This window comes from Coturnix japonica, chromosome 21 (assembly GCF_001577835.2).
Source record: "Coturnix japonica isolate 7356 chromosome 21, Coturnix japonica 2.1, whole genome shotgun sequence".
Taxonomy (NCBI): Eukaryota; Metazoa; Chordata; class Aves; order Galliformes; family Phasianidae; genus Coturnix; species Coturnix japonica.
In genome coordinates this window covers 2,254,924-2,393,872 of record NC_029536.1, presented here as the reverse complement: position 1 = coordinate 2,393,872, position 138,949 = coordinate 2,254,924, and the positions used below count along the sequence as shown (strand labels likewise).

General features: G+C 52.6%; 4 protein-coding genes and 1 long non-coding RNA gene across 15 annotated transcripts; 2 read left to right on the top strand and 3 right to left on the bottom strand.

Annotated features, from left to right (window-relative positions):
• Positions 1-11,508: 11,508 nt before the first annotated feature.
• Positions 11,509-13,695, bottom strand: HES4 (hes family bHLH transcription factor 4). 2 transcript variants are annotated; one of them, XM_015882822.2, is made up of 4 exons: positions 13,364-13,695; positions 13,195-13,290; positions 13,023-13,110; positions 11,509-12,526 (listed from the first exon to the last, which is right to left on the bottom strand). In XM_015882822.2, the coding sequence occupies exons 1-4, from the start codon at positions 13,514-13,516 to the stop codon at positions 11,949-11,951; spliced, it is 915 nt and encodes a 304-aa protein (XP_015738308.1). In that variant the 5' UTR covers positions 13,517-13,695; the 3' UTR covers positions 11,509-11,948. The 2 variants fall into 2 exon arrangements, with proteins under 2 accessions (XP_015738308.1, XP_015738309.1); XM_015882823.2 differs by having other exon boundaries at positions 13,406-13,695.
• Positions 13,696-16,703: 3,008 nt separating this feature from the next.
• LOC107323299 lies at positions 16,704-25,829 on the bottom strand. The gene is made up of 3 exons (XR_001559202.2): positions 25,163-25,829; positions 20,617-20,731; positions 16,704-17,056 (listed from the first exon to the last, which is right to left on the bottom strand). It is a non-coding gene; the product is annotated as an uncharacterized LOC107323299 (long non-coding RNA).
• Positions 25,830-40,981: 15,152 nt separating this feature from the next.
• On the top strand, positions 40,982-101,019 carry AGRN (agrin). Of its 8 annotated transcripts, XM_032448728.1 has the most exons (40): positions 40,982-41,454; positions 45,498-45,759; positions 60,804-60,824; positions 67,149-67,196; positions 73,475-73,690; positions 74,582-74,806; positions 75,825-76,049; positions 76,134-76,340; positions 79,780-80,001; positions 80,720-80,914; positions 81,401-81,601; positions 82,861-83,006; positions 83,135-83,240; positions 83,444-83,557; positions 84,536-84,700; positions 84,851-84,994; positions 85,161-85,285; positions 85,558-85,663; positions 85,785-86,168; positions 86,289-86,423; positions 87,161-87,288; positions 88,773-88,887; positions 89,115-89,234; positions 89,418-89,780; positions 90,519-90,711; positions 91,108-91,323; positions 91,439-91,668; positions 92,098-92,232; positions 92,355-92,451; positions 92,730-92,894; positions 93,110-93,221; positions 93,527-93,538; positions 93,997-94,113; positions 94,265-94,454; positions 94,783-94,870; positions 95,181-95,204; positions 96,353-96,385; positions 97,202-97,426; positions 97,807-97,910; positions 98,446-101,019. In XM_032448728.1, the coding sequence occupies exons 1-40, from the start codon at positions 41,269-41,271 to the stop codon at positions 98,601-98,603; spliced, it is 6,258 nt and encodes a 2,085-aa protein (XP_032304619.1). In that variant the 5' UTR covers positions 40,982-41,268; the 3' UTR covers positions 98,604-101,019. The 8 variants fall into 8 exon arrangements, with proteins under 8 accessions (XP_032304619.1, XP_032304621.1, XP_032304620.1 ...); XM_032448730.1 differs by lacking the exon at positions 60,804-60,824 and having other exon boundaries at positions 40,983-41,454; XM_032448729.1 differs by lacking the exon at positions 93,527-93,538 and having other exon boundaries at positions 40,983-41,454.
• A 2,355-nt stretch (positions 101,020-103,374) lies between these two features.
• LOC107323557 (tyrosine-protein phosphatase non-receptor type 11-like) lies at positions 103,375-128,211 on the top strand. 2 transcript variants are annotated; one of them, XM_015882798.1, is made up of 16 exons: positions 103,375-103,478; positions 116,813-116,935; positions 120,759-120,953; positions 121,926-122,118; positions 122,211-122,330; positions 122,476-122,589; positions 122,988-123,084; positions 123,622-123,701; positions 124,110-124,265; positions 124,734-124,865; positions 125,140-125,294; positions 125,458-125,525; positions 125,700-125,851; positions 126,066-126,166; positions 126,512-126,621; positions 126,888-128,211. In XM_015882798.1, the coding sequence occupies exons 1-15, from the start codon at positions 103,465-103,467 to the stop codon at positions 126,594-126,596; spliced, it is 1,785 nt and encodes a 594-aa protein (XP_015738284.1). In that variant the 5' UTR covers positions 103,375-103,464; the 3' UTR covers positions 126,597-126,621; positions 126,888-128,211. The 2 variants fall into 2 exon arrangements, with proteins under 2 accessions (XP_015738284.1, XP_032304646.1); XM_032448755.1 differs by lacking the exon at positions 103,375-103,478 and adding an exon at positions 109,728-109,959.
• RNF223 (ring finger protein 223) lies at positions 127,541-133,141 on the bottom strand. 2 transcript variants are annotated; one of them, XM_032448757.1, is made up of 3 exons: positions 132,991-133,141; positions 131,103-131,222; positions 127,541-130,793 (listed from the first exon to the last, which is right to left on the bottom strand). In XM_032448757.1, the coding sequence occupies exons 2-3, from the start codon at positions 131,152-131,154 to the stop codon at positions 129,946-129,948; spliced, it is 900 nt and encodes a 299-aa protein (XP_032304648.1). In that variant the 5' UTR covers positions 131,155-131,222; positions 132,991-133,141; the 3' UTR covers positions 127,541-129,945. The 2 variants fall into 2 exon arrangements, with proteins under 2 accessions (XP_032304648.1, XP_015738286.1); XM_015882800.2 differs by lacking the exon at positions 131,103-131,222.
• Between the last annotated feature and the right edge of the window lie 5,808 nt (positions 133,142-138,949).

Sequence of the window (138,949 nt, the reverse complement as noted above, 5' to 3'; positions counted from 1 at the left end):
TAAGAACGTGCATTCCAACCACCTGCCCATTGAACTGTGTCCCTCAGTGCCACATCTCCACTGTTCGGGAGCACCTCTATGGATCCCTCAACCTCCCATCATCACAGATCCATATACAAATAAACTGAGAACAGCAACTCTGAACCCATCTCCTCCTTCAGGTGCAGTTCCATGGCATAGATAACTTCCAGAAGAACCCCAAAGCCAGACCTGCAGAGGACATTGCAGACACATGGACCCCTCTGCTCCATCCATGCAGGGAAGGGACCAGGCAATGCTGTGCTATGGGAGCACATAAGACCGAGCAAACAGGAGATAGCAACATGGGGGGAGGAATGCTTTCAAAACAATGAATCTTCAGAAGAAAATCTTCCCCAGGCAGGGAAAAGGGAAAAAAATCTGTTCAGCCACTCGCTGCGACGCGGCTGCCAAGCTGTGCGTAATGCTCACACTTATAACGTGCTCACTGTTTGTTTCTGGAGAAGGGAATTCTATTTCCAAAGGCGACAACGAGACAGGATGCTGCCTGTGATATTAAAAGAGCCTCGCTGCTTTCTGTCCTTTGCCTTTTTCTGCTGTCAGAGACATCCAGAGTTGCAGCGGGACGCATCCATCCCAAAGAGAGCTGTCCCAGAGCCCACTTTGCTGGGCTGTAGGAAAAATCTAGCACTTATCCTTAGCAGATCTTGCCAAAAACTCTTCATTCACAATCTCTATTAGCCCATTCTGGTTTGGCTTCATTTTTTCACCTCTCTTTCTAAAGGACTTTTCTCTCAACCTGTGATCAACGGAGGCCGGGCCGCCAGCAATATATCTGCAATGAGAGCACCTCTCTTCGCATGCCACGGGCTGGCCATTTGCTTGGGAGTGATTTCCCTGCCAAGTTTATTGCCGCTCCTTGCATTTGAAAGAAAATTGCTGTCATTTAGCTGGGAGAGTGACAGAAAGCACAGAGGGATGGCTGGAGTCTGGCACAAGGCGTTCACCTGCAGGATCAGCTGCGGTGCAGTGGCTTTGTGCTCACCAACCCGAGGAGCTTCATCTCTTGAACACTGCGGAATGATTTAATTGTGGGCTGAGGAGCAAAGGAAGGCTGTAAGGTGAGACTGAAAGAGAGGAAGTGACGCCAATCCCACCTCACATCCTGACCTTTAGCACGCTGCTCCGCTTCAAAGTTCAGGAATGAATCCTTCTCTCTTGCTAGCTAATTACCCCGGCTATTTCCAACATCCCTTCTGCTCATCAAGAAGAGCGCGGCTATAAATGCAGAGGGAGGAAATGGCTCGCATGCAACGCGTGGGAATGGCACGGTTTGGTTCTTTCTTTAGCCCCAGGAATTGCTGCCTGAGAGCAGATGCAGCTCTGGGCACGTGTGCTAAGGGGGGGGTATAGAGGAGGGGGGGTGTTCCAATGGTAAAGGGATGGGAATCTGTGCAGTGGGGAAACCGTCATAGGAAAGGAAACTCCTTCCTGATTTGCAAAGCCTGTGCTGAAGGCTGAGCCAGTTCGTGGGTAAGCACTCAGCAGAATGAAGTTACAATCAAAGGCACTGGAACAAACCCCAAAATCCCCCTTTATGGCATCCATTTGGTCCTTAATGGATTAATGTTCTCCACGTTTCTTGCAGCCTTTAACATCTGTGCCCGTCGTAAACTGACTTTTTCTCTCTCCCACTCTTCCTCACCCTCCAAATGGCTGCTCTCAGCCTCCCAGCCCATCCACAACCCCAAATCCCCACACATTACAGCTGTGCAGGGGAGATCCATGAGGGTCTGGAGGCACCTTAGAGCCACAGAACCATAGAATCATAGGATCATAGAATCATTGGATCAGAGGAACAGAGAATAGAATCATAGAGTCATCAAGGTTGGAAAAGACTGCTTAAGGTCATCTAGTCCAACCACTGGCCCATCAAATAAAGCCAACCAATCAATCCATAGGATCATAGAACCATAGGAGTGTGGAACCAGAGAATCATAATGGAACCATAGAATCATAGAACCATTGAGCCATCAACTCATAGAACCATAGAGCTACAGTCATGGAATTTTAGAACTGCAGAACCACAGAGTCAGAACTGTAGGATCATAGAACCCCAGAATAACACAGAATGGCTTCAGATGGAAAGGAACTTAAAGATCATCCAGTTCCAATCCCATGGTTACACCTTGGTAGTCCCCTGCTTGAAGTGCTGCACACAGGACTCTCTGCTTGGCCATGCTGGGATGCTGCAGTGTCTCAGCATGGCTCTGCCTTGCATTGCTCCTTCCTCTCTTGGGAGTGCAAAGGGAATGGAGCCAGGCTCTGCCCAGCAGTGCCAGGGGCAATGGGCACAAAGTGAAGCATAGTGGATGCTCCCCCTGTGCACAGGGAAACCAATGCAGGTGACCAAGCACCAAGAGAGGTCTGGAGAGCATTTCCAGCCCCCAGCTGGAGCGACAGGGTTCATTGCTAAGGAGTGGGCTATAAAAGTAGATTCAAGCTTTTATGGTCATCAGGGCTGGTAACTGTGCTGGCAAAGAGCTTAGAATGAGCCAGGAAGTGGCCTCGGCCCCAACGGATGGACACACAGGAGAAGCAAGGGCTATTCAGCAAGAGGACAGATTTCTCCAAAGCAAACAGCATGCACCTCCCCTTGCCAGCCCTGTTTTATGGCTTGGTGCTGCTGGGGAAGACTTGCAAGTGAGAAAACAGCTGGGCTGGAGGCAGGGGAGCTCCAAGGGTCGGGGATGTGTCCTTGTCCTGCTCCCAGCTCACTGCGGGTGGAGGTTTCTGCTTGCTGGGAGCACAAACTGCAAAGAGGAGGTGGAAATAAACCCACTGAAAATAGCATCTTGCTTTCTCTGGGGCGTGAGTGCTCCAAACAGAGCGTCTGTAAATAAATCTCTGCAGACTCTGGGACTCATCCTCCTCCAGTGTATGTCTGCAACACAACATAACTGAAATCAGAGGAGGTGAGTAGGGCTGTGCTTCTTGCACTGGGGCAGCCCATAGGGTGTGAGCAGCTCCAGGGCTTGCTGCATGTTGGGAATTAGGAAGGGTTTCTTCATGGTCATGCATTGCAATGGGCTGCCCAGGGCACTGCTGGAGTCCTAAGCCCTGCAAGTATGTAAGTGACACAAGGATATGGCTCTAAGGGACACAACTGGGAATGAGACTGTGAAGTCCAAGCTGCTGGATGGACTTGGTGGTCTTGAAGGATGTTACCAGCTTAGATGTCCTTACAGTTCTATGATTCTCCAAGCTTGCAGAGCTCATTTTGCCAATCCTGTGGCCACACCTGAGCACCAGCTGGGCGAGACGGGCCAGTCCCTGCTGCCCTGCACCAACACCTCTGAGTCAGCAGCTGGGAGGGAACTGGCACTGTGCAATGGGCTCCAAGAGCTGCTGCACCTGCACTGCGCAGAGAAGCTCAGGGATATCACTGAGGTTCCCCTCTCCCCCCATATTTCTGGTGTATTTTCAGATCTCCTGTGCTTTCCTCACTCAGTCCTTGCAATGCCATGCAGGAGGATAGGGGATGGAGTGGGATGCAGGTGAGCGTGAGGTCCTTCCCATCAATGGGAATGCCCTTCTGGTGCTAGGAGAACAGCACAGCATCTCTTCAATAAGATAAACTCATCCTTCCCATTCTGTCACCCTTCAAACGAGCCCCAGAGCTGCTCTGGACGTTCTGTCTCAATGGCTAACAGAGAGCGGAGAGGAAAACAAACGTGGCAACAGAGTGACAAGAGGGAAATCAAACTGGGAGGGGAACGGAGACAACTCAAGGGCAGGCAGCGATGGGCAGGAGGACTGCTGCCACTTCCAGGCATGTCACAGCAGAGCAAAGCCGTGCAGACACGGTGTTAGCGTCCTTAAAGCACGCGGGATAGGGAGGGGTTCTCTGCAAATGGTTGTGATTTTTTAGGAGAGAGGGAAAGAATAAAGAGAATTGCACGTTGGGAGGGGCATGAGCATGGGTTGAACCCCAGCCCCTCACTCATGGGCTGCCCTAGAGAAGGGATGGGGCTGCAGAGTAGAGGGTCCGGAGCAATGGGGCTGCCTGGGAGCTGCCTCTGCTATCACATGCAAACCATTTTGCTCCAGTTTTATTGCTTGCTGAGTGCTTTTCCAAATGGGACCTGCAGCTTTCACACACACTCCTCTGTCTCTCCTGCATTCTCTTATTCCTCGGAGGCACGGGGATTTCTATCTTCATCCAGCATTAAAAAAAAAAAATCCATAAAACCAGCTGCCTTAAAAAATAAAGCCCCTTTCCTACCCTATGCTAATAATTTACTGTTATCCCAAGTTTTATTGCAAGCTCTTTCAAGGGCTGCCCAGAGCCCCATCCGTAAATAGCACATAACTCAGGCCATGAGGATTTCCTCCCCGGTGGGACCCTTAATGTCTAAACCAGAGGTGTCAAACCAGCAGCTCAAAGCCCAGTTGTGACCCTGGGGAGCTCCACATCTGGACTATATCTCAGTGCTTAACACATTAGCTTTTGCCCCGAGCAGCTCCGGATTTCCCTCGTCGGTTTGCACTGAGCCTGACTTAGGTTTGATTTAAGAGGTTCAAAGGGAAAGGAAAGGTACCTGCAAAAGTGCTGTGGGGTTTGGGATGCGGTGTGGGTCAGGGGAGGAAAGCAAACAGATGAGGATGGGAAGCAACAGCCTTGTGCCACGGTATGAGCCCTCCCTGCTATGGGATGAAGCCTCGTGACCCAGAGGGAGATTTGGGAGCTGCCGCCTCCATCACCTCCGTGGGTGGCATGAAGCCATTTCCTCCTCTGCTCCGGGCTGAGTCTTTGGGGTAAAGCAGTGTGACCGGGTGCCTCTCGCATGCAGAGAGGTGGAGGCTGTGCTGCATCCCTCCCCCTCCTGCAGGGACGTCTGTCTGCAATAAAACAGCGGTTTCAACATCTCAGGGCTAATTCCTTCTGGCTTGGTCGGAGCAGCGTGCTGGGTGCAGCCCCAACGTGGGAGCCAAGCATGGGTGCAGGGCATTGCAGCTCACCAAGCAGGGAGAAGGTTGGGGGTTACACACATAGCACTCAGTAAGATCAAAGGACCTTAGGATGATGGAATCCCAGGATCACAGCAATATGAGGGTGAGGCAGGTTGGTTGCTGGTTCTCCCTCTCCCCACAGCAGGTTGATAGGTGAAACCAGCAGCTCCTGGAAGTGCCGTCATGCCACGAAGCAGCCGCCAGCAGCAAGTTTCCAGCGCCTCCGCCTCCAGCGTGCAATCTTGGCAGGCTGACACGTTCCCATGCCTTCTGCCCTCTGTCAGAAGGGAGGTGGGCCACTCCCAGCCCGACAGCTCCGGCAGGATACCTCCGCGCTGAGTGCAATCCCTGACCTAGCAATGGGAAAAGCAGGCCAAGAAAACCCAAGGGTGAATGACGAGATGAATAACTTCCCCAAAGCCGCGGCCCTGAGCATGCCTTGGCCTGCCGCTGGTTCACCAGCTGACTTCCCCCTCCTTCCCTACGCCCTGGAGACAGACCTGTCTGGATTCTTTCAGCCTAAAATAGCTGAGAGGGTTCAGGGAGGGAGCGGGGAGGACAAGCAGGGCAAAGCTGAGAGATGCCCTCCCTTTATGAAGGAGCATTTGCTGCAGCAAAGCGTGCCGGGGTTGCAGCACGTTGCCTGTAGCAGCATCAAGTCGGTTGCCTTTGGAGCACTGCTCCCCATTGGGATGCTGGATGCTCAGCGCTCCCAGCAGGCAATCAAAGCACGGCATGGAGGTGCTTCCCAACTCTTTGCTTATTTGCCCAGGGTTTTAAAATGCACCACGGCTCTGTCCAGTTGGAGGCGAGTCCCGTTCCAATTCGCATTCCATATTCTGCAATTCGTAGAGGCGTCAATCAAACCTGTTGTTAGCCATAGCTGTCACGTCAAGTCCACGTCTAACAGAGCGGGTGATTGACAGCCAAGTTTGTTATCTGTGAATGTGTCATCCCATCCAGCACCCAGCGCTGCAGCGTTGCCTGACAGGTCATCAGTGGGAGCCTTCCATCATCCATATATTATGAGATGGGTCGAACAAATCATTCCCCAGCTCGGCGCAGCACACGCGCTCGCCTGCATCGCTGTTAAGTGGAGCTGTAGGGTTTGACGGGGGAAGAGGTCGGGTGAAACCTGAAGGGTCAGCAGATAAGGAGGGGCTGTGTGCTTTTCTGTCCCTGATCTGCTCCAGGAATTGGAGGCAGCAAAGAGAAAGCAGAGGATGGGGAAAGAAGCAGAGAGCTGATGGGTTTTTGTTAGGAAGCCTCAAGCTTTAGCTAATTTTACACCGCAAGCCTCCTCGTTTACCTCCTTGCTCTCTGCTTTTCCCTTTGCAAAGAGCTGCAACAACGAGCGATGCACACATCTGGGCTTCTTTGTGGCCCCAGGAATGGGACGGATGCACGGAGCCCCATGTGTGTTATCATGCTTTATCAAAGAGATATGAAAAGCAAATCACAGGAATTCCTCCATCCCACGCAACTCTGGTGCTTTGATTTTCCCAGTGAGGAGACCCAAAGGTTTGTTTGGACTGCAACCAGCAGGCTTTGCACTTTCAGTTCCATCCTAACAACTCCATTTGCTCAGGAGAAGCTTAAAGCAGCGAATGCAGAGTGAAATCCACCATCACCATCAGGATTCTGCTCTCCTGCGCTTAAAAACAACTTTGTTCTGTTGCACGTTGAAAGCCACCAGATCTGGCTGTGCATCAGTACAGACACAGGGTACATAAACGCTGGGGGTGGATTTGGGGCTGCTCTCTGCATCGCATCCCTTGATGAAAGCTCTCTGTGCAGCACAAGCTGATGCAAAATCCCTCTGCTCTGCTCGTGCCGCGTGTGCAGGCTCAGCCTGCGGGGGGGCTTTGCTTTTAAGTTACTAGAGGCTCTGCAGGAGCACAGAGGCAGGCGCCTGCGAATCCACAGCCACCCAGCCTGGCAGACGTCCCTTGTCACCTCTCTCTGAAGCCATTTGCATGCACTCTCAGACACCTCCGGCGATGCACGCGTCATCCTGGGCTCAGCTCATTGCTTCCAGCCCCCACCTGCAAAGCCTTCCGCTTTCTCTATGGGAATGATGGAAGCAAACATTTGCACTCGTGCCCATGGCTTGCAAGATGTGAGCAGAGCCCATAGCCGTGGCATGGAGCAGGCTGCATCACCTCTCCTTGCATTAACACCTGCTTGAGTGCAATGCAAAGAGCAAGATGAGAAAGCTGGGGGTCATCCTTCCCATCTCCCCCATTTCCTTTGGCTGGAGGCTGAGGTTGTTAAACACATCACGGTGGGTCAGGGGCAGAGAAGGTGGAAATGGGGGTTCTGAGCTCCTCCTCACATGGGGTTGAGGTTCAAAATGCACTTCTACCCATTCCAAGAGCAAATGGAAGTTGCTCAGCCCAGGATCCAGCCCATCCCAAAGGGTTGGTTGGGGCTCTGAGCTCTGGTCCCTCACCAAGGGCTGATGTTTTCTGCCCTGCTGCATCAAGAGAGAACATCACCCTGCTTGCATGGGCTGGGGGAAGGGAGAAAGGAGCTGATGGGACACGCCGAGCACTGGCTCCTGCCCTCAGTGCTGTGTGTGGGATCCATCTCTTGCATAAGAGCCATTTGGGACTGAAGCAGCAGTGATTTATCTCTGCCTAATATGACGGGCTCTTGAATTGCAAAGGAAAAACAACAACAACAACAAAAACCCCTTTATTTAACAATAGTTCGGCCTAACCTTGTAATAACCTCCCCACCTTCCCCAGAGAGATGCTTTGCTCAGACACAGGAATTTGTTATCTGTTATATTGGCCCCCTCTCTCCAAAAGGGCCGATGAGAGGGACAGGACAGTCACCCTTTCCTCACCATTGCTTTTGGAAGTGACAGCAACTTAGGTTGAGTGATTTGGCTATTTTCACCTCCTGGCTCTCAAGCAGGACCTGCAGGTTCAGGGCTTATATGTGTTGGCTGGAAGACAGCAGGGTGGGATTCAGAGCTGAGCTCTTGGCTTTGGGAGGGAGAGCAGCTTAGAGCCATGACCCCGAGCCTAGAGAGAGGAGCAGAACTTCATTTCAATTCATCAAGCCAACAGATGAGAGTCAACCCAACCGCAGCCGCCGGGGGGAGGTGCGGGGTGCACCGGGCTGGGATGCGGGGCAGGTGCGGGGTGGGAACGTGCGGGTCTGGTTGAGCCTATTGCCGGGCTCATTGCCGGTCTATTGCCGGGCCCATTGCCCGACCCATTGCCGGTCCTATTGCCGGTCCTATTGCCGTTCCTATTGCCGGGCTCATTGCCGGTCCTATTGCCGTTCCGCTGGCGGAGCGCCCGGGGGAACGCGCCCTTCCCACGCCCCGACGGCACCGCGCCTGCTGCCGGCCGCGCCTGGCCGCGGGGCGGGGTGCGCCGTTCTGTTGCATGGCTTTTCTTTTCTTTTCCTTTTTCTTTTCTTTGCTTCTTTCTTCCCGTCGTTTTCTTCTTCTTCCCCCGTCTCGGTTTATTTTCTTATTTCTTTTCATGTCACTTCCTTTTGGCAAAAGTAGAAAGGTGAGGTTGGGGATGGTGGTGGGGAGGGGGCCCGAGCTCTGCACAACCTTAGGTTGTCTTATTCTTTTATTATATCATTTTATCCCCTGTTGACCATTTATATTTATTATTTTACTGATTACTACTTCGACTGACTCACCGATTTATGTATTCATTCATTTATGCAAGCCCCCCTTCTCCTCCCCTCCCTTCCCCCCCTCCAAGGAAGGCAAGTGGGGCTGTATGGGGGTGGGCTGCTCTCAGCCTTTGGGCTCTGTCCTCCCCTCACCCCACATCAGCGCTGCCCCGAACAGCCGGGCGGGGTGCGGAAAGGAGCTGCGGGGCGGGGAGGAAACAGCTGCGGGGTTATGGGGAGGAGGGGGGGGGGAGACAGCAGCGAATTTCCTCCCTGGGAAGCGTGAGGCAGGAGGTGGAAAGGGCGGAAGGCTTCAGGCAGAGCTCGGGTGCCTTTCCCAGCCTGAGCTTTGCTGCTCGCTTGGGGCTTGGCTGCAGACTTTCCTCGCTCTGAGCAGCACTTCCTACGTGAAGTTCCTATGGGGCCGCAGTGCTGCAGGCAGCTGAACCAGCAAAGTGCATTGTGCAGCTGGAGCCCGACTCCCTGCTACGACATTCAGCTTGCTGCAAGCTGCAGGCATGCCTACAGCTCTCCCTCTTCTCCTTCCCTTTGCAACAGGAACTACAGTTTGCAAGTGTTGAGGTGGAGTCCTGTCCCATTGCAACCAGATTGCAGGCATTGCACTGGTGTGTTTTGCTGCTGCTTTGCTGCTCTGTACCCAGCCCACGCTCTCCTGCTACCCCGGCATTATTGCCACGTCCACCCCTGTGGACTTTCACCTTCCAGCAGCAGCAGCAGCACTTTGCTCTTTTATTGCACCTTGAAAAGGATAAGGGCAGATTGAGCACTCAGCTCACAATGTGAATAAAGGGTTGGATAGACAGCACAGCAGCCCCTTGGTTTGGAAGGGGGAGAGCAGGGCAGGTTGGTGCAAAAGTGCCCAACCCAAAGGCTGCAAACCTGCATGCTCTGGAGCTGAGGGCATCCATATGGTTTGGCTGCAGCTCTTGAGCTCCTGCCATGCACGTTGCTCGGTGTCATTCACCTCCCAGAGCTGGGCAGCAGCTCTGTGACTCACCCAAGGCCAAAAGCAGAGCGTGTGGCTTTGCTGGCTCTTAACAGCAGGGCTGTGACCGCAGGGTCCCCACTCCCTGCTGCAGCACCGAGCACCGTGCCAGCTGTCCCCTGCTGGGTTTGCTTTTCAGGGCATCTCTTTGGCAGAGACTCATGCATAAGAACAAGCAATTTTCTTCCATTGCAAGCACTCAGGGTGCCCGTCGGCCATAAGAGAAAGGCTCTGCGTGTGGGGTGGCTGCAGGGGTTGCACGCAGGGTGTAACCCTGGGGACGGATTGGGTTGCAAGCAGGAGACAGGCTGCTCTGATCCGAGCTGCCCGGGCGGCTGCAGACAGCAGAGGAGGGGTTGGCAGTGACTGCGGGGGATGGAGAATGGCTGTAACGTGATTTTCTGCCTGCGATTGCATAACAAAACCTCTTGGGAACCTCTGGATTCAAATGGATCTTTCCTTGAGCCTGGAGGCACCCGGTGCTGATCCATGATGGGGTTGGGTTCCCAGGGCTGACCCAGGTGCAAAAAGGGCCTCATGGAGCAATACTTTGCTCTGTACCCATTCACTGCTGTGTTCTGATTGCTGGGAGCTCAAAACATGACGTTGCATTGCCAGTGTTAAAATAAGTTAAAAACAGAAAGCAAAACAAAGCACAGGGATGTGGAGTTATGGGATGTTCACCATCATTGCAGCCAGGAGATCCCTGGGGGTTGGGGAGGGGGATGAGGAGCATCACATGTCCCAGGGACTAAGGGATGGATGAGAAACGAGGTTACAGTGCATTGTAGCCCATGGTGTGGCAATGGTAATAGACAGGGCACCCATTGGACATGGCACTGGCACACACATGGCATCCATTGGATATGAGGGGATGGCACATATGTGGCATCCATTGGACATGAGGATGGGATGGCACAATGAATGGCATCCATTGAACATGAGGATGAACATACACATGGCATCAACTGGATGATGTGGCTACAGCTCACACATGGCAACCCCCTGCATGGACTCCCAATAGCCTGACCTCACAAAGGCAAGGCAAAGCACACAATAAGCTTTCCCTCCCTCCCATAACCACACACCCAACCCTCTATGGTCTTTCTCCACACCGTGGCCTTATTAATTGGTGACAATTGGAAGCGGTTTAATTCCATGTGGGTGAGGCTGCCATCGCTTCCACTTGGCCAGGATTCAAGTGCTGGGGGTGAGGCAGAATGGGTGGCAAAACTGTCTTTTCCTCAGCTCCGATACTTACAGCAAGAAACTAAAATAAAAGCCACAACCCCGAGTGATTCTCTTTTATGAGGTCGGCATTGTGAAGCCGGGCAATTGAATTTACAACAAGCATTGAGTATCGGAGTCTATCTGGCCCTGTCAATGAGAGCAGAGAGAAGGAGGAGGAGGAGGGAGGGGGGTAAAAGAAAAAGACACACATTAACCCTCAGCTCCGAGTTCCCAGGCGTTTCAATAGGGCTCCCAACTTCCCAAAGAGCCCGCTGCATACTCGATGAGACCCTTTATACCTTCTAATTACCCTCCTCACAATAGGGACAGACTCTCTTGCCTCTTTTGTGGCCGGGATAGTAACTTTTTGCACGCACCATCCCCCCCCCCCAAGGCAAAGGTAACGCAGAACCGTAATGCAGAGCAAGAAAAGCTTCAAGTTGGATTATCTCACGCAGCAAACACGCATTTCCCAGCATCCAGGAGCACGTATTTAGGAAGCAGAGCTCACACAGCCCCATCACAACCATCCCTATCAGCCACACTTCCAGGCCATAAAGTCGGCCCCTTATTGCCATCCTGCAGGGTCTCTTTTGTCTCCGGCCGTTGGAATGAGAGGAGAAAGTAGAAGAAAGTTCTATTTCAAAGGAGTTTATTTCATCACCACCTGCGTTATTAGCTCTGGTCTTTTTTTTTACCCCTCTCCAACACAGGCACACACACAACACACATACAGGATACAAACAACTTTGGCGTTCGAGTTCATCTGATACAAAACTATTCCTCATTTATTTCTCCTTATTAACAATATAAAACAACAACAACCAAAAAAAAAAGCATCTCAAATAAAGGCATTTCAAAAAGGAGTAAAAATACAAATCGAGATCCCAACCTTTGAGAATAATAAATAGCACGTTCCTAGCAAGGTCCATTTGCTCCTTTTCCCCCCCCTTCCCACCCCCCCCCCCATGTTGAAATCTGCTTAGGAAAAATACAACCACCACAATAGGACTCCATACAACGGAGCCAAGGTAGAGTTCTTATATGGGGGAGGGAGGGGGGGGGTCTGGGATGGTCACCACGGCCTCCAGACGGACTCCCTGCGCTCAGCAATAGGGCTGCCTGCTTGGGATGCGGGCACCACGCTGTGACTGAATGATGTCAAGCCCTGTACGGGGGATGCTGATGGGGTGGTAGATGCATTCCCAGAGCTTCCACTTGTGGATACTGGGACGTTGGCGTTGGCATAGAGTGGGATAACCGGTCCAGAGCCAGGTGGGAACGATGGGTTGGGGATGAGGAAGGCGAATTGACCATCGGTGGCTGGGACAAGCTGGAAACCCCCATAGACTTTAGGGGATAGAGCTTCGGTTGGTTCTATCTTGCATGGCACCGGCACAGCTCCAGTGGTGGTGGGAGGCAGTTGGACGTGCAGAGGTTGAGCCAGATGTGCAGGTTGACCAGCAGGAGGGGGGGGCAGGTAGTTCATGGCCACAATCTGCCCCAGGCAAGCAGAGAGGTGACCCAACAGGCGGGCACGGACGTCAGCATTCACCCCCTCGCAGGTAGACAGGAACCTCGTCACCTCATTCATGCACTCATTGAAACCAGCACGGTATTTGCCCAGCACGCTTGGGTCAGCACTGAGAGCTGCTGCAATGGAAAAGGAAGAGCAAATGCTTGGCAGGGAGGTCTCAACAAGCTTCCTTGAAGTCTATATGGGAGTCCATTGGAAGTCCTTTGAAGTACTTTGGGTTCCAATGGGTGTTGGCAGGTTGCTTCTTTTGGAAGAGGGCCTAAGAGCTTATATCCTCTTATTGGGGTCCCACAGAGTTTAGGGAAGCTCGCATGGATTCGGGGGCATCCCTAAATGCTTATCCCTAAGTCTTTTTAGAGAGATTTGCATGGACTTCATGGGCTCTGCAGGAGTTTCTAGGGCTCCCTATAAGTTCTGAAGGGTTCACATGGGTTTATTGGGGCTTCCCCCTCCCCCAAATGAGCTGATGAGGTTTGCATGGGTTTTAGGGCTCCCTAGTGGTTACTTTGGGGCTCCTACTGAGCCTCAAAGTAACCTTAGTGGGTTGGGGGAGGGAATGACCACCGGGGGCTCCAGCCCCCGGGGTCAGGGGGTGGGATGGGGGTGACTTACCAGCCATCTGTGCCCGCTGGAGGTTCCTCAGGTGCTTCACTGTCATCTCCAATATATCTGCCTTCTCCAGCTTCGAATGCCGGGAGCTCTATATGAACAACACCAGCACTCAGTGCCCCCTCCCCACATCACACCCCCCCCATTACAACCCCCCCATCCCTTCCATACTCACGTCTTTTTTCAACGCATCCAAGATGAGCATCTTCAGCTGCCCCAGGCTCTCATTGATCCTCGCCCTCCTTCTCTTCTCCATGATAGGTTTGGATGACTGCGGGCACATCGCACACCGTCACCTCCCGCTGTTCATCCCCAACCCCGACCCCCTGACCCCGCACACCGACCTCGGCCCGGCCGCGGGCTCTCCGCCATCCGCTGCCATTTACCTTCCGATGTTCGCTGGCGCTCCGAGGTTTATCCGGCGTATGACTCGAACTGGCCGGTGCACCAGCGATAGGCGAAGCGGTAGGTTTTTCCATGCCCGTGTCGGCGGGCATGGCGAGGTAAAAAGATAAACGGAAATAACCGAAAGGGATCGAGTTAAAACCGAAAGAACGGAGGAAAAATAATAATATTAAAAGGGGTAAAAAAACAACAAGCGCGGAAATGACGGAGGCGACAACAGGCGGATGCGGCGCTGGCGGCGGCGGGGCCGGCAATGCCCGCGAGCGGCGCCCCCCCGCCTTTTATACCCGCCGCCGGCTCCCCATTCGTGTGAACCCACCGCCGCGGCCGTTCCCACACTCCCAACAACCAATCAGAAAGCGTGTCTGCCTGACTCCTCCACCCCATTGGCCAACCACCTCGCTCCCGTCCATCACTCCCTTCCTTACCCAACCAATAAGCCGCAAGCAAACCTCATCTCTCCCTTCCTATTGGCTGGCGGGCTGCTCGCTGTCAGTCAACGGCGGCGCTCGTGTGTCCCGCACCCCGCCCCGCGCCCCGCACGCTCCCCCCGCACGAAGCACGTGCCGCCGCGCGGCCGGCAACGCGCGTGGGAAAAAACCCGCATGGGAAAACCCCGCCCCGCAACGGGGGGGGGGGATGGGGAGCACGGCGCGTGCGTGCGGGCGGCCTGTCGGAATTCCTCCTATTCTTTTTTTCTCTTCTTCTTTTTAACTCCTTTTCTTTTCCTTCCGAGTCGGTTTTTTCTCTTTTCTCTTCCCCTTCATTTTTGACCTTTTTCCTCTCCTTCTTCTCCTTTTCCTCCGCGGGAGGTGTGTCGGAATTCCTCCTATTCTTTTTTTCTCTTCTTCTTTTTAACCCCTTTTCCATTCCTTTCAGGTCTGTTTCTTCTCTTCTCTCTTCCCCTTCATTCCTGCCCTTTTTCCTCTCCTTCTTCTCTTTCCTCTCCGTTCTTTTCGCCACCCCCATTGCAATTCCTAACCCTCCTTTCCCACCCACTCCCCCCCACTTTACTTTGCACTGCTTTGCAACCTCCCTTCATAACCAAACACAGCCCCAAACAAACAAACTCAGCCCCATGCTTTGCTTTCAGCCCTCTGCAACAAAAACACCCCCACTTTGCACCCCCACCCCCCAGCCCCATCACTGCATGCTCACAACTCTCCTTGCACCACATTGCAATGCTGCTGTTGCAACCAGCTTTGCATGCACCACATTGCAATGCTGGTGTTGTAACCATCTTTTCATGCACCACATTGCAATGCTGCTGTTGCAACCAGCTTTTCATGCACCACATGCAATGCATGCTGTTGCATGCTGAGCAGCCCCCCTCCCACCCCCCCAGCCCCCACCACCACCGCATCCCATGTGCACCATTGGGTTGCAGCCCTTGCACCATTGTATCCCATGTGCACCATTGGGATGCACACCTTGCACCATTGCATCCCATGTGCACCATTGGGTTGCATCCCTTGCACCATTGTATCCCATGTGCACCATTGGGATGCACACCTTGCACCATTGCATCCATGTGCACCATTGGGATGCACACCTTGCACCGTTGCACCACTGCATCCTTTTCACCATTGCACCACTGCAATCCCACATGCACCGTTGGGGTGCTCAGAGCATCTCTTCCTCCAAGCAAGCGCTGGGGCTCCTTCAGCTGCAAGCAAAGGTATTGCTAAGCAAACTGCTATCTGCACCAATAGACTGTTATCCCTTGTGCCTGTGCTGCTGAGGACATAGCACAGAATAGCACAGAATAGCACAGAATATAGCACAGAATAACACAGAATAGCACAGAATAGAGCACAGAATAGCATAGAATAGCACAGAATAACACAGAATAGCACAGAATAGCACAGAATATAGCACAGAATAGCACAGAATAGCACAGAATAGCGCAGAATAACACAGAATAGCATGGAATAGCACGGAATAGCGCAGAATAACACAGAATAGCACAGAATAACACAGAATAGCACAGAATAACACAGAATAACACAGAATAGCAGAGAATAGCACAGAATAGTACAGAATAGTACAGAATAACACAGAATAGCACAGAATAACACAGAATAGCACAGAATAGCACAGAATAACACAGAATAGCACAGAATAGCACAGAATAACACAGAATAGCGCAGCTGATTGGGACAGATGTTCCCTTCTATCCCCATCGTTTTGCCCCAGCTCAGCTCTGCTGACTTATCCAGCACCGCAAACATCTTGTAAAGGCGGCTGAGATGAAAAAGGGAAGGAAAGCGGAGCCTTGTGTCCGCATTGAACACAGCCCGGTGCTCCATTCTCTTGCTCCTGGCCCTGGCTGGAGAGCTCCTTTCAACAGATCCTGTTCATTTGTTGGCGGATAATAGAACAATCCATGTGCAGGAAGCAGAAAATAGAGTCAATTACATCTGTATTAGGTGGCCTTGGGGAGCAAATCTCCTTCCATGCCTTCCACTGATACTGTTCTTAATGATATTAACTAAGGAGCCGCCTATGGGAAATCCAAGCATGGCCCTGGCTCCTCTAATACAGAGCAGTGCTGGGGATGTCACTTCCCAACGGGATGTTTAATTAGGGTTTTTCTTTTGCTCACAATGATGCTGCCTGGCTCTGTGCAGCCTCTTTGGGATGCAGAGGGGGCCAAAGCCTCGTTCAGGTGTTTGGTTGGATGCTGGAGTGCTTAGCAAGGTCAGAACTGCAGGATCGATGTGATGAAGCCTAAGCAAAAGGGGAAGGAGAGTGGAGCTGGTAGGAAGCGTTTCCTTGGCTGCACCATGCAAGTGCATCATAGAAATGCATTGTGGAGGTGCATCATACAAATGCATTGTGGTTGTGCATCATACAAATGCACTGTGGTTGTGATGCCCATTCCCAAGGGGCAGAGGAGGAGCAATGCTTGGTGTGAGGGTTCCCATCTCTCCATGCTGTACATAGACAAGGTGAACTCCATCAACCCGTCCCACCCGAGCATCCAGGGCACGTATCTGCAGTGCTTCCCATCCCCATTCACTTTGGTATCCATTAATCTCACTAAATACCTGAGAAGAAGTAAAGAAAGATAGAACAAAAAGCATCAAAGATATTTGCTTTGCCTTTGCAAAGCTGTGTCCTTTTGCCATCTGTAGGCTCTGCCACAATGGGTTTGGTTTGACTTCCATGCTATAAAGGTCCCTGGTTTCTCTCCATCCTCCCCAACCCGTGTCCCCCCCCTTTGCTCTCCTTTCATCGGGGCTGTTGATGAGCTCGGCCTAATGAGATTAACTCAGCCCAGACACAGCAGTGGCAGTTTATTCTCTTTTCAAAGGACTCCGTGGTTTCCTACAAACTTTTTGTAAACTCTTCATCTCCGGCTCAAACTCCTTTGTAAGCTGCGTCCAATGGACTCTGACAGACCCACAGTGTCGGTCAATGAGGAGCAGTTAGAATGGGTCACTAATCCAAAAGAGTGGAGCGATGCCTTTAAAGCTTTAAAGCACTGGGAGACACGCCTGGAAAGAGTGAATCCAATTCTCCAAGAGCTGGAACATTCAGTTTGATACCTAAAATAAAGAGAATGAACAAGTCCGCCTTGTTTACATGGGACGATGTGGCGTTCAGTGATGGTTTCTACCCCTTCAGACCTGCATGGAGAAGATTAATGTTGATTAATTAATGTCTCCATCCCCCTGTCACTCAAGACTTGGAGTCATTTCGCTCCTTCCATAGGACCTGCCCCAGTTAAAAAGAAGCAGATGAGTCACACAACGATGAGCAAAGCGCCCTGTTTCTCCCTTCGAAAAGATCACCATCTTTCTTTCACGGTGTTGATTTTATAGCAAGTAAAAAGAGTCATTTTAGTTGGCTGGAAGGGCATCCAATAAGGCACACTGTGATGTCGGGGCAGTCATGGTGGCTCATTGTGCTTACAGTCATAGAATCATTAAGGTTGGAAACACCTTTGGGATCACCATATCCAACCCAACCCATGTCCCCACTGATCATGTCCTTCAGTGCCATATTAACATGGTTCTGGAACACCTTTAGGGTTGGGGACTCTGTATCTCATGGGATCATGGTTACTAGGTTGGAAAGACCTTCATTGAGCCCCCCTAAGCCTTGCAAAGGGAATCTCACATCTCCTATAGCTTTTTCTCTCCATGCCTCACACCAGGCAGACCATGAGCTCTTCCAGCTTCCTCTGGTTGTTCTTACTGAAGAAGAAAGAGCCAAGAGCAGCTGTCAGGCCTGTTAAATCTGCTCATCCTTCATCACCCCACATTAATTTATAAGTTAATTAACTTAAATTAACTTAAAAATAAGTTGCTTAATGGCAACTACAAGCAAGCCATGAAAGGGAAACTGCTCAGGGCCTTCCAACACTGTGGGATCAGGACGGACCCCAATGTGGGGGTTTGAACTTCATCATCTTTAAAGGTCCCTCCAACCCAACCATTCAATCATTCTTTGGATCTGTGATTCTATCATACAATGATTCTGTGGCTCTACCACTCTATGATTCTACAATGCTATGACCCTATGCATGGGTTCCCTCCTTCACCCTTCTGCTCCATCCCTTCCTCCACTCACCCGAGCTGCCTCTTGCCCCTCAGTTTTGCTTAGAAAGTGAGGGGACAAAATTAAACACATCAATAAATAAATAGGAGGGCTGGTGCCGATCGGGCTTGGGAGAAGGGTGGTTTTGTGCCACCCTTATTATCTGCTAATTGGGATTTTAACAAAGACTGTCCCGTCACATGCAGGTGGCCAGTGACAACGTGCTTGTGACTGAAGAGCAATTCTTGACATAAGGAGAGTCGAGGAGCTTGCTGGGAGCCAGCAATCCCCGTCTGATCTCCTGCACGCCCGTCTGGCGCGGTGTGAATAATTAATAGATTAATGATACACCTCTCTGCTGCACACAGAGCGCAGCGGCAGCTCAGGCTGCAAGCTGCTGCCTTGCACAAACCTCCCCATGTGCTGGGGTGCACCCTGCTTGTAGCAGCTTGGGATGTGAGCACCTCCCCTCTGAGGACAGGCTGAGGGAGTTGGGTTTGTTCAGCCTGGAGAAGAGAAGGTTGCGGGGTGACCTCATTGCAGCCTTTCAATACCTGAAGGGAACCTATATCCAGAAGGGGAGTAAACTCTTGGAAAGGGCTGACAATAGCAGGACACGGGGAAATGGTTTTAAGTTAAAAGAGGGAAGATTTAGGTTGGATGTTAGGGGGAAGTTCTTCACTAGGAGAGTGGTTAGGAACTGGAACAGGCTGCACAGGGAGGTTGTGGATGCCCCATCCTTGGAGGTGTTCAAGGCCAGGTTGGATGAGGCCATGGGCAACCTGATCTATGGGGTCTCTATGGGGATCTATGGGGTCTCCTGGGCAACCTGATCTAGTAAAGGTGTATGTTTGGTTGCCCTGCTAGGCAGGGGGTTGGAACTACATGATCCTTGAGGTCCCTTCCAACCCGGGTCATTCTGTGTTGATGGGAAGGGGTGATGTAGCAGCAGTGCTTGCAGCCAGCAGGAGCTGTAAAGGAGCACCAGAGGGGAAGAAGGCAGCAGATCTCCTGCAGGCTGCTTCATCCCCTCACAGCTCCTCCAGGCATTTGCCTTCCTTGCAAAAGTCACAGAGAATTTCAGCTTGAAAGCTGACAGAGCTGCAAGCAGCCAGCCCTGCTGACAGCGTGCTTCCAGCAAGCCCTGCAGCAGGCAGCACCGTGAGAGCCCACCCAGAGCTAAGGGAGCTCGGGGCGAGCTCCTGCTCCAGCACAGGGATGTGCATTGGGGCGTCTTTGCCCAAGCAACGCTCTCCTCCCCTCCTGACGTGCTAAGCATGCAAACATGCCATTCCCCGGGTCTTCGTGCATCACAGGGGGAAGAGGTTTAATGAAAAATTTAAAGGCCGGAGTCTTAAAATAAATTCCAATCCCAGCTGAGATTTCACGGCGGCTGCTAAATGTCGCTCGCTTTAGGACTTGCGTGCGGGGAAGCGAAACCATCGCTCCCTTCCATAGGGAAGCATTGGGCCCCGTTCCTTTGCAGGGCTGTGAGGAGGCACCATCCCCAGGCTGGGAGGTGATGGATGTAATTAAAAGCCCGTTTTGGGGGGGGAGGGAGGGAGAGAGAAAAGGAAGAACAATAAATGGAGGCGGCTTATCTTGCGGCTGAAAGCTGATCTTCATGGACATGTAACATATGGTATTTTCAATAGTGGATAAACAGTTTAAAGGGGACCTGCAAATGTTGTCTTTTAATGAGCTAACAGCGGGGTTGGGCGCTGAATATCCCCATGCTCACCTTTTATCTGGGTGCCCCCACATCGCCCTGCAGCCCCGGCATGCACTGTGCCATGTCACAGCTGCCACCAAGCCGCCCTGCGGGGCTGTGGGGCTGAATGTAATTACACGAGCTGGAGTCCAGCCTGAACAACCCTCCCCATTGCAAAAACCACTGTGGGGTCTTTAATTACCAGCACGGGTCAGGACCCTTGGCTTTCCCATCACCTCTCCTCCCAGGACAGTCTCATTGGCCATTGCGCCATCCCCAGTGCTGATTTGGAGCAAAGAGTTGGGCCCATTGTGGGTTGTACCCATCATCCAGGTGCTGCCTCCAGCAAATGGATGGGAACAGCAAAAATGTTATCTCCTGGATAAGAAATCTATGCTATCCCATAACTTTGAGGCTGGGGGCTAGGTGTGGGTGCCCATGTTTGGCATGGGAAAAAGCTTCTCATGGAGATTAAACCCCAAAGGGTTAAAGTTTTATGGATTAGCCATCCGCAGGCACAAATCTGTGCAGATCCTCCAAGCTTTGGTGCTTTGCATCAGCTCAGGCTCCGCATCCCTGCGCCCTTTTCATGCCATGATCTCTGCACGTTGGAATTATCTTCCTCATCCTTTGGCATCCCTCAGTGCCCATCGGCAGCCCTAAGCCTCACAGTTGTGTTGGCTTCTGGCTGAGCTGAGAAGGGCTGAAGCCTTTAATATCCCTCAACCCCATTTCCCACGCAGCAGCCCTAAATCCCCATCTTATTGGCACGCTCCACGTTCAGACCCTTCCCAGTCTCCCAACCAAAACCACGGGAGTTTGGGTCATTTTGAGTTAACTGAAAATATACACGTGTTTTAGGAGGCATCTCCTTTTGTACCAGCTCATTAGGGGAAATAAATGGTCCCTGACCATCTGTCATCTTTGTGCAGGTACCTGGCAGAGAGGGGTGGGAAAAGGCACGGAGGATCCTTAATCCGCTCAGGGTTCGGCGAAGTGAGCTCTGCTTCCCACAGCATAATTACAGCGGCCCCGCTGCAAAGTGACAGACCTAGTGAGTGGAAATAGATGAATGTAATTAAAATCCCAGGGAGAGGGCGATGGAGACGGGGACGAGGTGGAGGGAATGAGTGTGGCAGAGAGAGAGGAACCACGAGCAGGAGGCGGCTGGTCTTCAGGATGGGGACCATATGCTGGTTTCATTAACGAAGAAAAAGGGTAAAAGTTGATTTACTGATTAATTCCTCTCTTCTAATTGTGGGTTTTTTGTTTTAATTCCATGGGTTTAAGGCTCGAAGGATGAGTAAAATCCTGTGCTCTGACCTGCTGCGTGCATCCAACACAGTAGGCTCTGCATCCATCCATACCACTCCCTCTGGCTCCACATCCTATTGGTACCCCACATCCCCACGCTGCTCCCTTGGCCATTATCCCCTTTGAGAAGCCAAAATCACCTTCATCAGCCCAAGGATGCTAAGGGAGGGGACGCTGCTGGGGTCCTGCTCCCGGGGATGGGTCCTTAGGGTGTCCCATGGGTGAGTGGCTCTGTGCTTTCAAGCACTGCAATTGTATCGATCAGCAATGGTTGTTTCCCCTCTTCTTCCCTCTTGAAAATGCCTTTTTTCTTCCTGCCCTCTCTTTGATGTCTTTTAATTACCTCTCCCCTCCTCCACACCCCCCTGTTAAAGAACCCCGAAGAGGTGGGCGAGGTTTATTTATTTATTGGCTTTGCTATGGATGAGGCTGGGAGTCGATTGAGATCCTGGGTTGTCTCTGCGGGAACGTTGGGGGCTGAGCAGCCCCGCATTGCTCTGAGCATCCCTTGGGCCATCTGTGCCCCCAACACCCACATCCCTGTGTAACCCACAGAAGGATGCTTCACTGGATAAACCCACAGGGCACAACCCCCACCATGGAACCAACCACACCATTAATCAACCCAGCTTCATTTCACTCCATTGGGATGGGGAGGGAGGTGAATGCTTTGATGGAGGACTTCTCCAGGCTGGCACAGCTCTGGTCCATCAGGGTTGGCATCTCCCTGCTCCCAGAGCTTTGTCACTGTGCCGAGTGCCACTGTGTCCCCATCCCCCTTTCCCCACCCTCCCCTCACCCTGGGATGGATGGGAAATTTGAGGAATGTTCAGATTTTACTCATTAGCCCAACCTCCCGCTGGCCCTAGTTTAAAACAACCTGCAGGGGCTTCCCTTGATCGGTGATGTATGAGTGGCAGCGATGGGGTAAGCCAGACATCGAGCCTGGCTGGAGTCGGACTGCCTTGCATTTCACTGTTAACTTGTCTTCTGTGACTGGACATAATTTAGTCTAATTGTCTTCATGTGGGTTTCTTTCATCATGGCCACAATCCGGTTTAGCCAGCGGCTAACGAGGACATTTCAATGGCTTTCCTTCTGGCCCATCCCCTCGTCTCTCTGCTTTCATTTCCCAGGCTGGGCTGGCAGGGGGGTGTGGGGCTGTGTGCTGATCCCATCATTGCTCCCTCTCCATTTTGGGATGGAAAACTGACCTCATGCCTGGCCAAGAGGGGTTAAACCCCAAGGATGAGAAAGTGCCATCGGTGCCAATAGGCAAAGACTTCCTATGGCACAGCTGGTACAGACAGGGATGGAACTGGGTGATGCTCTGAGCATCCCTGTGTTCCTGTATCACAACAACAGTGCCCACATCCCATGGCCTTGGAGTAGTATGGGAAAACATGCCTAGATTGCCCACCTCCCTCCCCACAGCCCTGTGGGCTCACACAACCATCCCCATCTCCCCCTTTTGTGCACTGTGTTTGGGTTTAGGGATTGTTGTCGTGAAGGATGGTCGCGTTGGGTTTCTTGGAAGCAAGTCCCTGGGTTTGTTTTTTTGACGGGAAGAAGCTGGCGTTTCATGAAAAGCCTCTCCCTCGTTATTTAATGCTAAAGCTCTTCAATTAGTTTCATTTGATTTACTTTGATGCTTTTGTTCCCAGAGGTTTCCAGTGTGTGGGGCTGCCCCACCTCACCGGGTCTGCCCCCCTTTGATCTCAGCAGCGCTGCCATGGGCCCCCAAGGCATCCCCCGGCCCCGCGCCCGCAGCCCCCATCTCACCCCCATCTGCTCCAAAACCAATATTGACTCGGGAATGGGGCAGCCCCCCGCCAGGCAGCTTTAATCAAAGCTTTCCCCAGCAAATGAAGTTTTTACAAGGAGGTCTCCAGGTGCTCTGTCCAGGGGAGGGGGACACAATGGCCATCCTGGCGGGGGCTCGCTGCTATGGCAAAGAGGGGAACGGAGGGGCCGGAGCCCCGGCGCTCCCCTAGGGTTAGGTTGTATCTGCAGGAGCCAGACAGGGGTCTGGATGCTGAGCCAAAACATTTAACATTTGCAGAGCAATTAAGCAGGGGGGAGAGGAGGGGAGGTGGAGGTGGCTGGGCACGGGAATTGGTTCTCATGGGAATGCTGTGGCACGGGGCAGGGACCCTGGGCTGAGCCCACAGCATCACCACAACCCCTTCCCAATGGGGAATAACCATGAATCCTTCCCAACTAGAAACAGCCACGAACCTTTCCCAATGGGAAATAACCACAGACCATTCCCTTTCTTGGCTTCTTTTTGCCAGCATCCCCTAAAGGGCATCCCATATAGGTCTGAGTTCTTTAGGGACTTCCATAGCGCATTGCAGAAGGGAAATGAAGGTGCCTTTGGGACTTGCTCACAGTGCTTTGCATCCCATTGCCACCTCCTCCAGAGCACCAGGGACATCCATCCTCCCTCCTGCAGCCCCTGGGGCTGTCACATCCCACACACCCTCAGCCCCACAGGGCAGAGGTGGGGTTGGATGGGGTTCACCTTACAACAGCTTGGTGCCTTTTGGGGGCTCTTATAGAGAAAGAAAAGCCAAACTCCCCCAGAAATGCCAGCAATCAGTTGGCAATGCAGCTCTTTGAAACAAATAAACACATTGGAACAATGGGAGCGGGGCTGGCTGGGGAGAAGCAGGCAGAGCTGGGGATGAAGGATGACGTGTTGAAAGGCAGCGGTTAAGGATGAAGCCAAATCCTTTCTGCCACATTTCAACTGCTCCCAGTGCTTCTGCTGCCACCGAGGTCGTTGCCTGAAGGCAACGTTGGGTTGGGGCTGCAGTGGGTGGCAACCATAAAAAGCTCCCAGGCTGCCCAGTAAACCCAGCGCATTTATTTCCCTGTTTTAAAGGGAAGGCAATTAGCTGCTGACCCACGGGGACCTGGGGAAGAGCCCCACAGCTGGAGCACAGCTGTCCCCCCATTGCATCGCTGTGATGCTTCCCATTGGTGTGATAGTCCTGCACCACTCACTTCTTGGGGATGCAAAGATGCAAAGACAGCAGTGGGTTCCCAGCCCTACTGCCTTCCCTGCATCCCATAGGGCAACACTGAGCCTGCAGGGAACCCAGAGCTGTGGTGATGGGAGGGGGTAGGAACTCCCTGATGCTCAGTGGGATTATTTGCTCAGTGGGATTATTTCCCCATGGATAGGGTTCAGTGGGGCTGAAAGAGCCGCACGCCCTCTGATAATTTGCAGCTTGTGGATGCTGGGCTGACATTGAACTGAACCCGGAGCAGCAGCAGGCAGTGAGGAGCGGGGCAGCTCGGCCTTATTGTGGTGGCTGGGCCACTTGGGGTTTGGCTAATAGGGGACATTCCTTCCTCCCAGGGCTCCCTCATGCATTCAGGGCCAGCCTTGGCTATTTAGCCTCGTTAATGGCAACGTTTGGGTGACCGTCTTCCCCATTTCCCCTCGCGTGAATATTATCCCTGGGTTGTTCTGCATTGTTCATAACCAGGAGGGGACAATTAATCAGAGCAGAAAGGACTTTATTCAGACGGGATTCCTTCCGTGGCTGCACCACTGGGAGCAAATTAGCAACTCACACTTTGCCATTGGCCCTTTCCTTCAGTGCTTTGGGCTGCAGTCACCCCTCTACCCTGGGCACAGAAATGCAAACCTGCTCCTATTTTAGCACTGCTATCCTCACCACCTTTTCCTAATTGCTTTTGTTATTTTTGCATGTCCGGGCAGTGAGGTGGTAAATAGGCTCTAATCCCCATCCTAACACCTGCTTATCTGCAGGGCTGCTGCTGCTTCAGGAGCAGGTCTGGGCATGGGAGAGAAGGGAGAAACTCCTGCAGCCCAGCAATTACACCTGGGACACGATGCTCCCAGCAACACCCACACCACTGTGAATGGCCCAGCACGTGTTCCTCACCTTGCAATAAAGCTGCTTCCATGTACTCAGCACTGACAAGAGGGTAAGGGCAACCAGCCCATCAACCCCCTCCCCCTTTCTCTTTCCCTGTTCATTCCAAAGCATTTTGCTCACCAGAACTGCTCTGCAGACAGACAGTCCCCAGCTGTTGTCCCAACATCTGTCTCGCACTCTTTGCTAATGACGCCTGCCCTGCAATGCCAGATGCACAAATAACCCCTTTCCCAGATCTGCTTTGCATTTCCCACCTTTTACCCATCACGGATGCTGTGGGGTAGCTCCAGGCTTCCATCTCCTTGCAGCCGTGGCTATCTGAGCCCCTGGCAGGTGGGCTGTCCCTATGGGGATGCTTTGCTCCATCCCTGCTTCTGTAGCACCAGCAATAGACAGAGCTGTCTGTTGGCTCCAGTATGACCCGCCTGCAGCAGGGCTCAGCCCCACAGTCGGCCCCACAGCCTGTCTGTGGCTTTTACTGCTCTGGATGAGGCTGATGTCTCAATAGGGCACTAACTAAATGAGCTGCTCGCGTTCATGAGTCAGAGTGGGAGCTGAGCTCTGCCCTTTGCCTCTGTCTGAACCCAGCTATCACATCTATGTCTGGCTGTCATCAGGTCCACGGGGACAGCCACCATGTAGCAACGTGGCTGAGGGATGGCCAGCAGCAGGTTTGCATCCACAAGGACAAGCACAGGGTGCTCAGATGTGATGGGTTCAGATGCCTGGAGCGTGCAGGATGTGGGGCAGCAAGGCTGGGAGCCCAGAGCAGAGCCACGGGGACCCTGCTGGGATGCTGTTAGGACATTTCTCTCCACCAGAAACTCATTAAGAAGGAACTGAGCCTGGCTCACAGCCGTGCCTCAGATCGATGCAATGAAATTTGATAAGGAAATGGCAGGAGCGTGCTCAGCACATGCAAGAAAAAAACACCAACCCAACCAAACCACGTCTTCAGATCTTTCCCTGTGGGATGGAGGGGGGGGGGTTGTGAGCATCAGCCTTCCTGGAAAGCCCTCCTTGCTGACGCCTGCCCTCAGCATCCCAGAGGATGCATCTCAGGAGCCAGAGAGGCAGGCAGATGGGCAGCAAAAGCTGCAAGGAAAGGCCAAGCCTGGAGAGAGGCATTACCCTTTGAAAAACCCCATTCCCCATCCAACCTGGCACTGCAATGACTCAGCCCTGTGCCGTCCCTGCTGCAGCGCTTCCAGGCTTCTCGGTTCACCCCAGCGGGTTCCCAGCAGCCGCTCGGTGACAAATGTCACCCGGGGACGCACGCAGCATCCCCGCCTCCTCCGCATCATTGGCAGCAGGGAGGTGGCTGCTGGGTCCCCCCGGCGCCCGCACTGCGGTTTAAAAGATGGGATCGTGTCAGCAGGCGGTTGCAAAACAGCTCCGTCAGACGGGCACGCTCCTTTGGCAGCAATCTGATTTCCTCATTGTGCCCAAACGGGGGCGGCTCGCTCCGAATCGCACCCGTGGAAGCGTGTCCTCCTCCCGACACGCCCCGTGAGTCACAGCGGCTCCGCAGGGATCGAGATCTGGAAAGCACCCAAGGCAACCATCAACCCCATGGCGGCTGATAACGCGGCGTTATCAGGCTCCATCCAGCTGCTGAGTCAGCCCAGCACACCCTGCCTGCCTGGCAGGAGACCAGGGATGAGGCTGCTGCTGGTGAGATATGGAGACAGAGCCCTTTGCAGCATCCCAGACATCACAGCATCCCTGGCACTACAGCATCCCCAACATCACAGCATCCCCAGCACCACAGCATCCCAAGCATCACAACATCCCCAGCACCACAGCATCCCAAACATCACAGCATCCCTGGCACCACAGCATCCCAAACATCACAGCATCCCNGCACCACAGCATCCCAAACATCACAGCATCCCTGGCACCACAGCATCCCAAACATCACAGCATCCCCAACATCACAGCATCCCAAACACCACAGCATCCCAAGCATCACAATATCCCCAGAATCACAGCATCCCTGGCACTACAGCATCCCAAACATCACAACATCCCCAGCACCACAGCATCCCAAACATCACACCATCCCCATCCATGCTGAGCACCCTCGTGTAGGGCAGCATCTAAAGGCACTGGGTTTAGCTTCCCTGCAGAGATGCAGTTGAGTTGTGATAGTCCAGTCATTGAGGGCACAGGGACACCATGCTGCTGCCCCAGCCCAGAGCAGGACCTGCATTTCTGCAATGCAGAGCAAGTCTTTGGGGCTGGGGGTGCAGCTTGGTGGCTGTCATGCTGCTGAGCTCACTCTCCGTTAGCTCTGGGGCTGCTCCTACAGGCATCAAACCATGCTGTAATTTAGGGACCTCAACCAGCGGTGCTTTGGAAGTTGAGGCAGCTCTGGGGTTAGGGAGCCTTTTGTAGAGCCCAACCACAGCTTAACAGCTCCGTTTGCTTCCCACTCAGCTTTCAAACCTCCCCAGGTTCTCCCCCCTCGCAGCTTTGCTCTTAAATCTGTCACATTTCGCTTGGTTTCACCTCAGCATGTGAGACAAGACCCAAGCAAGCAAACCCTGGGCCAGAAGGCACAGCAGCTTTGCAGCTGGATCCATTACCTGGAGAGCAGAAATTGCCAGCACCATCAGTGCACGTGAACCACACACACACATCAGGAGGAAAAAAAACCACCCTGCAATGGGAGCCGGTGGGAAAAGCATGTGGGATGGTGAGAGGTCTGAGTGCTGCTCATTCCAGGGGATCCCCGCCAGCACCTGCATGTCATTTGTCTTCTTTTATTGCCCTTCCTCAGCTTCTGGCAGCGTTGTACTGCAAAGCCTGATACCCCCTTTGGGAAGAGACATCCCCCTGTGCTTGGGAATGTGATGCTGCAGCCAGATAGATAGGGGCTGCATCTAGAGATGGGATGGGAGCCCTTCTCACAGCGTTCACCCCACACTAATCCCTCATCCCTATTTTCCTCCCAGTGTGGAGGAACAAATCGCTGTGTTTAATCTCCTTTTCCAACCCATAGACCACACTGGGGGCTGGGTCCAGGTGAGAGCACTCCTAATACAGCACCATGTGCCCACGGTGGAGCAATAGAGCTGCACAGTCACTGCAAACCGAGGGCAATGGCACAACGCTGAGGTTGTTCTCATTGGCACAGGTGCTGTGCAACCACCCCAAATCCATCCCTGCACTTTTCCCCCCTGGGCTCCTCATCTCCACTCCAGAAGAGGAAGGAAGGTGAGGCTGCCTGCATGGCTTCACCCCATTCCCATCCAACCTGGCACCTTCCATAGCCCCCCACCCCCACCCCGAGCATCTCATCCTCCCACTGCAGCCCTGGGGAAGCTGTGCCCCTCAGCGCATCACACTTAGGGATGAGGGGTTGGGGGGGTGGGCTGTGGATGAGCAGTGGGGGTTAATGAGCAGCCAGGCTTAATGAGCAGCGGGGTTCTCCCTGCTGAGCCCCACATCCCGCAGAGCCCCGCACGGTGCTGCCGGAGGCTTAGACGTGACTGGAGCTGTGTGTTGCTGCAGGTGGGTGGGATGAGAGTTTCACGACCCGGTTCCAGCAGTGGCGTGGGCAGCATCGCTAAGCGTGATTAATGCCGGGGGGGGGGGGGGGGGGGGCAGTGCTGATAAGCGAGGGTTGGCTGAGACGGGAACAGAATGGAACCACTGTCAGTCACAGCCAGAAATCCCCCCCCCCCACCAAGAAGGAAAAGGACGTGATAAATCGTGTGCACCACCTGCTGCCACCTCCGCTGGCTCCGAGCGTGGGATACCTGGGAGGAGGCCGGCGCTGCGTGAGATTTCCAGCCTTATTTATTGGAGCTCGTAATTCAGATGAGAAAATGGAAAAAAAAAAAGAAAGCAAACATCGTGAGTCTCTCATTCCAGTCTCTCATTCCAGCTGCCTCCCCAGGCTGAACGCTGCTCACTCCCTCCCTCCCGGCTCCTGGCAGCTGAGAGCTGCAGGAATCCAGATGATCCGGGAAGCTTTGCTTGGAAGGATCTATGGGGAGATGGGGGGAGGTGAGATGCTGAAAGAGGAAGGATCCGGGTAGGAGAGGTTCGCAGTGGTTCCACTGCTCGGGTTGGAGCTACGCTGGAGAAGGGTCCGGCTGCAGAATGGGCAATGGAATGGAATGGGAATGATGGCAAGAAGCGGCCCAGATGCCAACAGCAGCATCACAACATCCCAGCGCTGCCAGCTCCGAGGGCCCGACGGGTGCGCGCTGCCCTCTGGTGGCACCGGGCTCTGCCAGCAGCTGGGGGGTGATGGGGGGGAACCGGGGGCTGCAGCACGTCGGGGTTATCGAGCAGGTTTTTATTGCACAGATGTACAATAAAATGAAATGAAATCACATGGATGGGTTTTCTCTTGTTCTGTTTCAGCGCACTGCAGCTTGGCAGCGGGATGGGAGGGAGGGAAGAGGAAGAGCTGTGGCTTTTAGCAGCCCTGTGATAATTTGGATTGGTTTAGGTGATGCTGAAGCTGTGTAGATGGGGTTGAGTGAAATAGGATGAAATGGGATGGGATGGGATGGGATGGGATGGGATGGGATGGGATGGGATGGATGGGATGGGATGGGATGGGATGGAGTGGGATGGGATGGAGTGAGATGGATGGGGTGAGATGGGATGGGGTGGTGGGATGGGATGGAATGGAATGGGATGGAATGGAGTGGGATGGGATGGGGTGGGATGGGATGGGATGGGATGGGATGGAATGGGGTGGGATGGGATAGGGTGGGATGGGATGAGGCAAAATGGGATGGAATGACATGAGATGGGGTGGGATGGGGTGAAATGGAGTGAAGTGGGATGGGATGGGGTGGAATGGAGTGGGATGTGATACAAATAGAATAGAATAGAGTAGAACAGAACTGTTGGAAGTTCCTACAAAGATCAAATCCAACTTCTTGCTTATCTATAACCTCATTCCACTCACTCCCATTGACACGGTGCAGGATGTCCCTACTTCAACAACCTGCAAATCAAAGCAGCTCTGTGAGCGTTACACCCCGAGTCAGAGAGGACTTTCCTGACCATGAAGGTTGGGTGCCTGCAGGGCAGAGCTCACAGCAAATGGGTCGGTGTGAAGAGGGTGAGATGGGGAGAAGGGCAGGACCGCAGACAAGCCCTTGCAGAGAGCTTTGCCACTAAATAAAAGGGTAAATGGAAACGGTGGGAGCCTCCTCTTGGGGCTGGGGCTGCAGAAGCTCCCACCGCCCCTCGTTGGCTAAAGGGCTCTCGCACTGCGGCTCTGGCGGTGGTACAGACCGGGAGGGTAATGGGTATTGGATTGCTCCCTTAGGTCTGTTCTTGAACCTAATCCTCATTAGACTGAAACCCATTTCAATTAAGATAGGCCGGGCTCCTCCTTTGTCTTTCCTTTAATTGGACCGTTCCCGCTGCTAAATGGGCAGCTTAAGCATCCCAAAGACCCTGAGAAAAGCCCGGCGTGTCCCCTAATGGGGTTTGAAAGTGGAGAAATAACAGCATAATCAGTCTCTTCCTCTTTGTGTCAGCCCCCGGCTCACACCGCGGCCTCCCCCCCCACCCCACCCCCCTTCACACCCATTCACCGGGCGGCCTCTGACAGATGGGAACGGGACCGCCGCTTCAATGGGGTTTGTCGGGGGGCTTTCATGGGCCCTGTGCCATTCTGCGATATTCTCCTTTGTGAGGGGAGGGGGACAAGCTGGGAAAGCGGGGGCCGTGCTGTAGATACCTGCTTTGTCCCATATATCCATCCCATTACACATCTCCCCTGTATGTCTGTGCATCATCCCCTCTATGCCAGGTTCCTGCAGGCAATGAAGCATTGCATGCATCTCATAGCTGCCATCTGCCATCTCCTCCTAAACCCTACAACCAATGCACAGTGCTGGAGTGTCATGCATGCAAGAGCTGTTTGCTCATGCAATGACCAGTGTGATGCTCATTGGGGACGTCACAGCGAGGGCTCAGTGTGATGCTGCTGCGTGCTTATGCGTGAGCAAATTGGGTGCTCAGCTGTGCTGCAAAGGTGCACTCATGCATGGGGTGGTTGGGAGCTGGGGCAGAGCTGGCAGCTCTGATGTGAACCCATTGGCTGCTGGAGTGCGATGTAATGGAGCAATCAAACGTGAATTCATTGGGTGTTCATGCAAGAACGGATCAGGTGTGTGTGTGGGTACTTCATTGGGCATCAATTAGGTGGGTGGGCTGATTGGGACACAAAAGAGACACAAGAGAAAAGTCAGTGCTCTGCTCCATGGGGGAAATCTGACAGCACGTTGCACTGCAGATCTCCATAGGGGACCAGAATGGGATGGAGAGGAGGCAGAGCTGCAGCCACACTCCATGTGGGATGGGAGGGATGCAGTGCTGGAGCTGTCTCCCTGGAAACCGCCATCCCAGCCCTCCTGCTGCTCTTTAATTGCTTCTTCTCCAGCTCTTTTTTATTCCTTCCCCATCAGGGAATGTGGGGTGTTTGTCCCATCGGCCCAGCTCATGGTACATACCACATTGAATGCTGGTAGGGCAGCTGCTGCTGTGCTTCAGTATGGGTTTGTGATGGGGGGACACAGGGAGAGGGTGTGATATATTATCCCAAAGAGACCCTCAAAAAAGATGGGGAAAAGCTGCTCCCCACCTCATTCTCATTCTTTTCCCCTCACTAAAAGGTGTGTTAAAATGGAACATCCCAATGGGCTCCAAGGGGAGAGCTGTAGGATGCACTCACAGGTCTTGTCCTGAGGGGTTTAGTAGGGAAATAGTGATGGTGGCTCTATGGTTGGGTTCCATGATCTTGGAGGTCTTTTCTAACCTTGTGATCCTGCGCTGCAGTGAAGGTGATGCTGGGGAGCTGCCCAACCCAGCCCCATCCCACTTCCCTTTTTATCCTCCCTCTTTGAGAAATGATGACGATTCTGATTACGATTATTTTTAATTAAAGAAAGATCAAACTAAGAATCCATTTTCCCTTCTAGAGGGATTAAAGCTCTCAACATTCAGGCTCCGGGCTCAGGAAACAGCAGCTTTTCTTCTGGCATGAGTTAGAAAGACACGGCCCTTCTGTTCTGCTGAATGCCCCTAGTGCTGAATGACCCCCGGCCCTGAATGAAGTGCCTCTCAATTAAAAGTTTCCCATTGACGCCGACTGAATGAGACCTCGCCTTGGAATTCACCCCGCCTGAATGGCATCAAATATGATGGGGCCAATAGATTTCCCACAATATTTGTACACCTTCCTTTGTGGGGATTTTTCCCTCCGTTGAACCAGAAACCATTAACACATCCGCTCCCCCCCCACCTCCCCCGACCCCTCTATCTCAACCCCTCCCTCCCTCCCTCCTTCCCTCCCAGCCATCATTAGGGGCCATACTGGGGGCTGTGGTGGCACCTGTTTTGGGTTCATCCTTTGGGAGCAGCTTGAAATCCCATAGAGGAATCAATGGGGACAGAGAGAGAGGAGCACCATCACCTGTCCAGAGAGAGGGGCTATGGGGGCATCGCCTCCCCTGGTGGTCCTAGGAATAACTCAGGGTGGGAAAGGAGACCCCCCCCCAACCCCCCTCACCCCCAGCCCCACACAAAAGGAGAGTGGCCTTAAGCCCTGGGCTCCCTTCTGCCCATGAACAAAGGCCTGGGATGCTTGAACAGTGCTGACAGCTCCAATTGTGGTAGCAGGGCTGCCCCCCACCCCTATTAATGATGCTAATTAGAAAGCACGCAGGGAAACCTTGTGGGAGGGGGGTGGGTTGAGGATAGAGGGGTGGGCTCTGCGTAATTTATTCCTGGTTAATCTTATTAAGGGAGGGGGTGATGGGGGGAGAAGGGAGCATAAAAGCAGAGTGTGGGAACGCCGTGCACGGCAGGGGGAGATGGTGCAGAGCTGGAAGATGGATCCTACTGCTGCCCATTGGGGTTGGGGATTGTGGGTGGTAAAAGTGCCCCCAACCAGAGGAGCATTAGGGATCAATGTACATTCCCTAAAGAGTGAAGGGAGATCTTTTGGGGCTGCTTTCCATGGCATGTTCCCAACACAAGATACAGCCAAGGTACAAGGTCTAAGGGGACCACCTCCTGACTTGGGATATGGAGGAGATGAAGGACAGGTTTGGAGGGGATGGGATGGGGTTGGGCTTGGGGATCTTACAGCACTTTGCCAACCTGAATGGCCCCATGACTGGGGGGATCATTGCACACCTGGAAGGAGCCGCCAGGACACAGAACAGCAGCACAGGACAACATCCGTGCCTCAGTGAACCTGAAAGAGCCCTGCAGCTCCATCTGCCTTGGGGACAATCCCAGTGCTTATGGGAAACACATGGCTGACATCTGGGGGAACAGGAAACGGCAGCGAGCGTCGTCCCAGCAACGCTGCATCCCGCTGCCTGCTCCCGCAGTGAGATGGCCATGGGATCGACTGCTTGGGGAATGCAAAGCACAAGGCCACGGTGACTGATTGATGGGCTGGGCTCACCGGGGAGGGATATGATTAATAAGTGTTATGGCCCCTTTGTTCCCGCTGCGCGGCTGTCAGTGCCGCTTAGCTCTGACGGACGCTTTGATGACTCTATGGCCATGAGCGAAGCACCGCCGTGATGGATCTCCGCCAGCAGAATGAAATCTGCTCCAAGCCTGGTTCTCTCTTTCCAGCACAATAGTGGGGCCAGGCTGCATTGTAAGGGCTCTTCCCATCGCATCAACCCCCTTATAGGATGGATGGCGGTCGTTCCTCCCTGTGTTAGGGAAGGGAGAAGCAAAGTGCCTCTCAGTGCCGACCAACTGTTGGTGTTTTGCAGCATGGTGTGTTTTCTTTGGGCTCCATGCACCCTGCTGAGGGCTGGGCAGTGCTGTGATGGTATATTGTAAGCTGTGCTTATTAAAGAGCTTTGCTGCTGGTTCCTGGGGGTGTGAGGTGAGCTTGCACACCCACCCTGGGCTTAGAGGTACAGAGCACAGTTTGGGACCAGAGAATGGAAATGGATGGGAGGATGCTTATGGTCTGTGTTGGCTTCCCACTGTATAACACACAGCATCGTGGCTGGAGGTGCCCTGTAGTCCTTCCCAGAGCCCTGTCCTGCTGAGCAGGACTAAACCATCACTTAGCACAGCGCTCAGACGTTCTTTCCCTCTAAGCTGAGCTGGATGGAGCTTCGTCCCGCACAAAGCACTGCAGGGGGGGATGCTCAGCAGGAGCTGTCGTGGCAGCACGGCTCATTGACCCCACCGGGGGCCCGCTGCTGTCTGCTGTCCTTGCTGATGTATTAATAAAGCTGAAGCCACCGGGGGCGAGCCGGCTTCGGAGCATCCTCCATACACCGAACCTCCCAGCTTGGGGACGCTGAATTTGCACTGGATGCTGCTGATGCTGGGGGCTGCCCTTGTCCCCCCCCATGTCCCCTTCGTGTCCCCCGACGTGTTTCACAGCCCACTCGTGCCCTCTGCCGGGCAGCAGTGCGACCTGCTCTGCACGGCTGCTCGAGGCCAGCAGAGGCCAGCAGACGCCACCTGCAGCAGCTCCCTTCGTGCCTTTCTGCTTTATCCCAACTTCGTGCAAGCAGTCTGAAGCTGTGCCCCCTAGCAGGCGTGCTGCTGTATTGCTCGCACGGTGCCCTGCAGAGATAAACCCACGGAGGGGATGCTCAGGCGCTGCTTCCAGCCCTTAAACAAGCTGGATTTGCCTTTAGGAGAACCTGGGATGCAACAAAGCGGAGTGGTGGATTGGAAGGGTAAATGCTCCCAAGCACAGCTGGCTTCATCTCCCTCCTTAGACCCAGCAGTGCAGCATAGAGTGGGACTCAGCAACATCACCCATCCCAGTGTGGTATCCAGCAATGCAACCCCAATGTGGGACCCAGCAATGCAACCCCAACGTGGGACCCAGCAATGCAACCCCAGCATCGCTCTGACTGTCCTTCCAGCCCTTCAGCTTGTCTTCTTTGTCCCTGAGTTTGGCAAGATCAGGGCCTGCTGCTGCTACGTGCTGCTCCATGGGCACCCATGGGTGAGGTTTGCTATGTGGGATAGCACAGTGCCCCACACCTCCTGGCTCCTCCTCTTACCCGTGACACCACATAGCCGTGTTAATGACTCAGGGCCTGATTTCCTCATTCCTGCAACAGCCAGTCGATAACCCAATCAGTGTGAGTAACATCCAAGCTCTGCCTCTTGGCACCGCAGTGGTTCCCCACTCACTAAAGCTTTATGGCATTTCATTTCAGAGCCTTCCCGCTGCCAGAGCTCTCCATCCTTTCCTTTTACTTTAACTACGTTCATCCTCCTGGGTCAGCCCTGCTCTTAGCGTGCTTTTAATTGATCATTCTTTTCTTGTCTTGCTTTTTATTTTTTGCAAATTCAGCCTTGATTTTCTTCCAGGAAAGAAGAGATCGAATGCAGAGTTGGCTGAGCCCATGGCAGCCCCCACTAAGAAGGTGGGGAGGGGGGAAGATGGATCCTCCATCACTGTGGCTCTCAGGAGAAGAAATTGCTTTTCTCCCTGTGATTTGGGAGCAGGGTGGCTCAGGAGCACCAGACCTGTGTGCACCAAGGGCTGCCCCTCCAGTGTGTCTGCATGCATTCAAGTGGTGCTGGGTGTGAAGGCATCACGTTGTCCCCCCTTGCTGTCCTTACCCCCACCCACTCCCATTGCCCAGAGCATTGCACTGCCTGCCCCACTCCACCTTTGCTTCTACAAGGGCTGCAGGATTTGGTTCATCACCACGCGACCATTCCTTTCCCTTTGCCCAAACTTCATCCTTCCGGCTTTTTGGAGAAGAAACTCATTTCCCAAAGTGAAGAGCAGCAGAAATCAGACAGTCTGCGAGCGCCTGACTCAGATGAGCCTAATGGATGAGGCAGCGATTCAGCCGGGCACTTTCTTTAATTGAAAGACTCTGCTGATGGCTGCCAAGGGGAGCTGGAATGTGCTTCTTTGACTGGCCGAGTAGATGACACAGTGCATAGCAGCACTGTCCCCAGCCCTGCTGTGCTCACACCTTGGCTCGCCTCCCGATCCCTGCAGCAAACTGAGTGGCCCTGCAGAAGGCTGTGCCTCAAGTCCAGTGTTTTGCTTGCTGTGGTTCCAGGGCTGTGGATCCTCCTGTGCATCCTCCAGCTGTGCTTTTGCCTTGCTGGTGGAGGGCAGCTGCCTGCTGACAGCTGGTTGCAGCATGTTGAATGCAGCACTGAGCTCTGGTCCGTGGTGCAGATTGCAGGCTCGTCCCTTTGCAATGCCCAGCAATGCTTCCTGGGCTGATAAGAGCATGTTCCCCTGTGCAGAAGCTGCTTGCTGAGTGGAGCAGTTATGCAGAGAGCAATGCTGCAGGCAGTTCAGCTCCCAAGCGATGCAATACTGCAGGAGTGGGGTTTGCTTTGGGTGGGCTGGAATGCAGGGTGTGCAAATCATCACATGCTGGGGATGCAGGATTGCTGCTGCATCCATCCATCACTGACATTACCTCTATTTTCCCCTGTGAAAAGGAAGGGAGGTGACATCCTACGGCCCAGGGTTTGGGTGGCCAAGTGATCCTCCATGATGCAATGGGGTGTTCCATTGTCACAGCACCATCTCTTTTACTTTACAGGGAGGATCGGGCAGGAAGAGGTTAACCCAGCCTGGATCCCCGCTCCGTGTGTGTGTGTGCACAGAATAATGAATGCAGAGGGGAGAGCCTGCGAGATGCAGCATGGCTCCGAGCATCGGAGCTGGGAGGATGGAATCATTCCCAGTTCCCCCATAGATCTGCACTGGGGGAACTGGTTTTCAGATAGAAGAGCTGATAAAACAGGGTTGGGGCGGTGTGGGGCTGTGATGCTCTGTCCCTCTGCAGCCTCGTTCCATGCAGATGCTTTGTGCATGTCCCTGAACAGGAGGGAGCAGAGCAGCTCTGCAGGCGTTGCCAAGTGCCCTCCTCCAAAGCAATAAAACCTTGAGAAATAGGGTGGGGGGGAAAGAAAGGAAAAAGCCCCATTCCCTCACGTCCTGAATGTTAATGCCTTCCCTTTTGAAGGAGCTTGTTGCAGGAGGAAAATGGGATGTATCTCTCGGACCCAAATAGGAGCAGCTGCCCCACTTACCTGCAGCATCAGAGAGGGGAAATTTGTGCTTATAGGGCCAAAAAAAAGAAAAACTGCTTGGGTTTGCACTTTCTCCTCAGCTAATCCAATTTGTCTCCTTACTGCTTTCAAATGCCTCTTCGAGATTCCTCGCGATGTATTACAGAAACCCATTTGCCGTGATGCTGCAAAGAGGGGGCACTTCTATTTTACAGTTATTAGCGGGTGACAAGGTAAGTAACTGGGAGGAGATTGATTGCCCGACGAAGCATTTTTACTTTCTCAATTAATCCCGGGTATGATCGTCATAAATCCAGGAGGGGGAGTAATGGGATGTGAGCAGACCTCGATCCCTTCTCACTGTGGGTTGGAGGGGGGGAGGTAATGGATAGAGACATCTTCCCTAGGAAGGGGCTGAGGGAGGTGGGCAGCGAGATGGGTTTCTGGAGAGGAAGATAGATGTTGGGGCCAGCGTTGGCTTTTTCCTCAATGGAGAACAGATTTCTGCCATCAATCCACATTAAGAAGCCTTCATGGCCGCATAGAAACCCAATGAGGGTAATTCAATTAGCCCCGCATGCTTCTTTTAAGATGGGTTTTGATAATGGAGGGCTGCTTGGCCTGAAGTTCGCACTGAATCTACTCTCTGCTTCCTTTATATATATATAGGAAATCTCTTTTAATTAAGAGTCACTGTGGTTCATCAGACACCTCCTCCCCACGCCAAGGAGTTGTCCCAAACCACACCAAAGGTTGCCAGCCAACAAATCCTGGTGTGGTGACACCTCCATGTGCTCAGCCCATCACCAAGACAGGCCGTGGATGCTCCATCCCTGGAGGTGTTATGAGCAGGTTGGATGGGGCCCTTGGCAATCTGGTCTACTACCAGACTTGGAGGGTCTGCCTATGGTAGGGACCATGTCCATGTCCCCTTCTGCCACATGGGGACATCAGCCCCAGTGATGCTCAGCACCCAACACTCCCCTGGGGCATAGGGACCCCCACCCCTCTCCCATCGAGACCTCATTAATAGATTTCCTTATTTGAAAATCATTATCCGGGCAGACAGCCTCATAGATGGAGGATCCCAGGGGCTACTTGTTAGCAGCTGCTCCGTAGCTACATCAAGAGGTTTTAACAGAAACACAAAAGCCATTTGACAATGTTAGAAACCACCGAGAGGGATTAACTTGAAAGAGAAAAGTGTGTGTGTGGGGAGGGGGGAATAAAACCACATTAAAGCTTATCAGAAATGGGGAGCCTGGGTGCACAGAGGCAAATAAAGCAGGGGACAAGCAATGGGATGGGGAGAGTGGCTGGCTGTGATTGAGGACGGGGTTCTGCTTGGCTGGGTGCTTACTCAGTTCTTTTATTTGCTTTGAGGGTTTGGCCTTGAGGGCTTCCTGGTAGGGTTTCCTGTGCTACACTATGGGAGTGCAGAGGGGCAGGGAGAGGTGAGAAGCCTTGTGATTCTGGGGTACTGCCCCAAAGTGCTGCTCCCATGGCAGCACCAAAGCAAGCAGCTGGGAAATGAAGGTCTGACAGTGGGGTAATAAGAGGGAAGTGCTTCAGGGTCAAACAGCAGCGAGATGCTGGCTTGGAAATGCTGAGCACAGCGGGAGTGGCTGCACAGTCATCACACAGAGGCAATAACTCGCAATAAATGAGAGACCTTGGCTGGGTTACTCAGCCCGGCCAGAAAGGAGCAAATTTGCCGATGTTAAAATGGGAAAAAGGGGTGGGGGGGAATAAAAGGACTCTGCAAAATGACAGTCTTGTTTCATAGGTGACAGCTGGAAGGAGGAGGTGAGGAGGCAGAGGTGTGTTGGGCACTGAGATGGGTGAGATGCAATGTGGGCATCACCAAAGCATGCCAAGGGCTGGAAGCTGAGCAGATGATGGGGCTGCTGTCATCCAGCCCAGCAATGGGCTCCTAGCAGTGAGGTTCTGTGCATTGCTGGCCTGTCACCTCTGCTTTGAAAGCACCACAGTGGCATCACTTTGCTTCGCTTCTTTCTCCTCTCCCTGCAAAGTTCAGGCTCATCCTGCAAGAAAACCTTGGAAGCACAAAGCAAACACACACTGCACCCCATCCTCACCCATTCAGAGGCTGAGTGCCACACTTTGCTTGGTTCACCGAAGGCTTTGCAGGCCCCAGGTTTACAATAGCTGTCTTGTAAAGTGTCTGAACCGAGCTGGTGATTTACACACTTTCATCAGCGACGTGGTTTATTTATTCTGTGCCTCGATTTGCCAAATATTTTGTTTCTCTTTTCCCACAGTCGCTCGGCCAATGGCTCCAGAAGAGCCAGAGAGCAGGAAGGCTCAGCCAGCTCCTTTCTACCCACTGTCTGTGCTAGACCTACATCGGTTCCTCTACCCAATGCCTATGAGTTTGAACTGTTCCACTTAAAGGAAAGGGGCAAACCCACCCCCAAAAGCTTGCACATCCATTTTTTTCTCTCTGGAGCAGATGGTGGGGTGGGGCTGGGAGGGAGGGAGCAAACAGAATAGAGTCCAAACACAGCATCCATAATGCTTCCCATCTCTCTCCCCTTTGTGAGGTTTGGGAGGAGAACGTCGTCGCCGCTGCTTTCTCCCACCTCAAGCTGAGGTTGTTGCTGTGATTTAGAGGACCGTCGTGCAAAGAGTTAATTGGAATAGCAAAAACAATCTGCTGGGGGCTGAAATGTATTTAGCTGGTGGGTAACAGGAGCTGAATGGCACGGAGTCCTTTATGCTATGCAGAGGTTGGGATCCCAGGGCCATATGGGGGGGCAAAGGGGGAGGGTGGGCTCTTCCTACTGTGCTGATCACCCTTCCCCAAAACCAGCTCTGTTATGGGCTGCTTTCTTCCAATATTGCCAAAGTCATGACAGGGCACGATCAAGGGGCAGCCTTCCTTGGGTGTTGAGGTGTTGGTTTATGGGCCAGAAGTTGAGGTTTGGGGGCAGAAGAAGAACTGGAGGGGGTTAACAGAAGCCAAAAAGTTGGGGCTGAAGGTAGCACTGAGGCGCACGGTTTGAGACGTACCCAATAAACCCTACAAAACCACAGTGGTTGTGCTGCACTCAGACAGATTTATGGGACCTCTGGTATTTTGGGAGGCTCGGATGGCGCTCTGAATGCTCAATGTGATTCATTTGTTCCTATCTTCAGTGAATTTGTGCTCATGGGCCAGAGGAGATAAAGGATTGGCACACATACAGACTGCAGGGGCACAGGAGAAGCACTCAGAGGGATGAAGATGAGGATGGGGATGAAGATGAGGATGGGGATGAAGATGAGGATGGGGATGAAGATGAGGGATGGTGTCTTGCACATCCCTATGGTGCAGGATGCAAACACTTCGCTATGGTTAAACTTCACCTGCCGGGCTCACGGACACAGCTTGTTTAAGGTCCAGCAAGGAAAACAGGCGTGTAAAATGCCTCAAGGGACGGCTAATTTATGGAGGGGGGAAACAATATCCCTCCCTCGGTGCCACTTAACTTTTCATTTTATATTTGCGGCAATTGCAGGCGGCATCTGGGAAGGTTGCCCCGAGCTCCCCGGGGGATGGGCAGGGCAGAGGGTCATAGTGCTGCTGGGGCAAAGCACGGTGTGATGCCCCCCACCATTGTGGGGGCTGGAAAGGGATTGGGGGGGTGGGATAAGGTTGGGAAGGGGGGGCGGGGGATGGCTCTGCCAGCCTCAGTTTCCTCAGATAGGAAAAAAGGAAATACCACCAGAATAGGATCGCAGAGCAGCCGCACCCGCTGGGTGATGGGGTGTGGGGTGTCGGTCAGTCCCATAGGGAGAGCCCAGCGGAGCGGGCAGCCTCCATAGGCTGCTCCCAACCCCCCCACGCCCCCCCCAGGACACATTGGGTTCCATGCACCTTTCCCAGCCCCCCCCTCACTCCGTGCCGGGTCGGTTAGCCATTAACCTGCCGTGAGCCCCCGGGCCGGGGGAGGGCGTGCGCGCAGCTCCCAGCCCCCCACAGCACCAACTCTGCCCTCCCGCTCCTCTCCCCTACCCCCCGCTCTGCTTCCCTTATCAGCAATTCAGATTGCATGCAAATCTCGGGGCTTTCTTACAGGGGCAAAGCAGGGGACACAGCATTTCTCCCCGTCCGCTGCTTGGGAGGGGGGGGAAAGAGAGGGAGAGATATCTCCTCCTTCTTCTCCACCTCCTCCTCCTCCTCTCGGGATTTTCCTCCCCGCCTCCCTCTCTCTCTCTCTCTCTCTTTCTTTCCTCCTTTTCACCTCCTGGAACAAAAGTAGCCCTTCTCTCCTCGCTCAGCCCGACCCGCTTTGTGCAGCGGGGACGCGGGGGGCTGCGGGAGATGGGGGGGTCGGGGGCGGCCGCGACCCTGGCGTTGGGTTTAGCGCTGGGGTTGGCTCTGGGAGGGTGGGCGAACTGCCCCGAACGGGAGCTGCAACGTCGGGAGGAGGAGGCCAACGTGGTGCTCACCGGAACGGTAGAGGAGATCATGAACGTGGACCCCGTGCACCACACCTACTCGTGCAAGGTGAGGGGGTTTGGGCTTTGGAAATAGGGGGGGGTGGTTGTGTGGAGGAGGGGGTTTATCCGTCGTCCTCCCCCCCCCCTCCCCAACCCCTCCGACAAAGCTCGGGGGAAAGTTTAGGCTCGTTCGCGTGCGGGAGCATGTGGTTTTTATTGTCTAAATGAGAGCTTTGGGGTGTAATTAGGTATTTTTAGACTGCGGGAGGCTCGCCCCGGCGCGGCCCCGCCAGCTGTTTCAAGGGGGAATCACTCAAGGTTGCTTTTTATGGGCATTTCCCTCCGTTCAGCGATGCGGAGCCCATTCCCAACTTCGTGCTACGAGAAGGTGCCGGCGTTGGGAACGCGGCTCCCCGGCTGCTGCTGCAGCATCCCGAGTTCCTCCGGCTCCAGCTATTGTTTAACCACGGCTCTGGCCTCTGGCTATGGCTTTTTCCCCCCCCCCTCCCCTAAGCTGAGAGTCGGTGAAGTACTGAACAACCTGAAATACCATCCGCCTGCCTGTCAGAAAACGTGCTGCGTGGTTTAACCCTTCCTAGGGCAGAATGCTGCCTGCGAGGACTTGCTCTCACCTCCAGGTCCCCTTTTCCCATCCTTAAACGTGCTGCGGTTCCTCCCCACAGCCAAACCTATGGGGGGGGGGCTTGTGGGGCGATGCCCAGCTGTTAAGAGAGCTCCGGGCTGGGTTCACTTCAAAACACGGAATTAACCTTTATTCTAGAGGATCTCTCAGCTTTAGAAACTAGTTGAAAAGCTTCTCTCTGTCCAGCTGGTGCTTGCTGCTGGCTGCTTTGCTTGCACGGCTCTGTCCCTTGCCATGCTGCTGCTGCTGCAGGGGACAATCTGTACTCCTGTAAATTAGCTCACAGCACCTTCCCCTTACCCCCCCCCTCCCCTCTTCAGGCTTGTTCAGGGACCGTATGTTTGCAAAGTGTCTGGCACATCCTGGGTGCTAGGTGGAAAATGAATAAGCTGCTGCTGGGAGCAGCTTGGGGCGCATATGGTCGGCTGGCTGCAGCCACCTGATGCTGGGCTGCCATGCATGGAGGTGCTCAGCTGATAGGTTGCTCTCCTCCTCATGCTCTGGGTCCATAGCAAGGTGTCTGTGCTCCTGCTTTGGGGGGTAAAGCAGAAGGCAGATGGGGGCTGCACGGGGAGGCGTTCTGCCCATCTTCATGCAGGATGCTGCTGGGCTCTGTGCTATTAATCCAAGGTTAAGCATAGGGTTTTATTGGGGTCGCAGCAATGCTGAAAGGCCAGAGCTCAACCCAAGCAGCCTGAAAAAGAAACTGAAAGGAGAAAAGCCTTTTGCCATCCGTGAAGGTGCCCGTCCCATCACGGTGGCAGCGCTCACCCGGTCACGCTGTGACGTTGGTGCTTTCCTTAAAGCAGTGGTTCCTCACTTAATGACAGCAATACTCGTCCCTGTGCTGCGTTTGAATGGTGTGCTCACAAAGCTTTGCTCTGAAATGGGACTTGGGGTGGCATGAGGACCTGGCAAGCAGATCAATGGCCATCTCTCCTCCTGGGGAGGATGTCATGCTGCTAACTGTTCTTCAGCCCCCGAGGTTGCCTCCAGATACCACAGTTATCTGTTGTCAGTTTCTCCTTTATCTGCACAGGAAACACAAGGGCCAGGCGTGCGCTGGGATCCCACTGGGGCTGGGTGGTCTGTGAGCAGCAGGCACAGCCCCTTGCAGCTGCATTAGAGCCTTGTTCTTCCTAGTTAAACTCGAAACCCTCCCAGCTGAAGCCTTTGATATACGAAGATAAGCACATTACAACTCGGAGGAGAAATGTGAGGCTAATGTTAGATAAACACCCCCAAAATAGCCACCAGCCATTCAGTTGCTAGCAGAGGAGATTAATAATTAGGGAGTTCTGTTAGTCTCCTTTTCCTCCAGCTGAAACTCGCTAATGTGCCCCTTCACCCAGGGATGGGCTTGGCACGGCAGCAGAGCTTTGCTCTTCATTGCAGCCCCTGATATGATGTCTGTGAAGTTTGCTCCTATTTATGGGGCAAGCATGGGTTTCCTCCACCTGCTATAGAAAGTGCTGGGGAGGATGTAGGTCCTGTATGGAACAATGGAGCTTGGATGCTGGGGGAGGCAGCCTCAGTGCTCTGTAAGGGTCCCATCCCTTCTGCTTTTAACCCAGGGGTGGCAGCTCTCTCCTGAGGGCATTTCTCACCTTCCCAGCTCCCCTAGGAGCTGGTGTTTCTTAGCATTTACCTATGCAGGTGGTCCTATGTCCTGATGGTGGATGGACCCTATAGGTAAATCTGAAAACCCTTTGACTCCCTGGTTTTGTCCCACACTCGTGCAAAGATCTGCCCGAATAAAGTCTTCGCTGTTCTCACTCCACCTCCCTGCAGCTGCCAGGAGTCTCGTAAAACAGCCTTAATCTGCTGCTTTATGTGCTTTTTTTTTGGTGGGAAGGGTGAACAGGCTGCCATAGGGAAGGGACCTTCTGGAACCCAGCTCCTGCCTCCTCACTTCTCTCTCCCTTTTCTAACCCCCCTTTCCTTGATGTAGCCAGTGAGTCACTGGTATAACAAGGTCTTAATTGCATGTGATGATGAATGGGATGCCCTACAGGTAACCACTCGGGCTTTGGTGCCTTCACATCCATTCATTACAGAGGATGAGGGTGCGGAGGGAGAGCTGGTGGACTCTTGATGTTGCTTGTGAATGCTGCGGCCTGGCTCTGTGAGCTCTGACTACAACAACCTCGCTAATTAACTCCAATTACCATCTGCTTCACAAGAGGGGCTCGGCTTCAGCCCTTCTTCCCCATAGACCCAGCTAGGAAAGCTCCTGGCTGTATACAGGAGCCTCGGGGCGTGCTCTCCTTGCCTCTCTTTTAGTTTCTTCCTTTCTTTCCCTTTTTGTTTCCTTCGTGTTCCTGGGTTTTTCACCCTGGCTGCTTCTTTCTGCACCTCACCTTGTTGCAGCCTGAGCGTGCCCTGCGGCTGCTGCGGAGGAAGAGGAGGTGGGGCTGGGAGGAAGGTGTCTTGACTTGACTGTGGGCTGAAGAGCAACCACTGGGAGCTGAGCTGCTGCGGGCAGGCAGGAGGGGAGAGAATGGCATGCAAGCATGCAGGAAAGCTGTGCTCCCTGCATCACCTGGGGTGCCGTCATTGCAGGTATCCCTGCATGGGTTCCTTGGGTGTGCAATGCAGTGACCCTTCTGCGCCTTGCTTTCTTTGTACAGTTGCTCTCTCCAAGTGCATACCTGCATGTCTCCTCTGGAGAGAGGCTGGAGAGCCTCCTTAGCACACAGCACCTCCCCTGCCCCGTGTCTGGCATGCGATGCTGGGCTGAAGTGCTCTCTGGGCAGCTGGGGAATGTGGGGCCCAGGGATGCGTGGATGGGAGGTGGTGGCTGTTACATGCTACGAGCACCTGAGGCTTTTCTGCCCATTGGGAATGAATGGGGTCACATCTCTTGGTTAGATCAACCTCTTCCTGGTCAGGCACTGGCACAGGCTGCCAGGCCATGGCATGGAGTTACTTGTCTCTGGAGGTGTTCAAGAGATGTGGTCAGTGGGCACAGTGGGGTGGGTTGGACTGTTGGATCTTAGTGGTCTTTTCCAGTCTTAATGGTTCTGTGACTTTCACGTAGCACGTTATCTGTGATGTCCCTCAAGGGTTTGCTGGGAAGCAGCAGCTTATCTAGAGCCCTGATAAGGGAGGGGTATTGATACAGCCAGCCCTAAGGGAAGGGAACGGGCCAGCTCAGGGTATCCTTTGTGCTGGGGTCCTTGGGTGTGTTTGCATTGAGGGTGGGGAAGGTGGAAGGGAGCTGGAGAACCCATGAGGGAGCCCTTGGCTGATGCAAAGGGTGATGCATTGGGTGTGATTTGGGCAGAAATAAGATGTGCTTTAGCCTTGTCTACATGTTGATGATGGCTCTGCTGGAAGACTCAGCCAGCCTCAGTTGCCCCTGAACATTCCATGGTGGTGTGGTAAAAACCAACCCAGAAGGTGCCAGCTGTCCCTGGTTGTGTTCAAGACAAGATCTCAAATGCTCTTTCTCCCTCTTCTTCAAGGTGAGAGTATGGCGTTACCTGAAGGGCAAAGACATCGTCACCCACGAGATCCTCTTGGATGGTGGGAACAAAGTGGTCATCGGTGGCTTCGGGGACCCCTTAATCTGTGACAACCAAGTGTCTACTGGGGACACACGGATATTCTTTGTCAACCCTGCCCCTCAGTACATGTGGCCTGCCCACCGCAACGAGCTGATGCTCAACTCCAGCCTGATGCGGATCACGCTGCGTAACCTGGAGGAGGTGGAGCACTGCGTGGAAGGTGAGGCTCTGCTGCAACCCCCAACTGATGGGTCACGGTGCTGCTGGTGGCCATGTGGGTTGGCTGTGCTTTTTCTTGTTGAATCAGAGAATCCTTGGGTTGGAAGGGACACTAAGAGGTCATTGGGTCCAACTCGTTGCCTTTGGGGTGGTGCGTGGTGTTGGCCCTCCAGATTAAATGTAGGTTCTTGGTGCCCTTTGCAAAGGGATGTGAGGAGCCAACTGAGCTCTCCTGGGGCTGAAGCAAGGTCTCATTGCTGCTTCCATGGTAAAGCCAAGTCATGGGCAAGCTGAGCAATCTGGGGTGTGAGTTGTGCTTTGGAATTGTTGCTGTGTAGAATAAGGCTTCCATGGAGAGGGCATGCCCAACAACATCCCATCTGTTGGCTTTTTGCTTCATCCCCTCGTGCTCATCCTGTTCCAGCAATGAGCCCTGGGCTTTGGGGGCGAACATAGTGCCCCAAAAGCCCTTTGGGGTCTGAGCACGTCCTGCAAGCAGATGAGTAAACAAGGGAAGGAATGCAGGAATTCTGCATGGACAACAAATAAACACAGGCAGGCTCCCTCCTCCTCTCGGGATGTGCAGAGCAGAGGCCATAACCCCTTCCTCCAGCTGTGAATGCATACAGAGGTGAACGACCCAGCTGGGGCTGGGAAGGAGCTGTTTCAGCAGAGGGGCTTTAAGAGGCACCGTCTCAAGTGGCTTTTGCAAGAGGTTGATATGCTGGAGGCTGTCTAGCTAGAGATGCATTTAGTATTGCACTTAAAAGGCATCAGCTCTAGTGGAGGGGGTGGGAGGAGAAAGGAGAGCGTGTGTGTGGTGTGTTTTGTTGGCTTTTCTTTTTTTGTTTAAACCTGAGCAAACTTTGGGAAGGATCCTGCCCTCACCTTGCTGTCTGTGTTCTTTGGCACGCTCTCTTTGCACACACTGCATGCACGCCATGCTGGGCTGGCTGAGCTCGGTGCTTCCCATTTCTGCTGAAGGATGCTGTCCCTTCAGGCCCCTGGGAGATGAATGATCTGATTTCTCCTCTTAGTACATAAACTTCAACGCCAAATTTATCTGGGACCCGTGCCTGCTTCCTCCTTCTGTGGGGGAAGGCTCTGAGTTGTTCTGCGTTGACGTGGTGCTGGTTGCATCCCCATCATGGAGACACATCCTTCAGTCCTTCTTGTTGGATGCAGGGCTGCCCATTCCCTGCAGCCATGCAGGTGTCCCAGTGTTGGTGCTTCATGCTATGAGCGATGTGTCTGTCTGTAGCACGTCCTCTGATGCAACACCCCAGGAAGAATTTGCTCCGTGACCTGTTGTGTAAGCAAACTGGAGGTGCCAGAGCTGAGCTTGTTTGAACTTTCTCCTTGCTGTGTGCTGAAATGACCTGTCCATGGCGTGAGAGGTGGGTTTGTTTTTCCTCCCTGTGATGTTGACAAATTGTCCTGATGACAGGCCGAAATACTTCGTGGGAATCCCCTTCTCTCTGAAGATGGCCTGACATTTTGCTTCCTTTAATTAAGGATGACGGCTCAGTGGGATGCTGTGGTATGGGGATGGGTGAGGGTATCTCACCAGCATGAGATCTGCTCGAAGTGCTGGTGGGAAGGGGCAATCCCAAAGCAACCTGGAGCTATTCATGGCTCAGGTTGGTCAAGATGAGAGGAGATGCAGCAACTCTTGTGTATCAGTGCTTCAATGAATCCATCATTCTGGTCATACCCATTCTCCAAGTCTTGGTCATTGCATGGGTGCCAACATCATGGCTGTAGACAGATCAACACTTGTGATAACTTGGTTTTCTTCAAGCTGTTCTCAAACCTGTGACCCTTCTTGGTCTGTGAAAGTTGTTCTTGACTTGATAGGTGCAAAATCAGCTATGAGAACCTGTTCCCATCACCCTGGGAACCATCTCAGAGCTCTCAAGCTGAGGATTTTAGCTCTGGGACTTGTTTCCCATCAGCTCCCTACAGGAAGGTTCAAAGCAACGCTACTCTTAAGTCGAAAAAACAAACCTTGGAGTGCTTTCTGCAGAAAGAATTGGAGGAATGGCAGCAGCTGAATGGAAAAAAACATGAATGTTTTGAGATTCTTCATCTCCTGTTGTTCCAGCCTGGAAAAAATCCTTGAGATCAAAATCTTTCCTAAAGCTTAAAACAAGGGGAGTTCAAACTGGGGCACCTCTGGGCTGCAGCTCAGGTTGGAGTTAAGGCAGTGCCGTATTGTGCGTTGCTTTGATTGCAGCTTCGCGTTGAGAAAATAAAGGTTGGTGTGCATGGTGTGGGAGGGGTAGCGCTGACTCTGAGCTGTCTAGGTGGAAGGAAGTGCAGATTAAAGTTGTGTTAGGGCCCTGGTTAATGAGAACCCAGGGCTGCTTTTAAATAGCGCCTTGCTCGCGGCACGGTTTGCATGAACCTGGGTGCAATTGCCCCAGTGAGGATTGTTTTGTTTGGAGCTCTGGGTGGACCTTGAACCTCCTGGGAAAAGCCATGTGTGACGCAGTGTGGGGTGGAAGCTGATAGCCTTGAGCATGGGGAGCCCACGTGGCTGCAGGAGGACGTGCCATTGGTGGCACTGAACCCTCATTCCAGGCAACACATGGTTGAGAAACTCCTTGCCTTGTGCCTCAGATGTAAGAACGGCTGCACAAAGTGGGGTTTTGTTGAGCATTGTGGTTGGGACGGATCCATTTCTCATGGTGAGGCAGCCCATTGGTGATGCTGGGCCTCCCAATGGGTGACATCCCACCAATGGGCAATGCTGGGCCTCCCAATGGGAGATATTCCACCTCTCAGCATGTCCTATGTCCCCCCTGGTTGTCCCAGTGCTGTTATGTGATATCTATGGGTTCATCCCTCTGTTTTTCCCCCCTTCATTCAGATGCCTGTAATCACACTAGCTGCTCTGGCACACGTTCAAGATGCAGTGTGCTGCAGATGCTCCATATGTTTAAAAACCTCACTTAGCTCTTATTAAAATCCATATTATAGCCAGCCCTGAACTCTCCTGACTTTTTATCTCTTTGGCAACCCCGTTAATTACTCTCATGCAAGAGATTCATCCAGCCTCAGATTGCCTACGTTTTTACCCTGGGATAACTCGGTATTGCTTTCCTTCCCCTCTTTGTTCCTGCAATGCACTTGTTCTTTATGGAGTGGAATCCCACCATGGTCTGGGGAGACTCCTAGCCTACGTGGAATTCTTCTCCTCTCTTCCAACCCTCTTCTCTCTATGGCAATCCTCACAGTTGCTGCCCTTCTCCTCCACTTTATTCTGTGCTCATTGGTTTCTATTGGGCTGTGGAGCGGGGCTGCCTTGAAAGCCCCTCTCAAAGCATCGCTGCCCACTCTGTTTTGTCATCTTCCTGCTCGCTCCTATTCTACCCTCCCTTTCTTTTTTAGCTCTGTGCAGAACTGAGACGTTTTGTTCTTGTAAAGCAGCCCATGCAAAATTCCCTTTTCAGGCTCCTTCCAGGGGCTGTAAGCAGTGCGCAGTGGGGAGCTGCTGGCACAGCTCTGCCTTAGGTGATGCAGGCTGTGGTCGCTTCCCATGCTCTGCTCTCATTGCAACCCTTCCCCACCCTGTGCCTATTTCTTTTCAATGCATCCCTGGCACTGTGAGCTGGGAGGCTCAGTGTGTGGGTTTGTGCTCTTTTTATTTCCCCTTCTCTCTTCCTGGCTCTGTTTTCAATTGAAGATAATGAGAACAGCATCAACACCTCCATCTCGGGGCAAGGAAGTTCGCCAGCAGCTGTAAGAGTGTAAGAAACAGAGAGGGGAGAACACAGTGCTGCAAAACAGTGGGGCCTCTCCTGTCCCCTCTCCCTGGGATGCAGCAAGGGGTCAGCAGGATGGACTGAGCCCTGTTGATGGGAACATACAGAGCACGATGTTGTCCTCATGCTTAAGAACAAGGAGCAGCTCCTCTCCTCTGATTGCATGGTAGTAATGCGAAACATCCCTTGGGTTTATGGCAGTAGCTGAGGGAGTCGATTTGTTTAGCAAATTCCTATGGAATTTTAATCTGGTGTGGGAGGCTACTGCTCTGGGAAGGCTCCGGCCCCGCTCTGAGCACGTCCTGCTGCATTGCTCTGCTGGTGTCTGGGCAGCAGCACAGCCTGCATCTCCCAATCTGCACTTTGGGCCCTGGCTTTGTGCTGTGCCATGGTTTGGAGTGGTTTGCTGCTCCTTACAGCTGGGAACAGCCCTCTTGGATCCAAGCAAACAGCCCTTCCTGCACTTCCAGCCCCCCAGAATCACTTTCTTTGATGAGCAAAAAGAAAATGGGGCTATAGTACTTTCGATGATTTATACCTAATTCAGCTACTTTCGGTCTGGCTGCAGCACAGCCTACCAAAGCAACTCTTTTATTTGCTCCTAATTCTTACTCCCTGTGAGTCCTGCAGCTGCCTGGCTCCTGCTCACCCACCTTGCAGACCATGGCAAGCCTTAACCAGCACGGTGGGGTGGGCACAGCCTGGATCTGTTTCTTCTTCCCATCTCTTCTATGCTTCTATTCTACTTTTTCTCCCCATTTTTCTCCCTGGATGTGGAGGCTGGGAGCAAACTCTGTTCCCCAGAGGTTGCAATACTGTCCTGATGGGCTCTGAGTGTGTTTTTGCTCTCTGGCTTTCAGTGATGTTAATTAGCTGAAGTGAGGAGGGCTGGCTGTGCCACAGCCTGGTTGATTTGTGGGTGATAACCAATTAAAGCATGGGGAACAGAGATGCTGAGGAGCCAATCTCTCTCTGTTAGAGTGAGTTCACACCTCCAAGCATCAATCCTGCAGTGCAGCTCATCCCTTCTGGTGCTCAGGTGCAGTACCAATGGGCCAAGCTGTCCTGCAGCAGCACCCTGGTACTCCCAGCACTCTGCATCCCCAGGCAGCAGAGCAGCATCCCTAGGGGTGTGGGTTTAGGCACAGCGCTGCCTGCCAGCCCCATCCTCCTGCCAAGCTGCGATTGCCTTGGCTTTGGCACTGCATTCTGTGGCCAAGAAGAACCCTATCTCTCTCTTGTTTCTGGGAAAAGAAAACCCGTGCTATGGGGCCTTGAATGCAGGTAACTCTGTTAAATCAAGGGATGGCTGCTCTACTGGGGAAGCATCAGTGTGTGGGGTGGGATAGAAGAGATCAGGATGGGCACCTTCCTGCTTGCACCTCCTCACCCTGCTGTGTGCTGCTGGCAATCTATTGGGAGCCAATTGATCATGGGCTACAGGGAACGTTTCTACCAATGGGTGTTGTCAAAACACTTCCAGAGCTGCACTTTGCAGAAGGTGACCCAGCGTTACCTTTCGGTGTTGGTAACTCTGCTTCCCCAGGTGAGAAATCTCCCCCTCCCCCTATTTAACAAACAGCCCCAATTTGCATGGCTCAGGGAGCAGCTGGCAGGGATGGGTACGGGCACTGAAACTGAATCAGTGCTCTGGAGCTGCCAGCTTTGTGCTGTATGAGGATGGCAAAGCATGGATGCTGCCCCAGGGCACTGTGAGGAATGGGTCTTTCTGTGCCCCTTCCTATGGCACCTCTATCCCAAAGTTGTCCCCTGCGTGTCTCCCCCCTCCCCTTACACCTTTCTGCTCAATAAACCTTAATCCTTTCCCAGCCCTGGGCGGGTGGCCAGGGCCTGCATTCCGCTCATAGCTCAGCCAGGTACACCCGGATAAGCTGCTGAGTGCGGGGGGAGAAGCATAGGGATGGGGACTTGGGAGCATGTGGGGTCACTGCCATGGGTTTGAGGTGCTGGGGGGCAGTGGTAACATGGGGTGGTGGCTGTGGGTCCTCTGCTGGGTCCTTGCAGAGCTCAGTCTTCATGGTGGGGGTCTTGGGGCAAAACCACATCCCCAGCTCTTGGATGCTGGGGGTAAGCTGGTGGCTTGACCCTATAGTGGCTTCTGATGCTATAGGGTCAGAACTGGGTTCTTGGTTGTTGCCTATGCAAATGGTGTCAGTTGGGCTGTAGGAGCAATTTGTGTTTGGCGAGAGGCTGCATTTAGGGCAGCCGTGCTCTCGGGGAGTTATTTCTCTGCTTAATGTATCCATCTCCTGCTTCTCGCAGCCTGCCCTTGTAGCGCTGGGCTGCCTGTTTATGCAGCAATAAAATCCCTGAGCAAATTGTTTGAACTGATGCTGTTTATCTAAGAGATAAAGTGGGATCAGCAGCAACGCCTGGCAGTGGTGCAGGGAGGTTCAGCCCCAGGGAGCAGCTCCAGCCCCATGAAGGTGAGCATCCCGTCCCCGCTATTCCCAGCACCGCTGCATTCCTGGGCAGTGAGGTTGACTGAAAGCAATGGCAAGGGGACACTTTGTCACTCAATGACGTAGCCCTGGCCAGGGAGAGAGACCTCACCCCATAGGTTGCATCAGTCTCCGGGGCGTGTTTCTGTGCCCTTTGGGTAAGTCCCCATCCTGGGTGCCAAATTCCTGCATGGGGGATGCTTGGGGTGGGGGAGGGAAATGTCTGCTGGCTGTATGGGGACACTGAAGTTTGGAGTGCTGGTGTGCAGACCAGGGGGAGGTGTGCTTGTGTTGGAGGCGAGCTGAGCCCTTGGTCAGCTCTGACACTCCTTAAATGTTTGCTATGGGCAGCAGGACGTGACCCAGGCAGACTTTGGTCTTCCAGCCTCATTCCCTAAGGCTTGCAAGGGGAAATTAAGCAGCAGCACCCACATTTGCATGCTCCATGCTTGGTGAGAGGTGGGCACAAAGCTGGGTTCTTGCACCAGAGCTGCAAATATCCCCATTTGGGATATCCTTTTGGGATAGCTGTGGGTTTGCATTCTGCTTGATAGGTGCACAGTGCTGCTGGGTGCTCAGGTAGGGACAGGGCCATCCTGCCAAGAAGACAAAGCAGAATGAAACAGGAGGATGGATTGCTTGGACCCCAACCTGGGCGGGGAGAAGGGGAGACACTAGGAATGCACACAAGGCAAGTGCAGCTCCTCCTCCTCCTCTATGCGCTGTATGCTCTCCATTTTGCAACCTGCCATGGCACGCGCCGTGGTCAGGTGGCTGCCGTGTGGCGGAGCTCTGCCAGGCTGGAATGCCAGCAATGCATCCCTGTGTGCATCAGGAGCACTTGGACACCGCTGGAGCATGTCTGGGAGGGTGGGGAAGGGCCATGCAAGCAGCACCTCTCCATGAGGGTGTGGGGAAGGGAGCAGCTGCCTGCCCTGCTGTGCTGCTTGTGGGAACTTGCGCTGGGGTTGCAAAGCGCTCAGTGCTTTGCAGTGGGGTTCCCAAGCAGGATTGCAGCGGTGCAGTGGAAAATTCAGCTCTGCTCTCCTGATTCTGCTGGTTTAAGAGTTCCTTCTCCTTGTAGTTCGTGTGATAAGGTTTTAATCTCTTTCTAGTGTTGTTTTCCACTGACAACTGGGTTGGGATGGCACCAGGCACAGCACTGCTCTGCTCCCCAGCTTCCAGCTGAGATGAAGCTCCTGTTCCCATCCAAGAGAAGTGTTTTTGCTTTGCAAATCCATGCTCACTTCATGTCTGCAGGTTGCTGGCTCCTGTGCAGCATCAGGAGCTAATTCCTGTGATGCGCTCCTGGGCAATGAAGTTATTCTTAAGGGACAGATGCTGGGATACCATCTGGCCTCCTACAGCCCCATTGCTGGGGTTCCCCAGCACCCTATGGGCACCGAGGCCCTTCAATAAGCCTTGTGTTGTTCAAGGGAAGCAAGCAGGGATGTTTTGCCTTGAAGGATGCCAAGGGATGCTCCATGTCATTTCATTGCAAGATGCCAGCTCTGCTCATAGTTCATCCTCTAGGACTACACTGCTGGGACTGAATCTTTGCAGGTTTGGCAGCTCATATGCTCGCCCTGGGATGGATGCAGTGCTGGTGGTACCTTCCTTGCGTGCTCCCTGGGTGTTGTGGTTGCTGCTGGGAGATGGAGCCCAGTGCTTTCAGCTCCTGTTTGTTGTTGCTTTTGCTTTGTGGAAACCACATGAGCAGTGGTGCTGGTTTCCAGATGGCATTTTCAAACTGGGGCAGCCTGTCCCACCCATCTGTAATGTGCTGCTGTGGTGCCATAAAGGGCAGTAGTGGAAAACATCATCTGCGTGCTGATTCCATGGACCACATGCAATCCCTTCCATGGGTATGAAATGCTTTCCCTCTTTATCTCCCGGATGTATCCTGTCGTGAAGTTTGTTGCTTTTCTTTTATCTCCCATAGTCCATCTTTGGTGTGGAGCTGCCCAGTGGAACATCAAAGCTTCTCCCACCCATTTATATGGGGAAGCACACATCAGGTGGGAGCTCCCAGCATCTCTGCCCTGCTCCATACACTGCCTGTATCCATCACTGCTGGCTGACAGTAGTTGATGTGCTTCATGAGAAACCTTGCTCACTGTACTTGGGGTTGCTGGCTGGAACCCAGTTCCCAGGCACCGAAACAGGAGGGAATCTAAAGAAACCCAGGCTGGGATTGTTTTTCTAGACTGATAATTCCTCCCAGACAGCTCTGTTAGACTCTTAGCCAGCTGGACTTGCACTTTCTTTGCTCAAGGGAATTACTTTTAAGCTGTACAACACTGCTGGAAGTGCAAGCGGTGCTTCTGCAGCTTCACTGCGTATCTATATGTTGGTGGCAGCGATGCAGGTGGGTGCTTTGCTTGCAACATCTGCACTGAGATACAATAAGAGCAGGGCAGGATGGTGGGAGAAACTGTGCTATATCCAACCCAGGCGTGGGAACCCTTGGAACAGTCCCCGGAAATCCCATATTCTCCTGCAGGCGGATGACGGGAAGCAGCAGCGTGGGCTGCAGCTCTGCCCTGTGAACCCAAGCAGTGAGTGCAGCCCCTGGGGAGCCCCCAGCTACTGTTACAATAAGGGAAAGTATTGCTCCAGGCTCCTTCAGGGTCCGGCTCCTTCACGCCTGTGCATTCAGATTCTCCCTACTCTATGCTGCTCGGTGACCCCATAGCAGCTGATGTTTACAGGAGGACAGGGTTGAAAGGAGCTGGCACTTGCTTGAAGCCTGCCTTGGATTAAAGGCTTTCCCTTCATGCTGAATCTGGCGTGTCTTATGTGTTAGCATGGTGCATTTTTGCTCTGGAGTAGGGCTGGAAACTGGCCATTGGAATGTTGGCCTGTGAGAGGAGCTGTGCCCGTGGGCATCACAGAATCATTGAATCTATGGTTAGTGCTATAGCAGCTCTGAGTCTGTTGGGTAATGGGAGATGTGGGCATCTCTTGGTTCCGCAATGTGGGAGTTTGGGAGCTGCCTGCTGAATACGTGGGTTCTGCACGGTGCTTAATGACCATAAGGGATGGATAATTAGCTGTGTGAGCCTGTTATGACCGCGTCTTCAACCCATGGGTGCCTCGCAGGGAGGTGGTGGAAGCTTCACACCCATCCTAGTGCCAACTCTGCTGCTGAGCTCATGGCAGCCCCCAGTTCAGACAGATGGTCGGCAACGCGCCGGGGGTGTCAGCACACAGCAGTCATTGTTTGCAGGCAGCAAGCTGCCTACGTGCAAATCAACACCCAAAATCCAACGGAGTTTGTCCAGATGGAGTGCTGGGAATCCATCAGCAATGCAAGGATGTGCACAGAGGGGATGGCTCCGATTGAGGACCTGCTGGTGCCGAGCTGTGCGGTCCTGCAGCTCTTGGATACGGCTCTTGGGATGCTCCGTGCCTGCAGCTCACCCAGCACGGCGGTGGCCGTGTGCCCTGCCTTGGCCGAGCAGAGAGGGATGCATTCCACTGCCCTGACTTCAAAGCTTGTTGCTGCATATACAGAGCCCAGCCGCCTTGGCAACCCTGGGCGGGTGGCAGCAGCTGCCTGCTGCAGCTCCATTGGGCACTCGCTGCCCTTTTGGCTGTGCCCATTTCATCCCCACCACGGCACGCACCCCTCTTCCTGCAGCCTGCTGCCCCAGATCCCTTTGTTTCTACCCACTTGGATGTCTCTCAGCATCCTCAGCCTCACAGTGCCTGTGATTTCTCCCCTGGTTTAAGCAGAATGATCTCAGGGCTGTGTGCTGGAGACTCTGCTGGAGAGGTTGGGATTTTCCAGCCCTGGATGCTTAGCCCAGCCTTTTCTGAGCCATCCAGGTGACTTAGCCCCATGCTGGGAGTGGTGCTGCAGCTCTATTAGGAGATTAAAGCGTGCCATTAGGAAATGAGAGTGCTGCAGCATGGGCTGCTTGCTGGCTGCCAGCCCCTCCAGCTGGCTGCGGGGCCGACCCTCCCTTGGATCTCCTGAGCTCTCCCACCTGATCCCAGCCCTTAGCATGGGATTCTTGCTACAGTCATAGAGCTCTCCATGGGGAATTGTGGGTGCATCCCTTATGGCAGAGAAGGGAGCTGAGCAGAAGTGATGCCATGGGGTTTGCAGAGGAAGAGGAGGGTAGAAAGCATTGCCCTTCAGTCCTAGCAGCGCTCCTGCTAAATGCCTCTTGGGGGTTTCTTGGGCAGATGAATGCTTCCTTTCCCCTTGCAGCTTCATGCTGTGGCCCCACTGCCTCCTTGCCACCAGCTGTGTTGTTTGCATGGGTTGTGCTGGGCATCTCCCTGGGAAATGGATACAGAAGTGCTCCAGCCTCCCACCAGCAGCAGGGTTTTTGCTTTGCTTTGCTCTCACCAACTGCTTTTGCTCTGTTTTCTTTTGCATGTGCTGCCCTCTCCCCCGTGGCTTCTGGATTATTCATTACTAGGTAAGAACAGCATTTATCTCTGTTCTCGGACTGAAAGTGGGGCAGGGGAGGCTGGGCCACACAGGGATGCTTTGTGTGATGGTGTGCTTGCAAAAGACAGGTCCCCGTGGTTTGCTCCTCCTGGTCTTGGAGGTGTTGGCATTAGGTGATATCCTCTGGTGCAATACAGGTTGCTATTTCAGCATCTCCATTCAAGTGAGTTTTCTTTAGCCAGAGAGAAGGGAGTTAAATGCTGAGACCAGAAGCAGCTGCGTGTGCTGTCTGCCCAACGTGGGACTCCGGCAATGACAACTCTCCAAAGGGAGAGGGAATGAATTTTAATGCCATCTTGAAAGACTTTAAATTTTCATGTTAACTTCAATTATTCAGGACAGTCAGAAAACGACTTGAAAGAAAAGGAGGTTGAAGGGGGGAAAAAGTGGCCAGTTTGATGCATAAATATCTATGTATATATATATATTTAGATTAACTGATTGGCACTTTGTAGTAGAACACGGGCATCTTAAAGGCTGTGCTGTTGGCTATTGCACCTGACAGCAGTGCTGAGGAGGAGGGGTATCAGAATGAATGATGTACTGCCTAGAGCTACAATAAGAGCCCAGTGGGACGCAGTGCTGTGTTTGCAGCCTGTGTTGTGTTGCACCTGCTGGGCTGCATGGGGTGCTGCAAGCTGGCTGCTGCACCAGCAAGCTGGGGAGTTAGCCCCCAGTTGGTGCAATGCCTTTGCTGGCAGCAGGAGGATGGGTGACACCCAGCAGGCGTCCCTCCACGTGGGGACATTGGTTCAGATGTCCCCATCTCTAGCAGCTGGCACAGGGTGCTGTGCCACAGCCTGAAATCCTGCACTGGGTGCCCAGAGCATCCCCAGCTAACGATGCTCTCTTGGCAGGGGATGCTGAGCATCTTTGAGCAAGCAGCTTGGAACAAGCTCTCTGCCCTGCTGCCTTTCTCCCTCTTGCTAAACCCAGGGCATCTGTCTGCCTTTCTGTGCCTGCTCCCCAGCAGGCTGATGCCTTGCTTCCCTCCCTTTGAGGGTGCCCCACTGGTGCAGAGGGGCTGCGCGGCACAAATGCGCCTTTTATTCCCTGCTGTTGAGAGCTGCCAGCCCTGGCTGCCGGCCCAGAAAGCTGCGCTGCTTCAGAACATAAGCAGCTATTGTCTTCAGTCCTGGAGACGGAGATCCGAGCTCTGCTGGGGCCGGGAGGGAGCCAGGCTGCAGGAAGGAGCCTAAGGAGGGAGGGAGGGAAGTTTGTAGGGTCTGGTGTGCTCATCTGCCTTGAAATAAGGTGCAGCTCCTTTGAATCACTGGGATGCCAGGGTTAGTTTCACTCCCACATAAAGCAGATCCTTTGTGTTGTAGAGGATGGAAAGCAGATGGAAGAGTGGTCTTGCAGTGAGGGTCACCTCCAGGTGTACCCATAGGGACTACAGGGACGGAGCAGCAGCAGCCAGCTTAGGGCTGTGCGCCTGCAGTGTCGTCCTGTGCACAACTCTGTCTCCTTGCTGGGATGGAAGAACAAATGGGCATACAAGGATGCTGCCCTTGGCTTTGTGGCATTACTCCCTGGGCATCTTTAGGGGTTGAGGAAGGAGGGATGGATGCACTCCTCCCTTGGTGCTGCCTCCCAAACCATTTGGCCGCAAGGGGTTGGAGATACTGAGTTATTTCAGCCTAATCCACTGCAGCAGCCTGGACTGAATAAACTTCTGCTGGCTTCAATGAAAATGTTAGTGTAGCCGAGGCTCTGCCCTCACTGTTTTTTCCTCTCCCTACGGTGCCCAACACACGGCTGCTTCTGAATAGTGCGCTCGGTGGTGGCACGAAGGGGAAACCTCAAATCCTTGCAAAGCAATTACAGCTAATGAGACACTTCCTACACATCTGGTTTCAATTCTGGCTGTGTGTCGGGGACTGTTCTTCCCAGCTCGGGCAGTGGGGAAGGTGAGAAAGCTTCTGCTGCCCTCCTAAATAGGTGCCAATCTTATTTCTTATGCCAAGCAAAGACAATTAACACTTCAGGGTGTTCTCCAGCCCAGGTGGCACCTGTCCTGCCCATCCCCTGCCCCACTGTTGGGTTTGGGCTTGATACCAGCCCTGGAGCTCATCCAGAGATCCCACGCTGGCCTTACATCAATGGGGGGGGGAAGCCAAGAGAAAGGGCTTCATCTCCACTGGCTGACCATTCAAATCGGGTCTTTGTTTGCATGCAGATTTGTGTGGATCATGGGCCCCTCTGGCTGCTGTTTTTGGCAACGGAGAGCCTTGTTATCTCACTGCAGAGTGTGGCCTTGGAGCAGGATGCAGAGGAACAGTAGGGAGGGTCAGGGAGAGAGGGATTTCAGGAAGTCTGTGTCGCTTTTATGCTCTGAGCAGCAGGAAGGTGGCGTGGGAAACCTTGGCTGGGTTTCCTTGGGAATGAGGCAGCACGACGTGGGCTCACCGGAGCCAGCATCACGTTGGTGGCTTCCTGGGATCCACCAGTGGCATGGCAATGCTCTGGGATGGCCATTGGTCGAGCAACAGGAGATGAGTTGTAGGGATGCTCTTGAAAATTGGCTTTGCTTTGTTCCATGGCTGCATGTTGCTCTGTGTTCTTTTGGGTGCAGCATCAGTAGTCAGTGTTGCCCCTTTGCAGAACTCGGGTGCATTCCCCTGCTCATTCTGCATGGGGGAAACTTTCCAGAGCCAAGTGCCTGACCTTGGAACGCAGCCTCCCACACTCCCTTCCTTTCTGGTTTATTTAATATCGAGCGAAACAAACATGTTTTCTCCTTTTGATGCTAACAGCTGCTAAGCTTTGCTGTAAGATGATGAAGGGGAAATGAAAGCACGGTGGATTTTGTTGAGTTGGAAGGCAGGCTGGGCCCTGGGGCTCCTTGTCTCAATCACACTTTGTTTCTAACTGAGGGGAAGATGTGTGCATTGGGGTGGGATTCAGATCCAGAGCAGCCCCTGCACCTCTGGTCCCAGTGCCCCAATGGTGCCCCAGTAGTGATCCAATGGTGCCCCAATGGACCTCTTCCATGTTTTCTCTCCCAATCATTTCAGACAAATCCCTGCTCATCAGAAGCATCCCAGAATGTGCAACACCCAACAGCCGTCTGTGCTGTCAGCTCTTCTTTCCCTTGGCAATGACAGCGGCCAACTTGAATCCCCTTCAATACAGCAGATAGACAGCTCTGTGGCAACCCCAGCCCAGCTCATCCAGAGGCTCCTATGCCCAAATACTCCAGGGTCTGTTCCTTTGCACCAACTCCAGACCACGCTATCCAGGAGCACAGAAGAGCTGCCAAGTGCTGGCGATGGCACAGCCCGTGTCATTTGAATTGGGAGCCAGGGAAGGAGCTCAGCAGCCAGGCACTGATGTTTCATCTCCACCAGGGCCAGCCATAGTGCTTTGGCTTTCATTTCTGCCCTTTTTTTTTTTGGGTTGTTGTTCTTTAATAAATCAAAATCCCAAAATAACCACGCTGCCATGGGATATTTTTAAGCTGTTTTTTCCCCCCTTCTTCCTTTCTTCCCTGCATCTCCCAGCAGCTCTGAGTCGAGCGGGTTCCCGGTTGCCAATGGAAAAGGCTACACGTCACTTCCTTGGCATGGGGCCTTCTCCAGCCTTCAATGCTCACTTTGTCTTTTTTTTTCCCCCCTCATAGTCTGGATGAGCTGTTAGGGCTCTTCGCAGGGTCACATTACTCATGTCCCAAAGCCCATTGTGGGAGTTGATGCTGACGCTGCATTGGGGAGCCCTCTGTGCCCCATAGGTTGGGAGGAGCAGAGCTTTGGGGTTGTGTTGCTCATTGGGAGGTTCCCCTCATCCTGGTGGGATGCAGACCTGGTAGGGGACCTTTTGTGCTCTGGTTTCCTGCAGTTTATGCCCAGGTGATGCATTTAGATAGCAGGAATCAGTGCAGTGGTGTACGATGTGATCCTTCAAAGTGAATGGGAAGCAGCTGGTCCTTGGTTGATACATGGGGAAGTTGGGGCTGAGCTCCTGAATGCTTCCAAAGCATGAGTTTGGTTTTGGATAATATCTTGGTATACTGACAAGGCAATCTTACTGCTGCTTGCTGCCTTCTGGGTTCTTTGGCTGCACTCATTGCCCTCTGCAGGACCTTTATTAGCCATTGCATTCTGTGATACCAATGGTTATCAATCAGAGCTGACATCTTCCCATGCTGCAGGACTTATGCACCCTATGGGGAAATGCCACTGCTGCATGGCACCTTCTCTGTCTGCTTCCTCTGTGCAACGTGGGGCTGCAGGGCCAGGGTTGCCCCTGCTAGGGGGGCAGGAGGAGGGGTCTGGGGGCAACTGGGTGAGCTGTCTGTTCTCTTGTTCTAACTGTTGTTCTCTCCTTTTTCTCTTCCCCTCGCTTTCTAAAGAACATAGGAAGCTTCTTGCTGGTAAGTGGTGGTGTGTCATGCAAAAATAAAACCCCGAACCATTTATTCTTCTTCCCATCCACTGTCGAACTCACTGATTAGTCCCCATCATGTTTCCATCCACCCAGGACATGCTGGAGCAATAGGGCCCTTCCAGAGGTGGAGGCAGCACATCCATCCCCATGGCTGCACTCACCTCAAGGGGCATCTATTGCCTTTAGATCACAGTTTGAAGAGCTGCCTTCCCAGGGCTGTTCTTACTGTCAGCCTCCTCTCAGCCTGATGCTGCTGGGCTCAGCTGGATTACCACTGTTCCTTGCAAAACAAACTGTGATCTAAGGCCACCTCTCACCTAGTGCCTGTCTTATGTCCCGCTCCATCTTCAGCATCTTCATTGCCTTCCTGGGGAGGGGTTGGGGGGAGAGCAGCATCGCTCCAGGTGGTGATGGGGTGGGACATGGAGTGGGATGGAGCATGGGCTCCATATAAAACACGCTGAAGGGGGAATGGAGGGATATATAAAAGAGCTGCTTGCTCCTGGCCTGGACCCTGGGCTTCTCTGGGAGCAGCATAGCTGATATCAGTGCTAGCTGAGCCAACAGCATCCCCTGCCGGCGTCCTGCTCCTTAGCTGTAAGATGCTGCTGGTGGTGAGGGGATAAAGGGCTTCCTAGGTGTTCCCTTCAGGCTCCTGGGCAGGACTTAGAACATCCCAAGTTGGAAAGGACCCATTAAGGATCATTGAGTCCAGCTCTGATGGCTTTGCTCACTTGGCTGCTTCTTGCTGGCAGTTTCCCCACTGATTGGTCTGTGAGGTTATTGAGCTGATCATTTGCCTCACTGTGTTGCTGTAGGATCATCCTGGCAGCCCATGGCTTGGGCAGATGTACTCTTTTGTGGGATAAAAAACTGTCTGGACCATAAAGTGGTGGTGAATAGAGCTGCGTCCAGCTGGTGGCCAGTGAATAGTGGTGTTTCCTAGGGGTTGGTAGTGGGCACAGCCCTGATTTAATAGCTTTATGACAGTCTGGTTAAAGGGATTGAGTGCACCCTCACTAAGTTTGCTGATGACACCAAGTTGGGAGGGTGTGTTGGTCTGCCTGAGGGTAGGAAGGCCCTACAGAGGGACCTGGACAGGCTGCATTGCTGGTCTGAGGGACACAGTTAGTGGGTATGATGGGGATGGGTATCTTAGAGGTCTTTTCCAACCTGACAGGTTCTGTGATCCCTTCCATGCTGCACTCTTGCCATAATGCAGTGAGTGGTCCCAATGCAATGTTCCCAGCCTGTCAGGAGCTCCTCACATCTGAATGTTTGCAGTGAGAGCAGCAGATGGCAGTGTGAGACCACAGGAGAAGCAGGCTGGGCTATGCTGTGTTGTGTTGGGGATGCTGGATGGATGAGAATGGTGCTGGTTTTGGGGTGAGCTTCCAGACCTTTGTCCTGTCTTAGGCTTAGGGCAGGAGTGCTGCATACCTGGGGTAATGGGGATGACAAGAGAGGGATGGGCTTGAATGTCTTTGTGTCATCAGCTGGTTTCAGCCCTGTTCTGCAGCCCTTGTCCTGCAGCAGGGAGTTATCCTGGCAGCCTAATGAGCCAAAGGACAAGCAGTGTGACCTGGGGGCTGCCACAGGTCCCTGGGCACAGCTGTGGGCATCTGCATGGATTTAACATCAAACTGCACCACCTCCCTCCATGGGTTGGTTTGTGGTTTGCTGTGTGACCACTTTGGGGCAGCAGCCTCATTCTTATAGCAGCGCTGTGTGCAACTCTTGTTTTAAAGCATTGCCTTTATGTGTCTTTGTTTTTAATTAAGGGGGGTGGCGGAGGCATCAAACCCATTCACTGCTGCATAGTGGGACAAGGTAGATGAGGCTTGGGCTCCATGCTGGGACTTTGGGACAGCAGAGGAGCAGGATCCTGCCTACATGCAGGGTGTGCATGGATGGGACTTGCACATGACCAGCTTAGAGACTGGCTGTGACCCTCTCTCCCTCCCCATCTCCCATTGGCAGGGTTTTAAAGCTCTTTATTTCCAGGCAGTGCTCAGCAGGAGTCGAACTGGGTCCTGCCAAGTGTTAAATGAAATAATTAAAATCCCCACTTTCTCCCCCTCCCTCTCCTCTCGCTGTAATGCTGGTAATTAGCCTGTAAAACTGCAGGAGGGGATGGGGAAGGGAGAACGTGTAAGCACCTCCTGCAGGCTCCCTCCTCCTCCTCCTCCCCAGGAGGGAGTGCGAAATGGCTCTCCAGGCACTGGGTGCTGTCACATAAATCCCAATTAGCTCCCTGCCAAACAGGATTAGTGAGAAGGGAGCCAGGTGGGGAATCAGCCTGGCAGCAGCAGGAGCTGGTGGGGGGGTTCTGCAGGGGGCTCTGTGAGGATGGACAGATTGACAGCTGTCAGTCCCACCCCCGGAGCATCATTGCGTTTTGGGCTCAGGTTGGTACGTTGCATTTGGTAAGGAGAAATGAAGAGGCAAAGGGAATGAAATGGGTGTTTGCTGGTGGTGTTTCATCCCAGTTGAGGTTGGTGTCCTGCAAAATGCATGCGTGCCTTCCCCCATCTATGGGATGGATGTGCATGGGCCATGATGCACTGACCCAAAGATGCAGCCCACATCTGCAGCTATGGGCTTGGGGACCCCACCCCACCCAGCCCCTTCTGCCTATAGGCTGAATGCTGGCAGCAGCTGTGACATCCCGGCTGTGAAAGCTCAGGAATAAACCCATTAACAGCACCAGCCTTTCCAGTGGCTGGTGACCACACGGAGGCCTTAATGCGTCGAATGCTTTCATTTGGAGATATAGGAGGGGGGTATGAAGGATGGATGTGCACAAACATGTTTTCTTCCCTGTAATAGAGGAGTAGCATCTGTGCCTGAGGCTGGGCAGCTCTTGTGAGCCAGGTTTGGGGAGCATGAGGTGGTTTGTCACCACGGTGGTTCTGCTGTATTCCTCTGTCTGGTCCTTCATGGTGCCCAAAGCATGAAGGGTGTGTGCTGGGGGTAACAAACAAAACTGATGACCCACGTGGAACTGGCAGATGTGATTTATCCCCAGTGCAGGTGGCTCTTCTGACCATAAAACCTCATCTGAAATACACAGAGGGCAAAGGTGTGGGTGTTGTGCTGTTAGAGGATGCAGTGGGATGGAGCTGGAACCTGCCTCCCCCAGGACATACACAGGGAGCTCCTGCAGAGCTGCCCCTACAAGTGGCCCCCAATGGCCGGGGTAGTAGGGGGGGGGGGGGGTCCCAGACTTGCAGCCCCTGGAAGAAAGGGAGGACTGTGCCAGGTTGATTTGCATGTGTAAACATGCACCAGGGGGATGCAAATGGCCTCGCTTTGCTTTGGGGATTTTTGTTTTCTTCTTTATGGGAAGCCAAGCCTTGCTGGGGCTATGGGGGCAAGGAAGGGGGAACTGAGTTCCCGATGAGACCCTGACTCGAGGCCAAGGGCTGGGCATTGCCATGCTGCAGGATCCGGGCACCTATGGGAGATGCAGAAGGATGCTAAGCCTGGATCAAGGACTTGGCCACCTACCTGGTGGTGTCCAATAGAAGGAGAGGGCTGGAGCACTCCTCACCTCCAGGGAGAATTTAATCCTCCCATAGGGCAGCATTTTGCCCAGGTGTGGGTTCCTTCCTTACCTCCCCAGCTCCGAGCGTGTCAGAAGGTGTAATTACACCTCGTTTTCTCTCTCTAATACGTATCTTAAAAGCGGTCGGTATATATTTTACCTTGTTGGTTTTCATGCTCCGCTCCGTTTGGCTCCTGGGGGGGTCCTGGCCCAGGCGAGCGGAGCGGGGAGGGGGCTCGGGCAGAGGCTCTGCCGGGGGAGGCATAATGAGTTTTGACAGTGCAGTCCCCGCCTCTCCCAACATCTTTAGTTCACGAATGAAAAGGCGAAGGGGGTGGGGGGAAAGAGGCGGAGGAGAGGGATTTTTTTTTCCCCTTCCCGTGGTTTCCCGAGGGATTCGGGGCGAGGAAGACCCCGAGCTCCGTCTGGCCGGGAGCAGCGGGATGCTGCCGGGGATGCTCGCAGGTGGCTGCGGAGAGGAGCCGAGCTGAGCTCCCGCTGCCTTTGTGCTGTTCCTCGAGCGTTGGGGCAGAGCGCTGCCCGCTGCCTTTGTTCACAGCCGATCCTGCTCCCATCACGGGCACGGGAGAAGCGGACGACCCGGCGTCCTTCCTCCTCCTCCTCATCCTCCTTTCTCATCCCTATTGTCGGCAGCCGTTTCTCTCTCTCCGGAGGGACCGGGACACCGAGGCGGAGAAACTTCGGGGCGTGGGGCAGGCGGGGACACGCAGTTGTTTGGCTTTTTTTTTCCTCCTTTTCCCTTGTTTTATTGTGCTGCTCAGCCCTCTGACCGCACGCGGGTGGATGAGGGCTGAGCACTGTCACATCGCAAGCATCGTTCCCACTGTGGCTCTCTTAATGCCCGGCTCGACGAAGGATCGCTTTGGGACAGACTGGAATGTCACAGCAGTGTGAGAAGCGGGAGCTGGCCCATCCCGGCCACCACGCAGGTGACAGCTGGAAACGTGCTCCCTGCTGGCGAGGTGACAGCTCGAGGAGGGGGACGAACAAGGAGGTGGCACTTTACTGCTGGCCCGAGGGCTGGGAGGGTGCCGGAGAGCTGGCGAGGCGGCGGGGGAGAGCTACACACCGACAGATCCGGGATGGATTTGGATTTGAGGTCGCTGTGAGAGAGGCTGCAGCCTACGGGGGTCCTCCCCAGCCCTGTCTGCGAGGTACGAGATTGGGAGGATTCATCCTAAGGAGCTGTGGCTGCAGGAGGTGTGAGGAGCGTGGAGGGAGCTGCTGCGTTCCCGGAGCCATTGGGAGGACGTGGAGGTTGAGAGCGGGGTCCCATGCTGGTCCCCTTCCTGCTGCCCCTCTGCCAGCCCTGCTCACAAGCACTGGAAGGTGGGAGTGCTGCGGTGACCCACCGGTGTATTTGTCACCATTCTGGTGGGCTTGGAGGCAGGAGTTGAGCTCTCAGCACTTTTACTCGTGGTTTCTTTGCCCACTCCCTGCTGGCACGCACGGATTGATGTCTCCCTGACTGGAAGGGGCATTGCTGAGCTGTGGGGGTCTCTGCGGAGCTCACTCGTACCCATGATGGCAGATGTGGGGATGAACTCGTGGTCCTGAAGGTGCCACCAACCTCCTGTTCCCTTGAGGATGGGAACCACTGGGAAAACTGGTGTCTTGCCAGGTTAACGGAGGGCATCAGTGTGAGCCTTGTGACCGCTCTGCTTCGGATGGGTCACCAGCAGGTTGAACTTTGAGCACAGCATGACGGCTTGCCAGTACCCCATGGCACCGGGGGCCTTGGAACGGGACCGGCTGTACCAGCACAAGGTCTCCTTGGTGGTGCGTTACTTCATGATCCCGTGCAACATCTGTCTCATCCTCCTGGCCACTTCCACGCTGGGATTTGCTGTGCTGCTCTTCCTCAATAACTGTAGGTGCCCCCCCGGGTGTGTGGGAGGAGCAGGGCAGGGGAGGGGAAGGAGAAGCAGGAGAAGGCTGGGGAGAGGTGGAAGCCCAGGCTGCTGCCGGTCCACTTCTGGTGTGGCTGAGCACATTGCACACAGCCACGTGTTGCTGGCTGCTCTGTGGCCTCATCCTTGCATGGATGCTCACCTGCCTTTCTCCAGGTACGCTCCATGTAATGGTGTCATTGACCTCCTTGATGCTGGAATGCACCTGAAGGGAGGAAAGCCTTGAGAGGGCAGGTGGATCCTCCAGCTTTGGGGGTGCACGGCTTCCCTAGGTGTATGTGCTTGGATAACTGGTAAAAGATGTGAATGCAATGCAAAAGTACTGCCCAGAGTAGGGCAGAGGCAATGGGAAGGGGAATGCTTGGGCAGTAAGGAAGCAGTGTGTTCCCTCTGCTGCCATGGGTGCATTGCTTACTAGGTGGCAGCTTGACACTGGCTTTGGGCTGCTCCTGAGTGAAACTCTTCTGCTTTTCCAAATGCAAAGGACTGGCTGATGGCAGGGCTGTGCCTCCCAGTCCTATCCATGGGATACTCTGTCTGCCTGTGTTCCTTTGTCCCCTCTTCTGGTCTCCCCTGGTGCTGTCCCTTTCCCAAGCAATGGACCATATAGTGGGGTTTGCACTGCAGCCGTAGCCAAATGGCACAGAGGAAGGCAGCAGCCAGAGATGCTCAGTGGTGCCAGCGGGAGGGCCAGGCTCCTGCAGCTGCTCCTGCTGCTCCCTGCTCACTGCAGGTGCTCCATGACCCCAAATCCACCAGGGAGAGAAGCTGTGGGGGAGGACGAGTGTGTGCAATAACACTGCTGATAGCTCCTTGTTTTCTTTCTTTGCAGACAAGCCCAATAGTTATTTTACCCAGACCCCGCCGACCCCTCGAGATGGTAAGTACAGCCCTGCTTCCTGCAGCTTGGTTCCCATGAAGGCAAATAGCCGGAGCCTCCCTGACCCAGTGATCTATTTTGTGATCTATCTGTGCTCAGAGCAGAGCAGCTCGCTGCTTGCCCTCCCTGGGGATGCATTTAGGAGGGAAGGCAGAGCCTCTGCCCTTCTGCTGCTTGTGCGATGCGTTCTGGAAGTGGGGAAGGGCTGGAGGAGCAGATGGGGTCTCTGCTGTGCTCTGGCAGTGTTGCTGATTCGTCTGCTGAGGTTGCAGGGACTGGAGGAAGGGACCTTAGAAAGCAGCAGTGCTGAGTTCAGTGGCTGTGCTGGTTGGATTTGGGGAAAGAGAAGTGGGAAGGTGGAGGTGCAGAAGTTCTACAGGCAAGGAGCAAAAAGCAAAGCAAGTGGCACATGTACCTGTGGCCAGATCCACACATTAGTAGAACTGTGCTTTGTGGCAGCCAATGGGTTTAAAAGCTGCTGGCAGACAAGCATGTGCTCGGATAATGTCATCATATGAGCTGTGTTTCCTTTGCAAATCAGGCTTCAACTGCCCTGCTTTCTGCTGGCAGGCTCCTTCCCCAGCCACCTTCCCCATCCTCCCTCATCTCATGTGCACAGAGAAGAACCCAGCAGTAAAACTGCAGCCAATTAATAACAACGTTTGTTGCTTTCTTTCCTTCTCCGATGGGGGTGGGGAAGGAGGCGGGGGTGAAACGGATGCTAGATAAAATGTGATTAATCTATAATTGGACCAGAGAAGATATCTAAAGCAAAAATAAAAACGAACGTAGGTGTAACTCTTAGCTTAGGGCTCCAAAATATGAGCAGCCCTGCCCATCCAGATGACATACACCCAAAGATCTCTGGTCCCTATGGGAGATGGAAAAGTACCATGGTTGGTGCTACGCCAGGCAAGGTGCCTCCTCCTGCTGCTTGCAAACAGCCCCCCAGGGCAGCACTGTATGGGCAGGTGCAATGCAGGGTGGGCTGCACCTTTCTGCACCCTCTGGAGCGAGATGAACTGAGAAGGAGGATTCATTTGGTGTTCTTCCAGTGTCTGTGGTGAGTGGTTGGAGCTCTGTTTGTTTGCAGCATCCTTTGGTGGAGTCGCATGCGGGAGAGGAGGAGGTTTGTGTTGTTTGCTCTGCTCGCACCGTGCCCATGCACGCTCCAGTGAGGAATAAGATGGAGCTATTCTACTGAGCAGCCCTTGTAGATGGGAAAGCTGTGATGGCTTGTTTGGGTTGCCATCTCTTGTTGATAGTTGTGCTTATGGTACCAACCAGCTGTGGGAAAGGCTCAGGTCCCATCCCTGTAGGGCTTGGATACATCCCAGAATGAGGAGAGGGTTGAACACCCATTTTGTTTTGGTGACTGTGGATGGAGTGATGTTGGCCCAACCTGCCAGGCCTAGGAGCAGCTCTTGATGCTTATTTATGGATGCATAAAAGCAGCAGTGACGTATTAGATGAGGATGTAAATATAGAGTTTGCAGAGCAAAGCTTGACTGGTCCCAGACATGGGGCTAAGTAGAGAAGTGCTGGTGCAGGTGGCTTTCTGTGCTGGCTTAGGAAACCAGCTGGTTAGTGGCTCCAGTGCTTTCAATCCTGGATATTGTCTTCTTCAGGCTCTGGAGAACAGATGTTGGGAAGTAATTGCTTATGGGCTTGGAAGTCGCATCAGGTGTTCACCTCCCCTTGGTTACTCTGCAGTACCTCCATGGACAGAGTCTTCATCACTGCCCCTTTCCAATGCTCAGCCACTTTCTCCATGACGTCCCTCCCTTATGTTCAGTCTAAACTCCCCTGGTGCAGCTTGAGACTGCTTCCTCATGTCCTATCACTTGTCACCTAGTGTCACCCCCACTGGAACACCCTGTTTCCAGGGTGGGGAGAGCCTTGGCTGTGGGCTGGCTTTGCTTTGCCCTAAGGAAGGGTCAGGCTTGGGGATAAAGCCTTGAACGCCTCTTTTCTCATAGCCAGGTTTGCTCTCCAGGCAGCTCTGCACCTGCTCAAGGGGACAGGGGAGGAGATGCTCAGCCAGCCTGGGAGACAAGCCATACAAATATAACTTAAAATAAAACAGTCTCTTCAATCCTATTCCCTTTGTGCCTGGCAGTACTGGAACACCCTGCTGGTTTTGGCTGCTAATCCTCGCCTAGTCCTCTTTTGACAGGAGCCAGTGTGAGACTTGGATCCTGCAAAATGAATTGGCAGTGGGGCTGATCCCAGCTGGGAGCAGGGGAAGGTCTTCCATCCTCGGTGTGATGGGGAGTAGGGGGACGTTCGTGCCCCATGTTGGAGCACTAGTGCTCTTTACCTGCTCAGTATGAAGGAGAGGGAAGGGATGAGAAGAGAAGAGCTGAAGCATCCCTTTGGAACAGCAGGGCTCTGCTGGTGGCTGAGCCAATTCAGAGTGGTGCAGGGTTGCTCTGGAGAGAGGAGAGAAGCTAAACATAGCTCTTCAAAAAAAGCTGAGCAGTAGATAAGGTAGCAGCAGTTATTAGACACCACTTTTGATCTCTTGAGAGCATTTTCCTCTCCATTTACAGTGAGGTTTGAGCTTTCTCTTGGGGATCAATTTATGTGCTTTCATGTTATGTGGCTTAAGTGTTAGAGGAGAAGTAGATGGGGGACCTGCAAAGGTGTTCCCACTTTTCCTTGCATCAGGCCCTTGATAAGATTGCAGTCCTTGAGCCTTACTTACCTTGTTGCCCCCACATCCATGCCCCGTGTCTCTCAAGGTACAGCATTTAGCCTTGGAGCCTTGTGACAAAGCAGCAGCATCGCAAAGGGCTTTATCTTTTCTTCCCTTTGGTTCATGCTATGCTGAAGTTGTTGCATGAAGCTTGCATCACTACAAGCTTCCAAGTTAGCAAACACTGCCCGGCTCTGCGCTTTGCAAGTGGTTGTGCTGACCAGTGAATGCTGCTTTTGTAGGAGTGTGTCCTGAGGTCACGGTGGCACAGTGCAAACCTTATTGTTTTGGTGATGGAGAGGTGTTTGCCAAGAGCAGGAGCTGCAGGTGTGCAGGGGGATGCTTGTGGGCAGCCAACTGAATGCCACACATGGGGTATGGCTGAGCTTCTGACAGCCAGCGTGAGCAAACCTTGCAGAAAGGCTTTGCTGCAGCCTTGGGAAAAGGCAGCAAAGGGCAGCGTGCTGTGTTGGGGATGGGGATGGGCTATGGACCCGCTGCAGCTGGGGAGGAGCTGAGTTCCCTGCGGGCACTCAACTGGCTGCTCTTCATCTCCCTGCTTTGTAAACACCCTGCTCTGCAGTATACAGCCAGTGGGAGAAGCTTGGAATGATGCATGGGTGTTTTCCCCTTGCAGGGAGCATCCCAGCCGGGTGCACACCCACTGCCATCAGACTTTGGGTTTTGCTCTGGTCTGCTCCCCAGGGGAGCTGATGTGCTCTCGGTGCACTGGGTCAGGCAGAACCACGCTGCTGGGGCTCCTTCCTATCCCAATTCCCCTCCCTGATGAATCCTCCCAATGATTTGGAGCCGTGACATCTTGCTCTGAGCCACTGTCACAGCGGGGCTCTGACAGATTAATGAGAGAGCCTTTTAAGATGGTGTTTGATTCACAAGAGCAGCTTTGATGTCTCAAAGCCCAAGGAGGTGATGCTTTCACCTCCCCCTGCCCTACCCGCCCCAGGCACCACCTTCACCTTGCTCACCACCGCCTCCAGCACAGGATTTTGCTTTCAGATCTTCCAAACAATCAGTTTTTCCTCCTTTTAATTACAGAAACACGAGGATTCAGCCCTGTTCTGCTGCAGGGGCTGGGCTGTGTCAGCTCCAGGTAGAGCTGGGGCTGAGATGCTTTACTCAGATTGGGGTTTTTGGAAGGGAGAAGTGCTTCAAGGGGCTCTCCATGGCTATGACTGGGGAAGGCTGGAGCTGCTGGGGTTGTGTCTTAAAGCATCACAGGCGTTCCCAAACAGGGTGGGTGATGCTGCCATCCAGCCTCATCTCAGAGGCCAGACTGGCCGGGTTAAGCATGGCTCTACCAATTCTAGGCTGTGTGAGTGTTGTCATGCCGTGGTGATGGGGCAGGCGGCTCCCGCTGTCTTGCAAGAGCAACTAATTAATATTGATGGCAAAGAGGGTGGGCCAGGAGCAGGCGATGCGCGTAGACGGGCCTTGATGGGAGCGCAGGCCTCGCGTGTCTCTATGGCAACGTGCATCAGGCTCATGCAGAATTCATGTCGGCCGTGCTGTCCTGATGCACTGCTGCTCCTCGGCCTGATGGTCCACAATGAGAAAAGCCTCCATGAGCACCAAGTCCTACCACCAGCCTGAGTGCCGTCACTGAGCCGCATCCTTTTGTGCCTCATCTATGTGTCTGAAATGCCTCAGGGCTGGAGACTGCACCACTTGACTTGGGTTGACCATTCCAAGGCTTAGCCATCCTCTTCATGAAGAAATTTCTTCATCCTTAACCTTTCTGTGAAGAAATGCACACATCCTTATCCTTTTCATGAAGAAATTTGTACTATTTTGTGAAGAAATTTGCATGCCTGCCCCATTTCCGTGAAGAAAGGCCCACCAATGGACCTTCCCATCCTTGGGGACAAGGATGTGTTTCTTCACTTTAATAACAGTGATCATAGATATAACGCGGATGCTTTGGGCTTATTAGGTAGAGCTTTTCACCTCGAGATCTCAAAGCCAGCTTGTTATTTATCCCTACTGCTTATATTGAGCTGTTTACCTATTGACACTGGTGACCTGGTGGTTGTTATCATTCAGGTTTTTCTTTTCATATCGGTGAGCCAAGGCGTATTTCTTTAGTGAGCTGGGGCACAGGCATGGGCTGTGTGATTTCCCACTCTTACTCCTCTCACATCGGTTATGGTCACGCTTCTTGCATCCTCCCAGATAAAATTAGAGAGGTGCTTAGGAAGGAGGAGGCTGCCTCTGAATCTCAGTCTGTTCCACCTCCCTGCGTCTGGCAGGGGAATGAAGGCACTTGGGTTTTATTCTGATGGGTTCTGAGCTCATATCATCCAAAGGCACCGCAGTGTGGGGTGGCTGAGGTTTAAATCTGTCTGCTGGGAACAAATAGGCTTCCTCACTGGTGGTACTGGTGGTGATTAGAAGTGAAAGGAACTTAAACAGCCAATTTGCCTGTCACAATTTGTTTCTGGTTTGAAGTGTTTGTGTGTCTTGCTTTGCTTTTTGGCCTGATCAGTGATGCAGGGTCCTTATCCCATGTGTGCCTGGCTGCTCATGCTGTGCACTGATGGAGCTTGCTGGGATGGGAATGGGAATTTACCTATGATATTTATCTATGATATGCTCTGCAAAACCCATTGTCTGGGTCAGGGGTAAGGGGCCTCTTTGTGCTTGGGTGCTTTTCTGCTTTTTATACCCAGCACCACAGGGAGGGGACAGAGGAGACACCACTTGTCCTACCGTTCCTATTCCTTGCTTACCATCCTCCCATGCACCCTCTAATCTCAGAGCTCAACAGGCTTATCAGCAGTTGTAAGAACGGAAGAGGGAGAGAAAGAGCAGCAATGAAAGAGCAGGAGAGACCATCCAGAGCGCTTCGTAAAAGTGATAAATTGCTTTTAGATATTGGGCAGGAGAGAAAGAGAGTTCTTTTTTATTTGATGATATTAGTCTCTTAGTGGCGCATTGTTGCTGTGCATATGAGCTCGAAATCTCAAGGCAGTCCAAGGCAAACGCCCGGGAATTGAAGTGTAAATGAGCCACTGTCGAGCTCATTTTATTTTGCCTTTCATGATTTCTTGTTCTGCCATTATGTAGGTCAATCTCTATCTCTAATGTACGCTGTGTATGCTGTGGTGAGGCACACGGGCTGCCCTGCACTGGTAGAAAGCTCCAGCATCTCTTGCTCCCTCAGTCTCACCTGTGTCAGCTGAGTTTGGGGACATCCGTCCTGCCCATTCCTCCCCTGAATGTAAAATGTACATTCCCTCCTACATTAGCAATTCAGATGCTGAACTGGTGTGTGCTGGCTGCTCTGATTAGTGGATGTGATAAAGAGATTCACGCATCTCCTCCTGGAGGGCCTCCAGCCACGTGATTCGGCTGCTTTGCATAAATGACAAGGAATAAAGCAGCGTGTGCGGGATGACCTGTCCCACGCGGGGATGGTTCCTTGATTCTCCTTTGGCAAGGTGACATCTGAAGATGGCATCCTCCTCCTCCATCATCCTATACTGCTGCAGTCCCCTGAGCCACGCTCTGCCCCCTATCTTGGGTGTCCCTTGGCTCAGGTGTCCCCTATATCTATCCCCAGCCTGCCGAGGGATGCTGTGTGGGTTCGGGGCGGTGTGTGAGCGCAGCCCCACCGACCCCTCTCAAGCCTCCTGTGTCTGCAAGAAGACAGCTTGCCCTGTGGTGGTGGCTCCTGTCTGCGGCTCCGACTATTCCACCTACAGCAACGAGTGTGAGCTGGAGAAAGCCCAGTGCAACCAGCAGAGGCGGATCAAGGTCATCAGCAAGGGACCATGCGGTGAGCACAAAGCAGGGCTGCATCCCCTCCTGCAGAAGGCGAGGGGTCTGCTTGGATGTGCAAGGATGGGGGCTCTCCTTCAGATCCCACAGCACTGTCTGGGGCTGGTGACGCTCTGAGGACAGAGCTGATGGGAAGGGACAAGGAGAGAAGCAAACCACCAGCAGTGCTTAATAATAAGCAGGCAGGCTGATGGCCTGAGGGCGTTGTGGAGATGCAGGGCAGACCCGGGGGAGCAGCCCCCTCTCATCTATCTCCACTTCCCCACCATGACTCAGCCCTGCGGCTGCAAGCACAGGCAGGATGGGCTGATGAAAGCCCTTCCCCAGCCTGGCATTCACCAGCTGGGAGCAAGGAGCTGTGTAAATGAGACCCAGTCTCCTCATCTCAGAGTAAATTAACTTGACCTTTCTCGCATGCAGTGCGCTGGCTTGCAATAAATCTGCACCCGGCTCCCCTGCTGGGGCTCTCAGTAGAATGGGGAGAGCGCCGAGTGACTTATTTAAAATAATCATCATAAAAAAGTGACAAATTAAGAAGAGGGAAAAAAAAGAAAAAGCTGGCAAATACACCATAACCCTCCTCTGTCGGAGAGGAAATTGCTCCTTAAGTTCTTCCTCTAATTACAGCTTGCAGGAGGTGCCTTAAGGACCCTCGTTCTGCTTAAGGAGATGCTGGCAGTGAGGAGCTGGGGGTGCAAGCAGGCAGTGGGGGAGCTCCCCTTCCCCATGCACTGTAGTTAAGGATGAGTTTTGCATGCTCTGGGTTGGATGCAACTGGCTGCTTCAGCACTAGGAGTGGACGGGAGCACCCACCAAAGCCAAGGGCAGGATGGTGCTGGGTCAGTGCTGCTGGTGGAGGCAATGCTTTCACACTACACCCTCTCCTCAGGCTCCAAGGACCCCTGTGCAGAGGTGACATGCAGCTTTGGCAGCACGTGTGTCCGTTCTGCAGACGGCCAGACAGCCAGGTGTGTTTGCCCTGCATCCTGCAGCGGTGTGGCTGAGAGCATCGTCTGCGGCAGTGATGGCAAGGATTACCGCAGTGAGTGTGACCTCAACAAACACGCCTGTGACAAGCAGGAGAACGTCTTCAAGAAGTTTGATGGAGCCTGCGGTGAGTGCCCTGGTCCCCACTGGGTTTTGCAAGTGGTTCTTGCACTGGGAGAGGTGAGGGCAGGTAGAAATGGGAGGGGTTGGGGGGAAAAGCTCAACCTCTCTGTCTTGTGATGGCGGTGGATGCTTGTAATTAATAGCAACTGTATTCATTAGGAAAGCCATGAGATCAGCCAGGACACGTGCCAGGCCCCTGTTTGTCCCTAGAGGTGGGAGTGTGCTTGGGAAGGCTGTAGAGCTGGAAGAGCATGAGCTGTGCATTCACTCACCTCCAAGTAGGGTGAGATGGGCACAGGTCAGGAGCATCACGTTGGATGCTCCTCTTTTCTAGGGCAGAGGGGAGGCTTTGGACCTCACGTATATCTGAAATACTATCATCATGCAGTCCCCAGGATGATGCATATGTAGCTCCCCATCCCACTGTGTTGTGTCATCTCCTCAGCCAAACCACATCCCTCACTTACCTACAGCATTTTAGATCCACACAAAGCTTTCTGGTGTTTTTGATGGGTTTGTAGAGGTCTCAGCAGGGGTTACAGATCCCTGCTGTGATTCAGAGCAGCAACGAGCCTTGGCAGCATTTGCCAGAAGGGAAACAGGAGATGGATAGGGCAGGTCCTATGGGAGCTCCTTCATTTCCATGATTGCTGCACGTGCAGAGATAGGCGAAGCAAAAGGCTTCATCTGCAACCATGTCCACTGCAGCCTCTTCCAGGAGAGCATGGCATCCTTCCTTCCCTTTGTCAGCCTGGGATTCTGATAAATGCAGGGATTTCAGATAGCAGGATTAAAGAGTGGAAATGCTTGGAAAAATAAAATGCTGCCCCTATCTGATGGTTGCCTTGGAAAGGGCAAGCAGCTCTGCAACATGAACCCCTACATAAGTCGGTCCTAAAGAGGGGGACCAGCACCCCCTGAGCCCCGATAGGGACGCAAGGAGTGGGACGGGGTGGTTTGGAAGCACTGCCAAGGCAAGATACGAGCTGACCCTGTTCTTTTTCTCCCTTCACTCTGTGTAGACCCCTGTAAGGGCATCCTCAATGACATGAACCGTGTGTGCAGGGTGAACCCCCGCACCCGCCGCGTGGAGCTGCTCTCCCGCCCCGAGAACTGCCCCTCTAAGCGGGAGCCGGTGTGTGGTGACGATGGGGTGACATACACCAGTGAGTGTGTAATGGGGCGCACAGGGGCCATCCGAGGGCTGGAGATCCAGAAGGTTCGCTCTGGGCAGTGCCAGCACCAAGGTGAGTACCTCTTACTTTACGCTTTCATAAAGAAGAGCATCCCTTTTCTGTGGGATGTCATGCATTTCTCTTCTCCTTTCCCAGATAAATGCAAGGATGAATGCAAGTTCAATGCTGTCTGCCTGAACCGCCGTGGTACAGCACGTTGCTCCTGCGACCGCATCACTTGTGATGGCGCCTACCGGCCTGTCTGCGCCCGCGACAGCCGCACCTACAGCAACGACTGCGAGAGGCAGAAAGCTGAGTGCCACCAGAAAGCTGCCATCCCAGTAAAGCACAGTGGACCCTGTGGTAAGCCTGCACCTCTCCTCCTCTTGCACCCAGCCTGTGTCCGTCCCATGCAGGCTCAGCTGGGAAGCCCGCAGGTAAGTGGCGGTTGGGTTCCCACCTCGCAGCAAGCCCCAGGGTCTCCTCAATTTTACAGCCAACCGAGTGTCTGCTCCTTGTGCTCTTTTTCCTTCCTCCAGTCAACAGTCTGATGTATGTCTGTGTCTTGTCTCTGTCTGACGTTCTCGCTAAAGTGGGGAGGAACCATCTGTGTTGAGCATATGACATATCTGAGATGCCCACCATCTCCTCTCTGTCGCCTCTCATTCCACTCCCAGGGTAGTGCCAACCCCTGCTCCTGCCATGCTTCCCTTCCATGCCCACCTCTCTCAGCTCCAGGTCCAACAGCAGGAACACACTCCAGAGGACTCGCCGTGGCTTTATCTCATCTCTTGGAGAAGCTTTTGTATGTGCTAGAATGGGGTCTTTAGGATGTTGGGAACCATCTTAAAATGATTACATGGCATGTGAAGAAGGTTGAACGCAGTCATTGAATTGAGTTTGAAGGACTGGTTGTTTCAGCTTGGATTTGTTTTTACTTAAAACTGTGTCCCGTTTTAAGCTGATGTTTTATATGGTGTTGGGTGCTTCAAACCTTCTGAAATGCTTGGAAATTCAGCCCGGTGTGTTGGGTTGGTTTTGTGCTCCTGTTCAAGGTTTTAATCCTGCCAGGCTCAGCTGCTGGAAAATCATTTGTCAGGCTCCCAAAATCACACTTAATATAATGACAACTGTTATTTTTAATCACCCACTTCAGTGTGCTTCTGGCTGCTGGATGATTACGAGTCAGATCCCTAAGTCCTTTCTGGGCAGGAAAAGTACTTCTCAGTCCTTCACCTCCTGTGTCCCTGGAAGCTGCTGGGGATGCCAGCTGCCCTGAATGTGGGAGGAACAGGAGGATGGGGACAAATGAGCTGCAAATTTCCTATGGCATCCCAAATTTCCAGGGCAAATGGAGAGCTATTGCTGGGAGCTGCCCTGCTGCCAGGCTGCTGTCCTTCCCACTGCATCCATGCAATGAGGACAGTGGGATACGCTCCCTGTGCACCTGTCCATCCCCTCTCCATCGTATTCTCTATTATTTCATCCCTCTTCCCAGCTTCTCTCCCTCCGTGTGGTTCCTTTCCAGAGGGCAGACTGTGAACACAGTTTTAATCTCACACACACCCCTTTTCCAGCAGCAGGGCAAAGCCAAACGAAACAGCTCAGACCCTGTTTTTAATCTTTCTCTGCTTTCATACCACAATGGGACAGCTGAGAAAGGAGGGCTGGGATGACATGCCAAGAGGTGGAGGGAAGGTGGCTGTAGTTGCATCTGTCTTTTCCTCCCTGCCTCTTTTTGCTCTCTTTCTCTCCCCCTCCGCTCTCTCTTTCCCTTTTTGTCTGTGTCTTGTGTTTTACAGTGTTACCTGTTTGGAGGAAGGAGTTGTGTCCTCGCAGCACCCTTCTGCTCCCTACCCGGACATCTCTGCTAGGAGGTCGGCTTTCTCCCCTTCTCCATAGTCAGTGCCAACCTTGGCCTCTCCCCATTGCTCCCTTCCTCTCCAGTTTTCCTTAAGAGTCCTGGAACAGAGAGGTTCCCCCTGTTCTGCTCCCATCCCCTTGACCCGCACGCTTCCTGCTGGAACAGAGGATGCTGACTGTGCCTTGATCCTTAGATGCAGATGAGAGTGGGAGCAGAGGTGGGTGATGCGAGACCCCACTCCTCTGTGAGCCGATACCTCTGGACTGCTCCCAGTTGCTCTCACCTCTCCTTTCACCCCTGACTAACCCACTCCCTTCCCTGCCTCCTGCTTCCCCAGCCCTCGCATCAGCCAGGATGCATAACAAGCTGTGTGCTTCTTCCATGCCTCAGTTTCCCTGCCTGCAGGATGGAGAAGGGATAACAGCAGGGCTTGATTATAGCATAGCTAAAGGTCCTTGCTTGCTCTCTCCTCATTATATCCACCCACATCAAAACTGGTGCCAAAACCCCCCACAGACTTCTGCAGGTGCCCAGGGCTGCATTTTGGGTTTCTCTCTTCATACAAGCATGCTGCCTCTGTGTATCTGGGGCTATGGTTATGGTGTGTGTGTTGTGTTTTGTGTTGAACACAAGCAGGAGATGTGAGCAGCACCACGGGACAAAGCATCGTGGGGAGCAGTTCCTGCTCTTTGGGAGCTTCTTGTAAACCCTTCAGCCACAGGGAAATTGAGGACAGAGAGGGAAGAGCTGGATGAGATCAGTAACCACGTGCCTCAGTTGTCCTCCTGTTCCTTTGCAACCCCTTGGCTCTGAGCTCTGATTTGGCAGGGACTTCCCAAAGAGCCAGACCCCAAATTCAGACCAGTTCATGCCCATGTTTTGGGCTGTTCTTTCGCTGGTTCACAGTGTGCAGCCAAGATCCTGAGGGCTCATGCTTTGATCCTAATCTGCAGCTGCATCACATCAGTCCTTGCAGAGGAGGAAGGCAGAGCATTGCCCTTTCCCACCCCCTGTGCTGCCCACTGAGGCTGTGCTGCATCCTCTGCTGCATCCATCTCACCTCTGCCACCCTGTCTGTTCCCACATCCTTCTCGTTGATGTGTCCTTGTCCGTGTCCAGCATGTGTTACAGTGACGTCCTTTCCTTGCTCTGGGTCCTCAGGGCTTTTGTGGTGAATCACAGGTCTCTGGGCAGTGCTGGGGCACTGCTGGCTTTTGGCTGCCCATGGTAGGAAGCTCAGCATTGCCTTTTTGCTGCCACCACCAGAAGGGCTGGCTGGTCACCTTCTCACTACTGGGCATCTTGTGGGGAAGGATGCCAGCTGCTTGGCTGACTTTGATGGAATAGCTCTATTATGAGAGCAGAGAGCATGGCTGCCTCTCAGCCTGCAGCCCATGCTGTGGGGCATCCTCAGGGCTCTGGTGCCTGAGGACTGGGATGAAGCAAGGACAGTGACTCTTCATCCTGCCCTACCAGGAGGGGAAGGAAGGGGCTGTGATGAAGTCAGGTATCATTTCCAGTTGTCCCAGGCTGGTGGCATCGCTGCTGCATGGGATGAGAGGTGTGGGCTTCTGGCAAAGGAAAGTCTGCTGCTGTCGTGTGGTGTTGGCTGGGAACCCAAAGGGGGCTTTTTGCAAGTGTTCTGTACAAAAACTATAGGGCTGATCTGAGTCCCATGACATGCATGGGACGGAGGAACAAGAGTGCTGGGAAGAGATCTTGTGCCTGCTTCCCAACCCTAACCTCTGCTGAGCATGGGGGAGATGCTGTGCTGGGAAGGGGGGGTAGGGGCTGGTGCAAGGCCAGGAGCTCTGTGCATTGCCATGGCTGGGGGAGGCAGGCTGCAGCCACCGGCATGCCTTGCTGTGCAGTGCATCCAGGGATGCTCAGCAGGCATCAGGCTCACCCTGCCACCTGTTTCTTATGCTCCCTCTGCAGACCTGGGTACCCCCAGCCCCTGCCTGAGCGTGGAATGCACTTTTGGGGCCACCTGCGTGGTGAAGAACCAGGAGCCCGTGTGTGAATGCCAGCAGGTTTGCCAGGGCCGCTATGACCCCGTCTGCGGCAGCGACAACCGCACCTATGGCAACCCCTGCGAGCTCAACGCCATGGCCTGCGTCCTCAAGAGAGAGATCAGGGTGAAGCACAAGGGGCCGTGCGGTAAGGAGACAACCATGGTGCTCATGGTGGGGCTGCTCACATGCACTTGTGCTGTGCGAAGGGAGGGAGGGGAGCATGGCACCACTGTGTGTTCTTACCCCAGGGGGATGATGCTGGTGTTCTCTCCTATGGAGGTCCTCTTTCCTAGCCTGAGCCCTCCTTGCATACGCAACTCAGAGCCATGTGCATCTCTCCCATCTGCAGGCTCTCTGCTTGTGCCAGCACAGCTTTGCCAGGCGGGGAGTGTTTGCACACAGGCAGAGCCCAAGCTGGTTGCTCGTGCTCCTTTGTGCAATCTGCTGGGCTCTTGCAGTTTTGTCCAAATACTGCTGTTCTGCCCTTAAATCTTCAGGCTGGGCAGCAGGTGCTCTGCACCCAGGGCTGCGCTCCTCCTCCTATGGCCGGCACTGATTTATTGCTCCCTATAACAACACTCAGCCTCTTACTCTCTGCATCCCATTTAGCTGTAACAGCTCACAGCTCCAGTGACATTTCATTGCAATTACTCCTGGCCCTGATGGCTGTTACAAGCAGTTATTGCCACGCAGTCTCTCTCCTCCCTCCTGCAGCCTCACCTCTGCTGGAGCTCCGGTCCTGCAGGGTTTAGCACAGGGGATGAGGCTGCAGCGGGGTTTGATTTCAGCTCCGGCACTTCCATATGAATCAACGCTCTCCCTGCTGATTTAACCCACTGCTTTTTTCTTCCTCACCCCTGCAGACCGTTGTGGCAAGTGCCAGTTTGGGGCCATCTGTGAGGCGGAGACGGGGAGGTGCGTGTGCCCCACGGAGTGTGTGCCCTCCTCCCAACCCGTCTGTGGCACAGATGGCAACACCTACGGCAGCGAGTGTGAGCTCCATGTCCGAGCGTGTACGCAGCAGAAGAACATTTTGGTGGCTGCCCAAGGCGACTGCAGTGAGTCTGGCAAGGTCCCCTTCGTCCCTCTTCTTGCTCCTTTCAATGGTGTTTTGAGGAGCGGATGCTCAGCATCCCCCCTACTCACCCTGGGGCCGTATGAGGCTCTGTGGGTGTTTGTGTGCTGGAGTAAACCTGAGGGTGGGGGGATGTGTGGGGCCATTGACATGTGTGATGCCATCAAAATGGGAGGGGTTCCATCCCTAGGGGGTGATTCCTCTCTGCTTGTGTGTGTTCCCAGCGCAGGAAACAGTCTGTGCTGATTTCTCAATGAATTAATAGCCTTGCCTTGGCTTTTTTTCTCATTAGAACAAATGACACTTGAGCTAAAGCAGCACATTGAGCCCTATAAAACCAGACCAGCTGGTCTGGTGTTCTAAGCAATGCATGGGTATCCTCTCTAAAACTGGAAGAAAACAGTAATGGGGCGTGACTTCCAGGAGCTGGAATGAGAGTAAATGGGATTTCTTGCTGGTTTCCTTGCAGAGTCCTGCGGCAGCACCGTGTGTTCCTTTGGCAGCACATGTGTGGGTGGGCAGTGTGTGTGTCCCCGCTGTGAGCAGCAGCCCCTGGCCCAGGTTTGTGGCACTGATGGCCTCACCTATGACAACCGCTGTGAGCTCCGAGCAGCCTCCTGCCAGCAGCAGAAGAGCATCGAGGTGGCCAAGATGGGGCCGTGTGAGGACGGTGGGTTGCTGCTCTTCCTTTGGCTGATGCCACCTGGGCAGGGAGTTGTATTGCTGCATTAATTGCATGCCTTATGTTCCACTTATTCTGGAGGAAAGGGGAGTGGTTGAGGTGCCCAGGGGTTGATCTGGGTGGAGATGCTCCCTGGGGATGGCCAAGGTTGTTCTGTGGTGCCTAATGGTTCCCACTTGGCTCTGCCAGCAGGAACAGTGCTGATGGGACTGGGTAGCACCAGGCTGCTCTTCCCGATCCCTTTCCAGAGTAGGATAGTGTTGGGGAGGGAGAGCTCATATGTATGATGCAGCATCCCCCATTGCTAGCCATGATCCCACTCTCCTCAATAGCATCTTTTAATTATCTCTGAGTACTTGGGTAAAGCAGCTCAGCATCTCTCTGGAAGCAGACTGGGACCTCTCAGCCTTGCATTGATGGTGATCAGACACCAAGAGCCTCCTGAGCTCCCCTCTCTGTGAGGGGAAGCCATGGGTTAATGCAGGCTGAGAGCACAGACCTCCCCCAAACCTCACTGCTGTGATGCTGCCATTCCCCAGCTCATTGCACTGGGAAGGATGTCAGTACGTGGCAGAGCTCAGGGATGGGGCAAGGCAGAACATGGTGTTTGATCACAGCCCTCCTTTGGGAATTTCAGGTTGATGTCCCTCTGGGAAAAGATCTTAAATAATTCTCTGTGTAATGCCAACTCCCAGCCTTTGATCACTCAATAAAAAGGGGCAGGTTTTCCTTTTTTGCTTTGCTTTTCCCCCTCCTCCCCCATCCATTTTTTTCCCCCCTTTTAATTAAAGAAGCCTTTGAAATCAGCCACATCTCTATTCTTGCTGCTGGAGCTCTGGGCACCTTATGGAGAGGCAGCCAGGCAGAGCATAGCATTTATAGGTCAGGCAGGAAGGCCTCTGGTCAGCTCCTAAGGCATCCACATGGCATTTGCATTGCTTAACTTATTGTAATGATGGGAGAACTTGCTTTCTGCAGGGGGGGGGAATCACTGAACCTAACATATGGGCAACCTGATGTGATGATTGACAACCCTACTCACAGCAGGGGGATGGAATTGGATGATCTTTAAGGTCTCTTCCAACCCACGCCATTCTATGATTCTACGTCATGTTGGCGCAGGAGATATTCATGCTGGATGTATTGAGAAGCTGTCTGGATTCCTGGGCAAGGTGGCCCTGCTTGAGCCCTCTTCTATCCCTTGGTTTTGTGAGGATCCCTTCTCACCACGCTTCTCTTCCATCCAGAATGTGGCTCAGGAGGTTCAGGCTCTGGTGATGGGAGTGAGTGTGAGCAGGACCGGTGCCGGCACTACGGGGGTTGGTGGGATGAGGATGCAGAAGATGACCGTTGTGTGTGTGACTTCACCTGCCTGGCAGTGCCACGCAGCCCGGTAAGCACATTAAGCATACTTGGTCTGCTGTCCTTGCTCCCTTTGGCCTGATGGCTTTGCCATATGCTTCCTGGGGCATCTCATGGGCAGGAAACTTGCTCTGAGAGCTTCCCTCACCATCTTGGCAGGTCTGTGGCTCTGATGATGTGACCTATGCCAATGAGTGTGAGCTGAAGAAGACAAGGTGTGAAAAACGCCAGGATCTCTATGTCACCAGCCAAGGAGCCTGCCGTGGTGAGCGAGTCCCTGCAGCATGTGCCATCCCCATCCCAGTGCCCTGATGTTCCTGTTCCATGCCTGGCCAAAGCTAGGGCTTCACTCCATCACTTACCCCAGCATCTCTGCAAGGACCACCGTGGTTTTGAGAAATGCTGCTCAATCTCTGCATTGGCCATAATACCCCAAGGTAACCCGTGCCTCTCTGTCTTGCTCCACAGCCCTCACCACGACCCCACCGCCTCTCCCAGTTGTGCACTGCAGTCAAACCATCTATGGGTGCTGCCCAGACAACATGACCGTGGCGCTCGGAGTGGGTGCAGCTGGATGCCCAAGTGAGTGATGGTCCCCACCTGGGGGGGATGCATGGGGTTCCACTCTGGGGATAGAAAGGAAGGCCCCAGTTCCTCAGTTGGTTTCATTAATATTTATTAAATAATGGTCAGAGTCAGTACTTCAGCAGAAAGCACATCTTGAAAGGCATTAGCACGCTGTTAACAGCTGAGGCTGTGACTGCCTGTTAGGGAAACCCATCACCCCATGGAGACGTGGCTCACACCATGCTCGGGCCTGGCTAATGCCTGTGTGATGAGTATGTAGTGCTGCTAAATGTACCATATAATTTAAAAAGCAGCAGCATTCAGCCAGTGTCTCTTCCCGGAGCTGGCTGAGATGGCAGGAGTGGGTCAGGGGGACACTAGGGAGGAGGTGGAGCATCTTGCTTCAGCATCACCCTGATGGTGATGGGTCAAAGTGATGTTCCACAGATCATCCAGACATGGGAAGAGCTTCTTCCTCACTATGGAATCCCTTATCTCACTGGTTTCTGTCACATATGTGCTGGCAACAAGAATACACCAGGAGATAATCCCCACTTGAACCCCTAGTGCAGATTTCTCTCTTGCTGCCTGTCCTGGACACACCATCTTCCTGCCTCTATCTGCTCCCAAGATCTCCTTTGCTCTCCAGCTCTGTCCCACACCCCCTTCCCACTACTCCCTGGGGTCTAAAGGAGCATTTCACCATCTATCTTTGGATCGCTTCCCTCCATCAACTTCCTAATTAATGAATTAATAATAAACTCCTAATAGCTTCCTCCCTCTTTGATGTCAATGAGTGAGGAGCTGTAGATGAGAGCAGAGCAAGCAGGTTAATCCCTGGAGTTCAGCCCTGCCTTGCAGCTGGGAGGAGGTGGTAGACACAGTGGTGATGGGTTGATGATTGCATTAGGTGATCTTAGAGGTCATTTCCAACCTTTATGATTCATCCTTAGCTTAGCCAGGACTCACCCTGTGCTCTTTCTTGGCTCGCAGGCACCTGCCAATGCAACCCCTATGGCTCCTATGGAGGAGCTTGCGACCCTGCTACGGGGCAATGCTCCTGCAAACCAGGTGTTGGGGGGCTCAAATGTGACCGATGTGAGCCTGGATTCTGGAACTTCCGTGGCATCGTCACCGACAGCAAGAGCGGCTGCACACGTGAGTGCTGCCTTCTGTGCCAACTTAGGCAACTATATCCAACTAGGATCCCTAATGCTGCCCTTATTGCGAGCCAAATTCGGTGGCTGTTTCTGCAAAATTTGCAGGATTTCACCAATTTAATGGTTTCTTTTCCTCCTCTTTGCTCAGCCTGTAACTGTGACCCAGTGGGCTCAGTGCGCGATGACTGCGAGCAGATGACTGGGCTCTGCTCCTGCAAGACTGGTATCACTGGCATGAAGTGCAACCAGTGTCCCAATGGCAGCAAGATGGGCATGGCTGGCTGTGAAAAAGGTGAGGAGGAGGTTGTGTGGGACCTAGAAATGCTGCTCTGCTGAGTCCTTGGGAGAGCTGAGACCCCTGGGAGGAGGAGGGTTTGGATTTGACATAGGGTCTTATCATTTCATTTATGCTTGGCGTGTGTTTTGTTCATCTCTTCCCCCTTCTCTCCCTACCTTAGACCCATCAGCTCCAAAATCCTGTGAGGAAATGAGCTGCGAGTTCGGGGCCTCGTGTGTGGAGGTCAACGGCTTTGCCCACTGCGAATGCCCGTCCCCACTCTGCTCAGAGGCCAACATGACCAAGGTCTGAGGGATCACTAGGGGCTGAGCTGGGCTATGGGCACAGGGATGTGTGGCCAGCTTGGTCCTGCCAGGCTTGGCACTGGAGTTCAGCTCCTGCCCACCATATCACTGTCCTCAGTGCATGGGGCAGCAATGTGCCAGCCATGAGTGTCCCCAGTGCAGGGTGCTGTGATGCCTCTGAGCTGCTCTGCTCAGCTTGAGGACAGGTTTATTTTGCCTGAGGCTTGATGTAGGACAGGTACAACTCACACCTTGCACCATTTCTTCTCCCAGGTGTGTGGCTCTGATGGTGTTACCTATGGGGACCAGTGCCAGCTGAAGACTATTGCCTGCCGACAGGGACAGCTCATCACAGTGAAGCACATGGGGCAGTGCCACGGTGAGTACCTCCTGCAGCTCCTCATACTCTGCCTATGGCTTGCATTGTGCTTCCCAACACCATAGGCACCCTTTCCCAGACCACCCCCTTCTTGACATCCCTCCCTTGCTGCTCCTTGTAGAGTCCATCACTCACACAAGCCATACGATGCCACCCACCCCTCTGCCCACTTTGCCTTTGGACAAGCTCATCGTACCCCCACCGCTGCAGCTGACCACCCGGGCTCCAGAGCCCACTGAGCTGGCTGCCACCTCCCTGCTGATAGAAGCCAGCCCCACTTCAAGAAGTCACCCTACAACAAGGCGAGTCACGACGACCAGACCTGCCACCACACCATGGATGACCCATGGAGTGCTGAAGACCACCGTCCGCCCGCTCTCCACCTCTCCTGTGGTCCTGGCTACTACTCAGCCTGCCTATGCTGAATCAGGCAGTGCAGAAGGCAGTGGGGACCAGGAGATGAGCATCAGTGGGGACCAGGAATCCAGTGGGGCAGGCTCTGCTGGTGAGCATCACTTCTGGGCCTCGGAGGTCAAATGGGGTTTTAATGAAAGAGATGAGGTTGTGTCCCAGCCTCATGGTCTAACAGGAGTGAGGTCCTACCCCTGTTAATACTTCCTTGCAGGGGAAGAGGAGGTGGAGGAAAGCCAGGTAACCCCAACTCCAGCCATTGAGAGGGCAACGTGCTACAACACCCCGCTCGGGTGCTGCTCTGATGGCAAGACTGCGGCTGCTGATGCAGAAGGGAGCAACTGTCCGGGTGAGTCTGTCCGTTTTGGTGGCCAGGAGATGAACAGAGCTTTTGCAGGGCACAGAATAGGGCAAGTGTTGGCAGTGAGCACTGTCTTGATCCCAGCCTGGGCCTGGACTCTCAATGTGTCATCCCCTCTTTGCTCTGGACACCGCATTCCCCTTTTTAACGCACAAAAGAATATAAGTTATGGACTCTCCACATGGCTATCCATAGCAGGGATCTCCATAGCTCCTAAAGCATTCCTGGAAGGGAACCACACTTTAGGTTCCCATTGCAGTTTTACGAGGCTGACCCCAGCCTACACATAGCATCTTTACTCAGCTCTCCCAGCACAGGTTTTCTTCTTGCCCACAGCCACGTGTGGCCCTGCCGTGCCTCTGTTGCATGCCCATGTCTGATCCAACTGTGTTGACTGTGTGCTGCTCTGGCTAATGTCTTTCTCTTGTTACTCAGCCGGTGCAGGGGGGCTGCTCTCCAGGGCGGAACTCAGAAGGAACTGTATGGTAAAAGCTGCCATCTTCAGCCTGGTCTTTGCCATCTGCTCCAGCACCCTCTGATACTAATCCTCCATGGCTCTCTCCCAGACCCATCCAGACTAACCCCAACACTGGCACTACCCGCACACTGCCATCACCCTTTCCCTCCCAGGGACTCGAACGCTCTTCACGGGTCAGCCAGATGCCTGCCCCCCATCCCCACGAGGCAACTAAAAGAGTTTGTCTTGTCTGCCCTCCCTCCCACAGCTACCAAAGTCTTCCAAGGAGTCCTCATCTTGGAGGAGGTGGAAGGCCAGGAGCTGTTCTACACACCTGAGATGGCTGACCCCAAATCAGAGCTCTTCGGGGAGACGGCCAGGAGCATCGAGAGCGCAGTGAGTCCTTTGCACTTGATTGGAAGTCCAGCTAGGGCATTTCTTGCCTTGGAAAAAGAAAAGAAGACCCTATGCAGCACTAGGACAGAAGCCAGGTGCTTTCCTAGAATCACAGTCATGAAGAATGGAAAGATCATTTTGGTGATGGGGGCTATTCAGACGAGAGTGTCTTCCTTCATTTCTTGGATTTCCCAAAGCATCTGAATCTCCTTGAAAAGCCTGTGGGCAAAAACGTGTCCCAGTTCCCTTTGCTCCTCCACTTCGGTTATGCAGCTTTTGGAAATGCACTCTCCCACATTTTAAAGAGAAGCCCCCTGTGTTGCCAGCTCTTGGAGCAGGTGGGCTTTCATAGTAATGTGTACATATGGGCATGCCAAGGAAGTATTGGTGGGGTGAAAGCACTGTAATGCAGCCCGCAGTGTGGCACAGCAAATACAAAGCATCTTTGCAAGGAGATTAGCATTTTTAGAGCTGCTTCCAAGCTGCACTTAGAAGCTGGCAAGCCCTTGGTACAGTCATATAAGCAGATGTGTGCCTGGCATATGGGCTGTATGGTTCATTCAGTTCTGCATCACAAAAGCAATATTTCCCAGTACAATAGTGGCTTTTAGCTGAGGATCCAAACCTGCACACATAAGGCTTCATTCACTGGTTCTTCTCCCCTCTGATGATATGGGAGACTTGACTGGGTTCTGTTCTCCTGGGGATGGGGGAGATGACAACACAGCGCTGGCCCATAGGACATCACATACCTGATGTGCTCTCCTTTGCGCCTCTAAGACCACTGCGCCCAAATTTATGGGGGTAACTATGGCATGGGTCCACTTTTGAGTTCTTTCTTCTGTCTTTGCCTTGAAGACACATTAAGGAGGTGGTGGCCTCCAGCTGTAGTGGTGCTGGTCCCACACAGGCTGGGCTGGCTGCTAGCAGGGTGATAAAGCCCTGCCTGTGTCTAAGTGCTTGGACTATCATTGTCTTCTTCGTGTGACTTCAGACAAATCCTGCAGCGTCTGAGAGGCAGGTTTTAAAAGGCATTCATGTGCTTAGAGATGCAGAATGGTGCCTTATGGGATTTTCCAAAGCTCATAAGCAGGTTTATCCAGGTTTAGAAGAGATCAGTAAGACTTAGATGCCACACAATAGCAAATCCTTATATGAACTGCAGGGCGTCTCTGGTCTGCGTACATCTCTTCCATGGAGACCTCCTCTGCACTTTCCCCATGCTGCCTTGGTCCTGTTCTAACCTTTGAATTCACACCATAACCAATAGGAACCTTCCCAAGTTATCCCTACCCAAAGGAGCACTGTTTTCTGCAAGCATCGATGGGATTTCTTGCAGAGGTTTTGATGCAAACCTAACTGGGTTGAAACCAATGAGACTCGCTGAGTCCTAAGTCCTTTTGCTAAAGGAACCTAACCCCATGCCTTCAATCTCCCCACTAATCAGTTTGTTTGCCTTTCTTCCTTCTTCTCCAATCCATCAGTTGGATGAGCTTTTCCGGAATTCTGATGTTAAGAAGGATTTCAAGAGCATCCGTGTCCGAGATCTGGGGCAGAGCAGCGCTGTCCGTGTCATTGTAGAGTCCCACTTTGACCCAGGTAGGAATTGTTCCAGTCCTGAGAAACCAGCTCACATGTGAGCAAGCCTTGTAATTTGTCAGGGATGTGCCCTTTGTCCAGCAAAATCAAGCAGAGCTGGTGTATGGAAGGCTGGATGTGTTCTTGTGGGGCTGGGAGCGATTTGGATGCATCAAAGGGAGGTTGTGAAGGGAAAACTTCTTGCTGGGGTTGTGTTTCACACTTGTCTTTCTCCTGTATGTGAACAGCCACTTCCTACACAGCAGCTGATGTCCAGGCGGCCCTGCTGAAGCAGATCAGAGCCTCCAAGAAGAGGACCATCCTGGTGAAGAAGCCCCAACAGGAGCATGTCAAATTCATGGACTTTGGTGAGCGTTCTGTCTGTCTATGGCCAATCCCTTGGGTTGGGCACTTGGGTTAAAGGAGAGGGCTCTCACGCTTTGGTGCACACAGCAATCTCGCTGTGCCTCCCTCCAAAACCCGGGCTCCTTTCCTCTTTGCAAAGAGACCTGCAAAGCACCAGCTTCAACCCACGCATTGCTGCCTTCCAGACTGGATCCCCAGGCTCTTCACCACCACCATCACCACCACCACAGCCACCACCATGGCACCTGCCACCACTCGGAGGCACACCACGGCTTCTGCTGCCACCACAGCCCACATCCTGCACCAGGACACTTTGGGCCACCCCAGTGCCAAGCTGGCAGCATCTGGAAGCACCAGGAGGCCAACATCCACCCTGCCTACCACCACCACCCGGCGCAAGCCCACTCGCCAGCCCCCCAGCACCACCAAGAAGCCTTCGCGACCTTGCGACTCACATCCCTGCCTGCACGGTGGCACCTGTGAAGATGATGGCAAAGAGTTCACCTGCAGCTGCCCAGCGGGCAAAGGAGGGGCTGTGTGTGAGAAACGTAGGTGGCCTCTGGTTTGCTTAGGGGTGATGGAGCTCTTGGCCATGGGATGGCAAAGGGAGAAGGGAGTTAAGACCTTTAAAGGTCCCTTCCAACTCAAATGATTCTCTGAAAACTGGGGAGCAAAGTCATGGGAAGGGCATCTCTTGGGGCTTTTGGTTTCAAACTCATGTTTCAACTGAGAATGTGCACTGGCTGAATGGGGATAGGGAGCAGACCCAGCCCTGTGCTGAATGCTAGTGCCGCAAGGGTCAGTGTAACCTCTGTATCCCAACCAGGAGCAGGCTGTACAAGCACTGTAAGAGCAAAGCTGCGGGGGAAGAAGGTGCCAGCAGCAATTTCTTGCTGTCTGTGCTACATCAGTGCCCTGGAGCCATGGGGATTGTGAGCTTCTGCTTTTGTATCTCATGGCATTGCCTGCGGCTCCTGAAATTACTGAGCACAAGAGAGACCGGTGCTGTCTTCTGGCACATTTGGGATGTGTGTGCTGGTGATTCAGGTGCTATTCCCCAGTGTTCAGAGCTGCTTAGCAAACAGCCGTGTGCACATCATGCTCACCCAGAGCTGCTGTGACCTCCCACTGTCTCAGCAGAGCTCTGTGTGGCTCTTAGTGTTAATTCCTGGAAAGCTCTGTCCTTGAAGCTCTAAGCTGAAACTCTCAGAGCTGCTTCTTGATGTGGATGCTGAATCCTGTTCCTTTTAACAGATCTTGCCCTTCTCCCTCCCTGCCTCTTGCAGCCATCAGGTACTTCATCCCCAGCTTCGGTGGCAAGTCCTACCTGGCCTTCAAGATGATGAAGGCGTATCACACCGTGCGCATCGCCATGGAGTTCAGAGCCACGGAGCTCAGTGGGCTGCTGCTCTACAACGGGCAGAACCGTGGCAAGGACTTCATCTCCCTGGCGCTGGTGGGCGGCTTCGTGGAGCTCAGGTGGGTGCCCTGAGTGCAGGCTTCAAGATGAGGTAATGGTAGGAGCAAATGGAGAAGAGGTGGAACAGTCTTTTCTGCAGTGTATTTCCTTGTGGCAGTTTGATTAATTCACATCGCTCAGTTTGAATGTTAAAAAGCTGGTGGAAGGTGTGGGAGGTTGGGTTTTTTTTTTTCTGAGCTCTTTTTTTGGTGCTGTTCTTGTACTGTGAAAAGAAACGTAGGGGGAGCAGAAGGAGAGCAAAGCCCCAGAAACACAAGGTGAAATTATTTTTACCTTTCCAAAAAGGCACAGATTCAAGTTCCCACCTTCTGCCTGTGGGTGCAGCTGCCCTTATGGTGCATGCAGCCTCGCTGCGAGTTGGAATGGCTGTCAACCTTCCCCATCCTTTGCTTTAGGTTTAACACAGGCTCCGGCACAGGCGTCATCACCAGCAAGGTGCGCGTGGAGCCTGGCAAGTGGCACCAGCTGGTGGTGAACCGCAACCGCCGCAGCGGCATGCTGGCTGTGGATGGGGAGCCCCACGTCAGTGGGGAGAGCCCCACAGGCACCGATGGGCTCAACCTTGACACCGACCTCTTTGTTGGAGGAGCTCCCGAGGACCAAATGGCTGTGTGAGTAGAGGCATTGCACCGTGCTGTGGCATCCCAATGGAGCATCCATTAAACCGAGTGCATGGAAAGTGGTGGTGTTTTTCTCCCCCACCCACTGTGTCCTTTGTCCCTTCAGGGTGGCAGAGCGTACTGCAGCTACGGTTGGCTTGAAGGGCTGCATCCGCCTCCTGGATGTGAACAACCAGATGTATGACCTGAGGGAGAAAGGCAGTGATGTGCTGTATGGCAGTGGGGTGGGAGAGTGTGGCAATGACCCCTGCCACCCCAACCCCTGCCACCATGGGGGCATCTGCCACGTCAAGGAGGCTGAGATGTTCCACTGCGAGTGTCTCCACTCCTATACCGGTACGGGGCAAGGCATTGCTGGGGCTCATGGTACTGCTGAGTGGTTCTGAGGGGTCCAAATGCCTTTGGGGTGGCAGAGGGGAAGATGCAGTGGGGAGCTTTGGTGGTACCTCCAAGAAGTGTAGGGCAAAGTCATGCCCATAGGACGCAGAATCAATTTCAGATCTCTCCATGCATGCATCAGACAAGGGACAGGATCTGAGTATTTGAGGGCAGAGCAGTGTGTGGGCATGACCTGTCCTTTTGTGGGGTCCATTACTGGGGGTCCTTGGGCCGTGTCAACCCAACCTGAGGTGAGATAGAAGGGCTGGCAGGGCCATCAGAGGACATTCCATCCTCTGCCCACCCCAGAGCAGGGTTGTCTCTGACCAAACTGTGCCTGCTGGCTGTTAGGGATGCGGATGTGACCATTTAGCTCTTCTGCTGCAGGTCCAACATGTGCTGATGAGAGAAACCCATGCGACCCGACACCGTGCCACATCTCTGCCACCTGCCTGGTGCTGCCGGAGGGAGGTGCCATGTGTGCCTGTCCCATGGGACGGGAAGGAGAGTTCTGTGAGCGAGGTGTGTTGGGGCTGGGGAGGGATGGAGCTGCAGATGTCCTCAGCTTGCATGACTAGGAGCCCCTGTCTGATGCTGAAGGTGCTTTGGCTCTTCTTCCTCACTGCTCCCTTGTTTGTTCCCAGTGGTGGAACAGGACCACACCATGCCCTTCCTCCCAGAGTTCAATGGCTTTTCCTACCTGGAACTGAACGGGCTTCAGACCTTTGTTCCTGACCTGCAGTAAGTGCTCAAGAGAGTGTTGCCAATGGCAAAACCTTGGAGATTTTATCTAGAGGGACTGGGATTGCTGCAATTGCTGATGCAGTGATGTGCCAAGGTGCCAGGTGCTGCAGTGGGTGGCATATATCTCTCCTACTTGGCAGTTCTGCCTGTGGGATCAGTGGGTGACATCCCTAAGAGATCTGTGGGACCAGGCAGGTGGCTCTTTGCACAGGGGTGGTGGAAAAAAGCCTGTGGGCAGCTGGTTTGGAGGGTATTTGTTGTCCTTCTCTCCTCAGGGACAAAATGTCCATGGAAGTGGTGTTCCTGGCCAAGAGTCCCAGCGGCATGATCTTCTACAATGGGCAGAAGACGGATGGCAAAGGAGACTTTGTGTCTCTGGCTTTGCACGATGGCTACCTGGAATATCGATATGACCTGGGCAAAGGGGCAGCCGTGCTCAGGTAGGGCTGGGAAGCAGGGATGGTGGGATGCTTCCAGTGCTGGCTGGAGCTCCATCCCTAGGATGGATGCAGGGGAGGTGCTATGCTGGCAGCAGTGACTCCTGTTGGCTGTGATTGAGGCTTGTCCGATAGGCACTATGCAAGTGGAGCAGGTTTTCATAGAGGCTCATTGCAGAGCTCTCACTGTATGTCTTCTTTCCCTTTCCCACCACCAGGAGCAAAGAGCCAGTTCCCCTCAACACCTGGATAAGCGTTTTGTTGGAGAGGAGTGGGCGCAAAGGGATAATGAGGATCAACAATGGAGAGAGGGTGATGGGAGAGTCACCGGTACGTTGACAAGCAGAGAGAGCTGCCCAGAACTCTCTGGGCTTCCAACCCTGCTCCCTTCCTGTGTGAAACCAGCTGAGATCCCAGACCTGTGGGCTTTTATTCCTGGAGGTGCATGGAGGGTGGAGGAGGAGTGGGCGAGACCTGGGAGCTGAGGATGCTGTGGGGCAGCTGCTGCACATTCCTTGCTCTTACAGCCCTGCATGTTGTGATGTTACCCACTGATCTTCCATTTCTCTCTCTTTCTCTCTCTCTCCCTTTGATTTGCATTTGTATTTTTCCCTCCCCTGCTGTCTGGATCCCAGAAATCCCGTAAGGTACAGATAAGTATGACCCACTGCACCTCCATCTCATCTGCCATTGGCACGTTGTTCTTCTGTTTTCCATCCAGATCTCACCTGCTCCCCTTCCCATCTGACCAAGCAGCTTTAGGATCTCTGTAGATTAGAGACACTTGTTTCTTCTTCATTAATTTCCAGCCAGTTGTTGTGTTTTTGTTTCGGAAGCATTACAATTAATCTGGTCATGTTTCTCGTGTTAACTCCACAAAGCATTAGCTAGTGACTCATATAACTGCATCCTGGTCCTGCTGCCACGGCCCAGGTTCCCAAACCATTTGAGTTAGAGGAGAGCCTCCTTTTTATCATTGAAATGGCTGATAGAGTCATGGAAAGGCTTGGGTTGGAAGGGCAAGGACACCACTCACTAGATCGGATTTACTGTAGAGAATCTGCAGCACCTGAATGAATCTCCTTCCATCTCCCCTCATTGCCAGGTGCCTCACGCCTTCCTGAACCTGAAGGAGCCATTCTATGTTGGGGGAGCCCCTGATTTCAGCAAGCTGGCTCGAGCTGCAGCCATCTCCACCAGCTTCAATGGAGCTGTGCAGAGGGTAAGCCTGGTGCCAGAGGTGCCAGTCTCCATGAGGACATCCCCAGCACATGGGTCCATGTGCACCAGGACGTGTCACAGGGACACGTGGGGGCTCAGGGCTCATAGTGATGGGTTACAAAGGCTGACTTTTGTCCTTTCCCACCTTCCAGATCTCCATCAAAGGAGTTCCCTTGCTGAAGGAGCAGCACATCCGCAGCGCTGTTGAAATCTCCCCCTTCCGTGCCCATCCCTGCACCCAAAAGCCCAACCCATGCCAGAACGGAGGTACCTGCAGCCCCCGGATGGAGAGCTATGAGTGTGCCTGCCAGAGGGGCTTCTCTGGGGCTCATTGTGAGAAAGGTGAGGCTGTCATGGCAGGGACCCCCAACCAGATCCATCTTCTCATTGTGCTGGGGAAGTGCAGGGTGTTGGATGGTTGGCAGTGTCCTGCAGATGGGAGGTCAGGACCATCACCAAGCATGGGTTCCTCCATGACTTTAGCCAAGAAACCACAAAAGCTGCAGATTTCATGTCAGTTGGCTGCAATACTAGAAGCTGGGCCACACTCACTGTTTATGCCTGCCTCCCTCCTTTGTGAATGCCCTGGATAAAGGAGGATCTTTGTGATCCCCAAGGACGGACAGGCTGTGCTGTGTTGCCTGACAGCTCTTCTTTTTCCCACCTTCAGTGATCATTGAGAAGGCAGCTGGAGATGCAGAGGCCATTGCATTTGATGGCAGGACGTACATGGAGTACCACAATGCTGTGACAAAGAGGTAACCTGGCTGTGGAGCTGAGCTGTGATCAAAACAAGGAGTTGGGGAGATAGGGGCAAAGAAGCCTAAAAGCAGTATCCAAAGAGGGGCTGTGAGCCTTCACTTCCAGCCCCTGCCTTGTTGATGGAGGGGTTCCCCACAATGCCAGTGTCAGGTCTGGGTACAGGGGTGGGGTGACACTGATGTTATGCTCCATCCATTTCCTCTTGCACTAAATTCCTGCCTGGGGTGAGTGTCTGCGTTCTGTTTGTTGTCTGTCTCTCTGTCTGTGTCCGTCTCTTCTCAGTGTCCTTGTTTCTTTGTTTTCAAGCCACCTGAGCAATGAGATCCCTGCGTAAGTACAGCCCTCCCCTGCAAGCCCACCCGTGGGGCAGGATGGGGACAGGCATGGGGACATTTGCCTGGGGCTGCCACGGGTGGGCACTCCCAGCCCATGGCAGGGATGGCACAGCTCTGGTGACTGGCCAGGGCTGCTGTTTGGCTTTGCTGCAGGCAGATGTTGCTTGCTGCAATTTAGCTTTAGTTCAAAGGGATGAGCGCAGAGCAGGAAAGGTGCCAGTACCAGCCTCTTCCATCAGCAGCAAAGTATTAAATATGGAAATAAAATAAGTGGACAAGCAGCACTGATGAACCACATCCCTACAGATGAGCAGGAAGCTGCTGCCTTCATGTCTTGCCTCTCCCAGCACCTGCAAGAGGAAGGTCACCATCCTCAGCCACCTCCCCACCTGAGCCAGCCTGTGCCCGTTTGGGCTGTGCATGCCCCATCCTGCAAAGGGAGCTTAGCACTTCTCCCCAAATCCCTCAGCTGGGATTTGGCAGCGGCTCTCGCTCAAAGGCTCGTTGGGTTGCCCATAAAAAGTCACTTCTCCTTCCTGCGGACAGATATCGGGTGTGCCTCGGGCAGGACTGGCACTCCAGTTGCTTCTTTGGGCTCTGCTGGCTATGACATGCCCGTACATTTTGTTTTGAACATACCTTGTGATATGTACATATATCTGGAGCTGGAGCCCCTCACGCACCCAGGAGTGCCAGCAAGACAGCTGTACTCCTGGGTTTCCCCTTCTCTGTGCACGCCCAAGTGCCCCAAGGCTGACTCAGAGCAGCCTTACGTGACCGTGCAGCTCCCATTCCCCATCCCAAAGGCTGGCAGGTGTCTGGCCATGAAGTGCTCCTTGCATGGGGCCTTCCCCAGAAGGTCCCTTCCCCAAAACATCCCATCCCCAGCAGTTCCCCACTATCCCATCCTATCTGCCTGGCTGCACACCCCAGTATTTTAGTATGAGGTACACAAGCAATCCCAACCCAGGAGAGCATCGCTGTGATGGGACAGGGCTCTGGGACAGCAGCAAGATGCACACTGGTCATGTTGGCTTGTGGAAGCTCAGCCCAAGGACTGCTGAGGCTGGGTAGGGTGGGAGGGCAGGGTCTCCTCTGCTGCCTAGTGCTTATTGCATGCTCCCCTTTCTTCCTGCATCTAAGTCCCGACGCATTGGACTACCCCGCCGAGCCCAGGTGAGTCATGCCAGGCTTCTTGTGCCCCGTGCTCTGCTCTCCCTGCCTCTGCTTGTCCATGTCTTTGTGCTCCTTCTGTATGCTGTGTTCTGGGCTTTTTATTTTTAAGGGATGCAGCTTTGCAGGTGGTGAGGGCAAACACACAAAGGATGCTCCAGTAGACGAGCAGCAGCTCTGTCCCTTGCTCCTTGAGGCCTTTTCTGCAATGGGTGAAAGGGAAATAGAGCTACAGGTTGGGTATTAGGGGAAAACTTCTCCCAAAGAGTGGTGAGACACATGTACAAGCTGCCCAGGGAGGTGGAAGAGTCTCTGTCCCTATTGAGAACCATGGAGATGTGGCACTGAGGGCCATGGTCAGTGGGCATGGTGAGGTGGGTTGGGGCCGGAGTTGGGGATCTTAGAGGCCTTTCCCAACCTCAATGATTCTGTGGTTCTACCCTGAGAACACAATGGACATTTTGCCCTTGTCCAGCCCTCTGAGTGTGGTGTCCCTTGGAAACAAAAGGCTGTCTGTGTTGTCCTGTCTGTGTGCACGTGTCTTGGAGCATCCCAGGAGGGTGGATGGTGACTTTATATGAGAAGGATGGAAACAGCAGCGTGTGGGGAAAACACTGTCCTTCCAGCATTCCTCCCTTGGAAAAAAGGCTGTGTCTGGGATGGAGAGGGTTTTGCTGCCTCTATGGGCAAGCTCAGGTGCCAGAGCCCAGATGACCCCATCTATCTCTGGTGATGGCCTTGCTGGGAGCAGCAGCTGCGTTGGGGACCAGTTGCTTTCATAGCCATGTTTTAACACTGCTCTGTGCTCTCCCGACGTAGCGAGAAGGCTTTGCAATCCAACCACTTCGAGCTGAGCATCAAAACAGAAGCCACCCAGGGCCTGATCCTGTGGAGTGGGAAGGGGCTGGAGCGATCTGACTACATCGCCCTTGCCATCGTGGATGGCTTCGTCCAGATGATGTATGACCTGGGCTCCAAGCCAGTCATCCTCCGGTCCACAGTCCCCATCAACACCAACCACTGGACCCACATCAAAGCATACAGGTGGGAAGGGGGAAAGAGTGGGGTCGGGGTGGGCTACTTTGGGATGGGCAAGTGGTGATGCAGGGTCAAGAGTGAGGTCCCCAGGGGTCACTCCCGTCCTTGGATAAGAATAGAGGAGAGGCATGTGGGCAATGGGGTGCGTACTGCGACACGCCTGGGAAATTCTCCATTCTGGGAAATGCCAAAGGGAAAGGCTAAAGGAAAGGTTCGTGCCTTTTAGTTTGGCCAGCAGAAGGTTTGACATTTGGGCGGTCAGGGAGTGGCGAGCGCGGCGTGGTTGGCGTGCCGCGGATTGCTGCCCGCGGTCAGCTGGGGGCAGCCCTGGGTGTCTCCTCCAAGGGTTTTAATTCTGAGCCTTCCTTCCCTCCCTGATGGAGCAGGGTACAGAGAGAAGGATCCCTGCAGGTCGGCAATGAAGCTCCCATCACTGGTTCCTCACCGCTGGGTGCCACACAGCTGGACACGGATGGGGCCCTGTGGCTGGGTAAGGGCTTGGGAAGGGTGAAAACCCCATGCTGGGTGTTTGCAGTGCCTTTGCATCTGGGTGCTTCAGACAAGTTTGGCCTCCCGGAGGCATCTCTTTGTGCTCTAAGCTGGTGGCTTCAAATCTAACCCATCCTACAAAGACTTCACATCCAAATAATGTCACTTTGCCTCTGAGAAGACATAGAATCACAGAATGGCTTAGGTTCGAAGGGATCTTAAAGACCATTGAGTCCCAACCCCACTCCATGGTGTGGGTTGCTACCCACCAACTCAGCCTGCCCCAATGCCCCCATCCAACCAGGCCCTGAACACCTCCAAGGATGGGGCAACCACGGCTTATTCAAGCAACCTGTTCTGCTGCCTCTGTACCCTCTGAGTAAATTTATTCCAAACATCTAACCTAACACAAAGTAAATTCTGGCCAGGAAAGAGGTTTCTGAGTAAGGCATGTGCATGCAATGCTGGTGGGCAGGGTGCTGGAGTATAACACCATGTCCTTTGATGTCCTTTGACATCCTTGCTCTCTCTTGCAGGGGGAATGGAGAGGCTCAGCGTGGCTCACAAGCTGCCCAAGGCCTACAGCACTGGCTTTATTGGCTGCATAAGGGACGTGATTGTCGACCGCCAAGAACTGCATCTGGTGGAGGACGCTTTAAACAACCCCACGATATTACACTGCTCAGCCAAATAGACCCCCAGGGACCCTTCCTTATACCTTCCCTTCCTCCTGCCTATTGCTGTAATTATTTTCTATTTTTGTAAACTTATTGCTTTTTATATTTTGGGGGGAGGGGATGGGGGGGGGAAAGGGAGGGGAGGAACCACCATTTCTGTTGGGTTATTTTGTTCGGTTGCAGTATATATCCAGGTCAGTCAGACTCTTTAATCGAGCAGCAGCAACAAAGAACAAACCTTGAACCAAGTCTCCAAGAAGTGACAGAAGAACTTCCCCATTTGCACCCGTGTTGTAAATCTCACTCATTACTTGAAGCTTCTTTTGGGGTTTGTTTATTTTTTCCCCTCCTTACTTGTGTTCTTGGGTTGTCGTTCACACCATGGGGGGGGATAAAGGGTGCTGGTGCTGGCAAGCCCTGTGGCCTTTGTGGGTTCACCACTCACCTATCTCAGGCCCCTGTGTTCACCCCATCTCCCTCCTCCCCCCCCTTCCTCTCACTATAATTTATGTGTGTAAGGATCTCAAGTGCTTTTCTCCTTTGTGCTCTGTTAAATCAGGGATGCCATGCACTGGAAGAGACCAAGGTCTGCTCTGAGCAGGCAGAAAAGCATTGCTCTTTGGTTGTCTTAATGCCTGTTTTCTGGACTGAGAGGGGCTGGGTGGGGGAAGTGTCGGTGTCTCTGTTGGCTCTCCTCCTCCTCCTCCTCCTCTTGGACACATGCAGAAGCAGCTGTGAAACCTCATTTCCATGCTTTGTGTTGACCCAGACTTGTCCTCACCACCTGCTTGCCCTGGCTGCTCTTCCAAGAGCTTCTGTGCCCCAAACACCACTGACAACTTGCAACACATCCTCGGGAGATGGGGGTCCCCTCCTTCCAGCACCGGCTGGGAGGGTATGGGATTGTGTCCTCTTCTGCTTTAAAGAAACCTCTTGGAACTCTCCTGCCTTGACCCACATCCATTTTCCAGCCTCCTGGCACAACTTACCCTCCATCTACCATGAGGACGGTTGCAGTGCATCTCTTTAAGCTGGTGTCTTACCTTTGTCTTCAAGCTTTTGCAGCACCCGACGCAACACGGGAGGGGGCTCTTCCATCAGAGCCACCAGCATTGGCTCCAGCAGGATGGGGCAGGACTGGGAGCCAAATGCCTGGATGAAAGAGCTGGGGTGGGGTGGGGGTTTAAAGTGTTGTCTTTACTGTCTTTGAGGTGTTGTCTTCCTCCATTCGAGTCTTGAAAGCAAAGTGCCAGCTGCACAGCCACAGTGTGCGAGTGTGTGTGTGTGCATGGATGTGTGCAAACACTGGGTCTCCCCGAAGCAAAAACAAAGGGATTGCAGCTCTGAGTGCTGTGACTCGCTCAGGTTCCTTCTCCATGGGAAGAGCTCCCTGCTGCCACATGGCATCTGTCCCCACTGGGTGTCCCCATCCCACCCTGCGAAGGCAGCTGGCAATGCTTTGTGGCCAGTTGCCTTATGGAGCATGAAGAATGGGTTGGAAGGGTCCAGCTGGCTGTCAGGTGTTCCCTGATATCCCAGGGGCCGTCAGTTTGCAGTTTTGCACTGATTCCTTTCTCACCTTCTGGTGTATCCATCCAAAATGCTCTTTGTGAGCACTGAGCTTCCAGCCACAAGAAGGACCTAATGAATGGGAAGAGCACCATGGCAAACATCTTGGGCTGCTTTTTGCTTCTGGCCCAGGCAAGGAAGAACCCCACTGCCTACCCCAACCCCTGGAATTCAATGCTTGGTCTGTTGTCATGTCCCTATAAAGCCAATAGTTATGTATTTCAGGGAAGACTGTGGGAAGATGAGGCTCCAGTGTTAGTGTGCGTGGCAACAATGTGCGTTGAGTGGCTGCTGTATGTAATGTGTGGGTCCTGGGGGTGATGGCTGTGTTGGGGTATGGGCTTCCAATGAGGGGAGCGTGCCAGCTCCAATGGGAAAGAGCACCATGGAGGAAGCTGCTTAATTTCCAGAACACCACTGAAATGAAGCCAGGGTCACTGCAAAAATAAAGGAAAGAAAGAAAGAAGAAAAAAGAAACGCAACAAGAACTCTGTCTGCTTTTGCTGGGGCTTGGAAATGCCTTAAAACAGGACGTTGTGTCCTCATTGTCAAGCCTGGGTCAGGTTCTGCAGTGCTCCCCAAGGGGCCGCACACTCAACCTTGGCTTTCTTTTTAATAGCGTTTATAACACGCGTACAAGGACAAAAAATAACGATGTTGAGGTTTGGATTTTCTTTTTCTTTTTTCTTTTGAATAAATAATGTCCACGTGGCTTCATTTATAGGGTGAATTAACTGACCGTTGTGAACTGCTGTATGGATTCTGAAGGGCAATGCACAGTAGAGGAGCAGCATGATGTAACCATTACTAACTTGTGTCTTTCGTCGATCACCATGAAATAAAGTTTGAAAACGATGAAGTATGTTTTTAAGGGGCCTGTTGCTTTCTTATTCTTTCTGCTGCTCGCTGGTTTCCATTTATCTCCTGGATGGAATCCAACCGAGCTCTCCCATAGTGGCTCATGTGGGTATGTATGTCTTCCTATGGATGCCAACCTCATACTTGGAGCAGGAAGACTTGGTGTCTTTGTTTCAGCTCTTCTCAATGCAATCCATTTCTTTGCCATCACCTCCTCTCAGGCAGCAGTTTCAGCAGTGGCTTTGCATCCCATTGGCACCATACTGCCACAATGTGCATCTCACCTGGGGCAACAGTTCCTCATCTCCAAAGTAGGAGCCATGGAAGGTCGGGATGTGGTTGGGGATGTTCCAGAACCTGGTATCCTGCTCCAAATGGATCTTCCTCCCTAAGCCTTTCCACATTGAGCTGTTCTACAAGAGAAGGCTACTGATAGGGAAGAGTTCTATTCAGCCAAGAGCTCATCAGAGCATTGTGAACTGAGAACATTGTGTTGTGCCATTCAGGAGGCAACTCACTCATCACGTCCCATCCTTCTGACACCCAGCAACGCTGCGTGATGGAGCAGGGTCTGCACCAGCCCTACATGAGCCAGCTCTGCACTGGATAACGAGACGCCGCGGCCTCACAATAGGAAACAATGGGGCCACTGTTGGAGCAGCCACAGGGGTTGCACAACGCACAACTGGGGCCATGTTTTGCTCAAGATCAGCCTCCCGGTGCCGCGTCTTCTTGACAATGACCTTATTATGCTACAACAGGCATGGGCTTGCAAAGTCACTACCTCTTTCACGGGCTCTCCGCCAGCTCGCTGCAAAGCAATAGGAGAAAAAGCTGTCATTGTCTTGGCCAGAATGAAAAGCTGAGCTCTGACAGCTGGATGTGTTGGGTTTTTTGTTGTTTTTTTTTATTCTTTTTTAAACTACATGCTGGAAAAAAAAAAACACTTTGTGAGTGGAAAGAGGGAAGGAAAGAAGGGGAAGAGCCGCGTTGGGGGCACGCTTGGGCAGGCAGCAAGCGTGACTCAGGGGAAGGGCTTGGTTGTGCCTATGGCAGCCCCCCAGCCAACCCCCAGCCTGTAATGGGAGTGAGGGGACTTGGGTGCCAATGGATACCTGGGGTCAGGTGGGAAGCAAAGATGGCTTTGAGCAGCACTGGGTGCTCCACTGTTGTGGTTTTAAAGGGATTTTTGTTCCCAGGACAAACCCGGGTACTGGGTACCTTTAAGCTCCCTTCCATAGGATCACAGGATGGCTGGGGTTGGAAGAGACCTTACAGCCCACCCAGTCCCAAACCCTTCTGTGGGCTGAGTGCCCACCACCACACCATGCTGCCCCATCCAGCCTGGGCTTGGGTACCCCCAGGGTTGGGGCACCCATGGTGTTCTAGACAGCTTGAGCCACACTCTTATTTCTATGACACAGGGCTCCAAGAGAGCTTTCTCCTGCCCTACAGAACTGATCCCCACTCCAGCAGCATTGAACCTTACAGAACCAGCATGAAAACCTCCAACTGAGACAGAGCAGGGGATGGAGCAGGGGGGGAAGATGGGGGTCACAACCATCTCACAAGCACAGAAGCCACAGTGTGGTCCCTCACAGTGCACTCTCAGTGCTGGGGCAGCCACTGCATCCTGGGTGGGGGGAGAGGGGATGAGGAAGGAGGGCACAGGGCTCATTGTTACTGGGATCGCTGCTTGGCCCCTGTTGCCCTGCAGCGCATCTGTGTGACCCCGTTGAGCCGTGAGCTGCTGCTCTGCCAGCCGCCGGGTATTCCCCGAATAGACATAGAATTTGCTGAGTCTTATTATAGTTATAAAAGTGCTATTTTTGCCACCGTTGAGAGGGCTGGGGGGGGGGGGGGGGGAGGCGGGAGGGGACAGCTGGCTTTGTTTCCTCACCCTGCATTCATGGGAGGTGCCAGATTCAGGGCATTCGTTTGGGTTGGTCGCTGGCTTTTTGTTGAGAAAGGATGCCAAGTTATTTGACACGAGCTCCTCCAAGACCCCAAATGGGCTTTTTCCGACGGCAAAACGGGGCACAACCCCACTCAAATTGGGATGTTGTGATGGGTGCAACACCACGGGGCTGGGGGGGTGGGGGGGGAAGGGGGAGAAGCACCCCTTGGAATAGGGGAGCTATCAGTGGGGATTAAATATGGCCAGCAGTTCTTTATCATTGATGGGTTCGGCCCCAAACGAGCGCGGAGCTCGAACTGCGGCTCAAGGGGTGGTCAAATAAAAAGGGGGGGTGGTCAAATAAAAAGGGGGGGTGGTCAAATAAAAAGGGGGGGTGGTCAAATAAAAAGGGGGGGGGTGGTCAAAGCTTGTAGGCCTGGTTAAAGGGGGCGGGGACACCGTGATGTCATTGGGAGGGGTTTCCCCGCTTGCGGGGCTCCCCGCCCGCCGGGTGCGGTGGCAGCTCGGCAGTCGGTGCGGAGCCGTGCGGAGCCATGACCTCCCGCAGGTAAGGGTTCCGCTTCATCCCCCTTATTGCCGGGTGGGTTGGGGGTCGGTGCTGGGGGATGAGGCTTTGCTGCCCCATATGAGGCTTTTTCTCCCTTCTTCAGCCCCTGTCCCGCGTGCCGTTGCCTTGTAATGCGCGGTGTTGCAGGGCTGGAGCTGCGGGATGGTGGGAACGAACTTGCCGACTGACTTTGGGGTTGTTTTGCTGGTAGGGAGTTTGCAATGAGACACTCGGATCATCCGGAACCGTGTCGGCTCCTCTTCTGTTTCGCAGCTTCTCTCTCCTTTCTGTTGTGGCAGCAGGAGCCCATAGAGCACGAGGGCATCACTCCCCGCTTCCTCCTTCCCTGCTCTGCCTTTGGCACGGGCACCCACCCACCCGCTTTGTGGTCTCCTCCATTGCCCCTTTGCCATAAGAGGTGACCTGAAGGAGCTGGTTTTGCTGCCTGAAGTCAGTTGTGTTTTGGAGAGCCCCTATCGCGGGGTCGGTGGAATGGGAGTAGAGCTGATGGGCACCTTGCAATGAGGGTCGGTTACAGGCAGGGAGTGCTCGTTTGGAGGTGGGATGGGATGTGGGCAGGTCATGAGTCTCTGGTACATCTGATAACCTCAGGTCCTCTTCATACACATCTATACCGTGCTGTGATTCAAGGTCTTGGCTGATTTATGGGATTTTAGGGTCTCTCTGCCATCCAGCTCTGGATGCAACAGGTGCTGAGTGGTGTTTTGGGAGCATCCCTGATCTATCGAGGGGTTGGAGTTGTGTGGAGCAGCTCCTGTGCTGTTGCTATCATCTGTTTCCCCTGTTCCTCCCACCCACATGCTGAATGTGCTGCCCATGGGTCTGCAGCACTGCTGGGGTCCTTTCTCCCATCAACATCACATAGTGTACCAACCCTATTGGGATGGAATCTTCCTGCATCTAGATGATGACATTCTCACTCTGGTTGAATCCAGGTGCTCCCTCTGAGCTCCTACCTGTCCTTTGTGCACTGTCAGTGTTGCACCTCCATCCTTTCCTCCAGGTTCTCATAGGATCCCTTGGAATCAAGGGCACTTTGGCATTAGTAAGTTGATGGATGGTGTGGAGCTGCTGTGAGCCTGGGTGCGCAGTTTGCTGTGACTATCCCCTCCTTATGGCCTTCTCAGGGCCTTGCTGTGATGTCTTGGTGGGTGATGTGAGGGATAACCAAGTCCTGTTGCAGTGATGCCATCAGCATCTGGAGCATGGGTTGGATGGCAGCTGGTGCGTGCCTTGCCCTTGTCTGCAGGGCCTGGTTTTCTGGGATGCTGTGGCTGGGAGGAAGGAAAAATCTGGAGGAAATGAAGAAATGCCACTGTCTGGCATCTGCCTCCAAACAGGGGTTGCCCTGGGTTGGCTGCTTGGTGGTGCCTATGCTGTGAGGTCCCTGCTCCTCAGCCCTGATACTGTGGTTGCACATCAACTGCATCCCAAAAGCCTTTCATGCTGCCCAGCCTCCATCATCTGCTGCCATTACCAGTGAGAAAACACAATGCTTCCTGCCCTGACTGCAAATGTCAATATGAAGCTGAAGTATTTGCAAGAGCTGCTTACTTTGGCCTTTGGGTGCAGGAGGGAGGTGGTGATTCCTGGTGCAGGAAGCACAAACATTCTGATTCCCATCCCTTTTCCAGCAAGGGAGTAAGAACAGTTAATGGCTCAGCTCAGAGAAGCAGAGCTGCTATTGCCAAGGAAAGGGCTTTGGATCGGGCCCTGGGTGATTTTCCAGCATCCCGTGGCTTCCCCAGGGCAGCGAGCTGTTCTTGTTACGGTCCCAAGACAAACGTGGTGCTCTCAGCCCTGGAACACGTTCCTGGGATGCAGCTGTATCTCCTGTGGCCTGCCAAGCAGAATTCCTCGCCGTCTGCAGTGGGGAAGCCAGTGTTCCAGCTCCTGAAGGCTCGATGTGAGCTTCCTCTGCGGTTCTGGAGCTGCTCACAGCTCCTTCCAATGAGGTTTGAATTACTGGGTTCCTTGGAGGTGGCTCTTCCCAGGGATGGGATGAATGGCAGCTTTGTGCACCAGGAGCTGCTGGGCATTCCAGGTGTGCACACGTGTGGCTCTGCAAGCACTGTTTCCCTTCTGTCAGTATGGAATTATCCCATTGCTTTGGCAGCATTGGGGGTAGAAGCAGCACTCGGGCACCTCTGCCCCATGGGATGCACTGGGAGGGATGAACACAGCTCCCATAGCCCCGTGCTGTGCTCCAGGAAGCACGCGTAGGACGGGCCGAATCAGATGATGGGGCTGCTGTGCTCACAGGCTTCCTGCACAGGGCTGAGGGGAAGGAGGAAATTCTTCACATTAACCCAAGCTGGAAAGCAGGAACTGTGCCTTTCCTGTATATGCATTCAGTTTGTGCAAATAACTCCTGCTGCTGTTGTATCCACAGTGCTTTCCAAAGGTCTCCGTTGCTTGCAGGGGGTGCTGCTGTGTTCCAGTTTGCAGCAGGTGGTCTGCTATGGTGTGGTTGTGAGTTTGGGATCTGGTAGACGAGGTTTTCTGCATCCACCTGCAGATGTTCCCATGCTGTGTCTTGCTGCTGGGATGGGATGGTCCTGGTGCCTCCATCCTGGAGCAGAACATCCCCTGGTGCAGCAGTGTGCATGCAAGGCAAGCTTCAGCAGTGAACCCTGCTGTCCCTATGCAGGAGCTGAGGGCTGGGGTAGCTCAGCATGGAGCAATTCTGCTTATCTCAGTGCTGAAAGCAGCAGTGGGGGGAGGAAGGGGGTGAGCTGAGCTTTCTGCTGGGCTGGGCCTCGCTGTGGCTGTCCTGATTGCATTATCAGGCAATGAGCCCATGTCATGGCAAGTGTCTGCCCAAGGCTTCCTGCACACCAGCTGGCTGCACGCTGCCAGGCCTCTGTTCTTCATCTTCCCTATTGAAATGCAAGCTGATCTGCAGGCTGCTGGCTGGCCTGGGAGAAAAGGCACCGAGCAATGGGGAAAGGCAATGGGAAAAGGCACACAGCCTTGCATACCCCCTGCACAACCATGTCCATGCTGCCCATTGGGTTTCCTTTCAGGGCTGCAAGCTGCAGCTCTCGCTTGCAGTGCCACAGTGAACGTGTTGGGATTTTCTATTTGTGGTTTTGTTTTTGTTGTTTTTTTTTCCTTCCTCTCTACAAAACAATAGGTTTGAAAGTTCCCTTTTTGGTCAGCTGGAGGTTCCAGATGACAATCAAAGGGAACTGCTGCTCCATCCATGCTGGGGCTGAGGGCTGGTGGAGGTGGTTGGTCCCCTTCCTTTGCAGGGTGACAAGGCTTTGGTCCATGCTCATATCCCCCCATTTCCATCCCTCCTGGCACTGAGCTGGTGGGAGAGCTGAGAGCTGATGGGGGCTGAGCAGACTGAGCCCCCTTCGTACCTCTGAACCACATCCTTTCCATGTAAGGTGGATTCCAAGGCTGGTTTTGGCCTTGGTTTGTTTATTAATTGTTTGGTTTTCTTAGAAGTGAGGGTGTTTCGTTGTTGTTGTTCTCCCCCATCCTTCCTCCCACCCTCCTGAACTATTTCCATCGGTCTCCTCTCTAAGAAGTGTAACGAGCCCCGCCACTGATTAAATTCTAAATATAACCCCGGTGTTTTTTTTCTCCCTTCAATTCTTCATGATGTATCAAGGTAAAAAATAGCCTTGGCGACTCTTCAAAGGGGACGTGGGCCTGTTATGGGCTATATTTTCATCTTGACACCCTGCCCAGGTCCGAAATAGACCTCCTGGTTTTTAATTAGCTCTCCAGGTTATATAATCCTGAAAGCTGAGGATTTCTGGGCTCAGCAAAAGCACGCGTGATGTCGTGGTGGGAATGGAGCAACCTTGGTGCCAAGTGGGGAAGCCAGGATGAAGCTGTCACCTGGTTCTTCTTCCCTAAGCTCTGCTCTTGCCTTTCTTCCTCATTGCCTTGACCTTCTTTTTGGTACCTGGGGAGGAACCTGTTGAATGAGGAGTGAGAACTCCTTGGGTTGCCTTGGAGGTTGAACAGAGACGTGTAATGGGGCACTGAGGGATGTGGGCATGGTTGGGTGGGTTGGGCTTGGGTGATCTTAGGTCTTTTCCTATTGTAATGATCCAAACAAGGAGCCTTTTCTCACTCCTGGCTGAATGGAGCACGTTGGTTTTCCCATAGCTTGGATCTGGGTGCTTGAGGTTAGGAAAACATCACCCTCCTCCCATCATACAGTGGGTGCTGGACCCCAAACATGCACTATACGGAGGCAGCACATCACAAAGCTTCTAAAGCCTTCTAACCACCAGATGGAGCAAAGGACCTTAGAACAACTTGACCAACACTTTGCCCAGGGTGTGCCATTGGGTCACCACTGTTGTGCAGTCCCTATGCCTCGCATTATGTTGCTTCCTTCTCCCAACCTCCTCATGCAGGGCAGGGTGTGGGGTTGTCCTATTGCATCTTGGTTAGAGAGGGCTACAACCATGCATTCCCCATGAGCCTACTCCCCACCCATTGGCCATTGAGTGCACAACAGATTGCAGTTTTCTTGTTTAATTGGAGCTTTCTGCAGCTCGTGCAAGGAAAGGTGGTGCTGCAGCAGCAATGGGGTTTGTGCTGCACCTGTAGCTCAGCCAGGAGTTTCAGTCATGCTCCCATGGGGGTTGGGGCCAGAGCTTGTTGCTGTTGAAGCAGTGGAAACTTTCGGTGTTGTCACCTTGATATTCAAAGCTAATAGAAACCAACACGCTTTGAGAATCACAATTAAGTGAGGAAGTCATGATTTTGAAGCGTTCAGGGTTGGAAATCAGTGGGTTTCAGTGCCCCTCTTGAAGAAGGAAAGAAGAGAGATGTGATACATCTACAATTTGAAGAGGCTTCTCCAAATCTTAGACCTCTGGTTTGGTTGATGCTCCTAACCATGCTTAGGGATGGTCCTGAGGGAAGGGAAGGCCCAGCTCCAAGGAGGGATGATACAACCTCCTGCTCCCCCTTTTTTTTGCAGCATCATCACAGCTTTTATCTCCAGCATCTCTGGTTCTCACCCATGTTGCCGTCCGCCCACCTGCAGCACTGAGCACGGTGCATGAGCGCACGTAGGGATGTGGTGGTTATTGTAAAGCATAGGTTTGCACATAAGTGCTGGTAGCAACCCAAGGAGGTGCCTGGGTTGTTAGCCACCAGTTCAGCCCTTCCCTGGTAGAGCGTGGCTGGATTTCCATCATTGCTTTCAGCCATGGAATGATGCCTCTGTGATTCTTTGGTCTGGGTACCCCCATGTTGGCCATCACAACAGATGGGGCCAGGGCTGAGCTGGGTGAAGGGAAGGCAGTGCTCCAAGCTGAGCCTGCTGCTGATCCCTAATCTCCTCCGTGCCTCAGCTGCTCTGCTGGCACATTAAGGGCTAGCCACAAAGCAACCATAATTGTGCTAAGTGTCTGCGGGATAATGGACTAAATACTCCGGATTGCAGCAGCAGCCGCATTCACAGCCATTTAATGCCTTGATTGATGTGTGTGCAGTTTTGTGCCAGCCCACAGCCTTCTGAGGTCTCGTTCCTCCTGCTGTAGGAAGCTGCTGGTGCAGGGATGCCACGGCCTGCTGTCCAGCTGTAGGGTTGTTGTGGTCTTGGGTTTGCTGGGATTGGGCTTGTGTTCTTCCTCCTGCAGTCAGTGGGGAGAGTTAGGCTCTGCTCTGCACCACCCTCAGGAAGTGCCTGTTTCTCCCCATGGATAAGCATGCAGGACTCCAGCTGGTGGGCAGGGATGGGGTTTCCATGTCCTTCCAGTCATCCAAGTCTTGGGTTGGGTTGTGCTCCTCATGGAGGCTCAGCCGTCTTTGGTTGCAAGCAGGATGTGTTGCACGGTGAGGGAGCAGGGCAGAAATGGGGTGCACCAGTGTTGTGAATCCCACTTTCGATTGCAGAACCAACCTGGGGGCGACTGTTCAAGAATACATTAGAAAACCCCAAAAGCAAAAGATGCTTTGGGTGCTACTTGAAAACTTCGCTCTTCCCAAAGTCAGAGCTGCTTCAGTCCTTGCTCAGCTTTGGAGCAGAAGTCTGGAGGAGGGAGACTTACTGGGAAGTGTGGTTTGGATGCAGGAGCCCCATGGCATGTAATGTTACCAATAGCCAGATGGCTTTTCTGTCCCTGGCAGCACACCGTGCTTACCCTGCTGGTCCCCTTCTCTACACCCAGCTCACAGCTGCCGGGGCTGTGCTGATAAGAGGATGAGATGACTTCCTTTTCTTCTCTCCACCCCCTCTCCAGTCCACAATAACTGTGCTTCTTGGTACAGAACCAGCTGTCACCTCTCCACTCAGAGCGTCCCATGCTCCACCACTTTGGGTAGGGGATGTTCCTACTGGGCACCGCGCTGCCTGCTGCATCCTAGAGCAAGCTCCCACCTCCTGTATCCTACAGACCTTGCTGCCTTCGAGCTCTCCTGTGGTTTCCGTGGACTAACGAACCTCTCTGCACACCCAGGAGCCCCGAGCAGTGATGGTGAGGTAGGATGTCTGCTCTGCCTTTGACAAAGGGGAGAAGGCACAGAGACCTTGTTCTGTTGCTATGATGGGGTAGCTATAAAGGTGTAGGTGCTGTTGGAGTGGGAATAGTGATTAACGGCGCTCATTAGCTGTATTTCTGCAGAAGTGTAACATTCTCCAGTGGAAATTACCCCTCACCTGCCTCTGCAACACACCAGTGATGACGATGACTTTCTCCTTGCACTGGGAAACACTGTGTTGGCAGTTTCATTAATGTGATTATTAAAGCAGCCGCAGTGAGGCTGATGGTGCTGAGCACAGCCCAGGAGGGGTTATCCCTGCTGGGAACAGAATGTTATTTATGGCTTGTTATTAGATCTCTATCTTGCTTTACCTTGTTAGCAGTGCTGCGTTAATGGCTGCTTATCTCTCTGTTTGCCGTGGCAGAGCATGCTTTGCTTTGCTGATAACGAGCATCCCAAGGCCTTTCTGCTCGCTTTCCTTCCAGTGCTGCTCCATCCCATCTTATAGGTGGGATGGTTTCTCCTTCCCTTGCCTTCCCTTGCCTCTGCCCTCAATGTTTGTGCCCTCTCCTGCTCCAGGAGGAAGCCCATTGCTCAGACACCAGCTTGGCAGCTTTCATTCCTGCCTGCTGTGATGTATTTATTTGTAATGCCCCAGCAGCCTGGCAGGTGGGCTGCAGTGTAATTTTAGCTTGTTTAATGAGAACAAGAAAACATCTGCAATAGACATAAGAAAGACTCATAGACTCTTGGAGACCAATAGGAATTGCCTATGGGTTTTTTCTGGTGGTCCCAACAGCAGGATGCACACTTGAGGCTGACTCAACCATAAGTTCATTTTGGAGGGTTAATTCAGATAGCATGGAAAATGCAGCTTGGAATAATACCCTCCCACACCTTTGGGACTGATGGATTCAAAGGAGCTCCAGGCATTCGTTACACCTTTTTTAATTAAGGGAACATGGGTGTAAGTCCTCTGGGCAAGTTGGAAGAGTCCCAGCTTCCTGCAGGGAGCAGAGCTGGGTGTGGGAATGAGTGCTGGCCAGATGGAGCCAGGTCTGCCTCTCCCATTCTGGAAATGGGGAAGAGGCACAATTTGTACCATTTTTACCCAGCAGTTTCAGTCCCGTGTTGTGATTCCTCTCTCACCGTGTGTATCCTGTAAGGGGTTTTTCTGCTTTCCTTCAAGACAAACTCAAACTATCTCAATGCCCTCAGGGCATTGGGCCTTCATCCCATAGCAAGATCAGTAGGTGGATGGGAAGGTGCTTGGTGCACACTAACCATCCCCTGCATCCCCCTGCTTTGACCTGATGCTCACTGTGCAATAAATATCCCTCAGCTCAAAGCAGTGCATGCACTCAGGTCTATGCAAGCTGCTGTGCTCAGGGTCATTGCTGCTTGCTTCAATGAGGCAAGGAGAAGGCAGCAGGTGCTGGTGTCTCTCACATCCCCTATGCAGCCATGCAGTGCCGAGGCAACCCTGCTTCTGGCTGCAGGGGAAGGCCGTGTCACGGGCTCATGCACTCTCGCCCTGCAGAGGATGTGTTGTTGTGCCACGGGTCTTAATTCTGTCTGTGGTTTCCTCTCCTGGTCACTGTCAGCCTTTATCTGCAGGGTGCCAGGCTGGATGTTGAAGGATGTTTTCCATGTGTGGGATGGGCTGTGCTGCTCCCATCCTCTGCTTGGCTCAGTGGGAAGAGCATGACTCTTCCTTTTCATTCTCAGTCCTCATGGCAATGCTGTCACACTTTGCTTCTAGGAGCAGAGCAAGGCCTTTGATCCATAAGGGTCGTCCAGTGATGGATATTGCATCCATCCCAAAAGGAGGGTCTGCATTTACAGGGTTTTTTTGTTGGTTTTCTTCTGGAAACTGCAATTTCTGAGCAGCAGCCTTGGATTTCTCCCCAGAGAGTGAACAGGTGACCACATAATTGCATTTAGACCCTTCTATAAGCTTTGAAGATAGCATTTAAAAGGAGCACGAAGCGCTGGGTGGATGTCAGCATCTCACACTGCCTCGGGTCCTCTCCCATGTTCTCCTTTCCAGATGTCACATCATGAGTGCAGGGCTCACCCTCTGGGATCTTCTTATGAATATCTGTGCCTCAGCTGCATGGTGTGATGTCTCTGTGTCGTGGTGATGGGCAGATTCATGTTGCTGCTGGGTTGCATCAGGCACCCAACCAACCAACTTAAAACTCTTTATTGAGGGGCTGTTGTAGCCGGAGAGTGTGTTGCTGCTTTTAGGAGGTGGAGTGGATGGATCAGAAGGAGAAAGAATGGGATGGTGTGTGTGGGGTTGGGGGGGATTGGGGTGGGGAAGGAGGATGTGCCAGCAGCAAGCATGGACTGGAATAATGGGGACTGAATAATGCAGATAAAGGGATTGAATCAGACAGAGTAGATGAGCACAGACTCCTGCATGTGTCAGGGAGATAGGACAGATGTGGATTTATATTAATTAACACTTAATGAGGCTCCAGCGCCAGTCAATTTCTTTGCCTGAAACCACTCTGCCCTGTGTTCTGTCTTGCGATGACGTCTATGGAAACCATTGCCAGGCTTTTGTTGCAGTGCCCAGCACAGAGCTGTGGGTTCATTGCTGGGCTGCTGCACAGGGGTGGGATGAAACCTCTGACTTGAAGGTGGTCAGAGCAATCAGCACCCCATCCTTATAATGGCAAAGCCATTCATGCCCATTGCTGAGCCCCCATTAGGATGCTTTGCCCCCCCTCCCTTCTCTTCCAGTGCAGAGTCTGCGTTGTTCTGCTGGGGTTTTCTCTGGGGAAGTCCCTGTGTGCACATACTCTCACTGACTGCATGCCTTGAAATTGAATGGAAAGAAAAGAAGAAGAATAAAAGCTACAAAATGCTTAACAAAAGCCAAGCTCTTTGCACAGGGCATAGGTGGAAAGCTGGCCTTTCTCAAGGAGGTTTTGCCTGGGGATGTGCATCCTCAGCCTGGCTGCTGTGACACTGGGGTTGCTGGTGGTTGGAGATCTGCTCCTTCTAAAACAGAGCCTGGCTTCTGCTTTGTACCAGAAAGGTGTTTGTCTTCTTCCAAAGCAGCACACCTTGTCTTCCTGCCTGCTTCATGTTTGGCTTTTTTGGTCATTCAACCATTGTCCGTGTTATGGGGTAAGGATGCGAGGAGCTGGGTGTCGTGCCAAACCCATGGCAGGGTTTACTTTGCTTATCCAATTATCCAAAGGTCCCGTGGTTCCTCTGTTGGTGCCAAAGGGCTCATTAGGAACCTCAGTGATATCCCATGAAGATGGATGGCTGCTTCTGTACTTCTCCAATCAGGTCTACTAGGTGTTATCTTCAAGGTGGCATCCAAACCTGTGGGTAAAGGGGCATGGAAAAGCTCGAGAGTACCCTGCCCATGTGAGTGATGGAATTTAGCCCCATTTGTGTGTGCGCCCACTCAGAGAGAGTAAGAAACCATTCAGGGTTGGGAATGGGTGAACCCAACCATTCTATGATTCCCACCTAAGCATGAGATCGACAGCAAATGGGTTCCTATAGAAGTGACTGATGCACCCCAGAGAACACAAGGCAGGTTGTGTACCTCCTTTGGGAATGATTGTGCTGCTTTTGCTTTATACTGTAATAAGTTTTGTGGAGTTGTTTTCCAGTTGTTAACAGGAGTCCTGGGGGATATTAGATATTGGGCACAGTCACGGCGAGCTGTCACGGTGCTAATTGCTTTAGGAAGAAAGGAAATATTTACCTGTATGTAGAGCTGAGGAGGTTTGCACTGTATGTTTATTTAGCACGCTCCCTTGAGGCTGTGCCTGCTGTAATGATGGGATTTGCATCAAACCAGGCTAGAGACAACAAAGGATGCTGCTGTGGGTTTGAGATGCTCTACGTGCAGGCGTGCCTGTGTAGAGCAGCTTTCAATGAAGACGTAAACACTAATGATTTTAGCATGGAAGCATCATGGAAACAAAAGCAGTTTTGCTGTAGAGTTAACACACACCTTGCTTACGTCTCTATTGGAAGAAGCCTCTGTTTGTTTGCTTGGCTGCTCAGAGCAGAGTGCAGCCTGCTCTGGATGTGGGCTGGGAGGTGGGTGGCTTTGGCAGGTGCCCAGGGTTGGTGGCCTTTGTCCCCTTGTCCCCCTTTTCCATCTCCTTGAACCGAGCAGTTCTCACCGCACACGATGTGTGTAGGCGTTGTCTCTTGAGTCAGATTAGCTCTGATCTTCTCCGAGCCTGACAAAGGCAAGTTTACCATTAAAACACTCCACCTTCTCCTGCTTACATTGACATAACTGCCCCTCAGACCCAATGTGCACAAAGGTGCCTTCCCTGGGGCTGCCCTAAAATGCACTTTTAGGGCATCCCAGCTCTATGACAATGGCTTTAAGGTGGTGGGCAGTGCTGGGGCAGAGCTCTGTCCTGTGGCACCTCAGGCATTTGCAGTGGCCCATCTGCTGATGGAGCAGAATTGCTGGCACCAAACATCCCCACTTCCACTTTATCCCAAGGAGGCATTTCCAGCAGGAAAAGCATAGCAGTACATGGGAGCGAGCATGAAACAACAGCATAATTTTAACAATAAGTATCTTTTTTCCTTAGTCCTAGGCTGGGGACCTAGTCTGGATCCTCTTGATTTGCTTTCCTCCCATGAATACTGCAGACCTCCCTATAAACATCTGTGTGCACGCGGTGCTGCTCCTCCAGGCGTGGTTTGCGGGAGGCAGTTTTGCAGGCTGTGATGCCCTCGTGCAGTGAGGGATGTGTGGGTGGGTGCTTTCTTCTCCCCTGCTGTGTTGTGGGTTGGTTCTGCTTACCAACAAATGTACTTCAGTAAAAGCCTGGCGTGGAAAAAACAGCTCTGAAGATGCTTTGTGAAAGCACAACTTGCTGCAAGCCAGAAAGTCTGTTCTGCTGGTCTTCCAGCTGTGATGGTTGTGACCTCCCCTTGTAGTCCAAGCCCAATGTGGTGAGCTTTGTTTTGGGGTAGGAATCCACAAGAGAGGTGCTAAGTTCTGTTTGCAAAGGGCTTTTTCTTTCCCCCCCCCCCCCCAGGTACAAAAGCTCCATATGTGTATTCTAGCTAGAAGAACCTTAATATACAGCTGTCTGATCTTGAACTGAATTCCCCCTTCTTATTTCACTTCTGAGTTTGGCAGTTGCCTGCCTGCTTTCTCCTGCTTGTGAGGGAGGTTTCCTCCCCAGCTCGTTGTTTGTGCTTTTTTGCAAGCTAAATAACAAGCAGCCTGTGTGTGCTTGCGTGAATTGGTTCGTGTCCAAGCAGTGGGAGTGATGAGGGAAAAGGCACTTAGCGTTTGGGTTTCTGTTGGGTGGCACAAACAGAGCAGCAGAGTTGATGGGCCCTCAGACGTGACCCTTGTAGGCTCTTTCCCTGCCTCTCATCAGGCTGTTCTGTCCCACTCCTTAGGGGGAATCCTGCTTATTTCCATGCAGTGTTTTGCAGATAGAAAGATGCTGGATGGGGTCGGTGCGAGTTGATTTAGCTGCTCTGCTCAAAGCAGCTGCGAGGGAGAAGGAAAAGTGTGTTGTGTGTAGCTTCCCTCTGCTCCCATCCACCCAACCACCCATCTGGAGAGACATGGGATGCACCACCCCGCTGCTCCTGGTCCCCAAGATGTTGTCTTTGTTTTCTCCTGCTGCCTTCTCAGCTGTTTTCATTGCCATTAGGCATTCAGAACAAACCACGACGCGTGGCCCTTGGCAGTTTCGCCTTGTCCCCGAGCTCCATTAAGCTCCATTAGAGGCTCCATCCTCGTGCCAGGAGGAGTTCTGCAGAACAGCTAAGTGCTGGCCCTGCACAGGGTGGGTTTATAAAAGGGTGTCACTGGTGATGTCAGGAATACGAGGCTTTGGAAACGTTGCGATTCCTGTTTACCATCTGTTTGCGTGGCCCTTTCCTAATAGAACCGCCTTCCTGCAGTACTTTAAACAAAACTGTTTGGGTTGTGGTGTCAGGGAGGAAATCTCAAATTGTGGAGGAGACTTGGTGACATTTCTTGACCTTTTCTATGTGTATCTCTGAGACAAACAGGCTCTCATGAGCGCAGTGTTTGTAGGTTCGGTCTTTGGGTGTGTTTCCAAGGCTGGGCTGTCAGTGAGATGCTGGGTTTCGGGCTGTGATGTCTGCTGGTTCTTGAGCTAAAATGGGAGGGTTTTTCCATGGCTCTCATTTGGGGTGCTCACTGTGTGATGGGTGTGATTACTCAAAGGAGCCTGGCATTTAGATAGTGGGTTTTCAGTGGCTTTTAAAACGTTGAGCTATAGTGGTGTGGTGCCACAAGGGAAATCGTTAGCCTGGTATGCATATTTAGCACATGTTAAAGCCTGGAGAAACACCAGTGCTTGTGATTTCATCAAAAGCTCTTGATCAAAAGTGGGAACGTCAGAAATGAGGTCAATGGGTAGTTTGATGTCACTTAAAACACAAAGATCGCATTGAAGCGGTGTGTTATATGATGAAACATCTTTCCCTGTGGGTCAGCTGCCTTTCTTTCCCTGTCTTTGTACGTCCCATTATGTTAGTACACTAATTGCCACGTGTTGCAAACCCAGAGCATGGCTTTCCCTCTTGATGGGGCTTGAAAGGGACATCTGCAATCCAGACAGGGCAGGACCTTCTCTGGGAGAGGAGTTAAATGGAGAGAGTGAAGGGCTGAGGCTTGTGTCCTTGCTTGGGAGAATGAGAGGCTCGGTGCTTTGATAGCAGAGCTTTCCTTTAGCCACCATAACATATGGGTTGGGGCTTCTGGGTGAGAGCTGCCCCTGCAGCGTGCTGGGTGGGGGTCAGGGCTGGCACCCAGGGGCTTTTGTTGCCCTTTCACATGTCACATTTATACTTTGCAGGTGGTTTCATCCCAATATCAGCGGCATCGAGGCAGAGAAGCTGCTCCTGACCAGGGGGGTCCACGGCAGCTTTCTGGCTCGACCCAGCAAGAGCAACCCTGGAGACTTCACTCTCTCTGTTAGGTAAGGAGACAGAAGGTGTGGGGAAGGGGCTGTCCATCCTGCTCCCATTGGCAGGGAGATGGCTCTGCACAGAGCTGACCCCTCTGGTTACCACTCATGGCACGTCCTGCTGGAGCCATTGGTGCAGAAGAGGAAAATTATGTGCTCACTCAGGTTTTTGGGGAGAGCATCTTCCATCCCAGCCTGAATGAGTCATCTTATCTCTACCTCAATGAGACATCACAAAGCTGCCTTTGGGAGGGATTGGGTTCATGTCTGTAGGGGAAGAAGAGGCAAAGAGTGACACTGACCCAGCAAGTCCCCATGATAAAAGGATAAGGGGAGAGGAGGATGTGCTGTGACCCCTTCCCTATGAGAACCACCCAACTGGTGCCTTGCGGGGGGAGAGCTCAGCAGAGCTTCCTGCAGGCACTTCTAACGCAGAAATGGGGATTTCTGTTTAGTTTAAACAACTCTCATTTTGTTTAGGAAACTCCAGTGACTTTATACATCCTTGCACCAATGCTGTGTTTAGAGAAACTTTGTGCAAACAACAGAAGGGATGAGGATTTCTTTATTTCCTCCCCCTTGCAGTCCTTTCTATGCTTGAACCTGCGTTCTTCCTCCTGCAGGAGTTTGCAGCTGCCTTGCTTTGTACATGCTGCCTTTTGTGGCAGGGAATGCTGCCTGTTTCTCCCAGCTCTAGCCATTGGGGCATGGAGCTATGCAGCTTTTATGGTGTTCTGGAAGGGCAGGGATCCAACTCCACTAGCTCATCCATCCTCTTGCAATAAGAAGTGGCTGCGAGTTAATGAGGGAGGTGGAAGTGCTGCCTAATTAGAACTGGAAATAAACCCAGAGAGCTGCCTGGAGCAAGCAATGACAGCGAGGGGATGGATATGAGACAGGGTTGGGCTTCACGTGAGCTCTGTGTCTCCGTTCATGTAATGCTGTGAGTCAGGGTGTTGCCTGACCATACAGCAAAGTCCTGGCAGCACCTGCTGAGCCAGGCACTGTGCAAGCAGACTCAGGTCATGTCTGTACAGCAGTGTCGTGACATGCAAAGATACCCAACCTGCAGTGTCACCGCCCTGAATTAGCAGGGAGTTGCTTTGCTCTCATGCCCACACCTGCATTACTGCACTTGGGCTGCGGAGTCATGCTGCAATTTGGTGTCATTTTCCTCCCTTGGCATTGCCCTCCTCTCTGCTGCCGTTGCAGTTTGGTGCCTTTGCTATCCAGACTATCCAACATCAAGTGCTGTCATTAAACCTTATTTTGCTCATAAGATCTGGAAATGCCCTTCCATCATGAGCAGCGCTCTGTGTGTTAAGAGCAGAGCAGCACGGCATGCCTTGGTGTGATGGTGCTGCTCAGTGGAAAGTCTGACCAAAAGGAAACCAAGGCTGTGACACGTACCATGTTTCCAGGAAAGCACGTGAACCGTGACACACCAGCATAGAGGCATCTTGAACCAAAGACAAGGGAAGAATCCTCTGCATGGACTTCTTTTACCTCATCTCTGCCTGCTCCATCCCATCTATCTGTCTCTATAGGATTGTTCCATAGTCCTGAGCATAGAATGAGAACCTCAAAACGTGCACAAAAATGGTTTTGGCTATTAGAGGATAAAATAAATGGGTTTCTTTAGAACAAGCAAGACCTATTTCTCTTCTCTTGCCCTCTTTCCAGGGTTTCTGAGAGACAGTGAAGGGAAAGGCAGCTCTGTTTAATTACAGAGAGGATGTGGGCTGCAAGGAAAGCAGGCTGTGGAGTTCTGGCTGACCAGACCACACACCAGGTGACCCACGTGCTGGTTTGCATCCAGTTCCATATCCCTGAAGAGGAACTAGGGAAATAACATTGCAGAAATTACAAGTTTTCCATGAAGTTCTATGTCTGCTCTCCATTCCTACTGCGTATCCTTTCAGCCTCTGTTTCAAAACCCTGGGTCTCATTGTGATAACACCTCCCAGCCCTCATAAGGCTCTGAATACAAATAGTATGAGGGATCTGGTGCTGCTTTTTCCAAGCTTGATGCCTGGATATTCCTGGTGTGTGCTGGAGCTCCACGAGGTGCAGATCTCCATCAGGTCAGTGTTTCTAAGCCCTGTGGGAAAGCCTTCCAGCTTTGCATAGAGAACCTTTGGGGTTTTTTGGGTTGCTTTTTTGCAGCTTGTCATAGGGGAAACTCTAAGTTATCTCTGTTTGATGCAACCGAGAAGAGCGGGTTGCATTAGCACTGACTGTCAGTGCAGCGTGAACTGAAAACATTGGGCTGAGATTCACAAGTTGAGTTATTTTGGATCAGGAAACTCTGCTGTATATCCAGCGAGGCAGCCACGCTGTATGTGGAAATAAGAACAGTTTTTCACAGCGACAGGAATAACTGCTCCAATGCTTACCGTAAATGAAAAGCAACAATTCAACAAATGTCCTCATTTTGTATTTAAATTGTGTGCTGGATGGGGTTTGGGGATCAGTATTCATTGTAGAGATTGTGGTGTTGGCTGACAGCAAATTGCTTTCTCTGAATTAGCTTGAAAGCAATATAAACTTGCTCTTGAATACTCAACTTTCCAGGTCTTTCCAGGTTCCATCTTTTCTTGCTGCTCATTGGGACCTTGCATGAGCCCTCCTGTCCCTCTTGGGGTCAGAGATTCCCTTTTGCATGAAGATTGAAGCTGTTGGAGCAGCCAAGCCCTCGGGCATGGGGCTATAGAGCCTCTTTGGGTGTCTCTTTGTGCTTTATATCTGAGGGCACAGCTCCATGGATGGGTTCGCATGGAGCCCAGCTCTGCCCCAGCAATACGCTGCCGAGGTGACGCAAGCTCAGTTAGAAGAAAAGGAGGAAGAAGGGAATGGATCAATGCCCTTTGTGTTCAGCTTGACCTTGGGGGCCGAGGGGATGAATGATCCCCATTATTTCCCTGCTTTTCATCCCCCGAAGCGCTCGATGGGATGGCGGTGGCTCCGTGAACGGAGCCTTTTGTAGGCTTTACAGACTGAGTCGTGTGGGGAGATGGGAACTCCGGAGCCTCAAGCCAAAGCATGGCTTCATCCTCTGCCTTCCCTGCAGTGGGGAGGGCTCCTCATGTCCATGGATGGCAATGGATGCTATGGTTGTTTCTGCTGGGTTGGCTCTGATAGGAAATCACCTCAATGCTCAACCCAAGCCAGACGGAGCATCTGAGAAGAGCTGTGTGAGCACAACTTGCAATTATGGATCCTGCCTTGACAAGCTCCCTGCCAGCAGCAGGGATGGAGCATGCAGGGTTGCAACCATCTGTCGGTGCAGCGTTTTGGGCAGCATCTCATGGCATGCAGGGACCGAGGTTGAGTCCCTGCCTAAAGGAGGCCCAGAAGAGCACACACAAGGCTGTTAGCACACAGCAGCTGAGAGCTCTTCCTCCCATTTAACCTCATGCACAGAGCAATGTAGCATTTCTAATTTCACGCTCCGTGAAATGGCTTTTTGGTCTGACCTGATATGCGGCTTTTTACAGCACCTTGGGTATCCTGCATCTCGCTGTCGTGGTTGCTTTAGCAACAAATTGAGAGAGGCTGGGAGCAGCTCAGCACATAGGGGGAAAAAATAACCAAAAAACAGAAAGGAAAGGAAAAAAATGAGAGAAATTTGCCCAGATTTACAAATCTGTCTGACCCAGCTTGTCCATCAAGCCTTGGACTTCCAGCCACATCTGCTGGGCTTGGTGGTGCTGCTGCTGAGTGCAGTTAAAATGCCATTAAATTACCCTGCCTCTTAGAAAGGTGTCCTGGGTAGGGAGGTTAAGTGAGTGCCCGTTCTGTCCCGCTGACAGTCCCATCTGCCTTTCTTCCCCAGGAGGAACGATGAGGTGACGCACATTAAGATCCAGAATACAGGGGATTACTATGACCTGTATGGAGGGGAGAAGTTTGCCACCCTTGCAGAGCTGGTGCAGTACTACACTGAGCAGCAGGGGCTGCTGCGGGAGAAGAACAGCAATGTCATCGAGCTCAAGTACCCCTTGAACTGCCAGGACCCGACCTCAGAGAGGTAAGCTGAGCCCAATGGGTGCTGCTGTGCCCTGGGAAGCCCCTCCAGCTCATGGTCTGCATTGCTGCCAATGAGGTTTTGCCACTCGTACCATAGCGCAGCATGGGATGAGCGGCTGCTCCTGTTAGCAGAAGTCCTGGAGAAGTGGAAAGCCCCTTCAGCTGGTTTTCCCCCTTCTCTGCGGCCAAGAACAGTCTGGCTTGGCAGAGTTGTTCTGTTAGAGCCTGTGTTCCAGACCACACATCGAGCTGTACCAGGGAGAGGAGAGGGAGAAGGGCCTGGGTTCTCTAAATATAAGAAGTGACGGTGGTGTCAGAATATAGCAGGGTGCGTCAGGATCGCAGCATTCCCAGGACCTGGCCTTGATCAGCAGCAATGCTGTGAGCAGTGCTGAGCTCCTCCATTCTGCCCTGTCCTGCTTTCTATTATGGCTCATACAGACCTGTGATGATGATCTCTTTTCCTACCTGCAGGAAGGGATTTTGCTCTTTAGAGGCCTTCCCAGACAGGCTTGGAGTGGGATTTAAAAGCCTAAGCCTTGGTTCTTGGGGCCACGGTGGATGAGATGTAGTGTCATGCCATCTCATTGCCTCTAGAAAAGCACTTTGAGCTCCTGGCTGGCAGGCCAGCATCTTCAAAGGCAGCCTATGTTTCTCTAGGGTTGCAGTAAGTGTAAGGGGATGAATTAGGAGAGATGAGAGTGTGTGTGTGCGAGGTATATGCTACTATAGAAGGTGGAGCAGCTTGCTCCTGTTCACAGAACGGCTCGGAAGAGCTGAGCACAGACCCCTGTTCTCTCCAGGTGACCTGGGAGGTGGGCAGCAGTGACCACAGCAAGGTCCAAAATCAAAGTCCTTTCCAAAGCTTGTTCCCAAAGCTTTGGGAGCTCAAAGATGAGCACCCTATGAGCATCATCCCAGGCAGGGAGTGTAGCTCTTGCCTAATAATGATGCTCTGTGCCTTCTTTTGCAGATGGTACCATGGGCATCTCACTGGCAAGGAGGCAGAGAAGCTCCTGACGGAGAAGGGGAAGCCAGGCAGCTTTTTGGTGCGGGAGAGCCAGAGCAAACCAGGAGACTTCGTGCTGTCGGTGCTGACAAATGAGGATAAGATGGAGACGGGAGACCGCAAACCACACGTGACCCATGTGATGATCCACTACCAGGTGGGCAACGTGCTGCCCTCATTCACCTGCCGTGCTGCCCCAGTTGGAAGCTGTGCATTGAGCCTCATCGTGCCTCTATTGCTTTCCTGCAGCCAGATGGGAAGTACGATGTGGGGGGAGGAGAGAGGTTTGACACACTCACAGACCTGGTGGAGCACTACAAGAAGAACCCCATGGTGGAGAAATCTGGAGCTGTGGTCCACCTGAAGCAGGTAAGATCTGCTGTATAACGCACAGCTGTCGGTTCAGGCCTCCAAAATGGATCCAATACCCCACTCAGGAACCCATTCTTCAAGGGAAAAGGAAGCCTTTCTGCTGGTGAAAGTGATTCCTGCTCTGTCTCCATCTGTCCTTCAGCCATTCAACGCCACGCGCATCAACGCGGCCAACATTGAGAACAGAGTGAGGGAGCTGAACAAAATGGCAGATCACAGCGAGAAGGCCAAGCAAGGGTTCTGGGAAGAGTTTGAGGTATGGGAGGCTGCCCTGCTCTGTTCTATTTGTATCTGCAAGTGAACAATATCATCCCTTAATGAGTGGTGTGGTCTCCTTGCAATGCCATCAATCCTTTCCCTGCTTTCTGTGTTGGTCATCTTTCATTACCTTTTCTCATCTTGGTCATCTTTCATTGCCTTTTCTCATATTTCTCCTTCATCCTCCAGCCTGCTGTGTGCCTGTTGTCCCCTGTAGGGCTCTTTGCCTTTACCCCCAATTAGTGACCAATTAGGTCTCTCACCACGCTGTATCTCAGCCCTCTTCCCCTCCTGCCAGCACTCCCTCAGCCTTGGGAAGCCAAGCAGTTTGTTTTAAGATCCTCCTTGTCCTCTTGTGTGCCCAGAACAGTTTGTTCTCGTGTGCTTTGCCCACAGATGCTGCAACAGCAGGAGTGCAAGCTCCTGTACCCCAGGAAGGAGGGGCAGCGACCTGAGAACAAGGCGAAGAATCGCTACAAGAACATCCTTCCTTGTAAGGAGATACTGAGTATTGTGGGCTTTTTTTTCTCACTATTTCTACAGCATTGTGTGAGGTTGGGTAACCCTGAAGAGCTCTGATTGTAGCTGAGTTGTAGAGAGGAGTGTCCTGTTGGAGTGATCCAGTTCATTCATGGCCTCCTCCGTTCCCTTTTTAACCTGGTCCTTCCCTTTTGCTTAGCAAATGGGTACATTGCTCTCCTCTCTTTGTGCTGTAAGTCCTCATATACTCAGGTGTAGTTTAGAAGTGACACTGAGCCATAGCTAGAGGCTCCAAAGGAAGCACTGCAGAACTTGAGTTCAGCTCTGTCTATAGCACAGCCTATGGCCAATAGCCACCCAAGTGATTGGAGTGGCAAAGTGGCTGTGAACCAGGCAGAATGCACTGCTAAGTGTCACTAGGAGAGCATCATGCAGCCTTTTCTGCAGTATCTCCTTGTGCCTCTTCCCTTTAAGAGCCTTGTGGGAGCCCACAGGTTGCCCTGAGCATGGCATTGCCTTTCTGTGCTCACTCTATTATCCTCTCCTTCAGTTGACACCACGCGGGTGGCACTCAGAGATGTGGATGAGAGCGTGCCTGGCTCAGACTACATCAATGCCAACTACATCAAGGTACTTGGGAATGGAAGGCAACACGTGGGGCTGTGCTTGTGATGGGGTTATGTGCAGTAATGGGACCAGCAGTTGGGGAGCCATTCTGTTTCTGGGTCCAGACCAAGCACTGCATTTTTCTGCTGTATCCTCAGGGATCTCATCATTCGGACATTTTCCCTTTGCCCTGATATAAGAGTTTATTTCAACCTCCTGCTTTCTTTGCCTGTTCAGGGAGTCCCAGGGGACTGACTTAGGCTCTCCATCACTGCCCATTATCTCAGGGCTCAAGTTATAATTGCCATCTGTAAGCTGAGAGCTGCTCAAAGCCAGCACTGCTGCTCTGGCATTTATACACCAACCCCTAGAAAACCTTCAGACTTTGGGTGCACTAAATCAATCCTCAGTCCCTCTCTCTCCTCTCCTTAGAGCATCCCTGAGGATGGAAGGAACTCGGAGCACTGCAAGATCTACATCGCCACCCAGGGCTGCCTGCAGACAACAGTGAACGACTTCTGGACCATGGTGTACCAGGAGAACAGTCACGTCATTGTTATGACAACCAAGGAAGTGGAGCGGGGCAGGGTGAGAGCTGCTGCCAAGCCCCCATATCACCTGCATTCTGTGCCAACCTGAGAGGCTGGATGCAAACCGGTTCCAAAAGCCTTCAGAAGTGAAAGGCTGGGTAGTTGGTAGGGGCTTGTGTTAAAATGTGAAGTGGAATCAGTGATGAATTAATCTGGGCAGCAAACCTAACTGTGTTATCATGCTTCGACAACTGCAGGTCCTTGCTCGTGGTGGCAGGGGCTTCTTGTAGCAAGGTGGGAAGCAGAGCAGGAGGTTGCAAGCTGTTGGGAGGCAGGAAAGTGATTGCAGAACCTACCTGAGCCTCAGCTCAAGGAAATACTCTGCATATGTGGTTCTCTTTACATTTTTTTTTTGCACTATTGCTGCTCATCCTTTGACCACAGAGCATCCCCGGGTGATACATCTGGGGTCTGTTCCCCATCTCCCTTCTTTTGGCTTACCAGAATCTCTCCTGTGTTGCTGCAGAATAAGTGTTTCCGCTACTGGCCAGACAAGGGCTGTGCTAAGGAGTATGGGTGCATCTGTGTGCGAAACATCAGCGAGCGCGAGGCACAGGGCTACTACCTCCGGGAGCTGGAGATCCTGCATACAGACAGGGTGAGCTCTCTGCTGCCAGCCAGCCCTGGGGATGGGATCTGGAGCATCTCTTGGTTTTTTACCTTATGGTCCTGGTGGTGAAGTTCTGTGCTGTTCTGCCCCAGTTTTGTTAATGGGAAAGGAATGGAGGTGTGGCGGTGCTGAGGGATGTGGTACACTGGGTGATGGGTTGGTAGTTGGACTTGGTCTTAGTGGTCTTTTCCAATCTTAATGGTTTAATGTATGAAGGGGAAGCTTTCTGGTGCTCCTTCTGATGAGTCTCTGCTCTGCACAGGATGAGCGTCCCAGGGTGGTGAAGCACTACCAGTATTTTAGCTGGCCAGACCACGGGGTGCCCAATGAACCAGGAGGGGTTCTCAGCTTTCTGGACCAAGTGAACCGGACACAGCGAAGCATTCCAGACACGGGGCCGATCATAGTGCACTGCAGGTAGGACCCAGCTCTGCCGTGGGGATGGGGAACAAAAGAAGGGAGTCTCTTCCCTTTGTTACCTACAACTGGCCCATGACATGAGCTGGTGGTGGGCAATTGGGAAACAGAGGTGATAGAGTTATGCACATAGGGAAATATAGCCTTTGTTTTCTCTCTTCAGTGCTGGAATAGGACGCACAGGCACCATCATAGTGATAGACATCCTGGTGGATATTATTCACAGGCAAGGTATGTCTCTGTGTCAGTCTTGTGCCTCTCATTGTTTACCTTGTTATGGGATAAGCCTGCTCAGGTGCAAGCAGAGGTCCGTGATCTCCCATCAGTGGGTTTGGCTTGACCTAAACCTGGGATGAGATGGACTTTCGTATCATTGCCACTTCCCACTTTCTGGCTCTTGAGCAGGTTTGGACTGCGATATTGACATCCCCAAGACCATCCAGATGGTACGCAGGCAGCGCTCGGGCATGGTGCAGACAGAGGCCCAGTACAAGTTTGTTTACATGGCTGTCCAGCAGTTCATTGAGGCAGAGCAGAAGAGGTTGGAGGAAGAGCAGGTGAGTCCTGTTCATCTTGGTTGGGGGAGCAAGGACACATCTCGCCCCACACCAGGCACCGCAGCCACTTCCTTCATTCTGGAATCCAAATGATGCCTTGAGCATATGGGAATAAACCCACAGCCACTGCTCCCTGCTGGTGTACAGGATCCTGCAAGGCTTCCTTTTGGGTCGGCTCTGAGTGGGATTTGAATGTGTTTGCTTCTTCTTTCAGAGAAGTAAAAGGAAAGAGCGAGACTACTTGAATATCGGATATTCTCCTGTGGAAAAAGGCAGAGCCAAAGGGCAGCCCCCGTCACCACGAGCCCAGCCTGTGTAAGTGACTTTCTGTAACAGCAGGAGAATGGCTGGAGCCTGGTCCCCAGCATTTATCCTCCCTCTCCCATTCCTTGAAACCTCACCAATTCCTGGTTGTTGGACGGGAATGGCTCAAAATAAGCGGGTGATCCCACCACGCTGTCAGCACTGTGACGGCAGCCCACCTTCCTCTTGTGGGAAGAGGAAATAGACCCTGGGTTGTGGTATCTCGAGCCCTACAGGCTATAGGGAGGGGTAAAGGGAACTTGGCCAGGCCACTGCCTGCTTCCGACCAGCCACCTGCCTCTGGGAATGCATCCAGAGCAGCGAGGCTGTTCACAACAAGGCTTTGTTTCTTGACAGGGCTGATGATGAGTCAGCTTCCGTCTATGAGAACCTCAACATCAAAAGCCCAAAGGTTTCAGGGATGAGTAACACGGGGCGATAGAGGAGCCGGAGGTGATGCTGTGCAGGTAGGAATGCTTCCTTCGGTTAGGCTGAGTGTCACCAATGTCTGTTTACGTTGCATTTATCCCGTGTGCTTCAGTGCATGCGGAGCTCCACGTGTATTACGGGATCTCATTAAGGGAACATACTTGTTTTAAAGCACGCCCGGTGCTTTAGGGGAGAGACTACATAAAGAGAGGTTTTGGATGCTGGGAGTATCTCAGCTCTGTGTCTCGTCAATGCATTTACTCCCAGTTGTAAGCCTTGCTCTCTTTCTTCCTTCTTGCTGCAGGATTTACCGTGTTTACGTCCACCCTTTTCACATGCTGCAACTGTGGACAATGCTTTATTGCCCATTTTTGCCTTCCCCGAGCACCTTGGATTCAGCGAGGAGCTAAGAAGCAAGCAGAGCCTTAAGAACACGCCTTGAGTTAACTTATTCTTGAGAAGGACCTTCTCCTGCTCTCCCCTGTATCAATAGGTTGATATTTATGTGGAAGTGCCTCTGGACATTCATCGGGCATCAAAGCTGTTTTAATTGTTGTTTTGGTGATTGTTTTGTTTAATTTAAGATTGTTATTTTTTACATGTAAAATGTTAAGAATGGAAATGCCTGTTTCCTTTAGGAGCCTTCCCAGGGTTGCCCACTTTAGGGCATCAGTCAAGTATTAGCGTACTTTAGTGTATCCATTAGGTCAATCATTTCCAAGCTAGAAGTGTTTGCTTCTAGGCTAATTTTCAGGCTAACTTTGCTGCCTTGAAGGTGGGAAATAGCACTGCCTGGAGCCCAGGTATCTGTGCCTCTGTTGATTCTTCTCCTCGCACTTCTGGCTGTTGCAGTTATAGCTTTCTATGCAACCCTGCCATACAGCAGGTGAGTGTGTGTGCCTAAAGCTGTGAGTGTCATGGCAGGATTGGGAGGCAGAGGTGAGCACCTTCACCTTGGTGTGTGTGTGTGTGTGTGTTGAGGACTGAAAGCCCACTTAGCTGGAGTGTGCTGGCGAGCAGGAAAGCAGCTTTGACTGTGCACTGTGCTTTTAGCCCCCCCTGGGTGAATAACACACCCTGGGATGCTGGGCTGAGCTGAACTTGTAGAGCTGGGCCCCCCTAAGTTTGACGCAGCTCTGCTGTTTCCTTGCAGTATGACCTCTCCTTCCCCCTGCAACTGTATGACAAGGCAAGTGCTGCGTCTGCTGGGTAGGGTGATGTAGTAGCACATGGGATTTGGCCAGTGCCACAAAGATGAGTGTGTTACTGAGTGCAGTGTTCCAGCTCTGTTGATGAATCTTGACTTGTGACTGCCGGGTCTTCCTGCTGTTCCAGCCCTACAGTCTGCAAATAGAACCCCCCCACTTTTAGCAGGATGCACTGGGGGTCAGAGTGTCAGTGTTGGCTTCTGGAGCAATGCAGGGTGTTGAATGTGCTCTTGGGTCACTACCTGCTCAGGGACCTTGGTGCCCAAGTGCCAACAGTGAGCAGGAAGGGCTTAAAGAAAGCACGATGGCATCCTTTGGCTGTATTTCCTGGCTGGTCTTCCTGGTCCCTTCTCACAGGACAGGAAAACTGTTTTATTTTTATTGCACTTTTAATAAATGTTGAATATTCTCAAAGCTTTCCTTATTCTTTCCCCCCTCCTCTCTCTTGTTTTTAAGTGGTTTGGGAAAGCGACTGACAATCAATGTGGGTAAGGGGCCTCCTGAACATCTGTGTGCTGTGAGATCTCTGTGCTCACTCTTTCCCACCCATAACAATGGATGTGATGAGGCTGAAGATGCTGTTTCCCTCCCCTCAGCCCTTAGGTCTCATCAGTGGGATTGAGCAGTAATGTAGTTGCACTTGATGGGGAACATTTCATCTCTGCTAGTGCCAGTTTGCTGGGCTTAATCTCAAATGCACCTTTTACAGTCAAAGTGCCTTCTCTGCCCTAAGTCTCAGTCAGCCACTTAAGCTGGTGCTGTGAAGATATCCTTCCAGCAGCAAGAGGATGGGGACGATGCAAGGGAGAATCCCTGTCGAGCTCAGGGCCTTTGGCAGAAGTTGTTTGCAGTGCCTGGAGTAATTTCTGCAGCCGTGTGGCTTGCACAGATAATAGCAGCCAGCAGCTGAACAACAAAGGTGTTGCAGATACAGGACGCACTCAGCAGCTTGACAGAAGTTTTGCATAGCAACAGACTTGGGGTACTTTTGCTGCTGCTTCGGCCTTTTGTATTTCAGATCAGATTTGCTGCAAAGAGAGATGGAAAACAGCTTTGATCCAGCTGGGAGGATGTAAAAGATGAGCAGTGTTTGCAGCTTCTACTTTTGCAGGGTTGGTTGTGCCTGGGACAGCACAATTGGGATGGCATTAAGTGTGCAGGTAGGGGTTAAAGGCAAGTACAGCTCTGCTGCTGCTGCATCCATGAAGGGGGGGGGGAGCAGGGAGTAAATGTTACACACTGACACCTTGCATTGTATAAAACATAATTTAATACATACATGGTACTTGTGTACAATCCTGTCTCACGTCCATGTGCTTGAATATACGGGATTTAATTGTAAGCCGCCTTCGTCATGAAGGCTGTTGTTAACCACTGTCAGAAGATCCCTGGGTTAAATAAAAAGAGAGTGTGAGCAACTGGCCTGTGTCTTAATACTGACACCTTGGAAGATGAGGAGGGTAGAGCTGTCAGAAGGTGGAACTTCTGCCACTTCAGCAACAGTTGGCCTGGGAGCAGTGGGAAGGACGTTGAGGGCAGCGTGATGCTGTGCTCGGGGTGAGTTTGCTCTCCTTTCCAGGTTAAGGATGAGTGATTGGGGTTTTCTTTTAAGCACCTTCTTGGAGAGGAAAAGCAGCAATAGGATGGCTTTTATTTCCTGTTTGAAGTTGAGCAATGCTCAGCTCAGGTGAGGAGCGGGGGTGGATGGATGTGCTGTCAGCAGGAGGCAGCATTTCACACCTTCTGTGCTGAATCCACAACCAAAATGTTTCGAGCAGGTGGAACAAGGTTAATTTTAATCTGCTTTGATATGTCCTTACCCTCCCAAACCCAGCTCCTCTTAGGAATAACTATGAAGAGAGCCCTTTATTCCCCAAAGGAGCTGGAAGGAGCTACAGCCGCTGTCACCAGGTATCCAGCCTGTGGGCAAACAGCCCAAGAAGTTTAGCAGTCACCTATCACACCTTTGCAACAGCTTTGAAGGCTCAGATCTCCATAGAGTTTGGCAGTAGGAAACTGAGGCAGCTCCTGGGAGCATAAATGGGCCACTGGAAGTGAGTGCATGCATCCAAGTGTGGGCACAGAATGGGAGTGGGGACCACAGGGTCCGCAAGCACAGCAAGGGATGCTCTTGGGGGGTGTGCCAATGTTATGCTACAGGTAAGGGAGCTGTGTCACAGGTGTGGCTGCTGTGGTGTGTTTTGAGGGGAGATATTCTGGCCTGCTCATTGCAACAGTCCTCGTAAAGCAGCGGAGGTTCCCCGTCTTCAATGCACACTGCACCGGCCATAGGATGATGCAGAAGAGGATGATGATGAGAGCAGAGAGCAGGACGATGCGCTTCCAATCGTCGCACATATCACAGCGGGACAGCCTCCCCACCAGCCCCGTCGGGGGGACCTCTGGGCTTTCAGGTTTGCTCATGGCAACGTCAATGGAGATGCACGAGTCTGGGTTCTCAGGGTCATCCGAGGCCTCCCGACAGCACAGCTTGGTGCCTTCCATCCAGAGCACCTTCTCCTGTTGGAGCTCGGGGGGCAGAGTGGCCAGCAGCTCCTTGCTGGTCTCCAAGGCTGGGGCACCTTCCAGTGGGATGCTGGTCAGCTGCCTGCAGAAGGGGCAGGGGAGCTGGTCCTCGGGGTGGTTGGGGGGCAGCCCTTTGCTCAGGCGGGCCACGCATTCCAGGCAGAAAACATGTGAGCATTGGAGGAGTTTGGGGGTCTTAAAGGTGTTGTCGTATGTGTTGAAGCAGATGGAGCATTCGACGGGAGAGGCTGGCTTTGGGGATGTTGGGTTTGGAGAGCCTGGTTTGTCGGTTGGGGACCTCGCTTTCCTCTTGCTGTCCACTGGTGATGTGATAACGATAGGGCTGATGGGAATAGGGATTTCATGTGGAGATGCAGGGACCGGGCTGGTGGGAGAGTCCGGTGTGCTGGAGTGCCATAGGTGGGTGAAGCACGACATGATGGAGCCCGAGGAGATGAATAGAGCCCTGGGAGACTCTGCAAGAGAAGGACAAGCACAGCTTTAGCTTTAAACAGTGCAAAGACATCCATCACCAGACCTATCTTTAACCCCACGAGAGGACTGAAGAGCAAGCTCACGGCTTGCGATGCCTCCAGAGGCTGGAAGACCACTGCTAGAGCTGCTTATTAGAAGCTGCATGATGGAGATGAAGATAACCAACCTGCAAAGCAAGCAGCCACCAGAGATCCACCATCCAGAGATCCGCCATCCAGCCAAAGCCTTTCCACCACAGTCACCCTGGCACTAAAGATGGCTTCAGCCTTCAGCAAACATAAAGGACCTACCCTGGGTGGTGCTGCCCAATACCTGAGCAGGGAGCAGAGCAGAGGATTCCATGGGGTCAAGCAGGGACCTCCCTATAGCAGTCTATTGGGCTGGGAGGTACTCAGATACTATGGTGAGGCCTAAGAGACAGATAACACTGTTCAGTGGTGGAGCAGAAGTGGGGTGAAACTCTTCTGGGGCTGCCAGGCTGCACCAATGGGGCTGTGGGTGCACAGTGGGATCTGAACGCTTCCATGCAGCAGCTGGACCGAGGGAGGGAAGAAATGCTCCTATCTCGCTAAGTTTATCTTGTCACCGTGACACAGCAAGAACCCAGTTGTTGGAGGAAATGGCTTTTGTGCCAGAGCAAGGGGGAATTCGCCAGTGTTTCCTTATTGCTCCGCTTTCCCCAGGAAAGCACAGCTCTTCCCTATTCTCAGCACTGGAGGAGAGCCAGCTCAGCCCAAGCCTTGCTGTGTGCTGCCATCTGCTTTCTTTCTGAGTGCAAGCAGAGCCCTGAGCTAAGCGGCTGATACGGCAGCTCCAGTTAATTGATTTACAACCGAGTTCCTTCAGCCTTCCAGCAATCTGGGTATTACCTTGAATTCCGGTTATCTGGGGCTGGAAACACAGCTCTGAGCACACTCTGATACCAGGTGTGTGTCTTTCTAGATACAGAGTGCTTATCCCCGAAAGCAAGTGTTTGGCTGGAGGAAGTTCTCAGCGCTGGCCACGCTGCTGTGTGCCCGGGGAACATTTTTGGAGGGCGTATCACTGAACTGGCTGGGCTTGATTCTTTGTGCTGGGAGATTTACCAGTGACAAGTCAGAAATGTGCTGTAATTATAGGCCTGCAGTCCATCCTGCAGTGGCTCAGCAACTCGGGCTGCAGCAGACTCCGTGTCTTAGCAAGAAGGCTGATGTAAGGGATGGGAACTGCCTATTCCTAAGGTTGCACAGGAATATCTCCATTATGCATGAACATAATCTCCCATTGTGGCTAGCACTGCCACAACCAAAACCAATGTTAAGCTCCCAGACCGTGCCTATGGGAGGAAACTTTGCTGTCGATGCAAAGTGTTGGCTTAAATACTTCCTTTATTGCTTCTCTCGCACTCAACAGAGCCTCTCCTCAAGTTAATCTTTAGTCCGTGCTTTTTTATCTGTGCTTTTCAGCAAGTTGTAATATTTGTTGTCTGTCTCTTTCCCTGGCTGCAGCTCAGCCTGCATATTTTAGCACTATCTGGCAGATGCTGATGAGTTACAGAGTTAGAAATCCAAGCCCGGCTGGCACAAAGGCACAGGAAAGCCCTCACTCCGTTGTTTTCTTTTTGCTGTTCATTTTCTTTTTAATCCTCTTTTTGCTTTTACCAGATCCTCTCTTTAGCAGATCCCCACCCCATGAATGTCTGTTCTATAAACTATCTGAAGAAGACCACACAATGGCAGACTAGCTGAGGCTGGCAGATGCTACCATTGCGTTGCCCAACCTTACTTTTGTTTTGGTAGCAAATTTCTCTCACTACATGTGGTTACTTTAACACAAACAATTCAGTCCCCTGCAGTCACAGCACTCCTCCTCAGCCCATGCAGCTGTTTCCACCACTGCCAACCAGGACTTTGGAGCACCACAACTAAACCATCCCACAACAGAGCCCAGCCGTCCCACTGGCACGTGTCCACCCAGCATCAAATCTAGTAAGTTAAGTACTTTTTGCTTCCCTCTAGTGCACCAAGTAAAGTTACTTTTTGCTTCCCAATGACTTCTAGAAAGCTTCTTCCCACCCCCATAAAACCAGACCTAAGAGCCCCTGCAGCTCAGCACCAACCCTGTAACACCACTTCCATCGTAGCCGTGCCTTGGAGCAGACATCAAGGCGATGAGCAGCAGGTTAAATGCTATAAATACCTGTTCAAAGAGCAGTGTAGAAGGAGAAAAGCATGTTCTGGGCTCTTGATTGTTATCCCAAAGAGTCTTCTCTCCAGCTAGGCTCTGTATCTCCCAACCTTCTCCTGTTGCATGGGCTCCCTTTGGGTTTGAACTGCTCTGCACAAGTGGCCGCGCGGCCGCACGCCGCAGCCTCTTATACCTTCCTGGCTGCAGGTGAGTTCCCTGCTCCGCCCGCCCTGCCCACAGCCATGCGTCACCCATTGGCTCACAGTACTCTCCCACTGCATCCAGCTCCTGGGAAGCCCTGATAAGAGGTGACGGCACGAGGAGGGCGAGTGGGAGGTGTTGGTTTGGTCATCTCCTCCGTATGGGGGAACACCTTCCACTTCCCAGTGAGTTCCTATAGTTCTTCACCCAGATTGGACCTTTTAAAATAGTTCTTTGTAATGTCATCTCGGTTTTGGTGCATTAACTCTGTCTGCTTCCATCTCCTATAGGCTTCTTGGAAATAATATTGCATGGGATGCAAGAGGAGGGATTTCAATCTTAGCGGCTTTTGGCAATAATTGACACAGAGAAATGCTGTTCTGAGTGCAAAGCCTTTGTGGTACAAAGGGCACTGGAGAAACAAGCCAACAACTTCAAATTCACATGCAGATAAGGAAACAGATGGGGAAAGGAGGGATGTGAAAACCTTCACGGTTTGGTTTAGTTCTCATTTGTAGCAAATAATTATTTTCTTGGCTCAATTCCTTAAAAAATGGGGAAAATAAAGTGAAACTGTAGATTATATATATATTTTTCAGGGAGGTATTTAGGGAGACCCTTATAAAATGGTTGAGAAATGGAGAGCGGGTGAAGATGGAGCTCCCCAAGATCTGCCCCTCAGAGGGGTCTGCACAGCAGGAGGATCACAGCCCCTCGTGGTGCCCCTATGTTTGTATGGCTGCCATGCTGTCAGCATGGTGTGTGGCTGCCTGGCAGGATGCAGGGGAGGGCTGCGTGTCAGGCTCATGGAGGGCTTGCCCACTGAGTCACCTTCAATAGGCACTTTGGTAAACTGGGCTCGAGGTTAGTGGTGTTCAGCACTGCTGTATGCACGTAGGTGCTTTGCATTCAGCACTGGGTATAGCCGAGATCTCTCCTTATGCACTCAGAGCAGCTACAGCAATTCCCTCTTTGATCATCAGGAGGATGATCAGTGCTCTTTCATGCTCTAAAGGCAGCCCCAAGCCCGCTTTAAGCCCTTTATCCTTCTGCCTGTGTCAGCCTCATTTTCTCTGCCTTTGCTTTCTCATCACCCTCTGTGTGCGTGACGTGCCACAGTCCAACCCTGCAGCCCCTCCCTGGGTTGGGACACACGGTGTGCCCTGTCACATAGGATCACAGTGGCCACAACTGGAGGCCTACCCATGCAGCCCCCCAGTAGTAGTGATTTAAACACTGCAGCTTGCAGTTATTGGCTCTCCTCCATTTATCAGCCCTTCTCATCCCCAGTGATGTGCTGAGTTTCCTTGGCTTGTTGTTATCGATGGTTAAGATAAATCAAAGCCACTCAATAATGATGGCTGAGAAACCATTGGGCACAGCCTTGCAGGACACAAGGTGTGCAGCATTCTTCCTGCCTATAAACCCATCTCTATGAGGTTCTCTCTGTGATCCTACATTGTTCCTACAGTTACTGCTGCAGAGTGGTAAACAGCATGAAGAAGCACTGTTTCCCTGTGCTCCATGTGCATCCAGCTGCCTGGCCAGGCATTCGATGGAGTCTCATCAACAGCAGGTTGTACCTGTGGCTATTGGAATTCCAAAGCACGTCGTCCATCCCGGCTGGGTGAGTCATTAGATAAGTGAGACGGGACCTCACCGTGGGATAGTTCTGATGTAATAATATTTTGTCCTCCTGTAACCGCTTCTATCAGGCTGTCTCAAGGTGTTTTAGGGATGTAACTAAGCCTTCCAGTAACTATGGTTATCAGGGATGTTATCTGCAGGGGAAGCTTTCTGGTGCAGAAGGTGTTGAGCAATGCACTGGGCAGCATCCCTTGGGGGAAACCACGCTCCTTAGCATGGCAGAGCACAGGGAGAAGCCTTTAAAAAGGAGCTGAAATAGAAAACATCATCAGAGTCCTATAAGCAGTGCCCTTTTTGAGTTGCCCAGCTCTGGAACCAGCTGCCCCATAGTTTATCTCACTCAAACACTCAAACACTGGATCCACCTGGCACCTACCTTAGCACCGTCCTTCACTTCCTGTAGTCACCAGGAAAGCGCCACGATTAGATAATCATTACAAGGCACACAGGCAACGTGGTAATTTTCCTGATAGCCCCACACCTCATGTGACCATTAGTGCTCAGCAGCTTGGAGCTGTGTGATTCAGGCACTCATGGCCACTCTCAAATAGCAAGAATAGCAACCATTCCCTGCATATAACGTCAGGTCCTCTGTTCCAGCCCCTTAATTCTAAAGGGGTAAGTGACTGGGATCAATGGGTAAACTGTGGTTTAAGGATCACCAGTGTTCCACCGTACCGTGAAATCTGTGGCTGTCCCAAATGTCTGTGTGCTTCTACAGGGGTTTGTATGGAGAGTCTGGCTGAGAAGGTGAAAGGGATCAACCCATGAGCGTGGCTGCTGTTGCAAGCCTAGAGGCAGCCACAGTCCCTATGCAGCAGAGAGGGACCACTGCAGGACAAGAGAGGGGAATAAGGTGAGGAACATCCCCAATGTGCTCTCACTGCTGCACTGTGAGTCATTATGGTGTTGTCCCACACAGGTCATGTTGCTGCGGTTACTCACTTCCCACCTTGCACAGGGACGTGCTGAATTTGGGAAATGGGGTGTGATGTCAGAGTGTTCGTGGGGATATCTTGATTCCCTGATGACTTTTGTTTAGGTAACAAACCTCCTGCCCTCTCCTGCCTGGATCCTTCCCTTCCACACCGCAGACTTGCAGAAGAGATGCCTTTGTTAGATGGCTGATGCACCTGAGCAGGGACATCCCACCATGTCTGAATTGAGTTTCAGTGACAGGTATAATCCCACAGTCCCTGTGTGTGACCTGAAAAGTCAATAGAACTTCTCCATAGAACAACAGATGTGGCAATCTGTCACTCCCCACCGGGGTTGGGCACCAGCACTCTTTGGCCTCAATGACACTCTATTTCTTCTACACTGTACAGGCATAGGACTCCACCTACCGTCCCCTTTCCCATCCCAGAAGCTTAATTACACCTCCCTGAGCCTTATCATAATCCTGCAACAGCAGAAGTGAAATGTTTGTAAAGCCCTAGAAAGAAATAGTCCCTTATCTTCCACTTACCCACCCAATGTAGGAATGATGGGTGCAATGGATGCACTTAGGACGTGGTATCACAGCTGTCCTTTACAAGGAGTGATCATTTTGTATCCGTGATTGATAGATGGGGTCTGTATTTCCTTTGCACTCCTTTAGTTTCTCAAGTATTGATGGAGAATTAATAGCTCCACATGGTGGCTGAATGCTTTTTTGCACGTTGGCAACAGCCAATGTGTAACTCAGAAGGATTCAGTTCTCTCAATGATATTTCCAGTTGGATATTTATTTGTCTTATTATCGTATGCAGTTAATCATTCAACTGCTTAAGGGAGGATAGGAGGAGTGTAGGACCACGTCCCAGGTGTGCAGCTGATGAGAAGTACTGTAAGCAAAACAGCTCTGTGTTTTGCCCAGGCCAAATAAAGCGATTTGTACTTTGATCCCAAAGAATGTGGTGGGGCAAGAATGCAAAACGTGCCCTCGATGAATTTGTAAATGCATTAGTAGATGTGGAGATGTGTGCCGAGTCCCAGCGAGATAAGGCAAAGCTGGCACAAGGGTAAAACGCCCTTCTGGTGCATCAGATAAGTTATTGCCGTTACCTGCCTATGGAGATATAGAAAGAACATCAGGGTGTTTTTTATGACTTCGTAAAAGTTTAATTTATACTTTCATCTCTAGGCCTGACTGCCCCCAAATCCTTTCCGACGTGTGGATTTGAGACTCTATGTTTCACTCTCCAATGAGAGACATCATTTGAGTTCCTGATCTGAAGGTAAGGGGCCATCACGAGCGATGTCCTTTAATACACTGCCACCATTTCTCACATACATATTCATTATTCTATTTTAGCAAAGTAGGACATCTGAGCACTTTGCAGCTCTCTCCTTGGGCCTGGAGTCTGTCGATGTTCCCTCTGGGGACTTGTGGAACACAAGAGCTGCTGTCTCATAATAGTAGGTCTGGAAAGACCAAACCTGGGCTGTATCTCCCCAGATGTGCAGTGGGCACGAGTTGGTTTCGCTACTCTATAAACGAGGATCCAAAATTCCAAGGGGCTGCCTTCAGTGTGCAGTGTCCCCATGCTTTTATTGGACAGGAGCTTTGTCCCAGCACAGTGTGAGTAGGAACTCTGACAAGCATTGTAGGATTTGGCCCACTCCACAGACTGGAATTGAGGAATCCTTTATGCATGCGAAAGCACAGAGTGCATTACAGTGTTTGTATTCTCAGTGCAAACCGCTTTCCATCTGTCAATACAGATACTGCCTCAAGTTTACATAGAAAATGCAAATTACCTTTTTACACTCGCTTCCTTCAAGCCTAATCCTGTGCTACACAGCACTACTTACACTGACTTCAGAAGAAGCCGAGGATGCTCTGCGGCTTCCAGGAGGAGACCTTTGGCTCTATGAAGAATTCAACATATCACGCTGTGCCTATCGTTCCTTGCGAACTACACTCCAACAGAAGAAAGGAATCTTTTAAAGTAAGGAAGTAAAGGAATATAATTGCTGTGTATTACATAGAAAACCTCCAGCCAGTTAGCGGGATGAAAGATTGAGTTCTAAATCGAGGTAGCAGCCCCCAAAGACCTGATTCTGAATTCATGGGCAGTGCTCAGTTCACAGGGATGTCGTATGGATGCGTGTTGCTGAAGATGCCAATGGAGCTGCGTGCCCCAGAGATTCCTTCTGTCCAGAGAGACCTCTCTGTCTCTCTGAAAGATACTAGTGAATATATCTGAACTCTTCCATGGACCTTTCATGCATGGAAACTCTCGGCGCAGAGACGCTGATTGAGCTTCTGCCTCCAGCCTTGCTTCTTTGCTCTCTTCTGCCATCAAAGAAAGCTACAACAAAACATACAGGGGCAAATGTTTGTGATATAGTTCTTACTTTCTGCATCGTTTACATTTATTTTAAGTGTTCTCTACATAGTGCAGATGACAGACATCCATATTCCTCACCTCCTCCTTCGCGTTTCAATGCTGTGCTATCACAGCATTGGAGAACTACAGTTCTGGAAACAGACTGCCAGGTCGTAAAGATGAGATCCTGCTGCCTGGCTGAGCTGCTTAAGAAAGGAAGGACAAGGCTGTGACAGAAGAGGCAGGTCGTCTCCATGGTTTTCCTTGAAGCTATGGAACATCCTACTTAGTCTTATTATTAGTAACAGAGAAAGCACAGTAGTTTTACCTTAGTAGTGCTCAGAGGGGTGAGATATAAGACATGCAGAAAGTCTTTGTTTGTCCCTGCAGCATTTGAAAAAAAAGGAAAAGAAAAAGAAAGGAAAAGAAAGGAAAAGAAAATTTGAAAGAAAGCAAAGGAAAAAGAAAGGAAGAGAAATCCAGGGTATAAATAGAGAGATCAAACATCATGGCTCCACATATCTTTCATTTAGGAAATCCCTTTTTCTATCAGCTTGTGGGTCTGGAGATTTCGACCGTGTGTTTGCTCTCCCCAAAACACCCACCCCCAGGAAACATAAACCCAGCTCACTTCATCTTGAGAGCTAAATACACCCCTTTGCAGGAGGTCCCAGTGAGCCAACATCAAGGCAGCATCCCACTGCTCCAGAGGTGCCTCCAGCAAGCAGGAGCTCACAAACACCCCCCTCCAGGCCTACGGAGTAGAGATTTTACAGCCATGAGTGGATGTTGGGGAAAATTGCTGGTTC

Coding starts and splice junctions, on each gene's coding strand:
- HES4 (XM_015882822.2), bottom strand. CDS start 13,516: ATGCCCGCCGACACGGGCATGGAAAAACCTACCGCTTCGCCTATCGCT. Junction 13,111..13,194: donor TGGATGCGTTGAAAAAAGAC/GTGAGTATGGAA, acceptor TTGTTCATATAG/AGCTCCCGGCATTCGAAGCT. Junction 12,527..13,022: donor CCAGCGGGCACAGATGGCTG/GTAAGTCACCCC, acceptor TTTCCATTGCAG/CAGCTCTCAGTGCTGACCCA.
- AGRN (XM_032448728.1), top strand. CDS start 41,269: ATGGGGGGGTCGGGGGCGGCCGCGACCCTGGCGTTGGGTTTAGCGCTG. Junction 83,241..83,443: donor CAGCCAAGGAGCCTGCCGTG/GTGAGCGAGTCC, acceptor CTTGCTCCACAG/CCCTCACCACGACCCCACCG. Junction 85,286..85,557: donor CAGAGGCCAACATGACCAAG/GTCTGAGGGATC, acceptor TTCTTCTCCCAG/GTGTGTGGCTCTGATGGTGT.
- LOC107323557 (XM_015882798.1), top strand. Junction 122,119..122,210: donor ATGTGATGATCCACTACCAG/GTGGGCAACGTG, acceptor GCTTTCCTGCAG/CCAGATGGGAAGTACGATGT. Junction 123,085..123,621: donor CTACAAGAACATCCTTCCTT/GTAAGGAGATAC, acceptor CCTCTCCTTCAG/TTGACACCACGCGGGTGGCA.
- RNF223 (XM_032448757.1), bottom strand. CDS start 131,154: ATGGAATCCTCTGCTCTGCTCCCTGCTCAGGTATTGGGCAGCACCACC. Junction 130,794..131,102: donor ATTGGGCAGCACCACCCAGG/GTAGGTCCTTTA, acceptor CTTCTCTTGCAG/AGTCTCCCAGGGCTCTATTC.